The sequence below is a fragment of the Aplidium turbinatum genome, chromosome 8 (genome assembly GCF_918807975.1).
Source record: "Aplidium turbinatum chromosome 8, kaAplTurb1.1, whole genome shotgun sequence".
Taxonomy (NCBI): Eukaryota; Metazoa; Chordata; class Ascidiacea; order Aplousobranchia; family Polyclinidae; genus Aplidium; species Aplidium turbinatum.
In genome coordinates this window covers 18,465,437-18,609,615 of record NC_137479.1, presented here as the reverse complement: position 1 = coordinate 18,609,615, position 144,179 = coordinate 18,465,437, and the positions used below count along the sequence as shown (strand labels likewise).

At 37.6% G+C, this 144,179-nt stretch overlaps 5 protein-coding genes and 1 pseudogene across 7 annotated transcripts; 4 read left to right on the top strand and 2 right to left on the bottom strand.

Annotated features, from left to right (window-relative positions):
* Positions 1–18,432: 18,432 nt before the first annotated feature.
* LOC145775637 (osteoclast-stimulating factor 1-like) lies at positions 18,433–20,093 on the bottom strand. The gene has a single exon (XM_082586962.1). It carries the CDS (start codon positions 20,091–20,093, stop codon positions 19,443–19,445), a length of 651 nt encoding a protein of 216 aa, XP_082443088.1. The 3' UTR covers positions 18,433–19,442.
* A 12,742-nt stretch (positions 20,094–32,835) lies between these two features.
* Positions 32,836–52,533, top strand: LOC145776360 (copine-3-like). Its single transcript, XM_082587757.1, has 13 exons — positions 32,836–33,033; positions 42,358–42,537; positions 43,295–43,369; positions 45,088–45,240; positions 45,642–45,731; positions 46,710–46,889; positions 47,530–47,589; positions 48,195–48,328; positions 48,727–48,833; positions 49,269–49,402; positions 49,930–50,038; positions 50,815–50,942; positions 51,163–52,533. Exons 1-13 carry the CDS (start codon positions 32,902–32,904, stop codon positions 51,292–51,294), a joined length of 1,614 nt encoding a protein of 537 aa, XP_082443883.1. The 5' UTR covers positions 32,836–32,901; the 3' UTR covers positions 51,295–52,533.
* Positions 52,534–65,602: 13,069 nt separating this feature from the next.
* Positions 65,603–83,726, top strand: LOC145775310 (protein NDRG2-like). Of its 3 annotated transcripts, XM_082586579.1 has the most exons (14): positions 65,603–65,797; positions 70,071–70,197; positions 70,828–70,948; positions 71,988–72,050; positions 72,474–72,534; positions 73,248–73,334; positions 75,017–75,073; positions 76,093–76,199; positions 76,628–76,787; positions 77,027–77,114; positions 77,596–77,622; positions 79,436–79,549; positions 79,824–79,974; positions 80,384–83,726. In XM_082586579.1, exons 1-13 carry the CDS (start codon positions 65,726–65,728, stop codon positions 79,964–79,966), a joined length of 1,227 nt encoding a protein of 408 aa, XP_082442705.1. In that variant the 5' UTR covers positions 65,603–65,725; the 3' UTR covers positions 79,967–79,974; positions 80,384–83,726. The 3 variants fall into 3 exon arrangements, with proteins under 3 accessions (XP_082442705.1, XP_082442704.1, XP_082442706.1); XM_082586578.1 differs by lacking the exon at positions 77,596–77,622; XM_082586580.1 differs by lacking the exons at positions 77,596–77,622; positions 79,824–79,974.
* Positions 83,727–98,746: 15,020 nt separating this feature from the next.
* On the top strand, positions 98,747–103,060 carry LOC145775282 (sorting nexin-17 pseudogene; annotated as a pseudogene).
* On the top strand, positions 103,060–113,006 carry LOC145775284 (glutathione synthetase-like). Its single transcript, XM_082586541.1, has 9 exons — positions 103,060–103,209; positions 104,214–104,359; positions 104,844–104,919; positions 105,056–105,489; positions 109,610–109,679; positions 109,838–110,029; positions 110,399–110,480; positions 110,674–110,863; positions 112,109–113,006. The coding sequence occupies exons 1-9, from the start codon at positions 103,117–103,119 to the stop codon at positions 112,230–112,232; spliced, it is 1,407 nt and encodes a 468-aa protein (XP_082442667.1). The 5' UTR covers positions 103,060–103,116; the 3' UTR covers positions 112,233–113,006.
* A 6,269-nt stretch (positions 113,007–119,275) lies between these two features.
* On the bottom strand, positions 119,276–128,354 carry LOC145776116 (uncharacterized). The gene is made up of 2 exons (XM_082587520.1): positions 126,821–128,354; positions 119,276–119,424 (listed from the first exon to the last, which is right to left on the bottom strand). The coding sequence occupies exons 1-2, from the start codon at positions 128,352–128,354 to the stop codon at positions 119,276–119,278; spliced, it is 1,683 nt and encodes a 560-aa protein (XP_082443646.1).
* Positions 128,355–144,179: the final 15,825 nt, after the last annotated feature.

The following is a 144,179-nucleotide window of genomic DNA, read 5'->3' as shown; positions in this document are numbered from 1 at the left end:
GAAAAAGCATGATGTCTTAGAACTTAGATGCATTGCTGGTAAGAGAATATGATCTGGTTAGCCTAGTTATTATAGTGCACAACTGTACTGGTAGGTTACCGGTACCAGTTATATGCCCTGGGTGCTTTTTGCCACAATTGACTTTCTAAAAAATAACGCGTAAAACATTTTTTGAAAATTTTGTAATTTGCGGTGTGCGGTGCGGTGCAGTGTCAAAGTTCCAGATAAATTGCGGTGTGCGGTGCGTGTGCGGATAGGTGATTCAGTTGCGGTGCGGTGTGCGGATAAAATTTTGGGTTTGCTGCATCTCTAGTGTGCACTGACAGCTTGGCGAGTGCTATTTAAAATAAACAATTAGAAAAAATGACGTCACAAGGCAGCGAAAACAGCAATGGTTTTAGGTCAGCCAGGCTGTGCACTCGCTGATCTACACACCTTGGCGCGTCATTGGGGGAATCCCAGGCAATAGCAAGTTTTAGCTTGTTGGATTAGAGTTTGAGGTGATCAGCGTTGGAAACAACTTTTGCTAGAACTGAAGCAAAAGCAAGCTTTCTACGACGATGTAATTCAAAAATTTATTGCACAAACAAGAAGAATCGAATTATGCTATAGATGAATTTTTCTTCTGTAGTCGAGGTGTTAAACATTTTCGTTTTTACTAAGTAGTACGGCGGATAAACGTACAGCCGACCAACATAGCAATCGACTTTCTTTTCTTGTTTATTATCGAGTTGCTTTGCTATTGTTTTTTGTTTTAACTTTCACCTGTTTGTTTTTAATTCGCTTGTACATTTCTCAAGGTGTGCGACCGTGCCTAATCCTTGCATGAAGTAAATCATTTCCATCTCGAGCACGCTTTAACTTTCGCGTTTTTTCAGACTCCTGCTGTGTTATGGCAAGTAATATTGTTCGTTTTGATGGTCGGAAATAAAAAGTGAACTGAAGTATGTGACTTTAGAAATGCAACTTAATGTTTGATATTATTAAGTCTTTCATTCAATGCGCTGTCAAATAAATATCTATTTTGTATTCTTCTCCATTCCGACAACATTTTTTTGTCAGTTCTGTTCATGTTCAGAATTTGTGCTGAAAATGCTCTCTGAACGCACCAAATTCAATGTTAATTTTAAAAATTTTCTGGGGGAAGCCCCCCAGACCCCCCGCTGTTGCTTTGCCGTCACTGAACACCCTGTCAAAGTGGTCACGGTACGCCACTGGCTACCACACTCTACACATAAATAACGAAGACCTAGCCATTAGCCAACACGGCTGTGTAACCACCATTTCGCCTGCTCAGTGTCTATTATTTGGGGTTGCATTAAATCAACTTTTTAGAAAATATGACTTCAACTCTCAAACCTGGATTCAATTCGAAAATGATAGCTGCGTTGAAGAAGAGACGAAAGATGTTATTTTCAAGCCAGAGAAAAGGAGTGTTGGTGGCAAAAAGGAAATCTGGCCATAAAAGAATTCGCAAAAATATGATCGTTAAAAAACATGAAAACGACAATCCCACACAGTAGAATTAAAAAATCGACTTTGCCTAAGAAACGAAAACACAACTTCTAGCCTACTGATTAATCAGTTGCTTATTGAAGCTAGGAGCATGCAATAAACTGAAAGAAAAATTAGCATAAAGCAAAGATTTCATCAGTGAAATAGGAGAATGAATCCTCTGTAGGCTACTTGCACATTACATGGTTGCATAAATATTAGGCCTACACTTGGGTTACAATTAGACTTGTTTGACCTTTTAAATAGGGGGTGGGGGGTATAGGCTACCAAAATGTCATATGATGCGTCAGAACGGGGGGAGGGGGTTAGCGGAAACCGTCAGATAGGGGGGAGGGGATCCAAAATCAAGAGCGAATCCGCAGTTAGTCCTTCCGACCTCGAATACCTTTTGAACATTCTCGGCAATTTGCAATGACAATTTACAGTTTAATGCGATGGCTGCGCTTGGCAAATACATCAATGACTGCATCATACTTGAGTACAATATCCTTGTTTAAATAAATCTGAGCTACCATCCAAACGTGGCTCGGTCATGGTCGTGCGGTAATAATTTTTCAGGTACTTTAGTGAACTGAAACATCGCTCATTGGAGGCAGTTGTAACTGGAAGCGTAGCAAAGATCCGAAGTAATTTATGGATAAGTGCCGAGTTGTTCAGAAGCTTGACACGCATCCACAAGAGTCGCAGGTCGTTTATCCACAGAAACTGCAAGCCAATTCGCTCTCCATCTTCGCAATTCAATAGTAGCTGCAAACAGGGGCGGCTCGCTAGTGTGTGCTGCGGTGCTGCAGCACTCCCATAAAAGTTTTCACAAAAAGTTTCTCAAATATCTTAGCGTTTATTTTGCCCAAAATGTATTTTATGTTCTCTGTTCACAGAATTGCTGACTGTTATAAGTGTAAATTATACTTGGAAACTCTGCGTGCTAGGAAATATGTGCTGTTTTGAAACAGCACATGAGCATAACGTCGTAGAGGCATCGATCGTGACCTCGTAGAGCCGCGTGTTTTCTTGAATTGTCTGTACAAACCATAGACATCTGATTATAAGATGTCTATAAGATGTTATAATAAGAATAAGATGTCTATGGTACAAACGAATTGCAAAGCGATGTGCTGTCTTCTGGACAGCACATCGGCAGAACGAGAAAAAAAGGAAAAAAGGCACAGAGTGAAAAGGTGATGCACTCTGTCTGGCTTCGTGGTGACGTCAAAAGTAGTTTACGACGCAATAGCGACACCAGTGTGAATCCACAATTAGTAGTTTACATTTTCGCTGATTAGTATTAAGGTAGTTTTAGTTAAAGAAGAACGCAATTACGGAGGCACTAGAAAAACTGATACTTTTTAGGATAGGTCTACTGTACTTCCCATCCGTGGAAAAAAATACTTAAATTTAATATGTCATGCAACAAGCAACGTATCTACATCCAAAATGTAGAGTGACATAGGCCACGGGAGAATTTTTTGTCGAGTAGGTAATGAAAAAAAAACAAGCATTTTCTCTTTTATCATTAAGAACGTGTTATTTACATATGTTTGTTGATCGTCCCCTTCAAAATATTACACATTTGCAAAACCTATAAGCCAAGTTTTACCTTAAATTTGTATCATAATATAGAGCTAAAATATGCTCAGAATGCACCAAATCAAATGTAGTTTTCTGAAGGAGACCCCCCACCCCCTTGCTGTTGTAGGCTATTCGCCTTCGGCAGACACGCGGTCGAGCGAAGCCCGGCCGCAGCACCTTCATTTCTGGGACTCACCAGCCGCCACTGGCTGCAAAGCAATTGCTTGGTTCAACATCCAGCATTTCATGGTAGAAGTCGAAAATCTCATCGATCGGGCAGTCCTCATCTTCATGAATCAATGAAGGCAGAAATTCGCTGAGTTTAAAAGCTAGCGAGCAGTGCTCATTGAATCTCGTGAATTTGTGCCATGCAATTGTCAAGAAAAGGAACAAAAACTGTTGACAAATAACATTGCAAAAAGTATACCCCATCCCCTCCCGCGCTAGGATGAATCATCCAAGCAATTATGTCTTGCGCTACAACTTTTTTTTTTTGCAAAATTTGTATTTTTTGACCTGATCGTTGACGGGGGGCATCGCCCTTTATCCTCCCCCCTAAATACGCTACTGGCCAACAGCGTTTTTCTAAAGTTTAATACGACTTTTGAAACTTCAAATAATTTGTTCAGTGGAATCAATACCATAGTATCCTAATTCCTAATAATCTTTTGGTCATTGGTCACAGCGGTAAACCATAATCTCTTCGTGGGAAAATTGTAACATAAAGTTCCCGGATCCGTTCGTCTGTATGTATCGACCGAAAAGGAAACACTCCTTGAAACGTCTATTCAATAAGTGTATTCCTGTAAAATTAGCCCGCGGCTATCGAAATCGAGATGCAAAGCCGTACACCTCTAAAACTGTCACTACGATACAGATTACTTGGATAAAAGACGGAGAGTTTGTCCAGCTAGCAAGCACCAAATAAACCAGTTAAATGTGCGACCGACTTCCAACAAACAACTTCAAGAATGAATCAGAAAAATTTGTGATAACTCAAAGGCACGCCAGCAGTAGCGCAACGCAACATTTCATGTCCAAACAGGTTTCAAACTGAAACAGGTTTAAACCGGTTTAAACAGGTTTGACACAAGTCTTAACGAACGATGGTGCAATTTTGGCTCATGTTTTAGGAATTTCCATGACGTAATATTCAGTAGACTTGAACGGTTTTTATATGACGTTTGACCAGGCGAACAACCGTCTGGAACATAGCGGCCCCTAGTTATGACAGTCTGACATGGCATAACTAAAAAAGAATTGACGACAATTGTGAGCCAATGAATAAAAACACATGATACACAAATTGTTTGAATCACTCACGTTTAAGTTAATACGCAAATACAAAGGGCATGCAAAGAATGAACAGCAATAAGAATAAACACGACGATACATGAAATTGGTACCATAGGTATAAGGTACACGCAAAAAATGACGCTATAGTTGCGATAATAACCGACTGTTCTGGGCTCAGACAAGTGTCGGCCACCGCAGACAAAACCAGGCTCAAACCCTAACACTTAGGTGTTCTTTACGGGGGCGAGGCACGAAATATCCCTCAACACATAGTCTACTTTCACTTTCCCCGTACTCTCATCATAGTTGCAGACGGCAACTTTAGCTCTACGAACCACAGGCTTCCCTTTCCTAATTTGTGGAACTACCTCATGCACCCTCCCAAGTTGATACTTCCCACGTTTACCAATGTCCTGGAGAGAACCTACCACTACAAGTTGACCAGGCTCCAAATTCTCGGCCATTTTTAGCCATTTTTTCCGGCCCTGAAGACCTGGCAAGTAAAAATCGATCCATTTACTCCAAAACTGCTGAGAAAGTGACAAATTGAACCGATAATCCCTTCTTAATTGGTCACGATCATGTGGTTGCCCAACAGCACAGTATGGGTCTAAGTATGGGGTCAAAAGTGAGGCAGGGGTGATGACAGTAAAATCCCTAGGGTCGTCACTCAAAGGTACCAAAGGGCGTTCGTTCACGATCCGAACGGCACTGCCTGTGTACGTAAGCAGTTCAATAAAATTGGGCTTACGAATTGAAGAGTCCAAAATGTGAAAAAATGCAATTTTAAATTGTTTAACCATTGCCTCCCAGGCGCCACCTTGCGCCGGAGCATACGGAGGTATAAATTCCCAGTTTATCTCTCTCTGTCTCAGGGCGTTGTGAAATTCAGCTGATTCTATCAACTCGGGTAACTTCTTAGATGCTGCCTGAAAGGTACTTCCATTGTCGGAATAGATAGCATTAACCTGCCCACGTAAATCTGTAAACCTTGTAAAGGCAAGTAAAAAATCACTCAGCGACAATGACGTAACCAGCTCAACATGAATAGCGCGAGATGCCATACATGTGAACAAGAGTCCCCAAGCTTTTTTGTGACTTCTACCTTCAACAAAAGTTAAAGGTCCAAGATAGTCTAAGCCGCAATCAAAAAAGGGTTTCCTATGCGCAGTTGTGCGAGACAAAGGTAAATCAGACATGAGCTGCCTTATAGGTCGAGCTTTCTCAATCGCGCATACACCACAGTCATTAAGATACCTCTTCACGGAGGCATTACCATTAGCGATCCAAAACTTCTGTCGCGTAGACAACAAAGTGTGCTGTACTCCACAGTGCGCATTTCCATTATGATGCGACAGTACAACAAGCCTAGTGAAGGGGTGCTTCGAAGGCAAAACAATCGGATGCTTTGCTTCAAGAGAGATCTCGGGAGAATTACTTAAGCGCCCTTCAATGCGGATTACACCAGCGTCATCTACACAAGGTCTGTACTTTTTAAGTGAACGTAATTCTTTCAAGCGTTCCTTCTCACGTTGCGAAGCGCCAACACTACCTCGCTTTATCACTTCCTCAAGGGCATCCGGCGATCGTTTGGTCATTAAATGTACCACATCGCCATACACGCTCTTCTGAACAAACTTCACAGCCAACTCTGAAGCACTGTTAAGATAAGATGCATCCAGTTTTGGCTTCACAAAGCTACGCTTTCTCGTTTTATAGCACAAAAATTCAACAAAAGCAACCAAATAAGCGATTCTCTTTTTCATAACATACAAAGAAGGTGCGGCCTCGATCAATCTGTGAAGACCACCCTGTCCAACGTCAAGCGACTCCTCTTCGTCACGAAGATATAGGCTATGGACAGGTACTGGAGTGGCATTTTCTACAGATGGAATTTCCTCACACTGGTAGAGAAGACTAGAACCATTTAACCACAACTCTCGAAATTCTTTCTTTGTAATAAGATTTGGCCTTGTGCCAACATCAGCTGGGTTCATATCGGTAGGGCAAAAACGCCAATCCTGGGCTCCAGACAACAATAAAATATGCTCAATTCGACGCGTAATAAACTTATTCAAACGTAAATCAGGGTTTTTAACCCACTGTAACACAGTACGAGAATCACACCAAAAATACTTAAGGCAGTCAGGCATCTTCAATGCCTCGTAGGCCTGCTTCACGAGTCTTGCTGTATTCAAAGCGGCAACAAGTTCTTTCCTAGCTATCGGCCAAGAAAACTGATTTTTTACAACAATGGTAGATTTACCCAGAACGAAAGACACACTCGGAACTCCGTTAACCAGTCTACGTAAGTAAACAACAGAAGAGAAAGCTTGATTCGAAGCATCACTAAACCCATGCAATTGATATGAAACAATATCATCCGGACTGCACACACCAGAGTTTGCAAAATACCATCTCGGTAACGAAAAATCCTTAAGCAGGTCCAAAGAGCGAAGCCACGACTCCCACTCTTTAACAAAGCTATCAGGGACCTCGGTGTCCCAATCAAACTTGTCTATCGCCAATTGCTGAAGTATAAGGGGTGCTTTTAGAAAAAATGGCGCTCCAAAGCCTAGCGGATCAAAATTTTGTCCAAGCTGACTGAGCATACTTCGGCGCGTGTGTTTAGCTAAGGGCTTTAAGGAACATGCGATACGCATCTCGTCAGACTCGGTTTGCCACACACAACCCAATGTCTTCGCTGATGGCAAAGTCATATTTTCAGTCTGAAAGTCAATGTCACGAATCAAAGGTGAAAGCATCTCATTATCCAAATTTGACAAGACAATCATAGCCTCCTTGTTAGCACTCCACTTACCAAGTTTAAACCCACGGCTATCAAACAAAGCAATTGATTCATGAGTGATTTGCTGAGCTTCCTCTAAGCTATCAGCCGAAAATATAAAATCATCCATGTACATATTAGTTGCAATATTGCAGAGAGTCAATTCACCAGCATTGCTGGGATTCTGCTCGATCATTTTCTTTATAGCCAAGCAAGCGATATACGGGCTACTCTTTATTCCCCAAGGGTGTACACAAAAACGAAATGGTACCATCCTACCATTTTCAAGGTCATCATCTTCAAACCACAATATACGAAACAGATCCCTTTGCGACTCAGGTAACTTTATTTGAAAGAAGCATTTAGTCACATCAGCCATGAGACCAAATCTACCAAGCCGAAATCTAGCCAAGACATCTACCAGAGGGTTTAACAAGTCAGGACCCGAAAACATTACATCATTAACACAAGTTCCTCGAAATTCAGACTTGCCATCGTAAACAATGCGCTTTTTTAATTGTGACGTAACAAAGTATGGTAAATACCATTCAAATCCCTTGACATTTCCTGCTTCACCAGTACGCTCAATATAGCCATTTGATTTAAGATCTTTCATGGTGTCAGTAAGGAAATCACGAAGTTCAGGTTGTTTTAAAGCCTTCTTCCTTAAAGCAGCAACTCTATCTGACGCCAACACAAAATTGTTAGGTAGATCAATATCTTCCTTCAACGGAACAGGTATCTCAAATCGACCATCTTTCAACTCAATATTCGGTTCAACAAGTTCTCTAGCCAAAATGTCATTGCCAGACAATTCACAGGTTTCATTTTGCAAGGTCAAATCCTGAATGACTTTATTCAGGTCTGCTATTTCCATATCGCGAGACTCAATTTTACGCTGAAAGCCAGAGATGACATCCGACTCTGAAGACGTCTGCACTCTGCACACGTTAGCAACGCTTTCATCTAAGGGTGACTTACCACCACAAGCCAACCAGCCGAGAGGAGTGAGTAAAGCATGTGGTTCACTACGATTTTCACCAACACGCTTTTTCTTTGCACACATCAAATAAGCGTTGTCGTTGCCAATCAGTACATCTACAGTACTACAATCATTCAAATGAAACATATTCACGTCATGAAAATGACGGAAACCATTTAAATCTTGTTTATGCGGTAAAGTTTTAACATCGTCAGCCCAAGCTGGGTTAACCACCGAAGTTATATCACAAAACAGTTCATCTGTCTCTAACGACTGGATGTTGAGTTTGACAAGGTCAGCACAAGTAGCTTTCTGACCAGCCAGGGTATCCATTTTAAACGACGCTTTATCGTACGGTTTAAGATCAAGTTCACACACCAAATCACTCGAAACAAACGTCAACTGCGAACCAGGATCATGCTGACAATACACCAACTTCGATTTGCCAGTCATTGGATTCAAAACACGAGCAGCAGTAACGCGGTTAAAAGCTGCTTTAACATTTCCAATCTTAACATTACGCACAGGAACTCTGGCACGAGCATCATCTTTCCCAACAGAATCCAGAGAATCACGTGACGTCACATAAAAATCATGCAGAAGAAAATAGTGTTTCCTATCGTTGTTAGGCCCACACTTACGACAGTTATTTGCATGAACGCAATCCCTAACCATATGCTGGCGCAAACAATTCAAGCATTTGCCAGCTTTCACAATGACATCTCTCCGATCTTTAGGTGTCAAGCGCAAAAATTCTTTACAATTAGACAAAAAATGATATTCAACTTGACCACGTGACGAACAACAAATGCATGCCGGTAGGTTTTTACGTCTGGCTTCACCACCGCGCGGTGCGCCAACAACAGTCGAGTACTCCGAACTCCCTGACATCACATCATCATGGGGTTTTACGGACGTCTGCCTAACCGGACATGAAGGCAATTTTCCTTTGCCAAACTTTTTAAATTGCTGCGACTCACCAGAATCGCCCATTAGCATAATGCTAAAATCAGTCGACTTACGCGTTTCCTCCCGTACTACAAATTCAAACAAACTCTGAAAAGTAGGCTCATCAGTGCCACCATACTGATCACCTAAAAAGTCAAGATAACGCTGCTTAGCGTCAAACGGGAGTCGCTTAGCCAAATCCAAAACAAAACGTCCTTCTAATTTATCACGCTGACCATAAGCTTGCGCGTAAAGCAAACACTGCGATAATTCATCTTTAAACTCTTTCAGATCACTGGAAGAGGTCGAAGTCAATTTGCTACCATAGCGATACTTTCTAATTTCCGGTTCTGCAAAAAGACCTCCACGAACCCCAAAACGCTGGGACAAGCGAGCTAACGACATTTCTATCCTGTCTTCCTCTGACAAGCCAGGGGTGTCAGAAACCAAATTAGCAATCGTTTGCGCAGCTGTTCTAACACAAGCTGCTTGTAACAAAGTCAAACAAGTCCCCTTAAAGGGCGAAGCTGCCATTAAGGCCGTAACACGATTTTTAAAGAAGATAAATGGCATATTATTACCATCGTAACCAATCAAGGCAGCCTTATCGAAAAACGTCCTACTATTTTGGTATTCAAAAAAGCAATCCTGTTGTTGAGAACTCGATTTAGCGGGAGAAGACAAGCTATATCCCTTAAGGGGCTGAGTGGGCTCAGTCACATGCACAGCCCGATCACGATCCTTACACAAGTTAAAATCAGGAGACGCGATGCGCCTCTCACAACCACCCAAATTACGTGTAGCTGGGCGATCAAAACCTAGCGGCGCAGAAAACTGTGAAGGGGGCAAAGCATTACTACTAATGGCGGCCCCGTGACCTGTACGCTCTGGGGGAGGAATTCGGTTGTAATTCGCAGACCTTGGCTCTACAGCATTCGGAAGACCTTTAGCCGCGGCCCCGAGACCTCCTGAAACAGCTGGAAAACGTGTGGATTGCCCTGGTCCACTCACAGGTTGAACGGGCGTTTGGAAAAGGTTATGTAAATTAAACTGCGATTGATGTTCATTTCTGGAATGCCTAGAAGAGCCCTTCTTAGAGCTACGCCGAGAGCCCACCTCTGATCGATATTCAGCTAAAACTACCTCTTTACGTTGTTCAGCCCTCAACTGAGCGTCTTTGAGTGCGAACTCAGCAGCTCTCGCTTCGGCTCTCGCGGCGGCCTCAGCTGCTCTCGCTTCGGCCTCAGCTCTCGCGGCAGCCTCAGCTCGAATGGCCTCAGCTCTTGCGGCAGCCTCAGCAGCTATCGCTTCGGCCTCAGCTTGTATCTGGAGCTCCTCTCGTCTTAGCTGCAGGTTAATTTGTGCCACTATCCGAGACGAAGTCCTAGACATCCTAGTGCTTACATTTGAGGCGCTATCCTCAGGATGTATGTCAGCATCCAACATATCTGAGAACTCACTTTCTTTTTGTTCAAAGTTATTTTTTAACGAGTTAAATTCGGGATTTACCCTATCACGAAGTTCTGCCAAGATTGCAGAGTTAAAGATTTTAGTCAAAAGAGCATGGAAATGCCGTAATTCCTCTTCTAAAGTAGATAACTTAGATCTAAAAATTAACAGTTCCTGCTTATCACTCAAAGAACCTAGGGCTATACAGAAAGTTTCCCAATTTGAGTCAAAATATCCCGTCTAAGATGCCGGGCCTCTCGAACTGACTTAGCCTCATCGTTACTGGGTCCCTCCCCAGAATGGCCTGCCCGACCGCAAAGAACATCATCAGGCTTAAACTCAGTCGAGTCTACGGCGGTCGAGTCCTTGTCGCCACCGAGTGTAGACATATTAAATGTTGGGGCTAAATTAACAATTAAAAAAAATGAAGTTACACAAACACACAAAATTATTAGGCTACAGTAGTTATAAAAAACTTAACTGCAAAGACCGTAAAAATACAAAAAAGAATTTAAATGCACGATACCGTAGCTGTACGGGTATGAAGTCCTAAAGTCCACAAACTTGCTTGGATTCTTCCACTTGAATCTACAAGCACAGATGGATTGTCTTTTAATCTTCTTTCTTGCCAATGAATGTCAAAGTTATTTTTCTTCAGTACCAAACTGAGAAGAAATGTCTTTACTTTTTTTTGCTTCTGTAAGAGTGTAGACTACCAACCAACGAATCTTCTTTTATTATTTCTTGTACTTCTAAGTAGTTCTTCTGCACTAGCTGACAACAAACACGTCGTTTATTTTTATGCCTTCAAGTGCTTCTTGGCCCACCAGCTAACAAGAATCGTCTTTTATTTTTTTTTGCTTTAATTTCTTCTTGACCTACCAACTGACAAGAACTCGTCTTTTATTTTTTATGGTCACAGCGGTAAACCATAATCTCTTCGTGGGAAAATTGTAACATAAAGTTCCCGGATCCGTTCGTCTGTATGTATCGACCGAAAAGGAAACACTCCTTGAAACGTCTATTCAATAAGTGTATTCCTGTAAAATTAGCCCGCGGCTATCGAAATCGAGATGCAAAGCCGTACACCTCTAAAACTGTCACTACGATACAGATTACTTGGATAAAAGACGGAGAGTTTGTCCAGCTAGCAAGCACCAAATAAACCAGTTAAATGTGCGACCGACTTCCAACAAACAACTTCAAGAATGAATCAGAAAAATTTGTGATAACTCAAAGGCACGCCAGCAGTAGCGCGACGCAACATTTCATGTCCAAACAGGTTTCAAACTGAAACAGGTTTAAACCGGTTTAAACAGGTTTGACACAAGTCTTAACGAACGATGGTGCAATTTTGGCTCATGTTTTAGGAATTTCCATGACGTAATATTCAGTAGACTTGAACGGTTTTTATATGACGTTTGACCAGGCGAACAACCGTCTGGAACAGTCATCTCTAACTGAACAGAACGTAGAGTCAATCGCTGATTAATTATTATCATAGAGATATTGCGACAATAACGTGACATTTAAAATCTCAGAAAGAAAATTGTATGTACATTGATGAGTAGGAATTTGCACAAATAACTGCAAGATTTCCACCAAGAGTCATAACAGCTGACAAATGAGCAGTTTCTTTGATAGATTTAATGTACACATCACGCAGACAATAAATCAATCTAGCCTAAAAACTTATTGCTTGCTGGGATTATGACAGAAACTGATACAGCTTGCTTTTGAAAAGTTTGCAAAAATCAATTAACCCTTTAATGCCCGGACTACTTTCTACAAACAAAAAAAAATTTTTTTTTGTTTTTTAGTGATATTTGTGACCCAATAAATCCATTTTTATCAAAATTTTTATTTTTTGTGTTTTATATAAAAAATTAAAAAATGTTGCCAAATGGCTACATTGGGCATACAGAAGGCACAAAAATGAAAATTCTTAGATACAAATTGTTCTGTAAATTCGATTGCTGAAGGTCAAAAACCGAAGAAGAAATGTTATATCAGTTCCGTTTGTTTTTATTTCTGACCATCGCAAAGAAAAAACAGTATATGACAAACATAGCAGAGGTCTACAAAAAGGTAGAAGCGACAAAACGAGGACGTTATAACGTGCATGACACCAAAGCAGGACAATCAGTCTAAAATATGGCACGGTCGCAACACCTTATATTTCTAATGGAAAAAATTCAATTCGATTCACAAGCAAGTAGCCTACCGGTATCCTTGAAGTCAGTTGCGGCTTTAGAGTGAGGCAAGTGCTGAGATTGTCGCGTCGGGCCACCTTTACAAGCTCACATGCTTTTAGGCCACCCACGACACTTCCGAAAAATGCCAAGGAAAACATGATCTTATCCTTTTTGCTATGCCACAGGACAGCACCATTTTACAGTAATATTCATACCCAAATTTTTGTTGAACATGCTCTCAGAATGCATCAAATTCGAAGTATTTTTTAAAAAATTTCTGGGGGAGGCCTTCCAGGCCCCCGCCGCTGGGTGTCGCGCTTCGCCCGTCGGCGTTCAATATAGCTAGCTACGCTACTAAATTGGACCATTGTCATTGGGGCCCGCAAAACCCTAAGACCGGCACTACATGCAGTCAGCTATTGGAGAGTATCTCCATCGTTCGTCTTTCCCAGTAGCCTACATCCTTCTTGAAGGCATCTTTACAATACGGATTTGTAGGAGCACTCTCATAAGCTTTTTAGTTTCAGCAATAGATGTTATAAAGACACCTTCGTCTTTTTGATGAGCTTAGAGTTTTGATTCACGGACAATATTTACAAACAGCTCATCATCAAAAAACTCTAAAAAATATTCCAAAGGGGTTTCATATTCAGATAGAGACAGAGTATACCCTTGATCCTCCCACTGAACATCCAAACTGGGTTTTTCCACGTATAGCCTACTGGAGTTTTGTGGTTTTACTGGTTGATCGTTTTGTCGGCTGAACCTATTTCACACTTTTCTCAACCACTTCAACTTGTGGTTGTCTTGTAGTAAAAGGCTCTAAAGATAACATTGATGAAGAAGTAGGCATTCCGCATCTTCATCGGACTCATCCTCATACTATGAAATGTTACCAGCGGACACAACTATCCCAATATCCCATCCAACACCAAATCTACATTATTTTCATCAATTGTAAATAATTCAGGTGGCGTTACAGAAAAAGAACTTATCTGCATAAAAGTAAAAAAAAATTCAGAAATTTATTCTATTCCATGGAATTTGGGCTCTCTCTATGCCCAATGTAGCCATTTGGCTACATCAAAATTTCTGGTAACATAACTAAGATTAAAAACATTAACTTCAAAATTAAAGTATTTAGGCAAGTTATTTGTTCATAAGACTTGGTAAAAACACACAAAACTGCAATCATTTCTTCAAATAAACAAATCTGCAGTGCTCTGAAGCTGCCTCATTTTCTGACTATTTCAACTTTTCAATGGTCGCCTCATGACCATGCTTTCTTCGGAAGGGAATTGTGGGTAATTAGTGTTTCCAATAAATTTTGTTGCTTTTATTGTCTTCACAAGAGATAAAATGGTGGATTAAACTATGACATGGAAACATATTTGTTTTTAAAAAAGTAACAGGGTCCCCTCAATTAAGGTGTGCCAATTGGCTACACTGGGCATTAAAGGGGGCATTTAATCCACAAAACTAAACAGAAATTATGCAAATCGAGTTTGTACTTTTAACATTGTGTTGTGTTGCCTGTGACAACTTAAGTTTACCACAATAAATCATGTTGAACAATACCTATTGCCTTGGTAAACGTTCTCTTGAAGTGAAGCTCACTATAGACTAGAGTATCTTTTCAATAAAGTATATACTTGAAATGCATAAATGGATTATAACTAACAAGTTTAATGAGCACTAATAATGTAGATGATATATAACATATTTGACTGTCATATCAATGTTGTTTTCAAATCAAAAGAAACTGTATATACATGTGTTTCTCGGCAGTCGAGTCTTGATGGCTAGTGTGGAGTAGGGTGTTGCAAATTTTACAACCTATGTTGAAAATATGATTTTCTGACCGGAAATGGTGTGAAACGACATCAAAAAAAAAAATTTCGAAAAATTTTAAGGTTTATGTGTCCCACGCTCACCCTGAAAATTTTGCATTTTGCCGCAAATGAACATATTTTCAAACGCATGCAATTTCTACATTTTACATCATAACCACACCATGTTGGGTATCATTTTGATCAGAATTTTATGGAGAACATCACTAAACTATCAAAAGTTAATTTTCTGCAAGAACGTAAAAATTGAAAATTTGGCCTGGCGTAATATTTTGACAAAAATCCAATCGAAAAAGGTGGAAAAATTGGAAAATTAGACACAATATGTTTTGAAACATACGGTATACACAATACTACGATAGTCTTATCAGTTAAATGCCAAACAGTGTCAAAACTAAGTGTCAAAAGTCATTGGGCTTGTCCATCATCCTTGAAAATCACCATCTCATCCGAAACTTTGAAGCTATCCAACTCTTGTATCATGGGCCAATCTAATTGATGTTTGCTGGTACACCTTCTCTTTTTCTTTGAAGTGTCAAAACTGTGTGATATCCAAACATATTGATGTGACATAAGCTCGTATTTTGTCATCAGTTTCTTTTATTTTGTCGTCTGCGTACATTGCATCGTTACTGTCTTCAACCTTTCGGTTATTCAAACATCTGGTGATGTTGCCAATCAGCTTCTCATTCGCCATCTGGTTGTTTTTGATGGACACCCGATCATTAGGCTGGCGTAGTGACAAACAAGGAGAGCAAACAAATCTCGCCTGAAAAACGGCGTCCCACAGCAGGGATCGGTCCTGGCTCCACTTCTTTTCAACATCTACACCCACGACCTGCCAACTACGGTCTCCGCAAAATATGCTTATGTGGACGACCTGGCAATTCTCCACTCTACAAAGTTGTGGGAAAATCTAGAAGACACCTTGAGCCAGGACATGAAAACTCTCTCAGCCTATCTCCAGAACTGGCGCCTGAAACTCAGAGAAACCAAAACTGTGGCAGCAGCTTTCCACCTCCATAATCGGGAAGCTGATCGTGAGGGGTCTGCTACTATTCGTTGAGTCCGATTCGGTGAGTCTGATTCGGTGAGTTCCTAACCTCTAACTCCTAACCCTAAAACGGCAATGATAATTAGGCTACGGTACCCGATAATTTAAAAAAAAATTGAAAAAATCCCCCGTTAAGGGATCGGACAACGGGCCATTCCGGATCGGGAGCTACACGTCCAGAACAACGGAAAATCTCTGTCCTTCTGCCCCGAACCAAGATATCTTAGGGTGACACTGGACAGATCGCTCACATACCGCCACCATTTGGTGTTACTGCGCAAGAAACTCACATCCCGCGCTGCGCTACTCAAGCGCCTGGCAAGCTCTAGCTGGGGGGCGAGGGCTGACACTTTGCGTATAGCAGCCTTAGCCCTTGTCTACTCTTCAGCAGAGTACTGTGCACCTGTTTGGTGCCGCAGTGCTCACTGCTATAACATCGACACTGCCATAAACAGCGCCCTGCGCACAGCGACCGGATGCCTGCGTCCCACACCATTGGACTATCTCCTCATTCTCGCTGGCATCCAACCCACTGAGCTTCGTCGCGAAGAAGCCACTCTGTCCCTCGGTCGAGGGGCACTGGAGCCTAACTACCTTCTTCACCACAAGATCTCTGCTCTCCCAAACGAGCACCCCCGTCGACTAAAATCAAGACACCCATTCGTGCCAGCCGCTCAACTTCTTATCAACGAAGCTGATGTACAAGACATCTCTGCGGCTGCTTGGGCGGACCATAAATGGAGTTCTGAATGGAAGTCAACCGCCACCAGACTCTATTCGTTCATCCCCGACGCCGACACACGCGCCCCATCTAACTAACACTACCAAGACAGGCATGGGTGCGCCTCAACCTGGGAATTGTAGATCATATGGATGCGAAACTTCATCCGCTTTTGGCTTATCCGCAACACTAGAAGGGTTACGTTTTTTTGTAATTTACAAAATATTTTACTTTTTATGGGTTAGCTATAGGCCTATAGGAAGAGCGAAGTTGGTTTTAAAGTAATTTAAGGTTTTTAGTTGAAAGCAAGCCAGCAGTAAAGCGTAAAAAAACTGTCAAATTGGCAATTGACCCTTCTAATGTTGAAAGAACGGAGTTGCGCGTCCCGTAATGTACCGTCCCTAGCCTCAACCGTCTCCGTTCGGGCGTCGGGCTTTTCCGCTCAACCATGCACCAATGGGAAATGGCCTCTTTCTCCTCCTGTGAATGTGGTGCCAAGGAACAGACCGCAGACCACATCATCAATGACTGCTCCATCTTCAAGCCACCTAACGAAGTGGAAGGTCTGCGTGTCATGGATGATGAAACCAAAGACTGGCTGCTCTCTAGTAGCCTTCCAGTGTAGTCCGGAAACATCGTGAATCTGGGGTGGTAAAAGGATAGACCCTCGGCCCCAGACGCTCACACGACGACAACGACACAGTTTTGACACTAAGAAAGAAAAAGAGAAGGTGTACCAGCAAACATCAATTAGATTGGCCCATGATACAAGAGTTGGATAGCTTCAAAGTTTCGGATGAGATGGTGATTTTCACGGAATGGCTCGTTTCGGTGAGTCCGATCCCTTAACGGGGGATTTTTTCAATTTTTTTTTTAAACTATCGTGTACCGTAGCCTAATTATCATTGCCGTTTTAGGGTTAGGCAGTAGCGTAGCCAGGAATTTTGAAAGGGGGGGTTTTGACGACCCAGCGGCGGGGGGTCTGGGGGGCCTCGCCCAGAAAATTTTGAAAAATTACTTTGAATTTGGTGCATTCTGAGAGCATTTTCAACAAAAATGTGGTTACGAATATTCCTGTAAAATGGTGGTGTCTGGTGGCATAGCAAAAGGATAAGATCATGTTTTCTTCGGCATTTTTCGGAAATAAAGCTAAGTTTCTATGTTTTCTTGTTGCTAATTCCTGGCTGAGATGTTTGGTATTGGCAAAACTTGCTCTTTTAATGCAATTTTGTTTAAAATTAGGCAATTTTTTTTAGACTGAAAGCATCATTCTCAATATCGTGACGTCACACGCGTGCCAAAGGGGGGGGGTTGTAACCCCCAAACCCCCCCTTGGCTACGCCACTGGGGTTAGGGGTTAGAGGTTAGGAACTCACCGAATAGTAGCAGACGCTGATTTTCAAGGATGATTGACAAGCCCAATGACTTTTGACACTTAGTTTTGACACTGTTTGGCGTTTAACTGATAAGACTATTGTAGTATTGTGTATACCATATGTTTCAAAACATTTTGTGTTTAATTTTCCAATTTTTCCACCTTTTTTGAATGGATTTTTGTCAAAATATTACGCCAGGCCAAATTTTCAATTTTTACATTCTTGCAGAAAATTAACTTTTGATAGTTTAGTGATGTTCTCCATAAAATTCTGATCAAAATGATACCCAACATGGTGCCGTTATGATGTAAAATGTAGAAATTGCTTGCGTTTGAAAATATGTTCATTTGCGGCAAAACGCAAAATTTTCGGGGTGAGCGTGGGACACCTAAAACATAAAATTTTTCAAAAATTTTTTCTTCTGGTGTCGTTTCACGCCATTTCCGGTCAGAAAATCATACTTCCAAAAAGAGATTCAAAATTTTTTTGAAAAACGCAACACCCTAGTGTGGAGGCTACACCGGTATGGTTAGCGAAACACAATGCTCGCTGTTCTATAGTGAGTAGTCAGGTAGTGCTGACGCCAGGAAGATCGTTCCTTTTCAACAGAAACTGTACAGTTACTTCATAGTTTCAACGTTTATGAATGTTGGGCTGTTGGCGACACAATTACTTTGATGATCAAAATAGCCAATATAATATACTTTTTATTTTATGAACTTTCACATAAACAATTATACACCTCTAAATGGAAGCTTTGAAAAATACCTGAAACTACCTGATCGCGCAGTTCTAGCTTAAGAAACATTACAATAAAAAATTTTACCATTAAAATGCAAATTTCAGAAACAAGTGCATACATGTGTAACAAAAAGATCAAAAAGCACAGTACCGGTACCTAAGAAACTTATTTTTTATTGGTTTGGTTTTGGTTTTGAATCTTTATCCTCGGACTGACAAAGCCTTGATAGGTTATTCCTGGTACTTGTTCGCATACTTGTAGAGGCACTTGACGCAGGGCCGGTTACCGAGATTGGCAGAGTGAAGTTTTCCGATTGTTGAAGTCTTGTTGCCGAGAAATTATTCCATTCACTAGGTGCCGCTGAATGGAGAGCAGTCCTGAAATGCGTTGCTCAAGCGCACACCCCGAGAGTCGAACCAGCGCCGTGTGATCTTGACAGATCTATGCTATGACAGAAAAAAACTGAAAATGATTAAGAAAAATTAAACTTACTAAACAATTCAATTGATAAAATAATTTGTATACAAAATCTATTTCTATGAAAAGGGCTCGATTTGATGCCATGAAAGAGACGCGTCCTTTGTACACCATTAGTTAATAGTTATACCTGGTGTTTATATAAGAATAACTTTTTTTACTTCAGTGTTAACTGTGTGACCTAAACTGAATGATCAGTCTAGTTTCAGTTCTATAAACAACAAATTACCAAATTTTTTTAGATTTCAAAATATTACCAAAGTTTTGTGAGGTACCAGATATTTAAAATGTATAACGATTAAATAAATGTATATATAACAAGTAGCCAAGTATAACGATCAAAGACAAAAAAGAGTTTGAAAGATTGCTGTGTTAATTTGCTTCAGAAATAACAAATCCTCAGGACTGCTTTTCAAATTAATCTGATACTAAGTGGTGTAACACAATACTTTATGATTCCTATGCAAAAAAAAGTACACATTAGTCTGAGTCACCCAGGTATTCGTCATTAGAACTACCAAGGGATCCTCCTCGTCTCTTAGGCTTGAGTAATGCAGCACAGGCAGGATCAGTAGCGAGTTCAGAACTGAGTTTTTTGTCATTATTTCTAATGTTTGTATCTGCTTTATTGCGCAGTAGAATGCTGATGACCTCGGGATGGCTTTTCCATGCTGCAGCATGTAAAGGTGTGTCACCAAGTTTATTTTGTAAATTAACATCAATAAAGTTGCTTTGCAAAAGCAACTCAACACAATCCACATGTCCACCATGACATGCCCAGTAAAGTGGGGTGCTGCCAGATTTATCGACACCATTGATCGCAATCTTGTTATCCAAGCATTCACTAAGAAAACTTAGATTTCCTCGTTTACAAGCCTCATGCAATGGAAAATCAATAGCATCAGCAATATCTTCTGCCACATAGTTGCTGGGTACCAAACCGGACTTTCCCTTCACTGTAGCTTTCCACCAACCAGTCTCAGACTGATCATTAATATACAATCGATCTCCTTCTTCAAATGACAACTCATCTGATTGCTGGGCAACATAAGACCACATTGCTTTGTAAACTTTGACTACTCCAGGTTTTGGAGCTAATTTAGGTGGTGGTGGTCCTTTTGGTCGAGACATTTCCAATCTACTTTTTCAGATAGGACTTTAAAACAAGTTATAAAATAACTAACCTGAAATTGTTTTGTAAAAAACATAAAAAGTACAACAAAATTACAAACAAAAAACAGTAAAAGCTATCCTATGCTAATTATATTGCCAACTCAACAGACAAACATCTGGTTTTAAGACAAAGCAGCAGCAGTTACCATATTTGAAAGCCTTAGAGTTGCCCGATGCTTGTTTGATCCAAGAGAGAACTTTTTCGTCTGTTGCGAGAATAATAAGGTACGATTATACATAATAGGCCTACGAATAAAATAGCACCAGTAGCAATCTAAATACCACAACAGACAGGAAGCAGCAAAAGACTATACCAGTCATTGAATCAGCTGCTTCCCTGTTCTTAATGTGACAAATGTCAAGCATAGTAAATTATGTTGAAACAAGACAGGCTGATAGTCAATAATAAAAAAAGTCATGTGCTGCTGTGACCGCCAAGGGAAGTCCTGTGGTTTTTATTCAAATATAACCTTTATTTTGGATGTTTAAAAATAATACAATCAAAAGAAAACTTTTGAAATCAATAAACTCTTGTAGCAAGGGCGTTTAAACTTAGTGCAACCAATAAGAGTTCAAGCCAATAAATAGTAGGCCTACAAGCAAAAACATTTTTATTACAGTATGGTATTATAAAAATAATCACAATCCTTTCTCTCTTTCTCTGCGAGATCCGGATCCTGCCTCTTTTAAAAAAACAAGATCTGGATCCGGTGAAAAACAGTAAGATCCTAGTTTGGATCCAATCAAGCTCCTGATCTTGACCCTGTGGCCTGTACAGTGTACACCTCTGCTGGGCTCCCAAAGCTGCCACATATTTATAAAATTTCCATCACACATGTCACTGAAAATTAGTAAGGTAGAAAAATAGCTCAATCGTTGCATGCAATGAAGCAAACACAAAAGCAGCCTACACACTTGCGCAAAACAAAGTCAAAATGGAACAAAATTAAATGAAAAACAACGCAACGGCTAAAATTTTTCCTCGACTCCAAAACAAAACTCGCCTAATTCTATGGAAAAACCACTAAACTGGCAACTTTGGCTCAGCTCACCTGCTATGTGCGTTAAATACTTGAACCTAACTATAGAATTGACAAGGAAGAAATTTTAATTTATAGTTTTCAAAACCCACACTTTTTGGTTTGTTTTTGAATCTTTATCCTCGGACTGACAAAGCCTTGATAGGTTATTTCTCGTAATTTCACATACTTGTAGATGCTCTTGACACAGAGCCAGTTACAGAGATTGACAGAGTGTTGTTGCTGGGCAATTATTCCATCCATTAGGTGCCGCTGAATGGAAAGCAGTCCTTAGAATGTGTTGCTCAAGCGCACACCACGAGAGTCAAACCAGCGATGCTTGATCTTAAAGCATTTCCGTTCACGAAGTTACGAGCTAACCAACTGAGCTATTGGGGCAGACTACTTTTTCTTACAGCTCATGCTTCTCTTTCTTCCTTGTTTGCTAATGGTGTAATGGTTTACCTTTTGAAGCCCACACTTTACTTCCTTACAGCTTTGCTTTCATTCTTGTCGATTCTTATTATATCCAGTAAAACATCCCATGTGGGGGCACCTTGACTTAGATAACTGCATGGTTTTTTCGGTGCCTCCATGGTGTAGTTACCATATAAAAAAAAGCGATTTGTTATATCTCCTAATGTGTACATTGAAAATGAAAGTGGAGCTATGCCGAAATAAACTTGATTGATTGGTGTTTACCGCTATTGCGCCATCAAGCGCAGCAAATAGTCTATTCCAGTGGTTCTTAACCTTTTAACAGTGGGGGACCGGCAAAATTTTTAAAAAATGTTCGCGGACCGGCAACCAAAGATCGTAGTGAATAGAATGAATATTTGTAACGTTTTGTTAACCAAAGTTGTCGTTGCGCACCATAGTCCATAATGCAAGGTTTTAGCATATGATTTGTATTCAGGACGAAAATTAGAATAAAATGGCAATCAAATCAACTCAAACAGAAAAATGTCAATCCATTTCCATACAAAATCAATGTCAGTGGGAAATTTGCTACTGTTACGCTGCCAGTAGCCTATGTGAGGAAAACAAGATGTCAAAGAAGTTTCTAAAACACCTAGCTCTGTTTCGGCATCCAGGCGATTTCTTTGCTTTGTAAAAGCCAGACATGAAAAAGAATTGTCGTTTCTAAATAGCTGGTTGAAACAATTACCATCAAATCAATTGTTTTGAAAGTTAGGCACGAATTCGTTTGCAAGAGATAGCCAGAAGTGTGACGATGATGTTTTTCGAATCTGGACTGCAAGTAGAAGCATAACATACCGACTTTTTTTTTCATGAAGATTAAGGTCGCATGTGTTGACATCATCGATGCATGGATTGTTTATCCAAAAGTTTCCATGTCGAGGATCTTCATGTTACGCGAAATGAATCGTTAAAATTGTTAGCCAACTCTTTCAATTGTTGACTCACAACGCTCAGCACCTCTTTTTACTTTTTTCACCACTCCATTTCACCAGCATTTTCCACAGCAAAGCGACTTGTCTTCATTCCATTCTTTGAAAAACAAGATCTTTGCTTTCTCAAACTCCGATTCTGGCAAATTTCTATTGCAGGCCTGACTTAATCCCGGAACTTCAAACTTATCTAATTCCAAATTTTTGTCTCCAACGACTTTGGAATTTTTCAAAATCAAGGACAAAATTCCCCATTTGTTTATATATTTCTGTGTTTCAAAACTTTTTGAAAACTATTATACAATTTGTCACAAAAACATTATCACCGGCACAGAATTAGGTCATCAAAAAGTTCACCTTTATTATCAAACAATTTTACGTGGAGATATGTCAGTTTTTTAGTCAGTTTTTAAGCAGGGCTGCCAGACAAGTTTGGATCAATCGCACTTAAATCGACAAAAATGCTTTTTTTTTCTTGCTTTTATTTCAATGCGAAGTGTTTGGTTTTTTTTTAATTGAATTTAAATTTTGTTGCTTTATGTCGGTGGAAAAGTGATAAAAATTGTTATTTTGGGCTCAAACTTTGTGATGATACGTTGTCTGGATTTGATTTGTTAAATTTCGTCTGAAGAAAACATTATTGACCTATTGTGTTATTCGATTAGGCTACACTCAATTATTTCTCATTTACATTCTATTCAATTTCTTTGTCAAATTATACAGTCACATTACGCTAGTTTCATGCAGCCTAACAGGTCACACTGAGAGTCACTCAGCCATGTCTTTTATGACAGAACAATAGGCCTATACCTTTTTTTAAATTGTGATTATTTTTGTTTTTGTAATACTGTTACTGAAAATGTTTTTACTCGTAGCCTTGTACTATTTATTTTATTGGCTTGAACTTTTCTTGGTTGCACTGAAGTTTAAACGCCCTTGCTACAAGAGTTTATTGATTTCAAAAGTTTTTCCTATTTTTAGTCACCCGGAATAAAGTTTATATTTGAATAAAACCACAGGACTTCACTTGAGGATCGCAGCAGCACATGATTTCTTTTCTTTCATTAATATTACTGAACATCAGCCTATCTTGTTTCAACGTAATTTGCCGATGCTTGACATTTGTCACATTAAGAAGTGGGAAGCAGCTGACTCGATGACTGATATAGTCTTTCGCTGCTTCCTGTCTGTTGTGGTATTTAGATAGCTATGGTACTATTTTATTCGTATTGTGTATAATCGTACCGTACTATTGTCGCAACAGACAAAATAAAAGGTCTCTCTCTCTCTCTCTCTCTCTCTCTCTCTCTCTCTTACAGCTGTGCATGTTTCACAGTGCGATCACAATTTTACAATATGCTAATGAATCCACATTAAAATAAGCTTTGCAGAAAGTAAGATCTTTTGCGGACCGGAAAAAAATTGCGCGGACCGGCACCGGTCCGGGCACCGGCGGTTAAAAACCACTGGTCTATTCCAATCAAACGGAAAACCTTTATAGTCTGGTCTAAGCGTAAAAGCAGGATTGTGGAAGCAGGGTTGCCAGACTGAAATTTGTAAAAAAGGTCAAACTCACCTAGAAAAAAGGCCAACTTAAGGCCAAATAGGTAGAAAAAAGGCCAAAAATAAGCCAAACTCAAACAAGATAAAATAAGCATTGTAATCACGGTTGCCAGACTATGAAAAGGTCTTAATGCAAAATAATACAAAAAAAAAGCCAAAACAAGGAAAATATTCAATCAATCATCAATCATTTTATTTTTCGTCATTAACGCGTCCGGGACGAAAAAGATACTAACTACAAAAATCGATATAAACCTTGAAAGGTGGCAAAACCTTGAAAGGTTTAAAACTACAAAAATCGATATAAACCTTGAAAGGTGGCAAAATCTTGAAAGGTTTAAAACGTGCTTGAATGAAAAATTATGTAGTAGGCTAGGCTATATATATCAGTAGTTAGCACGGCCACAAAACCCAAAAAAACAAATAGCACAAAATAAAACAAAAAACATATTAGATAAAAAAGGCCAAATGGATAGGCTATTTACCTGTTTATATTAAAAATAATGAAATATACATAATTATATTTAACAAATTTGCTTATATTTTATTGGATTATTGAAGAATTTCTTCTAAATAGTTGGTTTATTTATTTTCTGATGAAATATACAAATTTTCATTGTTGCAGGCCAGTAGCCAGCCGGGGGCGAGGGGGCCTCGACCCCTCTAAAAAAAAAAATTGCCCCCCTGGCAAAATCCCAACGTTTTCGAGCAACAGCAACATTTAAAATGATTTTGCCCATCTTTTCCGTTTTTTTTCTTTTTTTGGCCCCCCCTAAAGAAAAGTTGGCCCCCTTGCTCTGCGGTCTGGCTACGGCCCTGAACTGTTGTGCAATTCAATCATATTTGGGGTGCACTTGAAGTCTTTGCAACACATTTTGTGGTTCAACAAGTGAGAACGAATTCTTCTGACAACTTCCAATAGTTGAATTTGTGTTCTGTTTCTAGGCTTTGTTTTTGCTGCAGTAGGCCTAACTAGTGAAAATATTACCATGATAATGATACTTCACCACATCACCAATGTGATCAATGGAGCGAATAGATGCATGGCACGCTATGGTTAAACTTAGATCAATTCCTGCTATTTTTTCTGAATCAGTGACTTCATAGACATATTTAGTGAGAGAACTTTAAAAGTGGAGTTTGGTATTTTATTTAGGTGTTTCTTGGTTTTTTCATCTGTAAAAATGTTGCTTAGCTTAGGCAATATATTCACCTTGCACATTACACAGTACTCGGCTGGCAAGCCGGCGGTTGTGCACTAGTGTTAGACTACCGATCGATTGAAACGTGAACACAGGGGCGGCGCCAGCCAAAAATGAGTGGGGTGGACAAAAATATTTCGAGGTAAAATGCTACCGTAAAATATGGTCACTAAGATTACCGATTGCGAAGTGATTCACTGCAGCTCGGTTGTGAAATTTATTGAAAAATATACAAAGGAAATTGAAAGGGGGTAAAAGCTTGTCTTCCATTGAGCGCACTCTAAATTATGAACAAAAGAATAGAATGGGGCCAAACGCTACCATACATTTCCTATGCGGTCCATGGAATTGCCGACTACGATCTTGATGTGAGCAAGCTTGTTGTTATTTTATGTCATGGAGCTGCTGCAATGATAGGCGGCCTCATAAAAATTTATTGGGTGGCTCCTTAAACAAAATTTTAAAAAACTTAGCTATTACCTAATAATACCCATAGCCATAGGTTAAGAATCACTGCACTAAAGTTTTATTTTGCGCTCGCAGGTCAGCTTAAAAGCTTCCATCAATTTTTGAGGACCAGTGTTATCAGCAATGTCTCGCTCACTGCAGATTTGCACCAGATGTTCAAGTCTTTGTGATGACATGGCAGGTCGCAGATGATTGTTTATTGTCTTAACTTTGCTATGGATAGGCCTATGTTCACAAGTTGATAGGCCAAGTTCACAAGTTCACAATGAGAGTGTTGATAAGTTGGCGAAGGCGAATGGAGTGAGGTGGTATGGGCATGTTTTGAGAAGGGATGAAGATGATGTTTTGAGAAGAGCGCTGGAGTTGCGAGTGGAGGGTCGTAGAAAACAAGGAAGACCAAAGAAAACATAGATAAAGCAAGTTGAGGAAGAAAGCAGCAAGGTGGACTTGACAAGAGAGGACGCGCTAGACAGATCGATGTGGAGGCAGGGTGTGAAGACGATTGCGGCACTTGGAGGTGAATCCGGCCATCCTCGGTAACGGGGACATCACCGGATTAAAACTGGACTACTACTACTCACAAGATGCTACAGTCATGGGCAAAGTAGCAATAATTTGAAACAAATCGCTGTACAAATAATTTAAGATCGTTTTGTCTACACAATTTCAAAAGTGAAGGCAAACACAACCACACGGTCAATGGTCAATCCACTTTGGTGCTTTTTAAATTCTAGTTTCCATTTGTGACAATCAGCTGACCTCAAAAAAAGAAGATCCTATTGCTGCCCAACATGATTTTCATCGAAATTATAGAATTTGACGAAATATTCAACTTTAGGCAAATTTGATGGAGACATGTGCGTGAAATAAAATACAGGTGCATTTGACATTAATTCACATGCATGATCCGAGTAACGCTTTTTAAGTTCATTTAGCATTCTGTCAAAGGGTAAAGAAAAATCTCTTCTTAACTTTTCTGTAATGGATTCAGATTCACTCCACGGAAGACTGTTGCAACCTATCAATAATATGTGACCATCTCAGAAATGGTTTGGTGGGTAGCGGCATTGCTTAGCCGGCGTGGTGGTTTCACTGGTAATTTGATTTCGATCCGCAAACAGCGATGAGTTGAAAACCAATTTGTTAAAATCTTCCTCTGAACGCAGTGAGTCAAATGCTCTTGTCAAGTCGTTGATAGCAGCAATCCCAGTGGTGAGATCCATTTCTTCACTTTTTAAATAATCTGAAGCCTGTTTATTTAACGAAAGGCATTTATGAGGAATAAGACTAGCAGTAACAAATTCAGTTTGCTTGATGCGGAACAACAAACCAGTAGCTACACCATTACCTTCGTTTGACATTTGTTGAAACATTGACAGCAGCAGTGCTGGATATACATTATAGGCTACATTAATAACAACATCCAGATCATCTAAACCTGCAGACCATCTAGTAGCCTATCAGATAACGAGTGCAATGCAATTTTCCAGACATGATTCCCTCCTTTTTCAAATGCTCTTTATACAAAAAATGTCTCTTGGGAGAACAGTCCATAAAGTGGTAGATGTTACCTATTGTTTCAAAAATTGTTTTGACTGTCGCTACGTTTTCAACACTGTGCTCAAACACAAGATTTAATCGGTGTGCAAAACAATGAAAATATGCCGACAGTTTGGCACCCGCTGCAACTAGGTGTTGCTGTGCACCTTCAATCCTTGGCTGACATGTTAGTGGCTCCATCAAAACCTTTGCCTATTATAGGTCTTACAAAGCTTGTGTCTCAGCTGTGATAAAAGCCATCACCTCAAAATGTTGAAATGAAGATTCTTTATTTCTTCTTATGTCAATGCTGCAAAAGTAATTTATACGTAAGAAGTTGAAATTAATTTATGACGTAGTCACTAGGCCCCCCTAACCCCCTGCATACACCCCTCAAGTTTTCTCATCGGATCCCGACGAATTACAAAATTGACCCTAAATAGGAGTGGGGTGGACATGTCCACCCCAGTCCACCCCGTGGCGCCGCTACTGCGTGAACACATTACGTTTCTGTATAGGCTAGGCTACCTACTTTTGAGCGTTGACATTATAATTCCAAAATAATATCTATAATATTCATATTTATCGATATTTTATGACTTGTTTTTAATGTTTTTACTTGATTTTAATGAATTGTAGCAAAAATAATTCTGAAAGTAGCCCAAAAGGTAGCAAGTATAAAAGGATTGTAGCGGATGAGTTTTAATCCGCTACAGTGGTGACATCTGGCACCACTGGCTGCCTTAGCGGGTGAGCGCAGTCTGACTCGGCGCCAGCGTCACATTACGACTATTAAACAAGCATAGAACATGTATTGAACAATGGTGAATATGGTTTCATCTGGTAAGGTTACGATACCGTATATGAGAAATATTGATTATTATGCATTTTCAAGAGTAAATTTTAAAAAAGGCCAAATTTAAGGCCAAATCTAGAAAAAGGCCAAACGTATAATTTCTAAGGCCAATAGACTTTAAAAAAGGCCAAATTCGAGAAATTTGGCCTTAAAAAGGCCAATCTGGCCACCCTGTTATAGGTGGTAATTTTAGTATAACTTACAGTAGATAAAGGAAGAGTTGTAAACACACAGACACAGTGCGGGCAATGAAAATAGCTCAAAAAGCATTCAACCCATTCTGAACCTTTTGCAATGCAAAGTTACGGATCACAGCATCAAATAATAAAGAATTTGAAAGGTCTAGTTTGATGCACAACATGCATAAACTGTTCACTCGGTTTAGAGTCGTGGTGGAGCGTAAACAATTCTTACAAGTTTCTGTGTGCTAAAACCACGTTTTCAACTTGCAACCGTTGGAGGTACTGGTTTACGTAACAAACTTTCAGAGTAACAAAAATATTTGGAAAAGTGTTTCGAAAGTTGCAATCAATGATTTCCTTGAGCAGATATCATGAGCCTGAGGTGATGCGTTCCGGTTTGCAGCTCAAGTTTGCTAGGTAGCTTTCTTTCAAAAGTAGCCTACAAACTCATCCAAAATGTCATTGCTGTAGGCCTACAACTTGTTTAAATTTGTTCCACATGCCTGCAACTACACATCAGACATACAGTGATATTTCCATAGGACTTCAAACTTATCGATATCTTTGAGTTTGTTGATACATTTGTGAATAAACTACCAACAGCTAGCGAATCCCTCGCAACATAGCGTACAGTAGAATAAATTTCGTTTGTAAGATTGAGCTGGTGAAGCGGAGTTGTTGGAGCGTTCCGTCCCCAAAAAAATAAAATCTTTTTTTAAATTCATAGTTTCCTTAACAACTTAAGCTTGCGAGTAGTCAACTCTTTCTAGCTTTCTGTAACTTCGATTACATCTTCCTTTAACTCCATTAAATCCATCAGCTTATTGTCCATTTGTCGTCGTCGTGTGGGCCTCCTCTGGGGCCGAAACACATTGCACAGCTCTTTATCTCTGCATAAATAGGTTAGTAGAGTGAATCTCGCTTAGGACTGCTGTGATCTACATAATGCAGAGAAGCACAGATTTGAAACTGCTCAGGTAGGCTGCTTGGAAATGGGATAACTTTCTTTAGAATTTCCTATCTGGCTTGGCTGCAATTGAAAATGACATAAGCTTATAGTCGATCAATTAGACTACTTAAAACTGATATAATATTTGGACAACACTGCACACCATGAACTCCAACTCTAGTGCATTTAAGCAATGACATCCTTAAGCAGAAAATAGGCAAGAAGGGTTTACTTCCTTCAATCTTGCTTGGACACTTTTCCAAATATGTTGGATCCATTATCATGTACCTGGCAAACGCAGTTTTTCATGTCAAGGTACAGTTGGTCAAGCAAACATAATACACGCTTAGCCAAAGCAGCACTAGTTTTCAAGTTAGAACAAGATAAAACGTTCAGTGATACAGAGATCAGCAGGCTTAACAGCAACAGATTTCACGCGTTGAAGCAGTTTAACATAGCCGGACTCAATACAAGAATGATTTGTTCTTGATAAGAAACATCTAAAGTAGCATCTACAATGATCGAAAAATACTTGTAACTACGCATTTCATTCAAATATTTTTAAGTTGATAAATTTTTATTTTAGTAGTAAAAATGGGTCCCCCTCAAAAGTGACAAAACGAAAAACTACTCGTTTTTTCTTTACAATGTTATGCTAGGGGGGAAAGTAGCCCGACTTCCCCCCTCTCGGAGCCACTGACTAGAACTCGGCAATGTCGATTTCGACATTTTTAAAGTTCAATTAGTTTCCAAGTTCAATTTTCGTTGCTGTTCGCTTACGATTTTTAGCTTTTACGCTTTCGAACAAATTTTTATTAAGTTTATTTTCAATTCAATCATTAGAAAATAAACTGTTTGTAGCAAATTTTGTTTTTGAGTTATACCTAAAACTCGGAAGATGTCGATTTCAACATTAGCCTTTCAGATGCATGACCGATTCCCAGTGGCTAACTGTGATTCTATTACTTGTTCAGTCATGCGTTGCTTCAAATGTCGTGTTTTACCAACTGGTTTCACAAACTTTCACATGCTACAAACTTTAGGCTTACCAATGATGACTTTTGGTAAAAACGCGGTTTTATGCATGTGAAAAGCCGAAAATACGACAACGTCGATATCGACATTCCCTTAGTTCTAATGTTAAGATTCCATGTTTTTTTAGGAGGGCAAGATAATATCTAATCTAAAATCTAATCTAATCTAAAACCTTTCAACAACAAGTTTATTTTCAAATATTAAAAAAGAAATTCCAAATATTATTAAAAATTGTTACTGCAGTTTCAAAGTATTTGGGTGCATATGTTACTGCCAATATCACATATGAAATAAAATCTTCAATAGGCTATCTTTTAAAGCGTAGCCATAAATTGCCTTTTGATTGCAGGAGGCTATAAAAGCGTCCAGGAATTTAAGCCTACGTACAAAGGGCGTGTATGGTTTGCGACTGGTTGCGTTATGCGTCACTACACAAATCGTTGTTCAACACGAAAAGAAAGGTATGTTCGTTAAACGTTTCAAAAGCTTATAACAGCTTGTTAGCCAAGCGGATTAGTTAGATCAACGTTAGGCAGGCGCCACAAGCTGCATAACTTGAACAGAAACAAATAAGTAAATCTCAAGCATCGAATATAGCAGTGTAATCTGGCCACGGTCATGAATAAAAAATGACTTACGTATTGAGAGTTCTTTTACTTCAAGAGGTAGTCAAAATAATTAATGAACTTGAATTACATCAGAGAAAGGAACTCCGCAGCCTATTGTAGCATAGCGTCGTTGTGAACTTTGTCATTTTTTTCCTGAAATTGTTTTCAATTATTTTTTTCAGAAAGTTAGCCAAGAAGCGATCATAAGTTTTTGGAATAATCTTGATAGCCAGCGTGGATGCTGCACCGGTGTGGTTAAGGAAACATAATGCTCGCTGTTCAAGACATTAGTCAGCCTAATTTTGTCTCGTTATGCCTAAACTGCTACTAATGTTCATCGATAGGGCTATCAAAACACACCAATTTTTCCAAATTGCAAAAAAAGTAGGCAAAGTGTTGATCATTTGGATTTTAGACTGACCCAGACAACAAAGTCTGTCATTTTGCATTGATTCAACGTCTGCAGACATTGAATCTGACTTTGCTGTATGGGGCAGGCCTACCACCCGATGGTTTCAATACAGTTTACCAATGCGGAAATATATTTTAAAAAAACTGGCTAGCAGACAACGAGCTTCAAGTTTGAAAATGTCAAACGAACTACTACTAGCCTTGTGTTGACACCAGAAAGATGGCTTTTTCTTAACAACGTAATGTTAATTGCTTTGGATGACGGTTGAATTTACAAGTTTGAAGTTTTGTTTTTTTTCGGCAAAATTTCTTGTCGATTGGTGCTTTTTAGTTAAGTTTGAACCGTCTCAGCAAGTAGAAATTGCGCCTTTTCCGTTGCAGATGTAGAATCAACATAATCACAATCGAATTTGCGGCAGTGCTTGCAGCATTGCGCGCTTCAGACAATACACTGACAAGTGATGACAGAGGCTCGTGCATTTGAGACTCTGGAGTGCTTTCAAATGCGGTAATGTTTTGATCTTCCAGTGGACTTGCTGATCCTGAGAGCAGTTGATTTTTTCAATGATTTAATGCTGTATCTAATCAAAACTCTTTTATTTAAAAGTGCCGTTTATTTAATATTATATCTCAAGTTTTCTGCTTAGAACTCGGCTATAGGAGTTGCTTGTAGAAAACCAGACTTGCCGGGATTTGAATAACTTACTTTTTTATTTTATCAACGGTTTTTAGAAAGGTAGCTGGCCTACTTTTAAATGAAAGCAGGGTGATTTTTTTCTTTGGATAACATCCATGTACTTAAAAAACGTTGATTTGATAGTCATTTCTTCTTAGATAATATTGAGTGTTTTGGACCATATTAACACTACTTCCTTTTTAAATGTCAGTTTATTTGATTACAGCATGGTAATTTGCAAACGATGTCGTTTATCAGTTTAGTCAAATTACTGCTGGTCTATGTTACAAAATTTCATGAAGCAGGTTGCATGCAATTTTCTCTACAATTTTGGTGATGTAATATAGCTAACGACATTTAATTGGCGGAACATCAATACAAGTTATTAGCAATAATTCTACTCTACTGTGCTCGTTGTTCTTTCAAGCTGAACTTCGACCTAACTCAGTAAGAGTTTATTGAAGGATAGGAAGTTTAAGCTTATTGTTGGATATTACCATTTGTGGTCTCCAAATGTTGGGTCTTAAGTAAGCACATGACGTTCAATTAAGTATCTATAAGTACGCGAGACTCAAAGCTGAGTTTTTTAAGAGACTTTTATTCAGAAGATAACATTATCACAATCGTATAGTAAGGCTGAGTGCTGACTTATGCATAACGAATAGTGTCTGAATGAAACACAAACAAATAACCTAACAATGAATTTGCTGTGCCTTTATAAAAGTATGAGAAATTAATGAGGTCGTTTTTTGTTCTTACCAGGTGTATAAACAAGAAGTGCGCTATTTAAAAATTGTAAACTTTTTAATTTACTGGCTGTCGGGTTGAAAGCTGTCAAAATCCATTATGCTGAATCAAATGGTGATGCGCGTTGAATTGAGGTTATCTTGCAGTGGCTTATTAGGAGCTGACGTGTTTTCTGCATCAGACCCCTTGGTGGTCGTAAAACAGATGGATAAAGCTGGGAAATTTCATGAGGTACACTTTTTATTAAGACATGTTACAGTAATATTTTTTTAGTTGTCATCAGTTTTTGGCTTTTTCCTTCATAGTGTTGTTTAGGCATAACTAAAAGTAAATTGACAACTTGTTCAAAAACCTTGATGTGTAGAAGAGGGCTATGCGTTGGGGTGCTGTTTGACTGTTTTCTGTTTATGCCAGGGGTAGGCAACCTACGGGCCGAATCCGGGAAGCATGCCAATTTTGTGCTGCACGCGATAACATTTACAACTGATGCAACTTATGCTGTATAACTCTTATATGTACCAACGTGTTTTTTAGACTACCGTACCGTACGAAAACGTTTTTTAAACTAACCACTGATACTGATAGGCAGTGGCGGCTCGTGCCATGGGGCTGCAGGGCTGCAGCCCCACCTGAAAGAACAAGAAGAGGAAAAATATGTTTTTCTCTGTGTTTGTCCAACCCGGTTACTTTTTTCGCTTAAGCATTGCGGATCGAAAATTAAAATATTAAAAGTTTCGTTTGGCAACACCGACATTGGGCAAACTGCTCTGCAACCAGAGAATCTGGATTTCAAGCGCTCTGATTGGCTAAAAATTATCCTTGAAGTTCTACCCCTTTTGGCATTTTACAGCAATTTTTGAATCTGTTGGGGCTGCATAGAAAACAGCCCCACCTAACCGAATAACTTCACAGACTTTTTAAAGTTAGTTTTTATTTCGCAGAATAGCGATGAGCCATGAATGTAGAAGTGTTAGCTGTAGAGTTAGGGTATTCAACAGGTTATAGGAAATGCTAGTCCAGCCTAGGGCATCTCAAAATCACTTGAACCTTGTATGCAACGGCTAGGCTAGTCAAGACTAAGCTCAATACTAATAAAGTTTGTCTCCAAAGCAATAACCTACTGTTAGTTTTTTAAAATTATAGCTTAGGAATACATCAACTTTTAACAAAATTTGAATGCATTTTTTTTAAATTTGGCGTAAAAACATGCTCAGAACGCTCTAAATTTAATGCAATTTTTCAAATTTTTGAAAAGGACCCCAGACTCCCCCGCGAGGTCGTTTGCCTTCGGCAAACTCAGCGGCGGGCCTCGCCCCCCGGACTATGTATTGCAGCCCCACTGCCCACAAACACCACCAGCCGCCACTGCTAATAGGCCTACAAGCGTAGTGGTTAATTCCATGAACGCGTTATGTACATTATGAATATTAGTTATGTACTTAATATTGTAAAGTTGTTGTGGGTGTGTGTGCATTAGATCTATGACATATAGTAGTGCGGAGTGGGCAAAATATCAGAAAAGATTAAGTTTGTAGACTACCAAATCTTTGTAGCAACAGTTCTTGTTGAAAACTGAATGAGGCTGTTCACCAGGCATTTAGTTAAATAACAGTTTTTGTTCTTAACAAAGATGGGCACAGAAAGTGAAAGAAATTTACAAGCGAGTTTACTTATACGTAGTGACAAAGCTGATAGCAGAAAATATGTGTGGAAAGCAAATTTATAAAAAAATTGCTTGATGGCAGTTGCAGAGTCGCTTGTGCAGAGAAAAAGCCGTTATTTTCAACAATCAGTTTCTCCAAAGGCAGTCACAAGACGAATTGAAGATATTTCTGTAAACATGAAGAAGCTTAAAAGGACGCAAAAAGAAAAAATTGAAAGGACCTTAAAAGATAATACGAGAATAGGTTTTATATTGAAGAAATACGAATTAAGTACTTGAAGTTTAGTTTGCCCATGGTTTGCCTACTTTCGTGTTATTGAATGACCATCGTTGCAGCCCGCCTCCGCACTATCACTACTTTATTTAGCCCGAGCATGCCAATACGTTTCCCACCCCTGGTTTATACCAACATTGTGAGCAAGGTTTCAATTGAGCTATTGAAGAAATACGAATTAAGTACTTGAAGTTTAGTTTGCCCATGGTTTGCCTACTTTCGTGTTATTGAATGACCATCGTTGCAGCCCGCCTCCGCACTATCACTACTTTATTTAGCCCGAGCATGCCAATACGTTTCCCACCCCTGGTTTATACCAACATTGTGAGCAAGGTTTCAATTGAGCTAACATAAAGCACTGTAAGTAAACCTTGTCTAAAACCAAAGCAATAGAAGCGCAATTGTCGTCGACATGTTTTTTGTACTTTATAAAAAAAATCTAAAGGAAAAGAACAGTATTTAAAATATCAAATAATGTTGTGTGCTTTTCTTTCACAAATCTTTATGTACTTTATTGAGGGTAAACTCATGCAATCAGTAGCCTAGTGTTGATACAGTAGACTGAGTAGAGGGAGTCCAAGGGGTACGTTTTGAACCCGGCCCGGCATGATTTAAGGAGCTGAAACCTTTCTAACGGGCCTGTAAGTTTGAAGAAACCACCGCGTATTGTTTGAATATATTGTGTTTTTATTATTCTTAATGTCTTAATTTGTCGCCCGATGATATCATTGGTGCTGGATGCAAATTTTCTCAACGGCACTGCATGTAATCATCATAGCTTTGAATGACTGGTCTTAAAATAAGAATTGACCCAATGCAAAATGGAGCTTACGTGGGCACTGGGCAGTGGGCAGTACCAGTTCATCCATAACTTTTCTTATGTTTCGGTCGATCAGGTTTACGTTTCAAAGGTTCTTGTGCATGAATTTTCCTTTAATCGACCGCTGTGACCAACTTGACTATACTCAGCCCAAAAATGTTACCTGGTTTGCCTTACCTATGCCGAGATTGCAAGATCAAACCATTGAATAAAACACGCATCGCTTCAATTGCGCTAGATGTCGAGAGAATGCAAAATCTCCAACGTTTTTCTAGTTAGGATAAAACATCGGTGAACAATAACTGGGCGACAGGTTAGTTAGGCCAAGGCTGCTTACTTTCATGTCTCAATATTGACTGCAAAACTTTTGTCAACCCAAATCGTGTCAGACTATTTCATGTCACTTTATTTCAACGTGTTTACTTTGCAAATATAACCTTTTGAGTGCTTGCTCGACTAAGCTGCGTTTTATCGTTTTATATCTCAAGTTGTCTCAATTATACCGGGATAGGCCAAAAACGAAAATAAAAATTGGTGTTTTCAGAATGCACTCGAATGGATACGACTTGATTGTGGCCCTGGGTAGCAAACTGAGTTCATTGCTGCTTGAATCTGTCTACCAAGTTTTTTTTTTTTTTGTAGTGTAGGCTAATTGGTGGTCGTTCTTAAAGGCATATTAAATGAAAATTTCAAACCGGAATTAAGCATTAAAATGAATAAACTGAACATTCAAGAATACATTTCAAAAACAATTACCGAAAAAAAAAAGTTTTTAATGGCGCTGGCAAGGCCCAAAGTCCAGTGTTTCATTTATTTTCATTTTTTTCAAAATGACCAAAACGTGCAAACACTGCTCGAGAATACGTAATAAAAGACAGCAACAACAAAAGCCACGTTACCACATCTGATGTTTTGAGCAAACTGTCTGCTGTTTTGATGTTGAAATGTGCTGTTTTGATGTACATACATACACAGGGCCGGATTTAGCTGATGGGGGGCCCGGGGCACTTTTAGATCGGGGGGCCCCCGTGCAAAAAATGTTTTCGCGCCTACGGCGCGAAAAGCCACCTCTACGTCTACAGTAGCATCAGTCCAGTACTGCACAGCGTTTTGCAGAAACTTTAAAGGCCAAAAGGAAAAAAATAACACAAAATCACATTTTTTCCACATAGGGGGGCCCTTCAAAAGTCGGGGGGCCCGGGGCAACTGCCCCCTCTGCCCCCCCTAAATCCGGGCCTGTACATACATAGCCTATAGTCAAATCGCCCGCAGTAACAATTATTGCGTGATCGGTTGATTGCTAGTCTTTTGTTACGTAGACTGTACAGTCGCACGCTTCGTTGCTCAGGCCCAATCTCGCTTTGAAAGCTCTGACAAAAGCACGCGCACAATGGTGGTCAGAGCATAGGCGTAGCCAGGGGGGGGCGAACGGGGCCATGGCCCCCCCAAATTTTCAAAGTTTGGATTCCGAAGTTGAACTCTTTGTTGAAAATATAATATAATTTGTATAAATTTATATTGTTTTCCAAGACATCTGGCTATTAACACCCCCCAGGACTTGTTTTAGACACACAAAAAGACACCAATAAATTTTGCAAATCGTAAATCGCGCAAAGTTTACGCGATTTACGCTTCTTTTAACTAATCTGTGGAAGCAATTTCAGAATCGCTTACTCTGTAGGGTTTTTGTGTAGCTGAGTTTTTTGTGTTCTCTAATTTTAGCCGCAGTTTTTGCCCGTTTGTGTGTAGATAAGAGCTACCTTTAATAAGTTAATAGCTGTTTATCTGCTAATAAGTTTCATACAAATATTACCCTGAAAGTGTTTCCAGAAAGCGTTATAATCCATTATTTAAGTGTAATTTTGCAAAAATTTTCCGGGGGGGCATGCCCCCGGACCCCCCTAGAATACGCGTGCCTTCGGCACGCTCTAACCCCCACTAGCTTTATTGCTTCCCTTGCTTAACCCACCAGGATGCGCCACTGCACATCAGGTGGTGATGTCTTAAATCAAACATTTTGTCGTTCTCTTCAATTCATCAAATATTTGGCCCCCCCCAAAAATTTTTTCTGGCTACGCCACTGGGTCAGAGCGCAATGGGGCAAAATTTTATTGAAAATCGTTTTATGGTAGCATGTTAAACACAAAGAACGTGGAAAATCGCCAAGTCAGGTTTTTCCTTTACTATCCCTTTAAGCATTTGCGTTTTTATAAGCCATACTCTCCGAAAAAGAACGCGAGCGTTTTTATGATTACAATATTTCAGAGTTACGGTGGAGTAATTCCAGCAGGGCCTCCGAGAGAAATCATGACTGGTCGGGAAACAATACTAAAAGTGGGCCCCAAAAATTTTTCAGCAAAAATACAAGTAACGAGTTTGTAGCCTATCATGCGTTGCATCATGTGTCTTTAGCCGAACTTGGCTACTTTCCTCATCGTGAAATTGAATTCCTTTAAAGTTTCGATTTTAAACAACGCATATATCTATATGAAAAAACTTCTTTCAATAATTATGAAAATCAACTAAAATCACTCGACTACACTTGCAGCAAAATTGCCATTGTTGCTCAATATTTTCTCTTGAAAGAATTGCAGTAAAGTTATATGACGTACACATATGCACACCTCATACATGGTGTCTTTGCTTGGCCACGGCCGTTGAGAGGAGAATTTAGGTTCCGTACCAAAAGGATCTTCCGGCCCCAAATAAAGACACTTCCAAGAAAAATGCACCATATCCAAAGAATGCAGAAGTTCAAACTCTCTAGTGTTAACCCTTAGAACAGCGTTTCTTAACCGGGGGTGCTGGCACCCCCTAGGGGTGCTGGAATAGACTGTAGGGGGTGCTAAATGCATGCAGTATAATATCAAATAATGCCATCTTACTTTTCTGCATTTTTTTCGTCTTTCTGCCTGTATAAGCAGTTGTCATATCAATGATTGCTGTTTCGAATTAGCCTGATACATGGTTTGCTGTTATTGTAATCATCTCCCAGTCAAGTACGGTACGCAACTTGGTCCTGAGTAGTTTATGCGAACTTACTTGGTGGGTGCGTACCTGCAGTTTTGCATTCACCTGTCCTACAGACCCTCACCATGCGTGTTTACCCGCGTGGCTACCGCATGCGTGGATTGCGGACATTGAAACACATAAATTTTATTTCATTAGGACCCGTGTAATCCTGAAGAGCAGTTTCGAAGAATAAACAAAATGATGAACTTGTACATCGCTTTCCTTCGCCAAAGGTTAATGGCGGCGCCAAAATTTTGACATGCTTTTTGATCGCTGGCGGTATATTTTGTAGTGAGGTTTCTTGTCGTCTAACAAACTGTGCTGTTGAAAATTGAATGAGGCTGTTCACCAGGCATTAAATTAAATAATAGGAGATGTTCTACTGGTGCAAATTGAGCTAAACTATCACAAGATGTATACAGTGACAATTTGCTTTTATTCCGACGTTTCGTCAATCAGACACGACTGACTTCTTCAGGGGCTAGACCAGGTAGTGACATTACAAAATATATCGCCAGCAATCTGCAAGTATGTCAAAATTTCGGCCTCTACTAAACTTTTGTCCGGCACTGTAGTAGTCGTATGTTAATGATAGTTAGGGGGTGCTAGACTGTTCAGGCCTATTTACAGGGGTGCTAAAGTCAGAAAAGGTTAAGAAACGCTGCCTTAGAAGGTTGGGCTCCAGGAGTCTTGCTCAGTTTTGGGGGGGGCTGTCGATTCTTCTTATGCTTTAGGAGTGATATCTCTATTATTTTTTAAGGCACGGTTTCAAAATTTGGGATTCACTTCGTAAAAATTATTCACGCTGAGCATATCCGAAAATTAAAACTATGTGAATTTTAGAACTGCTCATATACGTTGAAATGTTGAGGTGACTTATGATTGTAATTGTAGCGTGAGTTTACACATTATTTTTTGGTAGAGTAATGAAGAACATGCATTGCGATGTTGTGATTAAAATTTTTTTACATAATTTTCCATACAGCCAATTCCCTTCACGCTGTGAAACAGTTAGGATTAACGAGACATGGCCAAATTAATTACTTTCATCCAGCTGGTGGGAAAATTTTGAACCACAGAATACGAAATATTTCAGAGGATGTGCTGAGAAATGCCTTATATCTCTCAATTTATAACCTTTATTCGCTCAAAATTTCAGCTCAATAGAGGTGAATAAAAGTTAGGAAAAGTCAAGAAATCTTGTAGTCCCAGCCTCAGTGGTTTTAGAGATACAACTGTTGATACAAAAAAGTTGAATTGACTGCCCCCCCAACCTTCAAAGGGTTAAGGCAGTGCGGGCGTGTTTGCTAATGAATTCTTGTCTGTTCGTTGTGTGGAATCCTGCAAGAGCCGTTTTTGGTTCGGTGATAACGTCTCCTCCCTTGACAAGTCTGCGTCACTGCGTCTGCGTTGGTTCCAGTCATGTTGTGAATCGAAATTGCTATAGGTGGTAATTTTAGTATAACCTACAGTAGATAAAGGAAAAATTGTAAACACACAATGCGGGCAATGAAAATAGCTCAACAAAGCATTCAAACTATTACGAACCTTTTGCAATGCAAAGTTACGGATCACAGCATCTAATAATAAAAATTTTGCAAGGTCTGATTTGATGCACAACATGCATAAACTGTTCACTCGGTTTTGAGTCGTGGTGGAGCGTAAACAAACTTACAAATTTCTGTCTGCTAAAACCACGTTTTCAACTCGCAACCGTTGGAGGTACTGGTTTAGGTAACAAATTTTCAAAGCAACAAAAATATTTGGAAAAGTGTTTCGAAAGTTGCAATCAATGATTTCCTTGAATAAATATCATTGGGTGATGCGTTCCGGTTTGCAGCTCAAGTTTACTGGGTAGCTTTCTTTCAAAAGTAGCCTACCAACTTATCCAAAATGTTATTGTTGTACAACTTGTTTAAATTTGTTCCACATGCCTACACCTACGCACCAGACATACAATGATATTTCCATAGGACTTCAAACTTATCGCTATCTTTGAGTTTGTTGATACATTTGTGAATAAACCACCAACAGCTAGCGAATCCTTTGCAACAAAGCGTACAGTAGAATAAATTTCGTTTGTAAGATTGAGCTGGTGAAGCGGAGTTGTTGGAGCGTTCCATCCCCAGAAAAAAAATTTTTTTTTTAATTCATACTTCCTATAACAACTTAAGCTTGATTAACATCTTCCTTTAACTTCATTAAATTCATCAGCTTATTGTCCATTCGTCGTCGTCGTGTGAGCCTCCTCTGGGGCCGAAAAACATTGAACAGTTCTTTATGTCTACAACTGCATAAATAGGTTAATAGAGTGAATCTCGCTTAGGACTGTGATCTACATAATGCAGAGAAGCACAGGTTTGAAACTGCTCAAGTAGGCTGCTTGGAAATGGTATAGCTTTCTTTAGAATTTCCTATTTGGCTTGGCTGCAATTGAAAATGACATAAGCTTAGTCGATCAATTACACTAAGTTACTCAAAAATGGTAGGCTATATTGTATAATATTTGGACAACGCTGCTGCACACCATGAACTCCAACTCTAGTACATTTAAGCAATGACATCCATAAGCAGAAAATAGGCAAGAAGGATTTACTTTCTTCAATCTTGCTTGGACACTTTTCCAAATATGTTGGATCCATTATCATATGCCTGGCAAACGCAGTCTTTCATGTCAAGGTACAGTTGGTCAAGCAAACATAATATGCACGCTTAGCCAAAGCAGCACTAGTTTTCAAGTTGTTTACTTTTAGGTTGATAAATTTTTATTTTAGTAGTAAAAATGGGCCCCCCTTGAAAGTGACAAAACGAAAAACTACTCATTTTTCCTTTACAATGTTATGCTAGGGGGGAAAGTAGCCCGACTTCCCCCCCCTCTCGGAGCCACTGAATTCCAGCAGTCTTTTGTACGACATGGCCTGTAGCTTTGTGAGTAACCTAATTGTTTCAAATATAATATCTTAAAAATTGTAAATTTTCTTAAACTAAGCTTATATTGTTCGTTTTGTCAGACTTGTCTACAAAGTTAAAGACCTTCAATTTCCGGCTGTGTACATAAAGGAATGCTAGAAGTAAAGCGTTCTGGTTCTCGTTGTTTTTGCGTCTGTAAAGATAAAATCAACGCGAAAAAATGCATTGTTTAAGAGGAATGGTGCTCAATGTTGACGTTTGCAGTTCTAAAATATTTGATTCCCGGGCTCAGATAGGATTTATAATGGGTGTGTAGCGATGTGTATTGTTCTCAATACACAAAAGCAAATATTTGAAAAGGATTTTTTTTGTTTTACGCCCTCATCACAAATCATTCAATTGCTAAGCAGCTATCGCACAATTTATGACATGAAACCTAATTGTCAATTACTATTCATTTAGTTTTCTTTGTTGGACTTATTCACTTAATGATGGCCCGACCTAAAAGTCGGTTTTGTTATGTCACTTTTTTTAGATTTGAAATTGACTTGTTTCTTTTTGATTCGTTTATCCGCTTCAAAATAACAGCGTTTTTAACTGTTTGATCCAGTGTGCTTTTTCATATTTTCTGTTACAACTTTTCTTACAGCAGCGTTATGTATTTACCGCCGAATGGACTAAATACATAAGATTGTAGAGGCCTTTGAGTAATAAATTTCGCTCTCAGTTGTTATGTTCCTTCTTCTTTTTTAACCTTCTTTTGTGTGAAACCAATCGTAAAAATTCCAGTTTACTGTAGTTTTCGTTGCTTTAAAAATGCACAAAGTAATAACTGAATTAAAATGTTCCGATGACAATCTGACGGTGCAATTGCAGATTGGACGTACTGAACGTGTGAAAAACAACAACGATCCAAGTTTTACAAAAACCATTGAAATCGACTATTGCTTTGAAGAAGTGCAAACTTTGAAGTTTGCTGTTTATGACATCGACGATGATTCTCTAACAACGGATGACGATGATGGATTGGGCAAAGTTACGTTAAAACTAGCAGAGGTATTGCAGGAATTTCAACTATATGCTTGAATCACCCCTGTTTTGTCGTCATTTAGCTTATTGTTGGAAAAGCTCATAACAAGGTTGCCAGATGCCGCCAAATGAATTTTTCCAGGGCTTCCGCGCAAATTCCCTACACGTAACTCCCTGTCATAAACACTTTTTCATCAATTTCCCGTTTCTGTTAGTTGAACTTTATCTACTTTATAGGCCAAGTTTAAGAACAGGCATTTATTCTCCAGCAGTAAGAGTTGCTCAATGCTTGTTCGGAAAATTAAATTTCAAGACGTTTTTTTTGCAGGAGTTGTGAAAGTTACTATTTTCAATGCCATGCAGGCTTATGTTATATAAATTATAATTAATGTTGTAAAGGTGACATTTATTCGTGCTAAAAAAATATTCCGTTGTCACATATAACCATTAAACTAATATGGCAACCTTAGTGGCTTCTGGTCTGCGGTCTTTTGAGTTGTCCACCTGAATCAAGTCAAATTTTTAATAGTATATTTTTCATTGTCACCTTTTCCCATTAATTCATTCGAACAAACTTTTGTTTTGCATGCTAGGTTACGTCATCATACACTTAATTCTTTTTCAGTAAAACTTTAAATGCAATTAAGAAAGGTTCACAAAAGCTATGTAACCTACTGTCCCATTCAATGTCAAGCGTTGCATGAAACACAATACTTTGCTGTCCAGGAGGTACGCAGAACATTTGAAAATTACTTGAAGTTAGTCTAATGATTTGTTCTTTCAGATAGTATCTTCGAGGGAAACTACATTAAAATTATCGAAACAGAATTCTTCAGCTTCGAAGCCGGCAACAATCACGGTAAGTAATCGCTTTTAGTGAAATAAAAGCAGGAGCGTTAGCATGAAGGTCCTGAGAGTACTTTGCATCTGGGCCGGGATGAGTTTAAAGTCTCGAAATCTCTCCAAGAGACTCGGGAACAAAGAAAACACGACGCCTTTTTTGGCGTAGCATTGTTTTTTTTTAAAGCTGTCTTGTTTGGTGGGCCCGGGCCTCTTATTGATAGCAAATTATTATCTTTTCAACTGCCCTGAGTGAAAGCAGTGGCGTAGCTAGGGAATGTACCGGAATGTGCCGCCCCGGGTGGATTCAGATTTTGCCGCCCCTTCAAGAAAAAGCATGTGAAAATGAAATCCGTTTTTTATCAGATTATAATCAAAATCAAAAATCGTAGTCTGAAAGTGCCGCCCCCAGACGTGCGCCCTCCTCCCCACCTAGCTACGCCACTGAGTGAAAGATGGTTCTATATATTCGATTAGCCTAATAAAGCTGTTAGAAATTAAAATGTTTCGTTTCAACCCAAAACTCTCCACAAAATTTCTTGCCTTTGTTTCATCTTAAACTCCAGCGAAATGCAACTGATGAAAAATGAAAGATTTTCTTACATTCTACTTTTTCCAAAAATTGTTTGCTTGTTTATTTTGTTTGTTTGTTTGTTTATCTTTATCCTGCATTGCGGGAAAGCGGACTTGAGCGCTATGCATCGGTGTACGCCTTCCGACATACACCTGACCCACGCTGCAGCCGACGGCAATGTCTGTTTCCGGTTGTCTACTCTACTTATGACTTAAATTTGGTACTACCCATTACTCGAAATCGATCACTAGGTAGAGGCAATTATCGTTAAGTTTCTTGCCCAGAGAAACAACAGCAAGTGCGGGTGGCTGGAGTCGAACATGCAGGCTCTCGACTGCGAGCCCAACGCGCTAACCACTCGGCCATTGCTGCCGATATATTTTGAACACTCTTCTTACCTGGCGTTAGGTAAAAAGAAGGGTAGTGTCATAGTAATTGCAGTGATGGCCCATTCATTCTTTTCGACCCTTTTTTTCTTTCTGTAACTCACCCACACAATTTATTTTCGTGAAACACTTTGTGCGGAAATTCTTGCAAGTTTCTCAGATAAATTTTAATCTAGTTTCACGGTACCAATTGTATTCTTACATGTATAAAGCAGTGAGTAAAAGTCGAGTAATACTGTAGTGATATCGAAAATCTAATACAAAATTAAACATGAGCGCTGTCGTTAAAAGACCTTAGCTCTTGTAGAGCGGCAATAAAAATTCATAACAGTATTATTGCATAAATCACATACACAAGATTGTCAAAAAGCTAGGGAGGTCGAGACAATTGGAGCTGACGGCATCTTTCTGCCTTTATTGGCCTCTATGACATTAAGCTCGCTGACTTCATCCATTTCCGCCCGCTTAAGATTTCAGTGATTTTGGAGTGAATTCATTTTGGGTGCCCTTGCTTAACTGAATAAAGTCGAATTTTCAGCACAAGCTCTTTTACCTAATAATCCAAAGAGTAAATAATGCTTTGACCACTTGGTTTTTCTGTTTACCTTTGCTTTGGTATCCAAAACGTTTAAGAAAGCTAAACACTTATTTTCTAAATTGAACTAGGCTTATGCCTAACAAAGTCAATTAATATGATTTTGAAATAGAAAAAGTAGCCGAGGCCTAATTGCCATTTTTAGCTAGGCCTACTTGTCAAATGCCAATTATTGTGTTTAGATAATTGCAAACGAAGTGACCGACATCAATGAAATTGAATTTCACATTACTGGAGCTGGATTGGACAAAAAAGATTTTCTTGGGAAATCCGATCCATACTTGCAAGTTTGCCAGAAAAATGGTGAAAAATGCATTGTTGTTCACCAAACTGAGGTAATAGCGAAAATCATAAAGATACTTAGAACGAAAACCTCCTTTTGCCGTTTTGCCTATAAGCAGCATGCAAGCAACCAACACAAACTGGCGAACCATTTCTTTTAACATCTTTGCACGTCAATCATTTTGATCTCAAACCAGGGACTTGGCGAGTAATTGCCAAGCTCACTAAATTTCCGTCTATAACGCAGTCTAACTATCTCTGAAATTTCTTCAATAAATCTAAAATTTAACATACCGGTCGAAACATATTTTTGTTTTCGTCTTTATCCCTTCACGCCATCAGTCTCTTATGTTTTTCAATTAACATGCAGGCTAGTAGCCTAGTAGGACTTTAGTTAGTTTGCTTTTCTTTCATTTTCGCTTGTCTGGTGAAAACAAACTGTTTTGCATTGTAGGTCATCAAAGATACGCGGAAGCCAAACTGGGCAAAATTTTCTGCTCGCATTCAAAACCTATGTAAAGGAGATTTTTCCAGGCTCATCACGGTAAAAGTTTTGTTTTCAAAATTTAGTTCAATGTATTTTTTTTTTTTTGTTAGAACGCAAAAGAAACGATAGGCTGCTGTAGATCGGCAGTTCTCAACCGGGGTCCACGAAGCGTTTTCAGCGGGTCTGTGAAAGTTTCTGAAGCATGATTGATAAATTACGACGTTTGAACATCGGTTAACTGCGGAAGCTGGCACACCGTTTCGACCTTCTCAGTAGGTACACTGGGTATGGCCACGGAGATATATACCTCCGTGTGACGTTTCCCATTTGTGTAACCCAAAGAGCTCCAACAAATGGTACTACCGCCAACCTTGTCAAAGTGCTCAAACTGCAAGCAGTGAGCTTTGCGCAATGCACAGCAAGGTGCCTCCAGTAAAGTGCTCAATCATCATAAGCCAAGAGCGTGCATAACTGCACACCGTTTCGGCCTTCCGGCTTCCTAAGTGCAGTAGTTTTATTAGTGTATTAGTTACAGTGATCTCAAACTGTGCGCCGCGACGCCCTGGTGCGGCGTTTGAAATTTCAAAAGGCATCGCACAAAGGTTTGGTTTCTCAACTAAAAAAACATAATTATAAAAATGCTAAATCTTTTTATAAGGCTATGTATGTTAAACTTAATTCTTTTAAGGCAGCAGATTTTTTATTTTATATGGACAACTCATAGACAAAATGCTCAACAGCAAAGCAAATCTGACAACCTTGGTACGCTACGAATCAACAAACTGCCGTAAGCTTCTCGTGAATGAGTTGGATAAACTACTGAGCCATGCTTTTAGCTTTTATAATGTTTTTGGTGAGATTTGGAAGATTTTTCGACAACTGCTAACGAAAAACCTTCCCAATCGGAACTTTAACAGGTCACTTTGTTCAAATCGTTGGGAAAAATTGGTAGTCTACTAGTTTTGTGCTAAGTCATGTTTTAATTGTTTAACGTTGCCATATTACAGAGATCATGAAAATCCATCTTTGTTTTAGTTCAAGGTCTACGATTATGACAGTGATGGTTCGCATAGTTTAATTGGGGAGTTGGAAGCTTCACTAGTGGAACTGGTGGATGTTAATCCATCTCCTGTGAAAGAACTTATTAACCCCAAGAAAAAGGCAAAGAAAAAAGATTACAAGAATTCTGGAAAACTAACATTTGTGCAGAGCAAAGTAAAATAGTTCTTTATTCAATTTTAGCGCATATTTTTGTAATTTTCCTTTCCCCAACACTTGCGTATGTTTTTCTTTAGTGGAGTAGCCATTCATTTCATGTTGTTTTAGGGACAATTGTCCGCCCCGTTAGCTCAGGGGTTACGCGCCCGGCTCAAGATCACGCGTCGCTGGTTCGACTCTCAGGGTCTGCGCTTGAGCAACGCATTTCAGGACTGCTCTCTATTCAGAGGCACCTAGTAAACGGAATAATTCCCCGGCAACAACAATTCAACAATTCGAAAACTTTATTCTGCCAATCTCGGTAACTGGCCCTGCGTCAAGAGCCTCTACAAGTATGCGAAACTACCAGGAATAACCTATCAAGGCTTTGTCAGTCCGAGGATAAATATTCAAAACCAACCAACGAACAATTCCTGCTTTATGGTGAAAACCACCTCTTTTCTCGATGACTGCTATTATTTATGTGTTTTCCTTTGATTTAAGAAGTGTCTTGATTTTTTTCTAGAGATAGCATATCTTGTTATGCTGTTATGGGGTCCGCTGATTTTTGCAAACATTGAATCAATGTAAAAAAAACAGTTGATTTGGTGTCCTGATCAAATGCTTTCAATAAGTATTAGAACTCTTGATTTTTCAGGTGGTGAAAATTTTTTCGTTTTTGGATTATTTATTTGCCGGATGTCAAATCAATTTTACGGTAAGAGAAATGATGTTTCAATGTATAATTTAATCACCTTTACATTCAAAATGTAAAAGAATGTACTGTTTAGGTTAAGTCGATATGCCACTCTAAAATACTGTACTTGCCCTATTTGATGCTTAGTAAAATTGCTGGTGTAGGTTAAAGTTGTAAAAAAACAGCAGCTTATCATTGATCATAGAAATCTGAGCCTTCTTCTTCTTCTTCTTCCTGTTTTACGTCTCATTGCCTAGAATCAGGGTAGGACGAGGTTTGGCAAGGCACATTTTCAGTCTCCATTCATCACGATTTAGGGGCTAGTGTTGGTCATCTGCCACTGCTTCCTGTCATCGTTTACGGTATCACTTCATGTCTTCCTGGGACGTCCAGGCTTCTTTGTACTAGCTACTGGCACTACACATCTCGGCATTGATTTATCCATCCGCTGCTCCTTTCAACATGGATATAGCCTATAATATATATTTTATAAATACACAGGCTATAACCATATTAGTAAAATAACAATATAACATACATCTTGTGATAGTTTAGCTCAGTTTGCACCAGAATAACGTATGCCATGTTATCTAAATAATAGTAAACACCAAATTTCAATACTTTAGTGTGGAATAGACTTCACCGGATCCAACGGTGACCCGAGACACTCCAGCTCTTTGCATTACATGGGAAGTGTGAACCCAAACGAGTACACACAAGCTATACAAGCTGTTGGTAACGTCATACAAGATTATGACAGGTAAGCGCAAATTTTGACTATCACGATTTCGTATTGGACCTAGAAGGTACCACAGTTTGCCTCGTAGCAAATCCACGTTCTTTTAGTTAGAAGAATTTTCTGAACAAATAACTTAAACTTGGGACATATTTTGGAGATGGACCTATGATAAAGCGTCGAATTTATAGACTTACATTAGCTTTCGTTCATAATGTGCCTTGTCTTACCTCTTGCAAACGCTATGATAGAAAGCAAATCAAACACTGTATTGAAGAAGTTGAGATAAGATTTAATCAAAAACTTTTTCGTTGGTTCCATTCAGGAAGATTGCAGTAAAATATCTAACAAAATATCGGCTTTACTTGTGAAAACAAAAGCCTAAGCTTATAATTTTTTGCAACATAATTATGTTGTTACAGTGACAAACTTTACCCTGCTTTTGGATTTGGTGCGAAAATTCCACCGAGCAATGACGTGTCACACGAGTTTGCCCTCAACTTTAATGAGCAAAACCCTTACTGTCAAGGTAGCCTATAAGCGACTAAACGCTTTTCGTGCTGAAACGCAGTTGAAAGTTTACATGTCTGTAATGCGATTTGCTTTTGCATTTTACTCATCGTAATTAAAAATTGAACAAACAAATATTGAAGCCAAGTTTACGCCATGCTTATTCCAAACGGATATTTATTTTCTTCACAGCTATTAAATAAATGTCTTTGTTTGGATGTGTAACATGGATGCATATCTAAAGCTAATAATAATATCCTATGTGCTAAAAACGACCCGTTGGCTGCATGGTAGGCCTATACGAAATATCATTAACGCAAAATGCATATTTATACAGTTATGTCAATGTCATGTCATTGCCTGATGCCATGTCATTGTCAGATGGTTGATGAACGGCTTTAGAAAAATACTTAGGTTTCTTGGCAAATGGAATACGGATTGCTATACCTTACAGGTGTGGAAGGTCTTCTCAGTGCTTACTGCAATGCCATTCAACAAGTGAAGTTGTGGGGACCAACTAATATTTCTCCAATTATTAACCACGTCGCTCGTTTTGCTTTACGATCGCAAGAAAGCGGACTCGCCGCAGTAAGACGTTTGTTATTCTTTTAACTCTGAAAATCGCTGTTGGAGCAAAGTTAGGGTTGGATTCATCAACACCAGATCACTCACCGAAGCAATTCTATCGCTTGAAAGATTAGTTATTGGCGCATCCTATCCTAAAAGTTAGGTCGTCGGACCACTTTGCATCCCATAAATGAGCAAGTAGGCTGCATTCCAGCTACTGTCAAGTCAGCAAATGAGCTTTTCAGCTGGCACCGGACTTGCTGGTTATTGCATGCCAAACTAAATTTGCTGATTTGTAACATGCCAACGGCTTGCTCAGTTTCATCTTTTTCCAACTCAGCCACTTGCTGAAATATTGCTAGTTCAGTTGTCACTTGCTCAACTGCCATTTGCTCAGTATTAAACTACTGACTGACTTGTATTGAATAAAGGATAATAATAAGATTAACGGTTACTGGTAGCCAATAAAGCGGGCTACAGCCAATAATCTTATTGGCTACAAAAGACATAATATAATAAGACATAAATCGATAATTTAACTGTTTTAGAACTACTTCGTCTTGTTGTTAATAACTGATGGGGTGATTACGGATATGAATGAAACGAGAGAAGCAATTGTTCAAGCTTCATTCCTCCCAATGTCTATTATTATAGTAGGTAAGATGTAGCCTATTTGTCCTCTTTTTCGAATTGCTGGTGAGTTGTGAAGCAATGGTAAAGATACTTTAGTAACTTTGGGTACGTGCAGGCTACCATGACGTCAAAAACTAAATATGTTGTCCACACCTAACATAACTAATGGATCAAAATCAATACGTTACGCGTTGATGTAGCGAATGTAGTAGCCTATAAGTGTGCAATCCGTACGGCTAACATCTGGTCCAGCTTTAATATACATTGGTTACTTGTTTATAAAGCTAAATATCATTATCGAATTCAACATTTGCTTTTAAATAAACACAAAAAACTCCATTGTCATTCATACAGATTTGTATCGAAGGTTTTCGACACATCACAATTTACAAATCACAATGTCGTGGATAATAATGATTAAATGTGAATTTATCTACTGTAGGCTATATACTTTACTAGGGTTATAGGCAAATTGTTTGTAAGCAATTGTTTGCAAACTGTTTTTCGTAAAATAAAATCCGTAAAACAATTCTTCTTAAAGCATTTCTTCATATACATCAAATTTTAACTGCATGCACGAAAAAATGCTTTAGGAAGAATTGTTTTACGAAGAATTAATTTTACGAACAATTGTTTTACGAACAATTGCTTACGAACAATTTGTCGGAGACCCTTTACTAGTAGGCTAACACTATATTGCTTGTCATATGTTTTTGAAACTAAACTTTTATGGCATTTGTAGTTGTAGCCTACAAAGAGACAATGTACATCGTTTGTACAATTACGGATTGCTTTACCAGGTGTTGGAAATGCTGATTTCACTGCCATGGAATTTCTTGACAGCGACAGAGTTGTGCTGAAGACTGCTGGTGGAAAAAAAGCATGCAGAGATATTGTCCAATTTGTTCCTTTCAGGCAATTTAAAATGGTAAGTTTGAAACGTTATGTAGCTATTTATTTTTTGCTCACAAATTTATCTTTTACTTAGACAAAAGTTTGTTTTTTCTCTGAGTGTAGGTCGATGATACCAATACCCCGTTTCTTCATCTCAAATTGACATGTTGGTGATCACGTTGGCATATGAATATGATAATTTTTTTGTTGACCTGAATGGTCAGTTTTCACCTTTGCTGTACTCTGTGTTTTAGATGCCATCCGGGGCTTTGGCCAGCCATGTTTTGTCAGAAATCCCGAACCAAGTTGCTCGTTATTTTTCGATGAAAAATATTCCTCCAGGTGTCGGCACGGCGCAGCCAATTCCCTCGCAAGTTCCATCGTAAATTGTCAGCCTACTTCTTTCAAAAGAATCGTTTGCTTGACGTTGGTTTACGTTTATATTATATCGTTTCCCTTTTCGTCATTTGCATACGGGACTGAATTTTCTTGTAGTTACCAGCTATAACACGCGATTTACACCATCATCTCAATGAACGGGAAAGGGTGGGATTGACAATGGGCATAGGTGTTTGAATAAGGTAGGTCCTTACATGTCGGCAGGTAGCATGGCTATAAAACCAACAAAGCGCCATGTTGAAAAGTTAGGCTAACTTACTTCGAGTTGTTATTATACTTTAAACTACTATATTTGTAACAAAGAACCATAAGCGAATTTCTATCCACCCACAACAATAGCCGTTCCTAACCTGGGAAATGAAAGGAAGATTTTGCAAAAATTAAACATTGCAAATTTACAACTTTGATTACCAAAATTCAGTTTTACATAAAAGTTCACATAACCTATCATTTTCTCATACAGTAATTGGCTAGTTTGATTTTGAAATACTAGCTTTGTTGCAGTAAGCTTATAGTTGTGATATCACTTCAACATGGGTATTTTGTTGCTCGTATTTGTTGGCAATTATAAGCAACTTTTTGCTTGCACAGTTTTAACACTTCATTTTCAAACCAACGCTGGAGGAAGCGAAAACTTGCTTAGGCACTGCATATAAGCAGTATATAGCTACTTCGTAAATTCAAAATAAAAATATATTTTTTGTTGTACTGTATCTAGGCTACGTGTGCGTGTTCATTTGCATAATTGAATGTTATTTTGCAATCGTGCTATGTTAGAAAGCAAGTTAATTGTTTTATAATTATCGTGGTTGATTGGAAGTGATTGCCTAACACAAATGCCACTAAACATTTTTGAGAAAGAGCCATGTGACCGTGAGAAGGGATGCTCTCAGGCCAGATAACCATTTTGTTTACAATTTGTGTTGGTGATTCAACAGAGTGAATGGGATTTATTTGGACCAAGTGGACGAACTTCGCTATCTGGATCTGGCCCGCGGGCGTAGTTTGGTGACCCCTGACCTAAAAGTACCGGTCTGCTATTTCATGCTGTTGTTTCCGAAGTTATTTTTTGGCTTCAACACGTGCACTTTCGAAGTAGTTTTATGTAGAAAATAATTTTTGTCATTTTCACCTATACCGTACTTTCACTGACCTTTATTGTAAACTATAGATATTTCTAGAGGGCTAAAGTCTACTGATCCTCATTAAACTTCAATACATACTTAAATGTGTGTGTGTGTGTTGCCAAACACGTAGCAGCCGAAGTTTTTATTTTTTTATTTTGCATATAGGCTACGCTCAAATATCTTCATGCTCATTTTTTTTAAATATGATCGAAGATTATAGCGTGTGTTGCCAGATTGGTGATGCTTTATGGAATGCATTATATTCTACACAATAGCTTAAAATGTAGGAAAGATCAAGTTCACAGTTGTGGCCTAAAGCTTAAGACCACCTCTAAACTGTTGAATCAGACTGCAACCACGTCTATATTATATATTCACTCAAAACTAAACCCATTAGCTTGGTGTAGGCTAACATGTGAATACGACAGATCATTTGATAAAGCATGCTTGTTTGAACTAAAATGTTCCAAAACGTCCCTATGTTGTGGTTGGCTATTAGATTTGATTGCATCATCTAAAGTTCTAAACGTTTTGGCGTGCCCTCCACAAGACTTCGGCAGTAGGCTATTTAGCTGATAATTCACGTTGGCACCAAACTTCTTCGGTTGCTTTTTTTTTATTCTTTATCACTATTGATCGAGAACAATGGTGCATTGCATCCAACCCTCCATCTAATGATCATAATGAGTTGGCTATTTCTTCAAAATTTGTTGATCATAAATTGCAATAGTTCACCAGTGTTTATTGGCTTCAAAATAACTGTTCCCAGGCCAATCCAAGACTTAGATGTTAATTCTTCGGCTTTAAAGAATGAGACGATCTTTGAGTAATGTCATGGTGCTACATTGACATTGTGTATAAAGATTGTATATAAGCATGAACGACCATGTGCAGTTGCTATTTTCCTTTCAACAATTCAACATATTTTTGGCCATTTGTGGTCGTTCCTGATAGTAGGAAAAATAATCCAGCCGTTCCGTTCACCGATATTCCCCCAAAAATCATGATAGCCTATCTATAGGGTGTGTGTCATAGTTTGTGTGGTGTAGCCTGTCATAGTTTGTGTGGTGTAGTTCATGAAATCGTTTTCCAGAAGATCTGCGGACATAGCTCTTACCTGTAGTGAATTGCGGTAGCCTACCATATTTTCATCCCAGGTTTATCCCATCTGGATGAAGCATTTGATTTGAGGCCACTGTTGAATTGTCCTTTCACGTCTGTGGTTTCATATCTATCTGCAAAGCTAAATTTCCTCGTTTCACTGTATCAATCAGTTGGCTCTGTCTTTTTATTTCGCTGATACGTCGGCAAATGGTATTAGCAGACATTAGACAGCGATAGGGACAAGACCTATTGTAGCCTAGATGTCTTTCTTTTTTTCTCTCATTTCTTCAGCTCATAACAAAATTAGACAAAAAAATTAGGGAGTAGCTCCTACGGCCAAGGTCCATGTTTATTGACTGTTCGGACATCTTAAGAATCGAATTTATGTTTGCAAAATTAAACCTTACACAAACTTTTTTGAAGAGTGTATAATAGTTCCTGCCCCTGAAGGACCTATTGTACACAAGCAAACACTGAAAAATAGAACTTGTTTTTCACTTTTATCACAGAAAAGCGCATAAAAATGGGAAAGATTAATATTTATAGTCACTTTAATTGCAAAATTAAGGTTGATTAGCATTACATCAATTGTTGTTAACTGGGGGAAATGCGTTTTCAAAAGAAGGATGTTAAATGTTTTCTGCCACGGCCAAAATTGACTAATTTTTGTTGACATGCCTTTTGGAGCTTACGTGTAATTATTACACTGTAATATAATGCAGCTAGAAAAATCAGGTTTACTTTTAAAACCTGAAAAAGTTAATTCTTCAAGCGCTTTAACTTATTGTATAATAAGTCCTGGACATTCTAGGTTACTGTATTTTTTTTTATTAATTACCACACAACCGCAAATAAATGCAAACTTTTGCGATAAGCTTTTATAACAAAAATTATTTCCTTATTAGGCTAGTCAGGGACCTCCAGTGGTTCCAGCAGGATGGTGCCACCCTCCACACCTCAAACGAATCATTGGCATGGCTACAGCAGCGTTTTCCCGACCGACTGATCAGCCGCAGGTGTGACCCGGAGTGGTCGCCGTATTCACCGGACTTAAACGCCCCAGATTTTTATCTGTGGGGCTACCTTAAGGATAGGGTGTATGGCAACAACCCCCAGACTATTCCTGATCTAAAGGCAGCAATTACAGCAACAATAAAAGCAATCCCAAGGGAAGAATGTGGGAGAGTCATCGAGAACTTTCCCCGCCGGATCCAAATGTGCTTGCAGCAACGGAGAGCTCATTTAGAGCACATTCTTTGAGCGCCAGTTAAACAAAGAGTTTTTGTGGTATAGACTTGAAACTTTGGAGATGTCTGCTATACATATACTTAACCTAATGTAGCTGAATTTTTGTGTTAATCTAAATAAACTTTTGGAAGTTATTCGATTTTTACTGATGAACGTTTTTTTTTTGTGTCACCCTATAATAGGCTACACCACTATATGATCGCTTTGCTAGTTTTTTGAGAAACAAAAAACGTTTTTGGCCTACTCTTTTAATCCACTGTTGAAACTCTGCATGCATGCCCAAAAATCGCTGATTAAGTGAGTAAAAGTGTTATTGAGCAAGCAAAAAATTGCAAATAACCCAGCTAGAAAGCTACGTATATTACACGTTGATTTTAGGTAGTATGGTATCTTAGGTAGAATTCAGGTGTTATTAAGGAGTTTGTGTACACCAACAAAAATTCACTTGTTTAAAAAACATTTTTTTAGAGACATATTTTAGCTATCATTTAGTATGACTAGTGTGTAAATATGATTCTAGAAGTTTTATCAGGGATTATTTTGTGAATATAACTCTTGCAAAAAATAACACGTGTTTTCCACGTATATTACACGTGTTCAAAATCCTATGATTATTTGACTAATTTTTAAGGTATATAAGGTAAAATCACACCCAGAAGAGGGCATACAAAAGAGAAAAAATGTTTACCCCAGCAGAAGGATGTTTTACCGGAATTTTTTGTATGTTGATTATATGTTGTTTCCACGTATATTGCACGTTTCCATCTGTTGAAAAGTAACACGTGTTTTCCACATATATTAAACGTGTTGAAGTTCTTTCGTTCATTTGGGCAATTTTTAATCTGTGTTAGGTAAAACTACCTCCCAAGGACGGTATAAACAGAAAGAATTCTCCACTCAAGTGGATTGGTGTCAACCACGCTCCTCCGCATTTTTTAGGATATAAGTTAGATTATGTGTTTTTGTAGGTGTCTTTACACGTTTTTATTACGTTATGTAAAAAGGAAACTTCATGACATTTTTTAGTCGCAAATTAATGTGATCTTTTAACGATAGTTCTTAGTGTAAATTTAAGTGGTCTCGCTTACTGATATTAAACAATTACTTACTAAGGTTTGGTACGGTAGCCACTTTAACAAGTCGAAGTTCTGCCACTAAAAATGACTAGAATGAAACCGCCAAGCAATCATAAGCTCCGGTTTAAGTGACGTAAAAATGCCGAAAAGAAGATGATAGAAAGCAAATTAAGTGATGGATTTTTTGTCAGCTGGTTGGCTTAGGGGTTAAGGTTAGGGCTAGAAAGTAGTCATTTCATTGACGCGGGTTCGATTCCCACCACTGCTATTTCTCTTTTTCTTCTCTAATTTCAAATAAAGTTCAAAACAAGCATTAACTCTCCGAATGAATGCTAGAAGGGTCACAATTGGACACTAGCCTCTTATAACAATATGTGTTATACAAATGTGTTAAATAAATACAAATGTGTTAAATTGTTGATTTCAAATACGGTACGCGGAAATTAGGTAGAATGTGGGTGTAAAATCCACCACCAAATATACGTGTAATACACGTGAAATAGTGTCGACACTTATACGTGTATTACACGTGAAAATTAACGTATAATACACGACCCAAGGAACGTAGAATCTACGTGTCAGATACGAGGAAATTAGGTGTAATGCGGGTGTAAAACACGTAAAATCCACCACCAAATATACGTGTAATACACGTGAAATAGTGTCGACACTTATACGTGTATTACACGTGAAAATTAACGTATAATACACGACCCAAGGAACGTCGAATCTACGTGTCAGATACGAGGAAATTAGGTGTAATGCGGGTGTAAAACACGTAAAATCCACCACCAAATATACGTGTAATACACGTGAAATAGTGTCGACACATATGCGTGGATTATACGTGAAAATTAACGTATAATACACAACCCAAGGTACATAGAATGTACGTGTCAGATACGAGAAAATTAGGTGTAATGCGGGTGTAAAAAACGTAAAATCCACCACCAAATATACGTGGAAAACACGTGTATTAGTGTTGTCAGATACGAGGAAATTAGGTGTAATGCGGGCGTAAAACACGTAAAATCCACCACCAAATATACGTGTAATACACGTGAAATAGTGTCGACACATATGCGTGTATTATACGTGAAAATTAACGTATAATACACGACCCAAGGTACGTAGAATCTACGTGTAATACACGTGAACTTTCTAGCTGGGAAGGAAAAGAAACTGCGTAGGCTACCACTAGGCCTACCAGTATAAAATATAATCGGGACATGTAAAACTACAAACCGAAAAACGCTGTGCAAACTAATTATGCGTAGACTCCTAGGCAGAGGTGCAGCAGCGTTGACAGGGGGTAGGCCTACATGTGGACCCTTGCCGGCCTGCCGAGAATAATTTTTAGGGCCCAAAACCTTTCCAAGGGGCCCCAAAACATGAAAAAACCACTTTGTATTTTTGAATACAGTGCTTCTTCTTATAAATGTCTTGATTTAAGACCTAAAGATCGCATTGGCATCCGGCTCAAAATATCCTCTCAACGGCCCTGCAGAGGTGGGCCACCAGCCGGGGTTAATGCGGCCTTGTGTGACTAAAGTTATTGAATATCGAGCTTCTGTAGCAGCTTTTTTTTATTTTTTAACAGCCAAAAATATTAAAAAGACTAAAATTTGTCGGGGACACAGGAGGCGGTTAACACGTCCCTGTTTATAAGGTAGCCTACACGTGAAACCAACCTTTACAAATGTTTCGTTGTAGGCTACTTTTGCTTGTGCTGGTTTGACGATGCAGCCTAGACCTAAATTTGAAATTATGTCAAGGTCATTGGGAGTTAAGAGGAAAAAACTTGACCCGGAAAGATTGTGTTTAGGATTGCGAAGCTAAAGACCGTCATTAAATGTTTTTTTTTTTTTGTCAATTTGAGATTGTCTAAAAATCGCCGTAGCCTACTTTCCTTGCGATTGTATTGGAGTTGAAGAGGATTTGTAACAAAAAACCGCTCGTGATTTTAGGTTGTGGAGAAATTCATTACCAATTTCTCTACTCTCATGCTTTTCAAAGATTCTAGAAAAGTTAATATTCAAACGATTGACATCGTTTATAAATAAGCATTCGATCTTAACACCTACGGTACTCAGTATGGCTTTTGTGCCAACCATTCAACATGTCATGCTGCTCTTCTAGACATTATTACCTCCTCATATGAGCAAGTGAAGAACAATGAATTGACTGGACTTGTTTTACTAGATTTAAAAAAAGTCTTTGACACAGTAAGTTACTTCATCATGGAAAACTCTTACATAAACTTGATCATTATGGCATTCGAGGAGTTGCCAATGCCTTTACTTACTTCCTACTTGAAAAATTGTAAACAATTTGTATCTATAAGACAAGAAAATTCTACATTAAAAGAAATAAAATTTGGTGCCCCTCAAGGGTCCATATTAGGACCACTTCTCTTTTTGCTATACATAAACGATATACCGGTATCTAACTGTGTTTCTTGTGTTCCTACATGATTTGCTGATGACACTTGTCTTGTCATTAAAGCCGATAATTTAGTAAATCTTCAAAATTCAATTAATCTTGAACTGAAAGGTATCAAACGTTGGATCACTGCCAACTCACTCACGATAAATGCTTCTAAGTCTAACTTTTTAATAATTGGACCCAAAACCAACCAAACATCAACTAAAGTTGAAAAATTTTACGGCAATACCCAACTAAAAAACGTTCACACTGCTAAATACCTTGGTATCTTAATTGACAAGAATCTCTCTTTTCTTCCTCATATTGAAGCTCTATCTTCCAAACTCTCCAAATCTGTTGGCATACTCTCTAAATTGAAACATTGTCTATCAACCAAAGCTATGCTTCAGCTTCACTATTCCCTTGTGCATCCTTACCTAATATACGGACTGACAACTTGGGGGTCGTCATGCAAAACATATATTGGAAAGCTTGGTGTTTTGCAAAATAAGGCAGTCAAAGCTGTTGCGAAAGGCAAATGGGCTAATCATGTCACACCCTTTTATAAACAACTTAATATCCTAAACTTAAAAGATCTGTACAACTTTGATATTGCTAAATTTATGTACCAGTTTAGTTTTAACTCATTACCCGGCACTTTTCAAAACTACTTTAAAAACTGCAACGAAATTCACAACTTTAGGCTACTACTCGAAACTCGACCAACCTAGATTACTACGGTATTATCGATACACAACCACAAAACTACAACGCTCAATGTTGTGTTGAAAATGAATTCTTAGTTCCGCCCTGTAGCGCACCCAGCATGGGGCTAAGGGGGCTCAAGCCCCCCCCAAAACCTGCCACCAAAAATAAAATTTTTGTATGTTCCCTATATTTATTCCTTTTGCTCACAGGTCAGATATGAATAAGACACAACATCAGCATTATAACAACATGAGCATTATAACAACACAATTTTACATATTTACAAATAGTTTTACAGTCCAACGTTTTCGGCTTAACTTAAGCCCTCATCAGGAACCTGAAAATATTTATAAAATTGCAATGAGTTTCAACTTCTTGAAGGTAAAATTACATTAGGAAAAGGCAACTACCGGCTTGATAGCCGTTTCGATAACCGTTTTGATAGCCGACTCGGACGTAAAACTGCAGAACATATTAGATATTGTGTGTACGAAAAGCAAGATATTTGGCATGGAATTAAATAAAAAGAAAACAGAAACAATGGTCATAACAAAGAAAAAAGCAACCGAAACTCCTATTTGTAATTTATCAGTAGCCTACCATACCGTTTTATAAAAACAAACAAATTCTTAAACAGGTCCAAAAATTCAAATACCTCGGTACTATGGTGAATTGGGATGCAAGAGACGAAACAGAGCTCAACATAAGAACAGCCCAAGCAAAAGCAAGCTTCCAACAAATGAAACCAATTCTTTGCAATAAAAATATCTCTTTCAAAACAAGATCTAGAATTTTAAAATGCTATATTTATCCTGTTTTTCATTACAACTCTGAAACCTGGAATATTTCAACAAAAATGGCAGAAAAGATTAATGCTTTTGAAATGTGGTGCTTCCGTAGAATGCAACGCATTTCATGGCTGGCAAAGAAAACAAATAAAGAAATTCTACACCAAGTGAACCAAACCAGAACTCTGTTAAAAAGTATGAAAACCAGACAATATAAATTTCTCGGCCATGTAGTAAGAAAGCAAAAACTAGAGCATCTCTCTTTAACTGGTAAAATTTTTGGAAAGCGGGCACCTGGCAGACAAAGACAAACACATCTGGAACAATTTAACGACAGGACAGAAACAATCATCCATGCAACATATAATAGGAACATTTGGTCTAATTATTCATCTGAGGCCGTCGATGCCTGGTTCAGGCAAGGCAATTGAAGAAGAAGAAGAAGAACTACCGGTACATAAATAACTACAAAAAGTTCGCACCACAGGGAACGTGATACATCAAGTGAATGTTGAGGAGAATGGACGCACCTCCAGCAAATAATTGTTTGTTTAAATTTGGGTTGCAGCGTTTGATTAACACTGCTTCCTGAATTTTGGTATCAAATTGGGATTTGCCTTTGTGTAAACTTTAGGTGAGTCAGCAGAGAATTTTCGATCTGTGCAAAAAGAACACTCCATGATATAGTCTTTGATAGCACTTTTCGTCGTCGACCTCAGTTCAGAACTCCCTAAAGTTCAGATGCTCCCGTACTCTCGCGGTCAAATGTCTTGTGGACATACCGATGCACGTCAATGCCGAATCACACGGACCTGTAGGCCTAAAACTGTGTTTGTGTAGGCTACGACATTTGAGCAGAGAGACGAAGGCGTTTGGGACTTTAGTTGAAAATACGAACTAATTTTGAATGTTTTGTAAGTAGGAAAAACGTCCACATCAAACTTACTGTTTATAAAAGTAGTGTTTTGTTTCAAACTATTTTCGTGCTAGTTGTTGTTTTTGCACTTGGTTGTGTTGGCAAACGGAAATTTAATAATTCTATTTTGTTACACATGACGAAAAAAGTCGAGTTCTATAAACGATTTCGAGAGTGGATGTAGGGATGAGGATGCTGATGGTGCTAGTAGCATCAGGGGCGCCGGAAGCGGGGGGGCAGGGGGGGCGAAAGCCCCCCCTGCCCTCAATTTTTCTGCAGATGGGGGGGCAGGGGGGGCAATGGTGCCCTTTTAAAGTCATGTAAGCTACTGCACGTTCTACAATATAACAATTTCTGCTTTTCGCCTTAAAACTCGTTGTTTTTTCGGCAGCCATCGTGGCCTACCGGGAGCTCCTTCTCAGCGGCCAAATCTGCGTGCTTGGAGGCCAAAATACAAAATAACGATAGCACAAGTAAATAGAATTAAACTTGCAACAATGCTAAAATCATCACTTAGCGTTGTTGAAGTCTGGGTCTGGGCGACGTCCTACAATAGAATCGTTGCACCACGCAATAACTGCTTCATCGGGATTGTAATCCAGTACTGCGAGACCATCTAACGACACTCGCACGAGTGTCTCCAATGTGGCTGATTTTAAAGAAGTTCGCCACTCATCTAGAATTATGTTTAGCAACGAAAAGCAACGTTCGACATGTGTTGACAATGACGGCAAGGTAATAAAATAAGTATTTCAATGATGTGAAGGACATTACTAAAAGAAGCATAATTTTTGCAAAATAGGATGATAAAATGTTTTCCCCTCGGATGTCAACTAACCTAGTTCTCCTTTTTAACAACGATTCAATGTCCGACAACATCGATTCGACATAAAAATGACAATATTGCCAGCCGATGTAAATTAGCACTTTCGAATAAGACTTTATTCAAATATACATCGGGAATTACAAACAAGACTTACAGCGCTGTTGATCGGCTGATCGCAGATGGATATATTCCAGCAATAACAAATATTCCCGCACAATGCAACAGTGGCGATTATGACGCGCTGATCTAATTTTGCGTCACTCTTTGACACTACATATTTTCGACAGTTAATCCACGATCATTCTATTGCGAAATTAAATAATTGGCTAGAAGAGACTGGCGGCCAAACTTGGCCGATTGAGGAGGTAGCACCGGCGGTCATTCAAGCACTACTTAGCGGCCATGGCCGCAGGCTGCTTTAAGGCTTGACAGTAGGTTACATCATTATAACATAGGCTTGCCATTTTTTAGAAATGCAAATCCGGGACGCATATAAAACTGCAAATAATCTTAATGTAGGCCTAATACAAAATAATTTAATGCAACTATAATTATTTAATATGGGAAAATTACCAATATATTTAAGCCTATTTCTCCAACGAAAGCAAGGGAACTTAACAATATTTATGAGCACATGAATCAGGCCTAATAATATTTTTCTGTGCTAAGTACCTTTTTCGAAAGTAGGCTACAGTGTTAGATTTTATCTTTTCATAAAATTCACTACATGTCAAATCAACATTAATTTTGCAAGTGAGGAGAGCTTTGACATTCTGTTCTAGCATTTGGCCTCTGTCATCAGACCACATATTGTTCATAATTGAAAAAAAATGTTCAACTGGTGCTGATGTCCCAGGCAAACAAAACACAAACTCGACAAGGTTTTGAAAGTTTGGAATGGTTATGTTTTTGTTAAAAGTTTACTTTTGTTCAAGAGATGTCGTTGCATTTTGCCATGATTCTTTCCTCTCACTCTTAGACATCTATTTCTTTACCAAAACGTGCTCATCGAAAAAGAAGTCGATGTTGATCATTTGCTTCTGAAACATTTTGTTGATATTTTCCGCAGACCCACTTGAGAAAGAATTGTTTAAGATGACTAGCTCAAGAATTTTTTTTTGCAAATCTTAAATTGAAAACTCCGGGACAAATTGGTTAACCGGGCGAGACAACTGGACAAGGCCTTAAAATCGGGACTGTCCCGGCTAAACCGGGACGTATGGCAAGCCTATAATAACATAGCATGATGCCCTTCTTTGCATACCGGACGCTTGTATGCTATCATTACTCAACACATAGTGAGCTGATACAGTAGATTAGCATTATGGCTATATCTTATCTTAAAACTTGAAAAAAAATTGGCCTTTTAGTAAACAAAAGTGCCCTTTTTTCGTAATCTTGCCCCCCCAGTCAAAAATCGTTCCGGCGCCCCTGAGTAGCATGGCTGTGAGTGCTTTTAAATATTAATTAAAGGAATGGGCATTGGCCAATGGCCAATGGCGTGGCCAGGGGGGGGGGGGGGGTTGGAAGTTTCAATCCCCCCCCCCCTTTGGCACGCATGTGACATCACGATATTGAGAATGATGCTTTCAGTCTCTTTATTTCTCGAAAACAAAGTTTGCCTAATTTTAAACGAAACTGCATTAAAAGAGCGAGTTTTGCCAATACCAAACATTCAAATATCTCAGCCAGGAATTAGCAACAAGAAAACATAGAGACTAAGCTTTATTTCCGAAAACTGCCGAAGAAAACATGACCTTATCCATTTGCTATGCCACCGGACAGCACCACTTTACAGGAATATTCATTCCCACATTTTTGTTGAAAATGCTGTCAGAATGCACCAAATTCAAAGTAATTTGTTAAAAATTTTGGGGGAGGCCCCCCAGACCCCCGCCACTGGGTGTCGTTTTAGGCGAACACGCCGTCTGGTTTTGCCCGCCAGCCGTTAAAACCCCCTTTTCAAATTTCCTGGCTAGTCCACTGGCATTGGCCTATTCTCACTGTCCCTGTTATCGCAAATCACTCGGCCGACATTTTTGAATTAGCCCCCCCTAATTTTTTTTCTGGGTGCGCTACTGGTTCCGCCCGTGAACTCACACCCATAGATGAGAAGTATAAAATAAAGAGCTTGGTGACTGGCCTTAGCAGCTCACCGCTGTTTGTTTTCAATCGAACTTGTCGTACAAGACCGTCGTTTCAGGGGTAGCATTCTTTGACTCTTCCGAGGAAAGTGATCTTCCACGATTAGCACCACATCGTCGACCTTTAGATTGGGTTGGCGATCTGGCCATTTTTCACGTACAGCTATTGTGGGCAGGTATTCTCTGAGCCATCGCTTCCAAAAGGAATTCGTCAGATATTGTACCATAGGCTACTCAAAAGGGTACAAACTGCCTTTGCCGGCGCAAACTTCTAACTACGTTGATTCAACGTCAAGAAACACAAAATCTCCAAAATTTAAGATTTTGCTGGCGCTCAAATAAACGACCAAACGAAACGGCGTTCACAAACAACAGCGCAATGGGCATTACGTAGCTGGTTCAGCAATCAAAACAAACCAGACAGTTGAGGTCAGTTGCCTAAAAAACTCTGTTTACGGAATAATTATCAACGGGGTTATCAATCAGTGGGGACATTCTCTTTAAATGCTCGAAGCAAAGGAAATAATTTGTTTTTCTTGTTATGACCCGAAGTTACTTAGACATCGACTTCCGATTTGGAAACTAAAAAACAATGATGTAATAAGGTGCGAACCAACGTAACACTCAATAAAATACTCCGGCGCAAAAATTTGGAATAATATACCAGATAAAATTCGCAAATCCTCCTTCACAACTTTTAAAAGAATGTACAAAAAAAAAATTATTGACACATATTAGGCAAATGCTAAATTACTAATCAGACTTGCAATTGTAACACAGGCTACGTTGGCCTACCCGAATATTTTTAATTTCTTATCATCTTGGACAGCTTCACTGTTATTTATTCATTATTATTTCTTTTTGAAGTTTTGACTTGAAGACCTTAAATGGTCACTTTGCAGCCTCCCGCTGTTGTGATGCTTTCATCATTTTCTTTTTTAATTGTGATCATTTCAACAGTTTTACTATGTACATTGTATTTCGATTTATTGTATATTTTTTTTCGCAGCAGCCAATAAACATAATTTTTCTCTCTCTATTTGACAGCATCTGGCAACACTGTCTTCTACAGAGCTGAGAAGCGGCAAAGAAAGTAAACAAAGTTTGTTTTTTTGCAAGGTTTTGCTGTTTGTTTCACATGCCCCACAGGCACGACGATAGTAAGAGCGACGATAGCAAAAAGCCTGGCGGATTTTCGAAACGGCATGGATAATTTTATTCCTTTGACGCTGAATGACCTGAGATAACATCAAAAACTTGGCATAAGAGCTCAGTGTTTTGTTACTATCATTAACCAAACATGTATTGAATTGGTGCCATAGTGTTTTTGAAAAAAAATTTACTTTTAAATTCTGAATTGGGATAAATTTGCTAAAGAAAGAAATGTCAAATGGTGAGCAATGCAAAAACATTACTGTAGGGAATTCCAGACTGTTCATGCAGTGTAAAACTGAATTAGATTTAGAGGATACAGTTACAGTATACGGATACAGTACATAGCCTACAGTAGGCTGGAAAAAAAATTAGGATAAAGTGATAAATATTCATATGCAGCTCTTCGATGAGTTTGTTCACTTTCATTTTATAGTTTCATTACCTCCCCACACTGATATTACACAGCTGTTTAATTTTGTTTGTGTGTCACTGTTGAATGTTGATACCAACTGTTAACTTCAATATATATATATATATATATAATAGTTATTTTCTTTATTAGTTTGTTTACTGTATGTAATTGAAAGATGAATAAGCACTCTGCTTTGCAACATCTCATATTATTATTATAATGAAAGTAATTTTCAAATTTATATAGTGGTCTTTACTGAGCTAACATTAACATGAATTATAACTGTTTTTTAAAATGTCAGTTTTTCATAATATGTTGTATAGTACAGTGACTAAAGTACTTTTTTTGTGCAATCTTTGTCAGAATAAAATATTGTTGTGCTATCTGCATTTTTAACATTTCAAGTTGCTTTTTTGCTTTTGATATTGTACTGTGAGACGATTGTTCTGAATTGCCAATTTAATTTTGATAAAAGTCAAGCAAAACTATCATGGAACTGCAAGAGGTGAGCATTGCTCCTGACCAACCATTGCTATTGGCTAAGAGCACTGGAGATAATGAGGTAAGTGTCATAGCTTGTTCTAATTTTACTTTATTGTTTCACTGGGCAATGATTTTCTAACATTTTTGCAAAGTTATGTTTGGCATTTACTATAAGCAATTCAAGCTTAAAATTTTTTATAGTAAATTAAAATTTTGTGTAGGAAAGTAGAAAAATAGCTTATTTGATTTACAGTCCAGCTCTGTTATTGTATGATTTTGAACAACCTTTATGATTGTTAAGAAGCATCCGTTTTTCGATATTGGTAATATACAAATCTACTGTGCTTACTGCTTATACATTCGTTTGTTTCAAAGAACGACTTACATTTGCCTAATTTATATAGATACTAGATAACTGTTTTTGGTATGAACTTTGATAACTGGTTTGGAGTAATTTTGAGGGGTTCATTGTAAGACTGCGGTCCACTGTGTCTTTTAGGTGCTTGCCAAACAGGTGTGCACACTGTGGTGTCAGGATATTTAGTTGCCGCACATTGTGGCACCTGGTCATGTAGGTGATATTTGGTGTATCAAATTACACTCATTATCATTTATCACAAATGCTTGATAATGTGACAGTTTTCCCCGCTGTGTTACATCTAGTTGACATTGCAAACTAACAAGATATTGTCAATGCAAGCTGAGTATGGTAGGCTAATCTTATACAATACAACTTCCGCTCCAAATCAGTCTTCAAAATCCAAACTGCAGAAAAAAATGCTTTTTTGTAGACCAGTGTAAGTAAACCAAGTTTAGTCATGTAAAGCGGTTTATTGCAGTAAATTAACCAGACCAATAATTGTTCAGAGTCGTAAGTAAAAACAAATATATTAAATGTGAAAATGTATGTTGCCTCCTATTTGTTTAGCTTTTGTATTATTGTTTGGAGAGGTTTATCTGGCCGCAGACCTCCAGTCCGAACGTTTTGATAGTGCAGATAACAGTACTTATCAAGGTTGCCAGATGGATAAATGGTGCCAGAAACATTTATAATATATAATCAAGTGAAACTTGAAAATATGTAGCCTAGTAGCATGAGTAAAAGCTTCCCATATGAACTAGACAAACATTTGGTGAAAAATGATGCCGTTCAAAGGTGTTTTTCTTTGTAATAAAAAGCATAAAACTAATTACAAATTTAGTGACATTTTCAGTGTTGTAATTACCCTCGGGTGGAACGTTGCATTTATACCATGACCACACAAACTACGACAACAATTGATAGACAACAGAACTTCTTACAGTGCTTAAATCGAGTCGTTAAAAGTAACCGTAGCTATATTATACTAATTACCTTTAACCGGGTTATTTATTGCATTTTTTTGCAACTATTGTTGATCAAAAACTTCATTTTTTAAAGTTTACAAAAAGTGATCTTGATCTTCAAGATCACCAAAACTGGTGATCTTCCTCTCTGATTATACAGTAAAGTAAGTTTTTTCATGATTAAAAATGTTGTATCATATTCTACAAATGTTAGTGCAACAAACAACACAACTTTGTTCATACAGTTATTTTTTGATTCAGTTTCGCATATAAAAAGAAAGGTTTTTCAATAAAAAAATTTTGTAAGTTTTTGACATTGTAAATTCTTAACATTTAAATAACGCAAAGTTTCAAAACCTATTCTTAGCCCAAATGTTCAAAATGATATGTTTAATTGCTTGGTTGTTTAATTTCCAACGGCATATATCACTTGGTGCAAAAGCTTGAACAAGTTTTAGGATGAAGTCTGGCTTCCAATTCAGCGCTCTTCAAACTTTTTGTCATCGCGGAACCCTTGATTTACTTTCACACCAATTAACAAAATTTTAGAAATCGTGAGTTGCTTGAAAGAAAATCAAATATTTCGTTTTTACACTTCAAAAAGTAGTTAGACACTATAATAAAAAAGTTACAAGTCAGGAATGTAATGACTCTATTGTTTTTGCATTGTTTCTGTTTCAAATTTATTACTCCGAAGCTCTATGTTTAATACCCCTAAAAAACAAGGGACTCTCATGGAGGAATCCCTGTTGAAGAGCACTGATCTAATTGAAGTTTGGCACTATAGGTCTTTGTGATGCGTTTGTTGTGCTTCAGAGAAACAACATGCTACTCTATAAAACTACGATTTTTATCATTGCAATGCAGCAGCATAGCAGGCAGTACAGTTTGTTTGTTGATCAGAATCTGCTTGCTTAACAAAAAATATCACAGTTCCACCCAATCTAAACTTTGGCAGTGCAGATTCACTGGCACTGAAAAGAATGTGCATATTTTGCATGTAGGCAATGTGTTTTGCCAATATATTATAAACATAAAATGTGTGCTTTATAATATTTAGCAACCAGATTGTGTGTTACAATTTTGGTAAAGAGGTTACTTTCTTCAGAGGTCACTTATATGTCTGTGGCTGAAGATTGTGTGTTGTAAAATAATGTGACAAGATATTACTGTCACAATGCAACCTTCATTGGAAGAGTGATTCTTTCTACTAGTTGTCGGTTTGAGAACTTTCTGTACTACCAAAATATTTGACATTAATGTTTTTTATTGGCCTGGGTTGTATCATGATCAATAGTACCGGTAAGTTCTTTCATTGAAAATGAATATAGCGTTATGTTTTGCTTGAGCATGTTCACATTTTCTCTTCAACATCTTTTTTTAATATTGAAAATTGTTCACTTTTTTTGAATGGTAAATGTAACGTAAATGTTCAGATAATTTTGTATTATTGCTATTTTAATATAAAATGCTTCCGGGTAAGTGTGCTGTGTCATGAAGGAAGTAAGCTTCCAGGCGCTTACATATATACCATGCATTTCTATGATCGGGTCATATACGGTAAAGTGTCGACAGCACATTTTAGCATGCTATAAAATCTAGTTAAGCAAGCAAAGTTTAATTGATAAATTTGATTTTTTTTCAAGAAAAGTTGGATTTGATAGCATTTTAATAAATAGCCTATTTTGATTCAACAAGCGATTGTTACTTTAAAGTTGTATTACATATTTAAATCGTTTAAGATATTCATTTTAAAACCAATTTAATTAGCCTTTAGAAAGAAAGCTGTAAGGCAAAAGATCTCATGTCATTAGCTGAAATTTGGCAGAATCTTAAAGTTTTGTTGTTTTAGTGATTAGTGAATATCAAACATGCATATTGCAATTATTGCATAGTCCATACTCAAATAATTAATTTGACTAGTGCAAACAATTACTGTATTCAAGCCTGATGATCTGTATTTCAGTTACAAGAAATGTGTTATGATTTTAGTAAGCAATATCCCATCCTGCTACTTACTTACATTGCCACATCTTTACATAAAAGTTAGTTTCTACAATTGTAAAAGCCAAAATTTCAACTTGGTTTCATACTGTTTCATAATCGTATCACGCTTGGAATTCGCATAGACTTCTGTTTCACATTAATGAAAACAGTATCTTCAAAGGAAATTTTAAGTCATAATAGCTTGGTTGCTCCTTGCTACACATTTAGCAATCATGAGTTATCAATTTAAGCAGATGGTTGAAACAGAGAAGATGGATCATGTTTTGCAAAATGACATTTCGTCTGGTAACCATTATCTTGATTTTAAAGATGGACAGGTGGTTTGTGTGCTTTCTACTAATCACTAACTGTAGTTACTGTACCACTAAATATTTACGAAGCTACTTACTACAGTCAGAGTAACAGACAAAAAATGCAGGGGGTTTACTTGGATATGGAAAAAGAATGTTTGAAGACTTCGTTTTTTTGCCCTCAGAATATGTTATACTATGGCCACTTGGTTATGCTTGTGCATTCCATAGAGTGTGTTGCAAAATATGAATTCATTTCGATTCAGTTTTTCATTGGATACACCACTTAAGCTTCTGAAAGTATGGCGCAAATGGGAAAATACATATGATATAATATATTGTTTCTGTCAATTTATTAGCAATCTCTTTACATACCAACCAGTCCTACCTACATAACCTACTTGTGGTACAGACTGGCTGCATTGCATTTACTCCATTGTTCACCTTATGTTGCACAGCATTTTGTACTGCACCATAAGGAAACATGACTTTTCTAGCTTCCTAGTTGTTGCAAGAGTCATTGATTTGTTGCTACAGGAAGTACAGTTCAGTTTTAAACTTTTTACTATGAGCTTAAACACGTTTCTCCTCAATTTTTTAATCTTGCTATTGAAATGTATTTTCCTGTGTGTATTGTGTGTATTTTTCCACTCAAGGCCACAGTGTTTCTACTTTATGGGCCTTTTTATTTAGTTGCTACAAGTGCGTTATATATTGCTGTTTCTGCAGACTACCACAGTGGAGTGCACTTACACTTCTGCTGGCACAAGACATCAAACGAAACTCAGTGTCACCATACATGGAGAGAGATCGAGACCTCATGCCATGGTCACATTTCATGATGTTGGCCTCAACAGTACGTCTTCCTATAGTCATAACTTCCCATGTACAGCAAATCAACCGTTTTTTTACATTGATTCAATGTCTGCAGACGTTTAATTTGCTGTCTGGGTTAACATTTGTTATGGCTAGTCGTAAATTTTTTGTTGTAGCAATTCACATATGTATATTTTAATTATCTTCATACAGGCATTATAACAGTAGCATTGTACCGAGTATGAAACACCTCACAGAAACGGGCAAAGTGAGTTTACATTGATAACTATGGATATTGTCTGCTGTGGTTACATTGGGCAACTCAATACTATGATATACGAATACAATGGTGTCTGTAACGATAAGTTCTAAACATATGAAATGAGTTGAGAAACGCAATGTCCATCTTGTGAAAATTAATATTGCACGAGAGGTTTCATTGCCTTTCACAGCTTTAACCTAGAATTGTTAGAAATGTGTTTTCGCTGTAAAATGTTATTGGCATAGCCCGGATGGTTTTGAAATTTTATATATTTCAGCTAGACATAAGATCTAATTCGACTGAGGTTATTTGATAAATATTAAGAGAATTTACAAAAACATTTTTTATCACTACGTGCGAATTTTACTTGTTGCTTTATTCCACTACAGTATTTTATTCTGTTTGCAGGTGTGTCAAATTATGGGCCACTGATGAACAGCGAACCGATGTTGCCAGTAGCGCAAAAGTATTGTATTTATCACATCAACGCACCCGGACAGGAGGAGGATGCGGCGCCATTGCCTACAGGGTAACTCCATGCTCTAACTTGTCACTATACTTTAATGTGGTTGTCATAAAACTGAGGTAAGTGGGCTGATCATGTCACACCCTTTTATAAACAACTCAGATCTGTACAACTTTGATATTGCTAAATTTATGTACCAGTTTAGTTTTAACTCATTACCCCGGCACTTTTCAAAACTACTTTAAAAAATGCAACAAAATTCACAACTTTAGGCTACTACTCGAAACTCGACCAACCTAGATTACCACGGTATTATTATCGATACACAACCACAAAACTACAACGCTCAATGTTGTGTTGAAAATGAATTCTTAGTTCCGCTCGTGAACTCACACCCATAGATGAGAAGTATAAAACAAAGAGCTTGGTGACTGGCCTTAGCAGCTCACCGCTGTTTGTTTTCAATCGAACTTGTCGTACAAGGCCGTCTTTTCAGGGGTAGCATTCTTTGACTCTTCCGAGGAAAGTGATCTTCCACGATTAGCATCACATCGTCTACCTTTAGATTGGGTTGGCGATCTGGCCATTTTTCACGTACAGCTATTGTGGGCAGGTATTCTCTGAGCCATCGCTTCCAAAAGGAATTCGTCAGATATTGTACCATACTCAAAAGGGTACAAACTGCCTTTGCCGGCGCAAACTTCTAACTACGTTGATTCAACGTCAAGAAACACAAAGTCGACAAAATGTAAGATTTTGCTGGCGCTCAAATAAAAGACCAAACGAAACGGCGTTCACAAACAACAGCGCAATGGGCATTACGTAGCTGGTTCAGCAATCAAAACAAACCAGACAGTTGAGGTCAGTTGCCTAAAAAACTCTGTTTACGGAATAATTATCAACCGGGGTTATCAATCAGTGGGGACATTCTCTTTAAATGCTCGAAACAAAGGAAATAATTTGTTTTTCTTGTTATGACCCGAAGTTATTTAGACAAGAGTCGGTATGGAAAAAATTTCGTTCGAAAACAGGCTTTTTGTCAGATTTGAAATAGAAAACAATACATTTTGTACGAATCCCATTCATACGATGTTGATTTCAGGTTTGTATACCCTTCTATGGAACACTTGGCCGACATGATACCTGTGCTCTACTCCAAATTCGGGTATGAGTATGAGATTTTTTGTATCGCAACCAGTTAGTCGCTGGCATTTTAAAATGTTTAGAAGCTTTGCTTGTAAGAAAAGTAGCTTTTTGGAAATTTTGTCGCCACCGTAAGTCTTTCACTTGTAAAAAGCTTGAGTTCAACAAACACGTTTGTCATATCGCTGCTTGATGTAAAAAGAATAAGTTGTTTGCTTGATGTTCATCTTCACATTGGATAACAGTTTAAATTTACCGTAGTACGTTTAAGCATACTTGTAATTGTAAACTTGATGTGCAACTTGCATGGACAGCTTATGGTTCCATTTGGTCGTGATCAACTGTGCAGCAACTAGGGCGCTTTCATCTGTAAAAGAGTGTTCATCTAACCTTATACTTATAAAATACGATTGACTGGATCGATGTGTCATCTTCTCTTATTTAGATTGCAAAGCGCGGTATGCGTTGGAACAGGCGCTGGGGCAAATGTGCTCATTAGATTTGCTGTGAGTATTGCAATTACTTTTTCATTCTCCAAGTATGATCTCATTTCCAAATTCATTCATAGCAATCAAGGTCAAAAACAATTAGAAAATCTGTTCTTTTTATTCAAGGTGTACAGACGATATAACGACGTCATCACAGAGTCGAAGCGACTTTTTTTCATTATTTGGTTCGGCCAAGTTTTTTCTAAGGATTGGGGGTGCACCAACAGCGGAGCTTTCAAGCGGCCGTCTAATTGGTTGTGGAATCGGTTTACGCAAAATTCATCGGTGGATCAGTAATCGGCGACTGTAATCAGCAAATTACAATTGGTATTAAACATAAAAAATTATTCCGCTGGTAAAGCTGCTCAATTGGCCGGTTTTCTATATCGTTGAAAGATCCACTGTTGGTGCACCCAGTCTTTGATCACGCATATAACTAAACCCAACAATTTTACTGTTTTTAGCCATGGTTCTCTGTGATATTTTTTGCAGGCATTGAAAACAATATTTTCTTTACAATGGTACTGTTCAGAAATGTACATACAAACGTTAGAAGTACAGTATATCATAGATTTCCAGACGTTCAAATTGCCTCCTGAACCTATCTGCAACAAATGAACTTATTTGTATATAATATATTCAGGCAATTTATCAAACCAAATAATTGTAAACATGCTACTCTACCTCGTAACTCGCTATATTAAGATAAGAACATTAAAATGTTTTGACAGTTGAAAAACCCAAGTTTGGTGGAAGGCTTGTTTCTGGTGAATCCAACCATTTCAAGCGTTGGCAATTTGTCTTGGCTTGGAGAGAAGGTATGTTATTGGTGCTTAGTGTCGGTTTTAGCAATGCTTACGTGTTAGCAATGTAATGACCACGATGCTTAGTGTCGGTTTTAGCAAAACCCTAGTCTGAAGAAATTGTAGAAAGTCACTTTTTTGCGATTTTCAAATTCAATGACAAGCTTTTTGTGTCGTAAAAAAGGAAATTAATTTATTGAATTTAAAATTTTGCATTAACAAATAGTGGCTGCTGTGGTTTGCGACTTTAATGTATCGGATATGTTGACTGTATACGAGTACAGCAATGCATTCAGCATGCCTGTTTGCAGCTCGTGCTAACAAACAGCACGCTACTGCTGCATTGAAAACAAAAAATTGCTAGACTCGCACAGTTTCAAGTATGTTCTAATAAGGCATTTAAAGCAAATATTTTTGTTGCTGTCATGTCGTGCACAATGTTACGAAGCAAATGTTAAACAAACTCAGTGACAAAGTTATTTGACATTATTGGTCTCAACAAAAATGTCCGAAGTCCATCAAAACAAGCTTGTTGCTTAGTTCATTGATGAATCATACCTTGCGTTTGGTTTTGAAGCGTCCATTGTTTTACGCTTGTTTTAATAAAACCGTTCGATCGGCTTAATCAATAACCTACTGTTTTCAATCTGTCATTGTAATTAAAACTGCTATGAAAGCAATGGGTTGGTATTTTGATAGATGGTTGCTTTCATAAATTTTCCTGGTTTAATCAGTTTCTCTTGCTTGCTTCGAGCAAACTTTGTAAACACGCGTTCTTGTATTGCGTTCATTTGAAGCGTTGACGTGTTTTGCAGCTTCAAATCTTGTTGTCACGTGGCGCTTCGAATATCAAAACCCATTTGCTGAGTTTACATTAAATTTGCATCATCAGCCCGCTATTTAGTGCTGCTCAAACATATTCTCTCAGCACAATGTTAACGACCTGTGGGACTGTTGCCTGCAATGTTTGTCCACATTTTTTTTGTTATGTTTTGAAGTCGGTTTACGTTCAAGCGACGTAAGGTTAATTAAACGTGTCGAAAGACGAAAAACAGACTTTATTGATCGGCTCGTAAGTCACTTGATTATTATTAACCCAACCGCGTTCGTTGTAAAAGAGCGGTTTGTTGATTTTGAACGGTTTGTTTCAAAACACGCACGGCCTGACTTTCCAGTGCTCGCATATGCTACTATTGTTTGCTTATGGACCGCAGTGACCCTATTGTTTGGATAACGCTTTGATTTTTTGCATCAAATTTGCGAAAATTCTTTGTATACAACCCAGACAAAAAATCCGTCATTTTTACATTGATTCATCTTCTGAAGACGTTGAATCAATGTAAAAATGACCGATTTTGCTGTCTGGTTATATTCTATCGACGACATTATGTTGATGGATGTGTAGAAACTTTTTGTTTGTGTTAGTTTGTCCACGATTGTGCGAAATGCTTTTTAAGGTGTTTCGATATAATTATCACGTCCATTGTTTCTGCATCCGAACGACGAATACTATACAGTAGTGCAACAGAGCAATACAAATTAACACAATCTGCTTGGAGCTCGTTTTTGTGTAATTAATTTTCTCTCAATGTAAAAAAACGGTTGATTTGGTGTCTGGGTAATTTGATTTTGAAATGTGTTCGTAAATAACAATTTTGCAGGAAATTTAAGTAAACGAATCCATTGCCTTATTTCAGATAACAAACTTCACAACTCCCTTTCACGAGCAAATTCTCAACTATCACTTCACAAAGGTCAGATTTCCATTTGAATCTTGTCAAAATACTTTGTCAGTTTTGCACCAATAGTTTTCATATTATTTTAGCTGTATTTTGTAAAAAAGCGAGAATTGCAGCTTTTCGTTCCACGAATCAGCACCAGCTCAGTGGCCGAGTGGTTTCGCCTTCGGCTCTGGTGCTGGTAGATCTGAGATCGATTCCAGGTCGGGTCAAACCGAAGACTTTAAAAACGGTACCGATTGTGTTCTATCCTGCATAGCGCAGTGAGAATGAGTCGGGTAATAATGTAATAGCATCGTAAACCTGATATAAATTGAAAATGAGCCCTGTCGCTAAAATACCTTAGCTGTTGTAGAGCGACAATAAATAAAACCATAACATTATTATTATTATCCACGAATCAGCAAGTTGAGCCTCCTTGCTAACAAAATAAGCTTTTTTTGCATTTGTTCAACGTTAAATGGGTAGACTTCATTTGATAAGTGACTGCGCAACGCATTTGCACTTGTGTTGTCCCAGCCAGCTTGTTGACAGCATTGTTGCAGTGACCTCTTTGATAACAGACGTTGCATTTGTTTTTTCTTTTAACGTCTGGCGATGTCAAAGCAATGCAACCCCCGCAGTTTGTGGTGCCAAATCGTGTGTGTGGGTGTGAAAGTTGGAAAACAACTCCTTACTGGCTAGAAGGTTTGTTGTTGCCAGTCCAGCCAGGATGTGCTTCAGCTTCTTCGCTCTCAGCGGAGTAACTAAATCACTGTTGTGTGACGCAATCTACCCCAAGTGGAATGAATTTGAACGAAGGCTTTTTATGTCAGAAGTGCTGTCATCATGTTTAATCCGTCCTTTTTTGCATTGATTCAATATCTGCATTAATAAGACGAGTTCCAGTTGGTGTCCACTCAGACGAGAAGAACTCAAGTCTCAATGAAAAGTATTGGCATTGCTTCCGTTATTGTAAATTGCGATACTGTAATTTTGCTTACTTATTTTCAGTTGCATTTTTCTTACTGTATTACATTTTCCAATCAATTTAGACTGAACTTGACCAATCAAACCATGAACTACTGGAGACTCATCGCAAGCACTTCAAGCAGCATATGGTAGAAGAGAATGTACAGAAATTTTTCAATGAATTTGAAAGGTAGTTTCATATATAAAAATAATGAGAAAGGCAGTATAAGGCAAATACCAATGTAGCATCGGTATTTGCATCGGCAAAAAATATAATCTACAATGTTTTTATTTCCCTTACTATGAGCTTGTCGAGATAGAACGCAAAAGCCTTTGAGGCGATATTATTTTAGGTTTTCTTTTCCATTGCAAGCAAGTCGTGACATTACAGCTTTTGTTGTACGGTCTATCATATATCGTCGACGTGATATGGCTAGCAATATATTACTATATTGAGTTTTATCTATATGTAGATTTGTAGTGAACGTTTGTTGGCTACATATATGTTGTATTACTCACGCTGCTCAGCCATGAGTTATGCTATACCACCTTCTGTCATTTTTAGCGTCATTTCGAGTTTTTAATTCGTGCTTCGTTTTTATCCTGTGTCATTTTCAGACGCAGTGAGGTTTACCTGCAAAGATCCATGGATCCTCAGGTTCAGGGAAAGACGCTGCGATGTCAAACTCTTATTCTTGTTGGTGACTCGTCTCCATTTGTGGATGACGCCGTTGAAGTCAATTCTCGACTGAATCCAACCAAATCCACTTTTCTAAAAGTTTGTGAAGAATTTTCTTGCTTTCTTCTTAAGCTTTCTTAGAGTAACAGCAACATGATACTCAGACAGCAAATCAGCCGTTTATGCTTTGATTCAACGTCTGCAGACGTTGAATCAATGTCGAAAACGACTAATTTGCTGTCTGGGTATTTGTGGATGTCTGCAAGATTGTTCCTTAGGGCTTAGACGATGTGAATGTTGAACTTATGATGTGTAAGTCAAAAATTGAATTTTTTCAGATGGCTGATGCAGGGGGAATGGTGCTTGAAGAGCAGATCTTCAAAGTGTCCGAATCTTTGATCTATTTTCTGCAAGGACTTGGCCATAGTGAGTAATGGTAGACCTTATCATTCTTTCGAATAAACTTTGTTGTCGATGTAGATTATAATATTTTTTGCGAATATCAACTCTTATGTAAAATAAAACCCTAAACATTGTGCATTCAATGTATGATACAGCTTGAAAACTACGGCGCATGTTCTGTATGCTTGGCCAGGGTACTAGCCGTGTACTTTAATATCCACTTTAACGTGGTCATGCCATTTTTCTCTGTTTTCTATCTCGTTATGATGGTTGCTTGAACATTTAGGACAATTCAATGAATTGATGAGGTTAAGTGACCAACTATCAATTTGATGGCTTTGCATGTGCTTTCCGGCGTTTTAACTAAATCAATTTCACGTCCAAAGATGTTGCAAGTACGCAGGGTAAAAGCAATTTGACAGCAGTTGGTTTATAATTCGAATGATTGCTTGATAGCTGTTTGTAGTTAACTTGCTATATCATGCTTTCTCCTTTGAAACGGAAGGTCTACGCTATGTCATGCCTGGCTCAGGTATTTCTGCTGTTGTGTAATTTCTTGTTGTCATCCACCACGTCACTGTTGATGCTTGTTAAGCATAGAGCTTTGGGTGTTAGTGATTATTTGCTATTTCCAAGCCAGCCAACGTTGCTTTTTTACAACGTTTCAACGTCTAGAGTCGTGGGAACGACGTAAAAGCGACAACTTTTATGTTTTGCCGGTTTATTGTCTGGAATAATAAGCATTTTAGACGAACGCTGACGGGAAACGTGTATACCATGTTCTCTGCCATATGTCACTTTTTCTGAAAGAAATCCCATAATAATTTGGTCTACGAAGCAGCTTTTTATGTCGTTCGAATGCAATGATTTGCTATTTCGACCGACAGATGCGGCTAGTTACAAACGTTTGTCATTTAGATTTTTGTTTAATTTGTTACGTAGTCAGCGGTTCATACCATCCAGCAAATCGGTGCCTACGAGACGTTGAATCAATGGATAATGGACTGATTTGCTAGCTGGAACCGTGCTTGTCCTTTGTCTTCAAGTTTCTGCAAGTATGGCATCGCCCAAAGTCATCAAAACAGTGGTTGGAGATCCGTCAAAACCAAGATTACCGGATGTTTTTAGAATTTCTAGCCCAGCTGCTAGTGAACAGTAGCTCAATCGTCACAAGTGATAAAACAGGCCCAAAACTGGACCAAAATATGACAAATTTGTGCAAAATAGAGTCAAAATTGAATAAATTTCTGTAAAAAAAAAACGAAACCGAATAAAGAACACCGTGATTGCTAAAATTTTCCCGCGACTCCAAAACCAAACTAAACTGACAACCATGGTCAAAACGTCTTCATCTATTTTAACTGAAACATGGCGTAAAAGGTTTTGAAAGACAGTAGAATACCGAAGATGTTTCGTCACACTCAACTAACAGGAGATGTGTTTGGTGACAAGCTGCTTGTTTCCATTCCTATTCGGCCCAAGTGTTATTTTGTAATATTGAACGGCCACCTTCGAGTGAAAAACTGGATCAATGCGTTTGCTTCAGCTTTTTCATGTACCAATGTTTTGAGAATTGGAAAACATAGTCCAAAAATTGTTATCATCTACACGTCATATTCTCATAATTTATGTCGATTTAGTTTTTTTCATTCGAAGCCTAACTATTTACTTGTACCATTCATTGCTACCCTGCTGTGAGCAATAAAATAGTGGATGTTTTAGGGTGGACGGTTTCAAGTAGCGAGATATTTAATTCCTTGTTTTCTGCAAAGCTGGTTCTTTTTCACTGCAAAGTTTTGTTTGTTATGGCTGTCTGGCCCTGGCGAGAGGTTAGGAACAAAACCAAGTCCAGCAGGGTAGCAGGAGCAGTCAATGTGTGTGGTGCTTGGCAAGATTGTGCGGATAACGCCGGTTTTGACGAATTACTTCCTGTTATCCGTTTGCTGCTTGCTCTGCGCTATGTCTCATCGATGCAATTCGCAAGATCTTGCACGCGTTGTATTGTTGCGTTTGTTGTTTTTGACGCGGTTACTGCGCTCAGAGAATGACAAATAATAATTTGAGCCGGAAAGTCGGCATTAAACTCAATGAACGCTGATTTTTTTACTTCACTTCAAACCGTGTTTCAAACCCAACTGGAAAAAGACTTTTTTTACATCTTTCAGACGTTAAAATCTTAATGGTAAGGTTGAAACCAAGTAGAAAGAGGAACTTCTGCGAGCCTGGACAGCAAACATTCTGCTAACTTTTCGGCTAAGTTTCAAAGCAGTTCCTGTTACTTGCTGTGCAATCAATCTGGAAGGTGCGTTAGTAAGCGTTAAAGCGTGTTTGTGTTGCATCGACAGTCCCTGGAGTCATGATGACACGGCTGGCGCGCTCACGAACCATATCAAGCAGTTCTGTCGCATCTGGGGACGGCGATCACAAACGACTCCGCACTTTATCTGGTGGCTCAACTGGTATGTCAAAATTTTGTGAAACTCTTTCTTTTACGCTGGTTATTATTTAACGTATGCATAATTTAGTTCAATGTACTCAAATTTGATGCTCGTTTTTGAAAAAATCCCTTTTTGATTTGAGATGTGTTACACATTGAGACAAGATTGCGCCTCGTTGAACCTCATTTTTAGCAGACGTCCAATACGCGGTTGAATCAACCAGATCATTTGCTCATTAGCGCAAGTGACAGTTAGCTGCAGAAGCTGTGTTGTTAAAAAAAGTTCTGTCTCTCAGAAAATGCCTCTGAGAATGTAGTCACCGTTGCTAGCAGGAGTACCCCAGCACTTCCTAAAGCAGAACCCAGCCAAGAAGCCAGCTATGAGCAAAGCAGCCGGAGTGCAAGTAGTGTGTTGATGACAGATAGGAAAGACGTTTGAACTAGATAGTAAGTTGTTTGATGACAGCAATTTGACAAAAGAAAGTTTACCTTTTTAATGTCACTTCAACAAGCTTGAACATCGAAAGGTTGATCAAGGAGCAGCAAAGGTACTTAATCAATTTCTTTAATCGAGACAAAAGAAGCTGACGATGGGTTTGACATGGTTGAAAAACATTTGTCAATTTTACATTGATTTAACGTCTGCAGTGAATCAATGTAAAATTGACAGATTCCGCTGTCTGAGTCGCTCTAAACTCATTAATGCAATTTAACATTAACGTGGTAGCCTATATATGAGTCCTATCAATGTCTGAATACAAAAAAAATTCTATTTTTGTACATCATGGTGCTGCTACTTTGCATTCATGAAATGCTTTTGTAGAATTGATGACGTTGATCGAGTGTTTCTATTTAGGTTCTCCAATTGGCCAGCCCAGTTCATCCAATGATGATGAAATCATTGGAAAGGCCACTGACCCGTCTGATAAGACACAGCTTGTCTCTGGTGTGTGTTGAGCTATTGTTGTTCCGTTGCTTGGTGTTTTTGAAAGACTACCGGCTGCTCACAGCGTACAGAGACTGTGTTTATGACAAGGACTGTGATGAACTGTTTGTATTGTACATGATGGTAATTAATTGTTTTGTAGCTTCAATGTTATCAGATGCTGAACGAACGATGATTCTACCAAGATTCTGATTTAACCACTGATTGCCTGGCAACTATTTTCCAGCTTGCAATATCTGTCCCTTTAACGTTGTTTCACCGTTGAATCTAGGTAAAAAGGACATATATTGCAAGCTGAGTTGCCTTCCTGAACAACAACTCACTGATATGACATGCAAAGTAAGTGCATAATTTTTTATCGAATCTTTTGCCAGGGATTTTGTTTCGTATTTTCTGATGTACCGGTCCGGTATGTTTATTTGTCCTTTTTATGATATGTCTGAATGAATGCATCTAAAAGCCGGGAAATAAAGCTGTCTTAGTGGCAAGGACCATCAGTGGATCAAGGTAAACCATATGGATTTGTATCGCTTATGATTCCTTGATACTTTTACCATTAACGAAGTTGACATGCTTTCAGAAACGTCTGCTATATTGGATGCTCTCTTGTGTTAAGAGTAGCCTAGTCCAAAACTCTGTGAACTTTCAATGTCGATTCTGCATCGCTGCTCTGTTCTAAAAGATATTTTGAATTCATGATTTGTCGTGTATTTTCATACAATGTCGTGTATCTGCATGTTGATTTGACATTTTGTAAACGTAAAATGTAGAAATGTTATCTTACAAATCGAAAACTTTTAACTGCCAGCTTTGGATGTTGATAAATTGGATTCAACCAGCCCGAACTGGTCTTCACAATCAGAAAAGCGATCCTTTTTGACATCAAAAATTGTGAAAATGCTAATGATTTGTGCTTGCTGAGAGATTTTCAAGTTACGAAAGTGGTTACCAAACGAAAGCTATTTGGAAAGAAGACTGACTTTTGCTTGACTGCTTGTACTTTGTTGTTTACGTTTGAGAACGCAGCTATGATAAAATATGCGAGTGTTCTATTAGTTTGTGTGTTTCAACCCATTTTCTGTTTCGAGCGCCGAATATTTTAGCCGGTGATAATTTTCTCGATGAAACTTCCAGAAGAATTGAATTGGTGACAAGCTGTGTTACTGGGCGACCATTACAAGTTAATTCTAGGCTTTGTTGTCAGCAACTGCGCAAAAAGACTCGTTGCCGAGTAATGTTAGGTTACCTATCGTATGTTTATGCCACGTACAGTTTTCTCTGGAATAAGAATGTAAAAGATTCGCATTGTATAACTTCGACACTTTCAAGGCATGTAATTAGGTCAAACCACTGGTTGTGGTATACCAACAAGACCATGTCTTCGGTTGCCGCAGTTATACACAGCATTAATTACATCCCAAAATGTTTTACCGAGTTATCTCGTGACGTTGCAGCTCCTGCTGTCTCTGCCACTGCTTTTAGTTGTTGGTTGGAAGTTTTGTCGCATGCCATGCTTAAGTTTCGTATGTGTTTGTTTTTTGATACGCTATTATAGACAGCGTCAAAAATACTTCTGACATGTGTTGTTCGCAGCACCTTTGTGTTTACAGTACGTAGAAGGTATTTTCTTTAGTTTTTCCAATGCTGAATAATAACGAATGAACAATTGAACATGTTCCAAAGTCCGAAGCCAGCAAATCAGTTCTGTACTGATTCAACGTATGCAGACCTTGAATCAACGCAAATAACTGATTAGCTGGATGGGGTTTTGTGCACTCTTTAAAGGCTGTTGTTCTCTAAAGAGAACTCTCACAAGAAAACTCAAGATAACCAAAACCTCGTTTTGAAAATGAGTCAACTAGAAGTAATACCTTGAGAAATCCGAAAATTACAACCATTTTGATCTCAGATGATGGGATACCCTGTCTCAAGAGGCCAAAACATTTCCATTTTTGACCTGTTAGTTACGCCATGATAGGCTACCATGGCATCTTTTCACATATAAACTAGGTGGGCAATTGCCCACCTAGTCTCTTTGCTTGCCCCTCTAGTTTGAAACTAGGTGGGCAATTTTTAAGACTTAATTTTTGTTTTAAGTTAGATCCAAGTTTTATTCAAAGTAAATAATGAACAGCTATAAATGGAAAGCTTCAGCATACATTTAGAACTTATGAGCCTACCTTTGACCTTACTTATAATCAGGGCTTTGGAGCAGGCGTAAATGTTAAGTTGCTCCAGCTTCGGAGCTCTTATTTATAAATTAGCTCTAGCTCTGGAGCTTATTGTTACCAGTGGCGTAGCCAAGGGGGGGGGTTTTGGGGGTTACAACCCCCCCCCCTTTGGCACGCGTGTGACGTCACGATATTGAGAATGATGCTTTCAATCTAAAAAAAAATGCCTAATTTTAAACAAAATTGCATTAAAAGAGCGAGTTTTGCCAATACCAAACATTCAAACATCTCAGCCAGGAATTAGCAACAAGAAAACACAGAGACTTAGCTTTTTTTTCCGAAAAATACCGAAGAAAACATGATCTTATCCTTTTGCTATGCTACCGGACAGCACCATTTTACAGGAATATTCGTACCCAGATTTTTGTTGAAAATGCTCTCAGAATGCACCAAATTCAAAGTAATTTTTCAAAATTTTCTGGGGAGGCCCCCCAGACCCCCCGCCGTTGGGTGGTCAAAACCCCCCCCCTTTCAAAATTCCTGGCTACGCTACTGATTGTTACCATTGCTCCAGCTCCAGGCTCCGAAATGTGCTTTCATTAAAATAATGACAACATATCAGTTTAATTTCTAAAGCTAAAAATGGACTGCAGTCAACTGTTGCTAAAAAATGGCACAACTATGAAATTTAAGGTACTTTAATCAAAATGTCATACGGAACTGCGTTTCAAAACATATTCATTAATTCACGTCTAATTACGCAAATAATTTCTTAATTTTGTGAAGGATTGCTGTTAAATTATGTGAATTCAGCCAATAGTAGTAGGCTAGTAGCATTTTATGAAATACATCGGAGCGGGAGCTTTTTTTCAAACAACTAGTTCCAGCTCCGTTGAAAATGCACGGCTCCGGCCCCTTGCTCCGGCTCCAAAGCCTTGCTTATAATATCCTTAATGTTCCATTCAAGCAGATTAATTATCAATTTGTTATATGAATACCTCAAATTTTGTGTGAGATTTTAAATGTCTGAGTTACCGAAGTTTGTTTCCTGATTTTCATGAAAATAAAATACCAGCTCCTTAGAATCATCTAATTCTGCAAAAATTCAACTCATTATAATATCTTAGCACTTGTGTTTCATATATTAATTATCATATTGTTTCTTTTTACTTTAGTACAAGAGACCTCTGCAACTAAATGTTGCTAGATTAATTTTTATTACCTTATTATTTATAAAATATTGCGGGCGGGGATGAATATAGGAATCAAGTATAGGTCTCAAAAGTTTAGTCTAAGTATAATATGACTTTTTACCCTCAATTTGCCTCAGAAATCTACATTTTAAGCTTAGGGAGCGTTCAAATATTACGTAACGCTGTTTTTCCGAATTTTTGACCCCCCCCCCCTCCCCCATGTGACGCCAACGTAACGTTTTTGTCAACCCCCCTCCCCCACGTGACGCTTTTCCATTACAAAGCCCGTTTTGCCAGTTTATATCAAAATTATGACGTGGAAACACGTGCTGATAAAATATCTTGGTTTGTATGCACCTAAAGTTTACGTTTGAGACATGAAATTTTAGCTATATTATTTTTTTGGATTAAAACGTTATGTACGTACTGAAAACGTTTAGTAACCCACCGTCCAAAATGTTTCGATCCAAACCTTGCATTGTTTGGTTATGTATAGAAAGAAACATCACAAAAGCGCAAAAGAAACCGCAAGGAAAGCTAAGCATCTTCGAATGGGGTCATCAATGCTTCAAAAATGTTTCTATATATTGGAGCAGTACTCTCGCTTGTGTGGTTCGAACTTGATGCATAATTGTCTTCTTCAGACTCGCGCGATTGAATGTCTTCTACCTGTTGAGAGGTTTGTGTCAAAGTCGTTTGGTTCTTAATGAACATATATAGGCCTAGGCTATGTAACAGTCATAGGTACACCTACATACCTGTTCACAGGGGCTCCTTACACTTCCTGAGAGTAGGGGGGGGGGTAATTTAGGCAGGGGCGAGAATGATGTTTTGACATCGACAGGGGGCTTATTGGATTATCCAAGGGCGCGGGAAGTAGGGGTGCTCAAGGGGCTTCAGCCCCCCCCCTGGAATTTTCGATAATTGCTTCAGCCCCCTAGAAAATTCTGACAATTTAAAGTACATATAGGCCTAACATATTTTTAGAAAATTATTCGAGCAACAATTGCTACGATGAATCGAGTTCCTATTACTTGTGATCGCGCTCATCATTTGCAATACAGAGTCGTCAATCACAGGGAGCTATACCTCGCAGTCGCGGTTCCAGCCACCCTCTTTACTGACACGGCGTTCCATCGTTTATTGGACATCATTCTGTAATATTCACTTTACACTTACAGCATAGAACAGCAAGAGATCTGGTTGTTATAACGAAATGCGGGCCAAACTTAAAGCATTATGCCCTGGATCGTTATACATTCACAGCAGTAATCATGCTGTCGATTTGATTTTGCAAGGCGTTGTAAAGGAAGTGAGGCTTATTGCCGATGCCTTAAACTTCGTTCAAAGTTTTGCAGTTGTAATTCGTGAATCGTCAAAACGTAAATCTTTATTCATGTCGCTTTTTGGTTCCGATGAAGTTTCTTGCAATTTGCTGGGTTTGTGCCCTACTCGTTGGAGCGTTCGTGCTTCTCGCTCGTGCCCTCGCTCGTGTTGTTAAGTACTACCCTACCCTGTTGCAATGTCTGACCGACGACGGAAGATAGTGCAATGGAAGGAGACGCACGTGCAAAGATATTCAGCTTGGTAAAATAAGCATGCACGATGCGGCTTTATTTTGCGATTACCTGCAGAGGTGAAGCTTTTCAGCCTGCAGAAGCCGTCGCTAGACAGCTAGTTCAGGCCCTTAGGGGCAAAAATGAGCATCTTTAGGCTAAACGTGTTACACGTTGTTTTTTTGCATATTTTTGTAGTTGATGAATCTAACTTCAATTTTAGTGGGTGCCGCAACTTTTTGGGTCACGTGATCACCTCCAAATCGGGGATTCCCCCCAAGTAAATTTTGAGCTTTCACGGCATTTTTATGCAATTAGATACGTTTTTTTTTTTTATTTGGACTGACTGCCACTACAAAATACACCAGATAAAAATCACACAAAATTATGTTATTAATGACGTCATTGTGACGTCATGTATTAATTTTTTGCTTGTTTTTTTCTTATTGTAGTCGCTTGTTTGTTGTTGGTGTTACTTTTTTGGTTACAATAAGTTACCAATGGTTTTGCAACTGATTTGATTAGTATTGAGTGTCAGTACTAACATATTCAAAATCTTAAGGAATCCAACTTCCGGAAAGTGGTTATTTTCAACATAGCTTCCAAGATGGCCGCCAAACCATTGAACAAAACAGTAAATTGACCATAACTCGGTCATCATATGACCAAAACATGTAGTTTTGGTGTCTATATCTAGGTTTTTATACCCTGTGAAGTCAATGAGACTATTCTCAGAATTGTAGAATTATCTGATAGCCTATAAATTCAATATGGCCATCCAAGATGGCCGCCAAACCATTAAAATAACATAGTAAATTGACCATAACTCGGTCATCCTATGACCAAAACATGTAGTTTTGGTGTCTATATCTAGGTTTTTATACCCTGTAAAGTCAATGAAACCATTCTCAGAATTGTTAATTCATCTGATAGCCTATAAATTCAATATGGCAATCCAAGATGGCCGCTAAACCATTAAAATAACATAGTAAATTGACCATAACTCGGTCATCATATGACCAAAACATGTAGTTTTGGTGTCTATATCTAGGTTTTTATACCCTGTAAAGTCAATAAGACTATTCTCAGAATTGTTGAATTATCTGATAGCCTATAAATTCAATATGGCCATCCAAGATGGCCGCCAAACCATTAAAATAACAGTAAATTAACCATAACTAGGTCATTATATGACCAAAACATGTAGTTTTGGTGTCTATATCTAGGTTTTTATACCCTGTAAAGTCAATGAAACCATTCTCAGAATTGTTAAATTATCTGATAGCCTATAAATTCAATATGGCCATCCAAGATGGCCGCTAAACCATTAAAATAACATAGTAAATTGACCATAACTCGGTCATCATATGACCAAAACATGTAGTTTTGGTGTCTATATCTAGGTTTTTATACCCTGTGAAGTCAATGAGACTATTCTCAGAATTGTTGAATTATCTGATAGCCTATAAATTCAATATGGCCATCCAAGATGGCCGCCAAACCATTAAAATAACAGTAAATTGACCATAACTCGGTCATCCTATGACCAAAACATGTAGTTTTGGTGTCTATATCTAGGTTTTTATACCCTGTAAAGTCAATGAAACCATTCTCAGAATTGTTAATTCATCTTATAGCCTATAAATTCAATATGGCCATCCAAGATGGCCGCTAAACCATTAAAATAACATAGTAAATTGACCATAACTCGGTCATCATATGACCAAAACATGTAGTTTTGGTGTCTATATCTAGGTTTTTATACCCTGTGAAGTCAATGAGACTATTCTCAGAATTGTTGAATTATCTGATAGCCTATAAATTCAATATGGCAAACCAAGATGGCCGCCAAACCATTAAAATAACAGTAAATTGACCATAACTAGGTTATCATATGACCAAAACGTGTAGTTTTGGTGTCTATATCTAGGTTTTTATACCTTGTGAAGTCAATGAGACCATTCTCAGAATTGTTAAATTATCTGATAGCCTATAAATTCAATATGGCAATCCAAGATGGCTGCCAAAACAATTAAAAATGTACAATAACAATGTATTGTTTATTAATAAACCCGGTAAATGTCTATATATATTTGGGTTAACTGATCAGGCATAAAGAGCTCATACGATGTGGTCATGTAGACTCTTGACATAATCAGCGTAAAGAAAGCAAATGGATCAAGTATTACTAATGCTCATCGCTGTCATCGTCTGTAATTATGTGATTGCTGTATGGACACATGAACCAGTTTGGCATGGTCCACATCCAGCATGGTATGGTAGCACATATCTCCGGCAACTACAGTGAGGTGAACACGATTCGCAATTGCAGTGATCATTTTCAGTAGGTTGTCCGGGGCGCGAAATATTTTTTCCCACGAGATTTCTGTCTCATTTACATATTTTGGTAAAAGTTTGTATTAAAACCGTGTGGAATGCAACAGTTTCTCGTTGGCACGGTTGGTTCAGTGGTATCATCCTCCGGCTAGTAATCGTGAGAACGAGGGTTCGACGCCTGTCGAAGTCAAACTTTTTTTTTCATTAAATTAATTTTTGCGGTGCACAAGAGCTTTTCAAAAAAGTAGGGTTAGGGAAAGCTTATATTTTATTATCATTGCAGAATTTTATTGGCAAATAGTTATTTCGCAATCTGAATCAACCAATCTCTCAAACACTTTCGGAAAATCTTACTTTTAAAGTGACTAAAATCAATGAGACAAAAATCTCGTGGGAAAAAAAATTTCGCGTCCGGGGCAGCTTTCATGTCCGTCATGATTGGAACCATCTGATTATTGTCTACTTTCCATTCCCAGTCTAGAGCATCCATACCATCGTCAGTAGCCTACCCATCCTGACCATAATCTGGTAGTAAACTCTGAGGCAGTAGAATTTGGTAAAGGATGATGTAGGTGGCAAACGTTCAGGGTGAACAAAGGATTTAGCTGTTTTAATTTTCTTGACCAATGTATTGTATCAATGTGTTTCTAGGTTACTACTGCCATCGTTGCCAAACATAACGGTCATAGCTTTGTTTCCAAGATCCTTAATGATGTGGTCTGTCTGATTTGGGAGAATAAAGCAATTTGCACATTCTTTGATTATTGGTTGACTTTTCACTAGTTTCTTGAAAGCGTCTTCTTCCCGATACCAAATATCCTTGACGTTGAATCACAACCGGTGAATGAAGAGGAGCTGTAAGCATCATTATGTTTGGTCCGATGATTGCTTTAAGTTTGTTGATGTCGTGTATCTTGGTTGCGTAAGCCTTTTCGGAGCGGAAATAGAGGTCTTTAATGTCAGTGTCAGCATAGCGTAGTATCAATATTAAAAGGTCCGGGTCTTCACCAATTAAAGTCGTACTATGTCGATGAGGGCTGTCCATCTGCCGTCTTGACGATGTCAACATCTGCATCACCTGGAGCGTTCATCACATTGCAGCTTCTATTCCTCAGTTGAGCAGAAATGAATCCTTCCTTGTTGAAAGCTCGAGGCAAGAACTGCTCCTTCTTTCTAATGAACTGGGTGTCTACAGTAAAGTGAACAACCGGGTGGACGTTCATGCCGCGTCTTTGATGGGTATTGTATTTGATAGACGGACCACCATATCCATCAAAGACCACCGTTGCTAAGCGATAATGACGAATGGTAAAATCTGCGTACGACTGTGCAATAGACCCATAACTGTCTCCAGTTTCCATGGCACTCGATGCAACAAGAACCCTCCATCAAAGACGTAGTGATCGGTTTTCGAGGCAGATTCTTTCACTACTTCATAATCGGCTGACATGTTCTGTGATGGCAGTAGCTATTTGAGGCTTATCCTCTGCAAGAAACAGGGTCTGGATGTTACGTGGCTGTCACAAGTAATACGCGTCTTCCTCTCAACTGGCCTGAGTTTTTGGGAAATGACAGCAACAAAACTGCGTGATATCAACTGGTTCAACAAGCTGTGATAACTTCAGTCGATCCAAACTTGTTTACGATTGTTGTAACATCGTTAGATACAGCTCTTAACAATCAAACATTGGACATGTCTGAGGTTTCCCCATGTGATCACGAAGAGGCAGACACCCGTATGTTTCTCCATGTGAAACATGGAAAATCCGATGCCATAGTCAAAACAGTAGATACTGATGTGGTAGTTATTGCAATTTCGTGTTTTGACAAGTTAGAAATCTGTAAACTATGGGTTGAATTTGGAGTTGTAGAAAAAACTCGCTTCATTCCAATCCATGATATTGTTTCATCTTCACCTCAATCTCCGATGATTTGCGCTTCTTTACCTTTGTTTTATACTATCACAATCTGTGATACTGTTTCGTCTTTGGAAAAAAAGGCTTGGGATTGTTGGAAGCTTAATCTTACCGCAATGTGTGGCTTATTTAACTCTCTGAATTTCTCAAGCTCACCTAGTTCTATAAATGACATACAAAAGTATGTCATAGCTCTTTAGGCAATGGTCCTACTATCACGGATGTAGACGAATGCCGTTATATGATGTTTACCAATGGTTGCACTATTGAAAAGCTGCAACCAACGTCAGCTGCTCTGATGCAACATACACGCAGAGCGATACATCAAGCTGAAATACGGAAATCAAGCCTCGTAAATGTTCAGCAACTACCTTCTCCTTTAGCTTGGGGTTGGAAGCATAATGATGCAAATCAGCTTGTTTCGTTTTGTCAGTCTACTTGTGGCTCTCGATGTTCCTGTAAGAAAAAATCCATAAAATGCACAAGTCTTTGTTCATGCGAGTACGAAACATGCAATTCGACCACAAAATATCCAATCCTCTCTGATGTTTCATCTTCAATCCACATTGACGTTTCATCTCCAATTCACACTGATCATTCAAGAAATGCTTTTGACTTTCTAAACTCTATCTTGTAACTTGAAAAAACTTGTCGTACACGAATTTTTTTAACATCAAATTACGTATGGTAGAAATTTAACATCGAAAACCGCTAGTTTTTTCATCTTGAATTAACAGTGTTAAGACTCTGACATTGCATCATCTGGGGTCGTGCATTAATTTGATTTGTAGATCATAATTAGGCCTACATATTATTTTAAATTTTAAAGTGGCATGACCAAAAAGGAAATTCACCCCTGGTAGCTGCTCTTCTGGTTATTCCCTTGATGACGTCGTTATTGCGTCATACTGTACTGGAATTATTGTTATTGCTTGCAATTGTAAAATTTTAAGCATTTGCAAACCTTATAATGAGAGTATTTGATCGCTTTTTTCGGAATAAACTTACCTTTGGTTCCAGAATTTGAAGTTGTCTAGTTTTAATAATGTAATGATGACGTCATAAAAGATGCAATCATGACGAAACTACTTTTAGGAATTGTGAAATGGTTTTAGTAACCGGTACTCCAACTAAAACCAACAGCAAACGACCAAAATAGGTTAAAAAAGCAAAAAAATATATGTGATGACGTCACAATGACGTCATCAGTAAAATTATTTTGTGTTTATTTTGTCTCACTTATTTGTATGTGCTTTTTAAGTTAAAATATACAAAAATCAAATATGTAATTGCACAAAAATGACGTAAAAAGAGCTGAAACGTGATTTCTGGGGAAATCCCCGATTTGGGGGTGATCACGTGACCCAAAAAGTTGCGGCACCAACTAAAATCAAAGTTGGGTTGATCAACTGCAAAAATATGCAAAAAAACAACGTGTAACACGTTTAGCCTAAAGATTCCCCTAAGGGCCTGCACTAAGCTCCAAAACAAGAAGATCTCCTCTTCTTCAGCTTTGGATCCATCACCATTTTACGCGAACGGATCAAAAATCTCAGAAAAGATAAATCCGTTTCCAAGCTTGTGGAAGCAGAAAACGTCTTTGCGTCTGCCAATAACCTAAAGACGCCAAAGGATCCCCGAGTGAGCAAAACTCCAGTAAAATTTTGAAACACAGAGGAATCGGATGCTTTGTCGTCTGCGGGAGAAGGAGCGTGGAAACGGCAATACTTCGAAGCCCTTGATTTGGTTCAAGCTGAGCTTGATTGAAGATTCGACCAGGCGGATCTGCTTACAGCAGCCAACAGAGAAAAGGCCCTTCTGAGCTATGCAAGCGGTGAGGAAAGATCTGATACTGAGATCAGCTTACCCGATGCCATCAGAAAAGATCGCCTAAAAACGGAACTTAGGCCTACCTTGCTCAGCGATGTTGTAAGTGAAAAAACCGCAAACTCCGTTCAAAAGGTTGCTGAGATAGCCTACTATCGCAGCAAAACCCTCGAACACTAGATCTTTTCAAAGAAACGTGAAAATTCGTGGAGCTCTTCCTTTGCCTCCCGGTTTCAGCTTTATTATCAGAACGTTCTTTTTCTGCTCTAAGACGCCTGAAAACGTGGTTGAGAAGCTCAATGACACAATAAAGACTTACTCATTTTGCGTTGATGTATGTTCACCAAAACATTTTGAACACTGTCAATGTCAAAAACTCATGACACAGTTCATACAGAGCAAAACCTGAGCGAAAAGCAATCTTCGGAATCACTTTCTAATTTGTTCGCTTTCTTCTTAATTTCCTAAACAGCTGCTTTGTTGTTGCCGCTCTTCGTTTGTTACAACTTATTACAATGTGTGTGTTTTAGCGTCGTTTTACACACAGAAGGGACCTATAAAAGTTACTACCAATTTTGAACGTTCACTCTCATAAGGGGGGTCTGGGGGGCGAAGCCCCCCAGAAGCTCACAACACTACGGCAGCTTCAGCCCCCCCTAGAGAAAAATAGTTCCCGCGCCACTGGGATTATCCCATCACATATACTTCTGGGAGGTCGCCCCCAGACCCCCTTTGCATTACTGAAGCTTTAGTTTCTTATACGTAGCCTACAGCGTCTTAGGCGACATGTTTTGCGCCGAAGGTGCAAATATTTTGCTTTCCAGCACGAGTTAAAATCAAAAAAATATTTCAACGAATCTGAAATCGTGAGCAAAAGCGCTTTAACATTTGCCACATTTATTGAAGTTTTGAGACAATTTTGATTGGAAGAGGGGATGTACGCAAAAATCCCTCTCAGTATTCTTCCTTGACTCAAGTCCTCCAAGTTTTGCATATAAAAGGTTAGATTGAAAAGGTCAAAAGCGTTAAGGTCAAAGCTAGGCCTACATTCAACTCTGAAACAAATAAAATTAAAGCTAAAATGCATTAACTTTTACAACAACTGAAAATAGAGAGACATCTTGATCGATACTACAGGAAAGCCTACCATCTGCGCCGTGTAAGAAACAAATAATGGAATTTTACAAATAATATTATTATTTAAAAATAAATAGGAATTTTACTTGACTCAGCAAAAAGCTATCCCTTGCAATCAATTTTAAAAGCCACCTATCGTCTCTCAATCGCATGGCATGGCTGAAACCATCAAGCCCCGCTGGTTCAAACAAAGGCGAAGAGAAGCTATCTCCGCGAAAAAAGCCGCCGAGTTACAACGATTCAACGCCGAAAAACATTGAAACAGTGCAACTGTAGTAGATTTCGTTTGTGAGTGGTAAAAAAGCGAAATTAAACAGTTTGTAGCAGTGAGATATTATGACGTCACACATAGCGCATTGTGATACGTATATTTTTGACAGGATACATAGTTTGGCGTTGTCTTGCGAGTCGGAGTTTCCAAGCAAAAAACTCAAAAGTTGTGCAACAAAATAAAAAAAACATAGATGTAAAAAATTATTAAAAATTCAATTTTTATCTCTACATTAGTGGGGGGGGGGGGGGGGGGGGGTTTTTGCATTAGTTACCCCCACTCCAATTGGTGGGGGGTAATCACCCCCGCGGCCCCCCTCTAACGAAGTCCATGCTTGTTCATGTATCACCATGTGTCGCTTTTTTGCTGCTTGACTCGGAAAGTATGCACAAATAAACTACCATACCGTACTCGTAAGCGTTACGTAACGTTTTGCTTGAACCCCCTCCCCCCCCCGATGTGACGCTAACGTAACGCTTTTCATAACCCCCCTCCCCCTCGATAGCGTTACGTAATATTTGAACGGTCCCTTAGGCCTACATATTTTACGTTCGGGAAAAAAATGCTCTTTTTCCCATCATTTACGCGCGAAAAGTGTCCTTTTTTGAAAATTTGCCTCCCTAGTACCAATTTGTGAAAAGATGCTATGTAGGCTACTGGCGGTAAAACTCTTTATTTCAACTGAATGCCCGATTGAAAGCTCACAAGTGAAAATTAACTTCTGGATGTTTGGCATGATTTTGAGAAGTGTTGGGTGATTCAGAACAAGAAGCAACACTACACCGCTCCAAAGCACGCCCCTCTGTCTCGGCAAAGACACTTAATGGCAAGCCAAAATAAGGGGAGCAGCTGACTCGAAGGCTATATGTCACTTCGCTGCTTCCTGTCGTCTGTTGTATCGCATCTGTGATCGCAGTGTAGGCTATGTTATCGCAATGGGCGCAAATAAAAACACGATTATTATTATTACAAAAAACACTCCGATGGCACGGTCGCAACACCTTATTAGAACTTTTAAAATTTAGATAAAAAAAGCAAGTGAAATTTTTTCACAATTTATATGAGTAAAAATAAATTAAAAAAAAGTGCAAGACGAAAAAGACTGTTGCTATTTTGGACGACCTTGATTTGTTATCAAGTGCTAAAGATCTTGAAGGGACACTCTTGATGAGTTAGCTCATCATGAAGAGCAAGATAGGCAAAGAAAACCCCTAAAAGAAATCCTACCACGGGCAAAGCCACTTCAGAACACAACGCACCAGGTCTTGCAAGACTAACAACAACGATGCAGTGGATATAACTCAAACAACATAGAAATATAAACAGGCAGTGTTGTACGTTGACGCCGTCAAATTGACGGCGTCATTTGACGGCGTCAACTTTTTGTTGACGCTGAGACTAGCGCCGTCAATTTATTTTTCAGTTGACGGAAGTGATAGCGCCGTCAACTATTTTGCCGATTTTAAGCGTCAAGCGCTAAGCGTCATTTTTTGTTTTCATGGAAAATTTCGTTTCACAATAAGAGTTTCACAATGTATTCTGGCCAGCGCGACTCATCCGAATTACCAGTTTTTGCGTTGGTTGGAATGGCTACCTGGAATACATGCGGAAGAAGTTCGCCAAATGGTGATCACCATGTATTGAGAACGAGGGATCAGAGACAGAAAGCGAAAAATCCATGAATGGCATCGCGGACGTTGAATATACTTTATTTCAAGAGCTCTATGCCCCTGAAAAGAGCGGTGTTGGTGCAGTGGACCTCGTTAAAAGATTTATACATGCTAAACTATCACAGCACGCTTGGAACAGTGATACCTTTCCGACTAAACGTTTTCAACTTGTTTTTGAAATACAACACACCAATACCAACCAGCGCTAGTGTGGAACGCATGTTTTCACTTGGAAAGGACAATATGCGCAGGGGCGCCAGAACCGGGGGTGGAGCAGGGGGAGCAGATGCCCCCCTGCCCTCAAATTTCTTTGGATGGGGAGGAAAAAAGGAGCAATGGTGCCCTTTTAAGGTCATGTAAGCTACTGCACACTTTGCAATATAACAATTTATGCTATTCGCTTTTAGCCTAATTATAATGTTCTATTTTTGCCTCAAAATAATATTCAAGACACAAAATTCTCCATCACAGTAAGTTATGGCCTATTACATGATTATAAAATAGCATGATGCCCTTCCGTGCCATTGTTCTTTGTATAGCTGATACTTGTATCATTACTCGATAATGAGCTAATAGATGAGCATTATCGCTATATCTTATCTTAAAACTTAAAAAAAAAATTGGCCTTTCAGCAACAAAAGTGCCCATATTTCATACTCCTGCCCCTCCAATCAAAAATCGCTTCGGCGCCCCTGAATATGCGTCCCAAACGCAGCAGATTGTCAGAAAACCGTTTTAAAATGCTTGTTTTTCTGCAAGGAAATAACTAATAGGCTGAGCAGCTAATTACAATACAGTCTCAAAACATAATACCTGCTCTTTATTTATAGCTATTGTTAGCCTGAACTTGGTTGAAATATTTGCGTTTTATGAGACGCTGGCAAAAAATAGCGCTAGAAATTAGCGCTGACGCTGACGCCGTCAATTTCTTTAAGAGCTTACGCAGTCCTTTACGCCGTAAAGTTTTTAGGCAATTTGCGCTGACGCTGACGCCGTCAAATTATTTCAATGACGCGTGCAACACTGTAAACAGGTGATTAAAGGCTTTTTTAAGTCACGTAGATGGTGTACCTTAAATAGGTAGTCCAGTTAAACGTGGCCAATTAAACAGGTTTAACTGTAACTTATCAAGTTACTATCCTACTCGTTTTGTTATGTTGACATTGACTAATCAGTGCCAAAGTTTGCCTAGGGATTTTTGAATGAGGCTTCTATGGATTTAACGATTTTTCGCGTGGCAACACTGGCTTGTCTATTTATTTTATACATTGGACGCTAGGATGGAATGGATTGGATCCATTACATACGTACAAGTTTGGCTGTGGAGTATATTTTGTTGTAGTTTGTTGCTGGCTCAGGTAGTTGTAAAGTGACAAGGGCGGACATTGGTGTCCAACAATGGACAAAGGTGGCAAAATCAAAACAATATAAAATAACAAATACCGGTAGCAGTGCCGGTCTTAGTGTTTTTCGGGCCCTGTGCGGAATATGCTTTTGCGGGCCCCAATGACAATAATCCACTTCAGTGGCGTAGCTAGGTACTTTGAAAGGGGAGGGGCGGCGGTGGCGGCGTGATCGCCAAAAATGACAACCAGCGGCGGGGGGTCTGGGGGGCCTCCCCCAGAAAATTTTGAAAAATTACTTTGAATTTGGGACATTCTGAGAGCATGTTCAACAAAAATTTAGGTATGAATATTACTGTTAAATGGTGCTGTCCGGTGGCATAGCAAAAGGATAAGATCATGCTTTTTTTGGCATTTTTCGGAAATAAAGCTATGTCTCTACAGTATGTTGAGTCTGGATGCAACCTATTTCGTCCCCTGAAATCGTGTAACAAAATTAAATTTCGTCTTATTTCGTCCCCTGAAAAGATCGAGAAATTTTGAAATGTTTGCGGCAACTCCGATCAGCGATTTCGGCTATGTCGTTTTTTTTTCTCGATCTTTTCAGGGTACGAAATATTCAGGCGACGAAATAGGTTGAATTCGTTGAGTCTCTATGTTTTCTTGTTGCGAATTCCTTTGCTGAATTCACTTGTTGAATTTTTCCTTTGAAAATGACAAAATTACTGCATTTTCTGAGTAAATTGCGGGCCCCCTAATTTGCGGGCCCTGTGCGATCGCACGGTTTGCACATCCCAAAGACCGGCACTGCCGGTAGGTACCGTAGTCTTTAGAAATCAGTAATTGTTAATTTACTTATTGAGTTGAAATATATGTACTGTAGTGATACAATCAGTCACCCTTGTCACAACACCTGTTATAAACCAAAGCTAGAGTGAGTGGTGGTAACAACTGCATGAGAGTAACCAAATTAACTAGATGTTGGATGGGTTCTTTATCCGTAATTGTATTGACCTGCTGTCATTGGCCAATTGGTAGAGCTTGACCGATATCACTTTTTCAGGCCGATACCGATATTTATGAAAATTTTAGGCCGATACCGATATATTTCAACCAATACATATCAGCTACGAAAAATTTGTTACCAACAAAGTTATTAAGCAACAAACCAGTCCAAGAAAGTTTATGCATTGTTTGCTGTAATGGAAAAATCATTCTTAACTAATCACAAAAAACACCAAACAAAAAAGAAACAAATTTGCGATTCTGTTTTGTGTTCAATTCAATAATCAAAGTTTAACAGTTTCAATTTGTAGTTCAAAAAACATTGTTTCTCAGCATTTATGCCAAGAAAAGAACATCTTTTCAATTTGTCATCGTAAATCAGTCCAACACGACAGGAGTTTCTACTAGGATTCGCACAAAGCCCGTGTCACCGCCACTAGCCCGATAAACAGAAGCACAACCAGGCAGCACCAATTAAATAGGCAGCTAGGAGAGCGCCCTTCCACGTGCACAAAACAAGGCATTCAAACGCATACCCACGTGCTGCGTGCAAAAATGGATTGTGTGCAGCTGCTTGCACTTGCACGTAATTAAAATGAGAGAGTTTAAATGCGCGTTTGAGCAACTTGTGTTTCTTCTAAACGCATGTACCCTTACCTATGACTGGTTTTGAGTGTGCTTTTGCTGGCCGATGTTTATCGGCGAAAAATAGCCGATACAATATATCAGCTACGGCCGATAAATATCGGCTGACCGATATATCGGTCGAGCTCTACCAATTGGTTAATGACCAGGACTATAGTATTGTAGTAGGGTTTAACTGACAATATAAAGCTCTACCTCCAAATACCAGAAATGTACAGACTTTAAAATCCAAATTCACTTCCAGATTTCAACTTAAAATCCAAATCTAGATTACAAGCAACATAAAATCTAACAATAAATTAACACTAAGTATGTAAGAGAGAAATTCACAGTATATATAGTACTTTGCAAGCTTATTTAAAAACAATCAATTGCAAAAGCGAACTATTATAATCAAACAAGCACAATTTGACCAATGGCAATCAGCGATACATTTTTACATTGTATAGGTACGTGTATAACTATAAGCTACAAAGTATGTGTACAATCAGATATATGTAACACGCATTTTATCAATCTGCACTATCAGTCATTGAATGAACAGGATTTAGAGTTAAGGATTAATGTTGATGTTTGAAGTTGAGTTCAAAGGGATAAGGATCAGTCTTAAAGAAACAATAATTTCATAGACTTCATGTTTTTAAAACTCAGGAAATATAGCTTTAAAAGCTATAGTTTGCTTAAATGCTAACTTTTGTCAGTACGTTTATCTTTCATGCCACTTGTGAAATTCAATTCATTTTTGTGTAGAAAATAGAAGTTACATTACTGCTCTTGAATTGAGGTTATAAAGGCTGTTTTGTAAAACTAGTAGCCACAGATTAAGCTTTTTGTTATTATGATTTTTGAGTATATACTGTAAGTCTACAACTAAGAACTGCAGTATCACCCTCTCAAATTTATCTGACATTTTACAATATTATCTACTGTAAATAGCCTAGTGATTTAAAGTTAGCTGAAGTAATATTATTCATTACAATCAAAGAGATCTTTATGCTCAAGAAAGATGTGTTGTAAGTTAAAAGGTGTTGAATCAATTTTCATCAGTTTAGGGTATATATATATTATATGTATATTGGTGCTATTGCTAAATTTTGTCAGCAACTTGCATTTGTAGTTTTTATTATCTTTTTAATCTACCAATTTTTGTTTTATATATAAGTAAAAACAGGCTACTTGTGAATTTTGTTTTTGAAATTGCTATGCATTTCTCGATCCCTGATACAGAAGATATAAAAGATGAAAACAAACAATCATACAAGGCGTTTAATGTACATGTTAACAGTGTCCTTCATTGTGTAGTACGATACAGCCAACTACATGATTTAAATGAAAAATTGAAGCTACAATTTGGACCAAGTTCTGTTCCTAGTTTTCCTCCGAAAAAGTTTTTGCAAGTGAAAGGGACTAATTTAGAGGAAAGAAAATTGAAACTTGAGAAATATATGCAAGAAGTGAGCCAAGATGCAAAACTATCAACTTCCGAGATATTTGTAACGTTTCTCTGCCGAGCTCAACAGGAAACCCAACGTGAAGAATCAATTCCTATATCTTTTGAAGTATATTTATTAGATGGCATGAAATTGACCATTGACATACACAGCACAGATAAAACAGATGATGTTTTAGAAAATGTAATGTATAGTCTTGGTATATCTTCAGATTTAACTTACTACTTTGGGTTGTTTCTTGTTAAAAAGGAGCAAAATGATTCATTTTCTTTGGTTCGCAAATTGCAAGAGTTTGAATGTCCATATATATCTTTAAAATGTTTGCATGAAAGACGTGCTTACAGAGTGGTTTTAAGAAAGGCATATTGGGATCAAAGTTACGATGAATGTATTGCTGCTGATCCCATTGGAATAAAATTGCTGACTGCACAAGCTGAAAGTGATATTGCTTTTGGCTGGACAAATTGTTCTGATGAAATCAAAGCCAGACTCTCAAATTTGAAAAGCAGAGGCTCAAAGAATGAATATTTGCAATTATGCAAGACTCTTCCTCAGTATGGTTATTTGCAATTTAATACTTGCTTGAGTGATTACCCAAAAATCAACAGCACAGTGAGAGTAATTGCTGGAAATTATGAACTGAAAGTTAAATATCTCGAAGATGAGGCTGTGGTCAGTGAAAGATGCTTCTCTGTAACCAGAATGAAATGTTGGAACTTGTCATCATCATTCAACAGACATGGCAAACGTTGTAAAGATCTAACTGATCAACCTGTTTTGCAGTTGAGTTTTGAATATTTATTTCCTGATGACAGACTTGTGTGGATTTCATTTGTTAGCAGTCAAGCAATCATAATGAGCATGTGCATCAAAGCCATGGTAGATGAACTTATGCGGAAAAGAAGAGGAGAAAATATTCGAAAACCGATCGCAAAAAATGAAGCCACAACTTTCAAGCCACGTGACAAAAGTACAAAACCTTTGTTTCACCCATCTGCTTTGCCTACCAGTGATCATGAATCTGTCGGTGCATTGCAGAAAGCAAAAGAGTCAGTCAAAAAATTGACCGAAAAGCTTTCATCTGTATCTATACTGTCTAAGTCTCCCGAAAACGCGGAAAATACTTTTGACCTAAATTGTCAAACACAATATCTATCATCGTCGTCCAATAATGAAACATCTTTTGAAGCAATAGGTGATGATGACTTATAAATAGCTATGCAACTGCACTACTGCAGATGCAGGATATGTACTCCCCATGTGATTAAAAGCCCACAATGACCTAAATTTATCTACAAGTACAATACATAAATATAGATAGTTCTACACTACATTGTCATGACAGGAAAAGGTTTACAATAGCCAATATTATAATGTGCTTGCAAAAAATAGGCTTCAAGGTGTGTTAAAAATACCATACCTAAACAGCATAATCCTTCATGTTTACATTGATTTAACGTCTGTAGTCAGTTTTGCTGTCTGGTTGGTTGATATTACAATAGACTGCTATTTTGTGTAATGTTTGTAATGTAGCTAGTGTTGGTTAAACTACCGGTATCGGTTAATAACTGTATATAGCCTATTGACTTTATATTTCTGCATTGTTTAATATTGTAGCATCATAACATTTATACAAAGCATTGTTATTGCAGTAGTTGAAATGGTTATACAGTATACGATGAAATAACTATAGTTGTGCTGAAAGGCAATTCATCAAATGAAAATGCATTTCAGTATGTCATTAACTTAATATTGTGTGGAATTGTTATTCATGGCAGTCATGATGTACATTGTACAATGTACACTGTACAGTGACCTACCTATTCAGTGTGGAGCAATGGTGCCTTGATATTATTTGAATTTTTTTGTTGCACACTGTACAAATAAGAATGAGAGCTGTTGAAAGTTCTGCGTTTTATTTTGTGATGATATAGCAAGATTGGATTGTTCTACTTCATTCATTCGACCAAGCGTTTTACATATTTCTGTTACCGGTAGCACAGATCCCTGGTAAAACATCATGGTTGCCAAAAAAATAATAAATAAATCTATCAACTTGTTCGTCATACCCATCATTGTTTTCACGCTTATTTAGCCTAAGTGGTAAGGTGGAAATGTTGTTTCACGTGACTTTGATTGACATCTGGTATACTGGTATAGGCTACAAAAGTATCCGTCATGTGTTTTCGATCAATCAAAGATTGCTTTAGTATGATATATATATATATATATATAGGTTTTGTTTGGTTAAACTCGAGGCTAATACTTCACAATTCAATATGTTTTTATTCTTTAACTATCGATATTAATAACAACTTAAGTTTTTGTTTTTTCTTACATTCACTGAAATGAAACAGACCAAAACTAGAGACCTTTCTTTAATCTTGAAAATTAGAATAGGCTACGTTAAATTAGGTATTATATCATATTTGTCACATACACATAATAGTTTTATTTGAATAATCATGGCCATCCATGAGTATTGAGCACTACTGCCACTATATCAAGATTACCACTATTTGTATTTTTTACGATGTATAAAACTAACTCTTCAGTGATTTCTGCCAAAATGATTTCATGTTTTCCATTAAAAATACTGAGTCACTGGATGTTAGTCGTTTAAAAATATCCTGTGTTGACTTTGGTAATCTTAAATTATAGTTAGCTTTTTTATTATGCGTTAAGTTTTTGCTTGTGTAATCTGATATGTTTTATCTTTTTTATGATTTCCATGCACACTGTCAGGATATTAAATTTGCGTTGTTTGGACTGTGCCTTTGCAGTGTATATATATATAATATAAATATTCTGTGATTGTTTTACGCTTTGTTGTCCAGTAAAGTACAATTGATAAACCATGCACACTAACCCTTTCATTCCTTGTTTTCAACTTTTCAAGGTTTCTATCAAGCAACTATTAATATGTTTGTAGACAAACACACGACGTTTGTTCACACTTCATCATTGAGTATTTTTCTCCCTACTATAGCCTATTTGGTATTTTTACTTGCTCAGTGCAAATAATATCAAATTCTTTAGAAAGTTGTGAAAATTTCTCGCAATACCAAAAATACATATCGCAACTATTTTTTTTACTGGAGCTGAACTGCAATAAGGTTTAAAATTGGATGGATATGATTTTTCATTTGACAGAAAGTTTTCTGTGATGTAGCCTACGTGTTCATCCTACCCGATTATGCAACAACCTTTTTTGTTGAAAACTTGAAGACTGTAGCAGCGCCGTGATATCATGTGTAAATGAAGAATTTTCATATGGCAGTTACTCCGCCTGGTTGAAAGTACACACAGCTCCGTCTACCTGTGATATTTTGTATTTGTGTTTTTTATGATGTACATTGTACAATACATGTTTTGCTAATGTGCCTTTGTAGTTTTTAGTGATGCCGACGTATTAAGACTTATATAGTGGTAATTATGGTAAATGTCATATCGTGATACCGCTTCAAAAAGCTGACAAGGCGTTGTGCAATTACATGTCATGTGCGCTGATTTAAGTACGATTTAACTGTTGTGAGTATTGCGTAAGAAATTTTATATTGAGATATTCGTGTGCTATTTTTGCGTTGTTCATCAGCCCACATCAAACTTGATTCGCGTAAAGTCCCGTAAATACGTCCCATTCAGTGCAAAGTTTCGAAGTTACAGTTTGCAAACATATATGGACAAAAAATCCAAAATAAAATCACAAATTTTAAATTCAATAGTTATTTCTTCTGAAAAGACTATCAAGAACTAACACTGATGTTTTTTTAAAACTAACTGCCTTATGTGATCACGCCAGTCAGGATAGGCATGACGTCACACAATTTTTGCCTTACTGCCAGCCTCAATTTGTCCTGGAGGCAAGATACCAAACTTCATGTTGAACCATCTCGAATTATCTTCCGCATCCAAACCTTTAATATTAATGATCGCGCTTTCTGCCGCTTTTATGATAATTTTCTTCGCCTGATTGTATATGCGCGCCATCTATATGCCCATGTTTATTTCTTGGCTACGAAATGGTTTTTCTTGCAGCGTATTATGTAAAGTTTGTTTTTTAAGGATTAGATAAAGTTTTTGTAGATGTACATTTGTCTGTAGATTAAAGTGAACTTGCAATGATGAATGAAGATTCATCGATTGGCGGTTTGAGTGACGATGCGAAAGATTTCGCCGTAACTAATGGAATAATTAAACGCAATGAAAGTCAGGTAAAAAAATTTCAAATACAATTTTACTTGCAGCTTATGCAATTTTGCATTGTTCAAAACTTAAATGTTATCTCAACTATCAAAGAAGTTTGCGCAAATGCGTATCGCCAGCTAAGGTTTAGAAAATTTGACAAGTTTCTGTTAAATTGGCTACAGACTAGTCGAATGATCTGACTGGCATTGCCAGAGATGGAGAACACTTGTTTGTCCTGCCATTCAGGGTCGACGGCTACTCGATAGAGATTGCTTGACGTGATTTAAATCTATTCAATAATGAAGTTAACATTTCCGGTTTCACAGTACAATTTAAGTACAAGTTGTAGTACAAGTCACAGTACAAGTTATGCGCATAGCTGACATCACGTAGACGATAAATGTCTACTACAGCGACAAAGACAGTAAAATGGCTGTAAAGAAGCTTTGTGTTTAATATTTTCAAAAATTTAAATTTCATATTAATTTATATTTATGAAAATTCAAGACTTTTTTTGCTCTATGTTGAGCTACATGTCTTGAGAGTTTGCTGAATCTTTTATGGTTTATTTCTTGACTGGTATTTCGACCAGAATGCATATATATCATATGGAGCCTTTTCTGTTTTATTTGCTAATCCGATAGATGACAGTCCGCCACTTGTTGTATCATATTTGATGCTATGCATAATTTTATTGACGTCCATCTAAACTAAATCTTAACCTCTTAGAAAGTACGGTTAGATCTGGCATGATCACACGAGACCTGATTTCACTTTATCTATTGTCCTGATGAACACCCAAACTTTTCAGTATTCAGTTCACTCTATCTGACGCTGCGTTGATAAAACGGAATCGCTTCAATGCGTTTCACCCAATTTTCTTTGAAAAACCTCGCTAATCCGACTTCACGTGGTAAACGAAGTTGGTCGGATCAACAAGGTCTGACTGAAGTATTCGCAATAACTTTGAAGCTTGTAGTCATATTTTATTGCCTTCGTAATTAGTTGATCAGATCGTTGCCTCTCGCAGATCATCACTCACATCCCCTTCACTCTCTTTCCTTCTCCTGTTTCAAGAAAGGATTTTGAGAAGTTGCTTGCTCTTCAACCTCACATCAACAAACTGATGGTTTTGTCAAGTCAAGATTTTGAGTTTGTCTCTCTCTCATTGAGCAAGTACTTCAATGCAATCTTCCTTCATACTTGAACTAATTTTGAAGCCTATTTTCAAGAAATCGTTTTGATTTAACGGAATATCGCTCGCTGGCTTGGTGGTTAATGCACCCGCTTCTGAATCGGAAGTCATGGGTTCGATACCTTGTCGGGTCATACCAAAGACTTTTTAAAAATGGTACTGAATCTAATTCCTGCTTGGCACTGAGCAATGGAATGGACTCGGGTAATAATGTACTCAGTTGCGCCTCTGTTCGGCTGCATTGGTACTGTCTGCTTTGTAAAGCGCTGAGGAGCAACGCATTCTGCGATGGTTACAGCGCTATATAAAAACAAACATTATTATTAATATCTAGAAAAAACTTGTATAGCAAATGGCATGTAAGCCTTAGTCTAGTTGATATAACTTCTCAATTATGATAGATCACTTTGAGAATATAAAATATAAATACTTTCCCGCTTCTTTCAACTCGTGTGCCACTTTCAGGGTCATAGAAACCGATGAGTTCACTAGAAATTTGTTTCAAATATACGAGGAATTGCTAACATGCTCGACAAAATCAGTAAGTACGGAAATTATTTGACTTGAAAGTGTGATTACGTGATTATACAAGTTTACATGGTTTCTATACGTAGCAACAGCACGCCGTCATATCTCACATGTGACAGGACAATTCGTTCGAATCTGCTGTTTTTCAGGAATTTGACTTTGGATTGTTTCGGTCTGACTACATGTTTGATTGCGAGTTGGACTCTGATGGAAAACCGCAAATTTCTCCGAAACAAGTCGAAATAAACACACATTCAGTTGCTTACGCCGGCATTTCAAGTAGAGTGCGCTCTGTCCACGCTAAGGTGCTAAAGGAAACGGGAAAAAAAAATAAACGTCAACATCTTCCTGATAACAACTCGTGCTATGACGCTTCTCGAGGCCTGGTGAGCGCTTGGAATGCTTACGCTAACCCAGATGCGGCTATCGTGTTTTTTGTCGGCCCAGGCGACACAAACATTTATGATCAACGAACTTTGGAATACGAAATCTATAAAATAAATGAAAACATTTCCGTGAGAAGAAGAAGTTTTGACGACTTCATAAATCGACGACGAGTTTCAGAAGACGGCAAGTTATTTGTGTAAGTCCAAATGTGTCTCCAGTAGTGCATTTACTGTAAAGTCTCCTGTAGTCAGTGGCGCCGGCAGAAGGGGGGCATCGTATTTTTAATTTTTTTTTATTATTACATATGGTGATTATTTTTTTAAATATTTGGATCCCAACCTGAAGTCAACTCAAGTTGCAAGGGGGGGTAAAAGCTTTCTCTTTCATTTTAAACTTGCTCTTCTTGCTGCTGTTATTATTACGATTTTGTGATTCTATTCACGTACTTCGCCTGCTGCCTGTCACGTAACAATTGTTAACGGCTGTTCAGCAGAGATTGGCTCTTGCTTGGTTCATGAGTGGTGGCAGTGCATACAGCAGTGGGTCATTCAATGTTTCAAGGATATAATGTAAATTTAACTTCTTCTTCTTTCGTTTGAGACTAGATCAAATCAAATTTCAGGGCAGGTGATGGAGAGCCAGGTGAGTGTAGCTTCGTCCAGCGTTGCTATACCATGCGTTCCATTTGGTGCTTTATAGATCGGACATTCGAGAACGACATGGTCAGCAGTTTGTTCCTCCGCGCCGCATTCGCAGGCCGGTGAGGGAGCCAAACCCCACTTGTGCATGTTGGAATGGAAGCGACCGACTCCGGTTCGGATTCTGTGGAGCTTGACCCAAGTCGGCCGAGGCAGGTCCATACCAGGGGGGCGCGCCACCGGGTGAGGTATAAAACGATGTAGTTTCGTGTCGGTGGCACACCACGCTGCATTCCAATTGTCTTCCATGAAGTGTGCTGCGCTGATGGCATGATCGCTGAATGGATGTAGTAATTCAACAGCAGCTGGCACAAAGGGGTGTCTTGACTTTAATTGCCGGGGAGATTCCTGAGGTGGGATGTTGAGTTTTGCATGAAGCAAGTGGTTAGGATCCCCCGCCCGGCGAGCCAGGTGTATAAGGGCTCCCTTTCGGCGAAGCTCAGCAGGTTGGATGCCTGCGAGGATTGGTAAATACTCTGTTGGAGTTGGGCGCAGGCATCCAGTTACAGTTCGCAATGCGTCGTTGATTGGGCTGTCGATGAGACGGGTGTGGGCACTGCGGCACCAGGCAGGGGCGCAGTATTCAGCAGTGGAGTGGACCAACGCCAGGTTTGCAGTGCGCAAGGTGTCAGCACCTGCACCCCAAGTTGTGCCTGCCAAACGTCTCAGCAGGGCGACGCGAGATGTCAGCTTTTTGCGTAGTGACTGTAAATGGTGACGGTATGTTAGTGACCTGTCAAGTGTAACCCCAAGATATGTAGGTTCTGGGCAGGGCGGCAAAATTTTGCCGTTAACGGTCACTTTCAGGTCACGTTTTGCCTCCCTGTTGTTGAGATGGAAGGCTGCCGTCACAGTTTTACTTTCGCTGAGCTTCAGTTTCCATTGGTGAAGGTATCCAGATATGGTCGTCATGTCTTGGCTCAACGTCATTTCTAATGATTGCCAGTCTTTCGCAGAGTGCAAGATGGCCAAGTCATCAGCATATGCATATTTGTCAGATGTTGTTGATGGTTGTTGAAATTTAACCCAACGAAGTCTACTAAAGTAATACAGTAAGTAACCAGTGGATTGATGACTATCTCTGGCTGGAGTATTCAGAAGCTAAGGATGCCACATTTTGCTTTCCTTGTCGAGTTTTCAACAGCTTGGTATGTTATAGTCCTGTTAATATTAGTTAAAGTTTATTCTATTAAACTGCAATTATGCTCCACCGGTGTTAAATGATTTTTATTCTTAATCTTTCTTTATCCTATCCACGAAGATTTCATGCGCAATATAATGACGATAAAGTTTAAAACACAAAATGAGCGAACAATTATATTATATACGTATTAAGATGAAAAAAATGCAGTATGACGAAATAATACAACTAAAGCCAACATGTTCCTACGTTTATTAGACGTTAAAATACGTTTCACTTGTAGTAAAATTCTTTTCTCATTCTTTTATTTCTGAGGATATTGCATTGCTTATTGCCTTTAAATTGGAAGACTTGCGTCCCAGCGAGCAAGATTGTGCATTTTTTACGTCGATTCAACGCCCTACAACATTGATTCGATGTAAAATCAGCAGATTTAGCTGGCTGGAGTTGACGTTTTAATTGATTATTTTTACTTTCAGTGAAGCTTGTTTTTACGTCTAATAAACGTAGAAACATGTTGACTTTAACTGTATTGTTCCGTCATACTGCATTTTTTGCATCTTAATAAGAAATATAAAAATTGTTCTCTAATGTTGTGTTTTAAACTTATCGTTTGATATTGTGCATTTTCCTGATGAAATCTTCGTTGATAGGAAGAAGAAATATTAAGAATAAAAAATCACTTAACACCGGCTGAGTATTTATTGCAGTTGAACTACGCCCGGTGGCCGTCACAGTATATTTATTCCATTAACTTTTATTAGCCTCAGTTCTCACCATGTCATAGGCTACGCAATACGCATGTGACCGCCTCTGCGTTTAACATACTGGCTATCTACTATGTTTTGACATCTGTATTTTCCAAGCATGGAAAAACGTTTTCACAGCGTTTCAGTACAGTATTTGATAATTTCTCTGTCAAATAACAGACTAGTCAAAATCATGAGGCATATTTAACTAACAGACTGTTGGATAATCAAAAAGTGCATTTGTAAAAAATGGTTTTTCAATCTGGAAAAAAGCTACGCAGAATTTCGCTAGCTATGGCAGTTGCAAGTCCCATACGGAATCAAACTGATTTATTTTGAAGTTTATTTTTTTCAACAGATCAGACATGTCAAAAATGTGGGACTTTTGGTAGGCAGTAGACAATAGCAGTAGAAAACAAGAGAAATTAAATAATATATCACTGTCTTGCACCAGTGGCGTAGCCAAGGGAGGGGGGTTTGGGGGGGTTCAACCTTTCAAATTAAATTTACGGATGTTAATACATTGTTTGCAAGAAAAGCTTTAGCCTATGATGTAATTTCACGTCAAACTGTGCAAGGATGCAAGCTATCTGTAACTGCTGAGATCGCTTGTTCGATCTAGATTAACGTCTAAGCAGCTATTCGTTATACACAACTTGAATATATCAGAACTAAAGTAACTTCATTGTCTCAAAGCTTTTTGTTTGACACTCATCAAGATGTATGACATCTATGACGTTACATTTTCAAAACTTTGGGTTGACTTTAAAGCATAAAAGTTAGTGACTTACCGGAATAAGATCGCTTTTTGGATCAACCAAGGAGAAAATTGATAAATAATAAAACTGTAATAATCTCGCAAAAAAAAAGCAATCAACCTATGTCTCTAAAACAAAGTTTGCCTAATTGTAAACGAAACTGCATTAAAAGAGCGAGTTTTGCCAATACCAAACCGAAGTCCATGACCAAACATTCAAATATCTCAGCCTGGAATTAGCAACAAGAAAATACAGAGACTTGGCTTTATTTTCGAAAAATGCCGAAGAAAACATGATCTTATCCTTTTGCTATGCCACCGGACAGCACCATTTTACAGGAATATTTATACCCACAATTTTGTTGAAAATGCTCTCAGAATGCACCAAACTGAAAGTAATTTTTCAAATTTTTCTGGGGGAGGACCCCCAGACCCCCGCCGCTAAGTGTCGTCTTTGGCGAACACGCCATCGGGCTTCGCCCGCCGGCCGTCAATACCCTCCCTTTCAAAATTCCTGACTTCGCTACTGTCTTGCACTGTCAATATTCCCCCCCCCCCCCCCCATTGTTGAAGGTCTGGCGGCGCCACTGCCCGTAGTGCAATTCAAAAGGTGATGTTTGCTAAATATTGGAATGGAAAGTAAAAACTATTTTTTTCAGCTCGAATGACCTGAAATAAGTATTAATATTATGGTTTATTTCGTAATATTTGTTTGTAGCCTACAGTATGGTTGAACATGGAGTATCATTTGCAGAATGTTGATTTGATATGCGGTATTTTGAGTTAAAGTATTTTGTATTAAGTTAAAGTCTTTTGAGTTTATGTTGCTTTCTATTTAAGTGTATTGTGTAGAAGTTATCAGTTGTAGCATGGCTGTAGTAAACATGACTTTCTGCAGTGCTGCCAGCGCATGTCGCATCGGAAACCAGAGTTATGAAACTTCTTACGTTTATTTTTCTTTTTTGATGAAGCAATGACGAAGAGGTTGCTGTCATCTATTTCCGCTGGGGATATGGTCCGACTCATTATTCAACACCGAAGGTAAATTTCTTAGGTTACCAAACTCGCCTTTGTACATTGATTCAACGTCCGCTCGTTGTATTAACACCACATCACCATACGAAGTACTGTAAGAGAAACCATAATTCCTTGTTTGATTTTTTTAATTTTTTATGCTAAATCAGATGTTGTTACCGCAGCATTGGGAAGCAAGACGTGCCATGGAGCGAAGTCGTGCCATCAAATGCCCAAGCATCGGCTTGCAGCTGGTCGGCTGCAAGAAATTGCAAGAAGTCTTCGCTCAGCCTGGTGCAGTTGAAAAGTTCATCAAAGACAGTCGTATAGCTGACCAGATACGCAGCACGTTCGCTGGCTTATACACGTTAGACATGGTATGAGCTTTTTTGTTACTTTGTTTGCAGCCATAAAAATAGAGTTGAACGTATTGGTCTCTTGCCAAGCTGTCGTGCATGTTTCTCTCTTGAGAAACACTGTTCAACATCCGGTCCTTGGAACCTGCATGCATTTCGTAACAACTGCTGCATGTTTTCCATGTAAAAACCTCGTCACTATCTTATGCTGATAATAATAATTTTGCTTCACAACAACAGTGGGTTGTGAAGCAACATCAATAAAGTTGATCCTGTAGCCTTTTGTCGTGTTAGGCTTTGCAATGGCGTGCTGCTCGAAGTCAGCTAACTCGTGATTTGTTTTTACGCGTATGAGAAGACAACAACTAAGCTCAACCTCTTTCATTTTAGAATCGTGATGGTGATATTACCATGGAAATGGCCTTGTCTGATCCCGACAAGTATGTTCTGAAACCTCAAAGAGAAGGAGGAGGTATGCATAAGGTTGTTTGCAAGCTGTACGTTCAAAATGCATCTACGCAGCTAGTAAAAGCAACTCTTTTTGCATTGATCCAACGTCTGAAAGCGTCAAATCAATGTGAAAAGGACGGATTTTGCCAGCTAGGCATTAGCTTGATTCTTGCGACAGACTTTTCTGTTAGCAGGCTGTTTTTGTTATTTCGTAGGAAACAATTTATACGGGAAGGATATAGTTTCCACGCTCACAGAAATTGGTTCGGACAACAAGAGAAGCGCTTTTATCCTGATGGACAAAATTCGACCTCGACCTTCCAAAAACTACGCAGTCGGATTCGACAACAAGGTTGTCGAAATAAATGCTGTCAGCGAATTTGGAGTTTACGGCATTTGCTTATCGTAAGTTGTTGATTAGTCTTACCAGGGTCTTTTCTCGAAAGCATGAACTATTTGTTGCAACGTTACTTTTGAAACTCCATTTTTGATCAATTTTTAACCTGCTCCCAGCTGCATTGTTTGGTTCACTTCACTACTTTTGCAGCTTTAGGATTTTTAGATACATTTCGGTAATTTGCTAATATTAATTTTCGCTTTTACATGGAAAGTATCAATTTGCATATCGTCTGCAGATCTACTTGCTTTCGATTTTGCTTATGTGTCTTGAATATTGAATACGTAAATGTTGATCAACACCTTATTCGGACTAGTTGCGGATCTAGAACAAGATTTTTAAGGGGCACCTGTATTGCAATAACGCAAAAATTCCAGTTGCAATTTTTACCTTATTTTGGTCGCTTTTTGGGTATTTTGTGCTCCAATATTGTCTTTTTACTTGAGACTAATACCTTTTATTTGAATAAATTCCTTCAATTAAAAGCTACATTGCTGTAGAAATTAAAGCGACAAGGTTTGATTTAAAATTGAAATTAAGTGTATAATTTTTTTCATGGCTACAAGGATTTTAATAATTTATTTTTTACAAAGTTTTGCCATTCTTGTGTAGTATCACATTTCAGAGAAATTTCGTACATATATCAGCGGTATCCACACATCATAATAGACAACCTACACAGGACACATTTCACCTCATACTTCTATTAACACAGGAATAGGTTTATGTATTGTTGACTAGTTGTGTGAGCAATTTGTTGTATCTCGGAGTATTGTATTATTTTCTCAGTTTTTGAAGGGCATAAATATTTGCACCCCTCAAGTCTACTGCTGAAAACACGCGATTCTTAGGACGCTAGTTATACAGAAGAGAGAGCGAACTAAGCGAGAAATTTCTTCTTGAAGAAAAATACATTTTTTGAAGGGGGGCACGTGACCACCCTTTCTCCCTAGAATTTTCTCCTGGACTAGTTGCAACCTATTCAACGTTCTACAAAAACGTGTGAAATTTGATTTTCTTTCACATAATTGGAAAGAATACATTGTATCTGAATTCATTGCAAAGAATCGCAAATGACCTAGGCTGCTCGGCTGCATCTCAATATCTCTATCGTCGTGGCGTTGACAGCAGTAGACCTATGACTGACGAGTCTGCTATCCATTAGGAACAAAATATTTCTTGAGCGTAAAACGTGACAATTCATTGCCAGTTAAAGAATTGCGACACTCACGGGCATTGCTTTTCAATTTCAGCAAAGGAAATAATTTCATCGAAAATTATTCTGCCGGCCATTTGCTGCGTTCCAAGTCGGAGGAACATGATGATGGTGGGGTGGGAACTGGTGTGGCGTTGTTAGATTCACCGATCCTGGTTTGATGAGCGGTTCTTTTTCCATAGCACCTGTTTACGTTTCAACGTGTTTCGAGAAAAAGTGATCTCAACACTGTAGCTGACATTTTGTATTTGGACGATGAACATGTTTGGCGCATCATTGATTCATATTTTCGGTGAAGTGTTTATCATTTTTTGTTTTGTACTTTAACACATTGCGATTAGGCTATGCAGGAAAAAAGTGCTTGTTGTATTTCAGATTCTTTTTGCAACTAGTTTGTTTTTTTAGCAGTAGTGAATATTGCTTGAGATGCTCGATTTTACTCATCATGCAAGTCTATTTGAAAATCAGCAAAGATAGTCGAATTGCTTTAATTCGTAGAATATTCGTAATTTTACTCGGGTGCATAGTTTGTAATAAAAGTTTAATGTATTATTTAAACTTGATGTTCTATTATGCAGTATAGCCCATGCCCCATAATCTCATATGATCAGACGCATTCACGCGTGTGTTAGGTGTGCGGATGGATGGATGTCTAATTTACACCGCTTGACGTCGCAAGAGACAAATAGATTGCATCGATATTACATTAATTAGTTTCATTTGCTGCTGCATCACAAAGATACTGTTTCTTTGCTGTTATGTCAGCTGATGATCTCCCACCTCATAATAAGGCGACTTTAGTTTTTTCCCCGCAACGCAGAATGAAAAGTAAACATTGAATTGAATTGAAACAATCTCATGGAACTTGGACGTTTTGTTTTAAAAGGAACGTTTGGGTAAGCCTGTCGCAAAATTTTACCCGTGTAAGAAATCCATCTTAGTTGACCAAGATCAGTTGGTCGACGGCTCTCGACACTAACCTACTATTTCCCCGTCATCTTCTTTTAGTAAGGCTGACCTCTGGCAGGTGGCACTAAATCCGTGCAAACTACCTTTGCAGCAGATGAAACGTTGGAACAAGAAAAGTGAGATATAAACTAAACAATTTTGCCACGTTGTCAACAGAAGCGGTACAATTTCAATTGACTTTCGGAAGCATTTCGTCATGTGACGGGTTGGTCTAATATCGATATCGTTAGCACCATATTGCCAGATGAATTTAGGTCAACCAGTTGTGTGAGTTAACGAATATTACATAACAGCACCAATGTTACATAAAATCCGATGGCTAGTCACTGTAACTCCATTGGAGGCTTGTTTTCGTTATTGCAAAAACTTCGCACCGTATTCTGTCTTCCATGGTAATCTATTGTTTTTAAAAACTAATGCCATCTCATCCGAAAAAATGGTTTGTTTTATGTTCCTGGCTAATGTAGGCCACTCTTTGAAGCTTTCTAAAAAGCATCTGTTTGTCCAGTTTGTTGCCAGAAAAACCGTGTGCTGTGTTGACTGGTTTGTTTATCAATTTGCATTCATACACTGAGGCTTCCAAATCATCCACAGATAAAGATCGGCAAACCTGATGCCGGTCTATGAAACGTGTCCGTCGGGACAATTGTAAACAAACGGAAAATTCTTAAGATTTGTTATCTTGCTACAGTCTATTGTTCAGCTTGAGTATATTTGTTGATATAGCCTAAAGTTTTCTTAGAAGGCCATCTTTTGGTAGTTTTTTTATTTGCATATATTTTCTTCGCCCTTAATGTTAAAAACAACATTAACACCCTAAACTTATTTGTTATTGGAGTTATGCGTAACTTTGTTGTGTAAACAACCTCCATCTTGTAAGATAAAAAGTTAAGATTTATTATATCTTTTTACCTGAGTTTACTGAAATATGTTTTAGAAATTCAAATTATTGGTCCTTTATATAGTTTTTTGTCAGCGCTGAAATATTTTAAGTACGGTATGATACTCTATCTACGCCAAGTCTATAATGAATGTAGGAAAAATATTCTGATTTGACATAAGGGATGATGGTTACGTGACTGTTTCTTTCAAAATATGAGTCTAATCATCCATAAGAAAAACTTGATGGTCTTATCAACACTAACTACTCTATTGATGTAAATAATGTAGGCTCACCCCTAAAGTGTGCTTCTAAAATGATTCAATAAGATAACCTACCTAATTTCTGGCATTTGGCGTGTTTAACTGCTGGTATACGCTCTTATCTTTTGCCATAGTCATAAAATAAGTCATAAAATAAGTCAATAAAATAAGTCATAAAAAAACGTTGTTAGAAAGAATTTTATTAAAGTGTCTTGATTTTGCCCTGATACCTTTACCTCTATCCAGGGTGTGATCAATTGGGTGGGCGTAGTTGCTAAAGGAAAGGCGACCGAGAGAAAGGAACTGGCCACCCAACTCTTGTTAGTGCTGAAGGCTTAGTATAGTGAGAACCTTATCCTCTCATCCCCCAGATGTTTGGATCAAGTATGAGACTCACCTTAACCTTTTTTCCCTTCAAGTATGTTATGAACATGAGAACACTGAGCAGTGAGCACCTTTTCTAAGCTTAAGTGGATGAGCTTTAGCCCACGCACTCCGTTTTGCATACCGTAGCCTGCACGTGAAATGGTACAGTTTTTAGCTTTTTTTTTACTCTAATCATCAATCAAAGTCTTGCAGCATCCAATATTCATTGCGAGTTGATGTTGTCACTTGTCCGTACCAAGAAGGGTTTCACAATCACACCATACCGACTAAAAAAACTACACTGAACTTTGAAGAAGTTAGCTGAAGTGTTTGCATCTCAGAGCAGATGATAGATCGCTTTAGTTGTCCAGATACCTCAAGGGTAGGGTTAAAGGGTACGAAAAGCAACTTTTCCTCCACCCATCATAATTAATTTATTTGTCTGTGAATGCATTAATTTTATTCGCTGTTTATTAGGTTATTAACGTGTCTTCAAAATATCTAAAAAAAAATTGATTTATCATCAAATCTTTCTAAAACGTCTGCCTCTTCGTGGAAAAGGCAATGTATGCTTGTGTTCCTGTAACGTCAAAATTCCGGGCGGCTTTATTTACTACAAAACTTGTTTGTGACTACCTCAGTCTTAATGCTTTTAGCGTTATCTCAGCTAATAAGTTTTCACACATCGAACTGATTATGTGTCAGAGCAAAGTCATTCAAAACAACGCTCTGAGGTAAATCTTACGCCTTTCTCGAGTTGTCAACAATTTCCAGAAAACGCCGTTCAAGCAGAAATATGTTTTTAATCGCCTAAAGTTTGACATCTTGTACCAGCATGAGCACACGATTAAAATGTATATTTACATTAATCAGCTAGCCGTAACATATTCAAAAACTTTACTTTTTTCATAATAGTGTTAGATCAATGATTTTACTTTTTTCAACTGCACGAAAACGTTGTAGCTTGATGTTATTTAGTAAAAACTCCTTCTTGTTGCAGGCTATTGCTGAGTACGGCTCCAAGTAGCCTAAAGCATTCGGGATAGTTGATTGATTGTGTCTTCATTCTCGGGAATCAAAAACACTTCTTTGAGAGATCAATCTCGCCAGTTTCACATACTTGTCGAGGCTATTCTACTGATCTACGCCCTGTCACCAAACAAAGTTTCCGTTTGTTAAAGTGTTGTCCGTGAATTATTCCACTAGGTGCCGCTGAATGAAAAGCTGCCCTTGGAATGCGTTGCTCAAGCGCACACCCGCAGAGTGCGACCAGCGCTGTTTGATTTTTTCCGTTTCTTCGTTCATAAAGTCGGACGCTTAAACCTGCATGCATATGGTAGCCTACCCTTAATCAGCCTATGAGGTGTAATTTAAAATACTGTCCACGTCTTAAAACTTTGAACCAGCATTGACAAAGTAGCCTACGCATATTTTGTCACAAGAATTGTTGCATATTTTGATTAAGTACTAAGCGGGAAAGAAAGGAAGCCAATCTTTGTATTCACCAAGAAGTGGCTTGCCGAGACGCAGTCGTGTGCTCACAATAGGCTTTAAGGTTTGAGCAAACATCTTTCCGAGTGCAGTTTGAATGTTTCATCGCTAGTCCGCCTCAATGGCTCAGTTGGTTATTGTACTGTACAGTATCTTTTTATATAACCTAACTTTTGCTTTCGTGATGAAATACTGTAATTCGTTAAGTTTATTTTGTATTATAATAAGTCAAATCTCTTATTTAGTCCCCAATCAGCAAATTATACCCTTTTTGATTGATATAACGTCTTCGAGCGTTAAATCAATTTAATAGAGAATCAATCTGTGGCTTTGCTGTCATCAACATTTTCAGACCTAGTTCTTTTTACGCTATTTGCATAGAAAACACTGAGAGGCGAACATTTTGTTTTGAAAAAAATTAAAGCTGTTACAGCAAGTGCACGTTTCTGCACTTCAACATAACCTTTCCTCCCAGTGCTTGCTCTGATCTTTCTGTCGCTTGTTTATTACCGCCTCTTGAGTAATCACCTTGATAACGTTATCACTCAGCTTTGATCAGGTTTGTATTAAATATTGTATTCGTCTCTTTTTAGCCTAGCACCATGACAAATCTTTGACTTGACAGGAGAGTAGCCTAGCTATTGACGATGTTGTTTATAACTGCTGCTGATTAATCAAGAATTTTCCTAGTTTCGTAATTTGTCCTCAATGTAGTGTGGTCATCCGCGTCCTGTTTATGTAGGTCACATCGAATCGAAGACATAGGAACCTTTACTCGTGTATCTATTAGCATCTGTGTGCACCAATAGCAAATGCTTGTGCTCTTGAATAGTTTTACTGTACTAGTCCAGACCTCACTAAAATAAGAGATATCTGCGTTTCTAAATTCAGTTGAAACGATATTTCAGTCTTTACATAACACTTTTGAGTTCTTTGTGAACTATTAATCGCTCTACTTATACCTGTATACATTGTTTTGATCTAAAAATATCTTTATTTCACTTCCTAGCTTTAAGTAGCCATCAGTAGATTAATGTACTTCAAGGTTCAATTAGCCATGCAGCTTATGTACAGTATATAGTCACTGGCTATTTTGACAAGTAAAATATTTTTATTGAAATAAAATAACAATTAGCAAATGAGATAGAAACAATGTACAGTTAGGCTACAGAAAATTATATAAATGATGCTTTTTGTGGTAAAAGTGACAAATAAACTAGGCTATGCCATTATCCAAAAAACAAAAAAATGACTGTTTTTCGTCTAAAATTCAGTCCATGCCAAGAATAATTAGAACATTAGAAGAACTTAGGAGCAAAATGGTTAGAACTCCTGGTTAATCTAATGAAAAAATGTACAGCCCAAGTTGTAGATACTAAACTTATGAGTTTAGTATCTACTTTTTGGGGTGTTTATTTTTTGATTAGAAGAACTTGTTTTCTAACTTTAAAAATATAACAAAAAAATTTGAGCAGTTGTGTAATTAAAAAATCACAAACTTCATTTATTTTTATGCTCGATAAACTCTGTAGTAACTCAATATTTTTGCAGAAGCAGTCTGGTCAGTAAAGATTTATGATCAAACAAAACACAGAAAACAAATCGTAAAAAGACGAAATAAATAAGTGTAGGTGACACAAAAAATACATAGGCAAGAAAAATTCTAAAACTTCACAGCCTACTTTAATTTCTTTTTAATCTCTTCAACTGTAATTACCGAAACACAGATAAAACCACTTACTCTTTTTTTATATAGGCTACTGTATAGCTGAGCAGTTGGTTATTTCAGGCGCTACATAATTTTAAAAAAGATTACCGTTAGTATCACGATTTCTTGACTAAGACTGAGTGAAAAATCATGGCTTGGTTTAATTGATGATGTTATCAAATAAATTTCACCTTACGCGTTTTGAGATAGTTTTACATTGCCATCATCAAGTAAGCTACTAAGGTATCGTCTATGTTCTGCAAATGTGAGCATACTGGACTCGCAACTATTCTAACTAGATTAAAAGTTTGTATATTTTCAGTAAATGCAAGCTTGGTGACTTTATTCTAAAGTGTAAACTATTTCTCGTAAATATCATCATCAAGTTATCTCACTGCATTATAGGTGGGAAAACTTTAAAACTTTTTCCTTATTAATTAATCATTATTTTGCATTTAACAAAATCCTGTACTGCTTGAGATCCAAATCTTAAACAGTTACGTCATTGTTTGTTGGTATTTTCTTAATGAAATGTTGTTGCCGCAAGTTAATTGAAAATTTTCATAAGTTATTTCTATTGATTTGGTGCAATATTGAAGGCAAATTGAATCGATTTTTGATAAAGTAGTTAAAGCCTTGCAAAGCTTCCATGGCAAAGCATAAGTAATAACAAATTGTAATGTTAGAAAGAGGGGTTATAAAAGTAATAATTAAAAAAAGAAATTGTCTTCGCTTATTTTGTCTTTTAAAAATGACTACAACAAAAATGTTTTTCTTTACAAATAATTTTTATTGCGTTTCGATTTCGTCTAAACAACGTTCATTTTCAGTAGCTCTACTAACGGGTGCATTGAAGTCACTGTCGGTTGTGAAGCATCAGTTTTATTCTATTTACGCATGTCAATGTAGGTTACGTTGAAGTTTTCTTCATACGAATTTCTACCCGCTGTATTGTTTGTAATCTGTCTTGTGTGAGTGACAGTCAAATGTCATTCATCTCAGCTGGTGTTTTTCTTATATATTCAAGAGCACGGTAACAATGAAAAGCATAAATAAACTTGCGGATTAATGTCAAGACATCTACGAGTTGAATAAAATTTTAGAAAAAAGACAAATATGTCACGCCACGCATTCCCATGTCTTGCTATAAATAGCGAACGTTGATTTGCTAGTAATCCTCATCCAAGCACTCATCAATTGATAATAAAGATTTCCTCATTGGAAATAGTTTTTATAAATCATGCTGCGTGGGTAGTGGTTTATCATTGTGCTGTGCAGTGCTTGATCGGTTTGGTCTACGAAGAGAACGTGAAAAGCAGCACAAGTTGCCTGGAAAGTATTCCATCCGTTAGGTGTTGCTAAATGGAGAGCAGTCCTTAGAATGCGTTGCTCAAGCTCAGCTCATATCTCCAGAGTCGAACCAGCACTGCTTAATCTTGAAGCTATTTCGTTCACGAAGTCATGCCCCAACCAATTGAGTTATCTACATCTCGTCTTTTTCCAGCTTGTTAGCGACATCTTATTGGTTCACATTGCACATGGTTTTGTGTCGTAGTAACCATTCGAATAACCGTTCGGCATGACTCCAGGCATGACAGGATAATGTGGTTTTTTATCAACATCGTACGCAGAATAAGGATCCATCACACACTCAGCTTTAAACTTCATCGCTGATGCTGTAAAATAAAAGCAAACAAATTAACATATTTTATGATATTTTCCTGGTCTATGAGAAGGGGTTTCACAGAAATATATTATATCTAGGCTACAGTTTTAGTTACGAAAAGCATGGGCTGAAGATAATGCAAAGATTGTTACATGAATCCAATTCAGAAACTTTTCATTATCAGGATAAGTTTCTATATATAGTTTTGAAATTACAGTTTTCTCATTTTCTGGTAGGCTACCAACAAGACTAATGACACCCTAAAATGGAAGCAGTTTATCCTGTGACAGAAAGTTGCTGTTTCCAGTGGTCTATTGTCTTGCATCTATGTTTACAATTTTACATTGTACTGTATATTATAGCAACGTACTACAAATAGAAATTATTTTTGTGATCGGTTGTTATGAATATACGGATTCTGCAAAAGCCTAAGCAAGTTCTGCAAAAGTGCATCAGTTCTAAAAGTGTTAAGGTTTTCCATTCAAACAGAAATGAAATGAATATGTACAATTGTACATTCTTGTCACATGCAACAATAGGCTATACCTCATGCAGAGTGTATTTCAATCTTTCAAATGTTAGCAATGTTGATGAAGCACGATGTGGCTTACAACATTATTACACTGTTGTTGTTGTTGTTGTTGTTGTTGGTTTCAGTTGTTTATTTTGTGCAAATTATTTTGACTGCCGAATATTTGCCCAAGAAGCCATTTTGTTTTTATTCTTCTTTTTGCAGTAGACAAATAATGAAATATTTATACTGTACATAGGAACTTTCCATTTGCAGAGAAATGCTGACCAAAAAAATGATTTTGATAAAAAAGTTCAAATTACACCGTTTTATTAATCGACAAGTTTGTTTTGATAATTTTTTTCTAATTTCTACAGACACATGACAGACAAAGAAGACACGTGCATTTGTGACACAGCCTGTCTACCTCATAAAAACTCTATTCTAAAAAAATACCAATTCCAATTTCTATAAATAAGTTACTGTAAAACATCATTGATTGCTTTAGGGAAAATTTATCTTCAAACCGAGAAAGCCTCCTTTAAGTTCGCCTTTGGCTTCTTTCTGCTCACACCTGCCATAAGCCACTGACACAGGACCTGTTATTGAGGATGAGAATTTCAAGACTCTACCTTAAGTAACGCGTTGTTGCCTCTAAACTTTATCACCCCTGGGTTCTTCTGATAAATAAATGCCCCACTGCTCTCACAAACTGCTCAACTGTACATTCCAAGAACTGAACCGTTATTGGTTGATATCATAGTTGTTTTGTGCTCATACTCAGGTTTTTATCGATTGGGACATCGTGGTCGTGGTTGACTTTATGTCAAGGGTGATAATAAACGGGAATAGGTTAATGACATCATGCTACACAAATGCTGCATCAGCAAACGTGGATTTGCACAGTGTGTGATAGTGACATATAAGTCCAAGAACAATCGTAGTCGACCTATCGAAGTGTCTGTTAGATTTATAGTGACCAAGCCTTGAAATCATTAATTTGTGCTCAATCGGTTTCCTTTACAAAAATAAATCTGGTCTGTTTTTCATGATTCATCTCCCTTGACTAAAAAGTATCGTTCTACAAGACAAGGTTTTGTTTTGGGTGGTTTCGTAAAACCACCATTTCTTGAGTAAGAAGCATCGTTGTTTTGTGGTGCAGAGTGTGGAGAACTCTACAGTGTCGTCGCCGACGGCGGTGTGCGTTGCTTCGCGTGTAGAAGTTCTTTTATGTTGAAGCTTTATTCTTACATTTTGGTTTGTTGCCATTACTTTGTTTGAAACAAATGTCAGTTAATAAATCTGTTGATTTTCAAAAAACAAAACTATTTAAAAAATATGCTTTGATCAAAACTGCAGCAGGCTTGCACCAGTCGTAGCAGTATCTCCAAATGCGTTCTTGCCTCACACAGTCCTTCTTTTAGAAACATCATCTCCATCTAGTCTGTCACAACAACAAACATGACTTGCACAAGCAGGTCACAGGCGCATGTCAGTGGGCGACTGGCCTGCAGTGCCCAAACGAACCTCAATAGATTGCCGATTCTGCTCTCCCCCCAAACAGTAAAAAATCTTTTTTATTTGTTTCAACGTCTCGCAATGTCGCTAAAGATGGAAACAATGTGAAAACGGCAACTTTGACTGACTGGGGAGGTAAACTAATTATACTTTTGAACAATTAGAAGAACATGCTAAGCGTTCAATGAATTTTACGATTTAGTCCTTTTAAATTACAATTTTAAATGAAATGTTATGCAAATATAAACAATGTCATGAAGGGTCTATTTTTGTGTTGTACTGTACATTAAGAGAAAAACACTACCACAATCCACATCTGAAAATGATATCCCAAGTCATTATCAAAGAATACAACACTTCGTTTAACCAAAGGAGCATTTAATGCGTTGTTAATTTGTGACAATTTGCCGATCGCATCAATATATTACCACTTTTGCCTTGACACTGCAAGTCATTTCAGAAAATGAATTCAAAATTACATAACAAGCGAAGAAAATGCTATGTCACGTACTCGTATTATCACAAACACCTCCCAGTGTTCACCTATTAACTTACTACTTAACTATATAAATACATACAACCCTTTTCTAGGTGTTTCCTATTTTTGCAGATTTTTTGCAAAATTATCTGAACCATTAGCATTTGTCCTGGCGAGCACAATTGATTAACTTGACCTGGGTAATTACGATGTTGCTGTAATACTATGTAATTTCACGAGCGCAATGGCTATGATTTGCTTAGCGTGTGCCTTCATGCAAAAGTACCATGTATTGCAGAGTTGTTTCGGTTAACAGTAGCAATTAGAAACCTGCTTGCACGCGTTTCAGAAAACGATTAAACTTGGAATGTTGGTTATTAGACCGGCCATTTCTTAGAGGTCTGACCTCATTATTATTTTTTTATTTTTTTTTTTGACCTCATTACGTTATGGAGTTTTGGTAAAAAATTCACTTTTTTGTACCACATACAGATAAAACCAAGAAACGATCCAAAGACTACATCAATAAAAAGCTATTTTTCGAGTCATAGAACATCACTGTTACATTGAATTCTGTGATATTATTCCCATACAATCTGCGATTTGCGAAACAGGGTCTCAACTTCTAGATTTAGTGTCGCAAAACAAATTAAAAGTGGGCGTAAAGATAGTCTATGGCTACGCTGTTGACTGTCCGCAAAAGGGTAGCATAGAAAATTATTTTCTGAGATTGTTTTAAGCGGTTTGAATGTGAAGTGTGCTTTATCTTTTGCTTAAATAATAATAAAAATAAACTAGAAAAAAATTGATTGGAATGCTTGGTTGATCTAATTCCAAATGGAATGAACAATCTCAAAATACGAAAACTAAACTCATGGTTTTACAAGCGTAAGGGGCACTGTTTTCGCTTGCAGTTCTACAGCGTAATAATTGTCGTATGAAGCTGAAAATAGATTACTTTTGCTAAACCACAATCCAGTTTTTGCTGTTTTACTCTGTCATACCTTGTTCAGAAAGCAAACTTTGTTAGCCTATATTTGAAAGCGGTATTTTAAAAGCGTTCTTCCTGAAACTATACCACACACAACATAATCGCATTGTTGTGCAGCCTACAAGACAAAAACAAGCGCTTCTTTCAACTGAGTTATGTCAAACAAACCTGCGAGTTAAGGATTATACTTTTTTGCTTTAATATCAAACACTTGAACTTCAGCAAGTTTACCAGTTACCATCACCAACTGTCTATCGAACACCAGTGCGATGTGTCAAGTAGCTTAAAAACATGACTTTGCAAAACTTGCTTTGACAAAGCAACGCAATAAATTTCGAATTTTCAAAGATTGAAGAATGTTCAACAAGGGCTGTCCAGAAAGAACTCTTTATGGTTACAGTAAAACAAAATTAAGACAAGTTTTGAGCCAAACTGAAATATATTTGTACAGAACACACAGGTGACAAGCCGTTTTGTTTCGATTTTACAACGAAATAAAATTGCCTTTCTTTGAAACTGAAACAAAGCAAAACCTAAACACAAAATTTTGCGTTGAAGCAAAACAAAACATTCTGAAATTTTGAACCGTTGCAAAAAATAAGAAATTTAAAAAGCATGTAAGCAGTTTACTCACTAAAAACTTATAAAAGCTTGTGACAACCTTTTACTCAAAACCTGCTAAACATGGTTCCAGCCTTGGTGATGTATCAAACTGCTAACTGCGGTTGCATGTGGCTTCGAGTTTAGAAAGTTATTTTAGACATGTCTGCGTTTACAAAGATTGCAGTGTTAGTGAAGTGATTTTGCTGAGCTGTAATATTATTAAACCTAAGCATTTTACTTTCATTTACGAGTGAATGGCACAATGGATTTTAATTTTTATATTGATATGTGTCACTTCAGCTTATTTTGCAACTTCGGAAATTTTGCACACGCTGCCGTTGTTGTGAGCTCTGGTGTGCGATAGATCTGACAACAGTTGCTATCCAGGTAGCAAAAGCTGCTTTTAATGTTGGCTCAGCGTCTGCACACGTTGAATCGATGTTAAACTGTCGTAGTCGGTTAGTTGGGCACGTACGTGAAAAAAATCACGAATGCAATCGTCAGAGCAGCTAAAGCAGGAACAACATGAATAAAAACATTCGGGAGAGCTACAAGAAAAAAATGTCACACAGATACAGCGAAATAATTTTAATTTATAATTGATATTGGTTGCTGGTTTTATATTCAATTTATTTTGAAGACATGTAGCCTACTGATAAAGTTTGCTTAATTTTTTTTATAAACAAAGCTGCACAAGTTTCATGCTTTTAAACAGTGCTCCTCAGTCGTCACTCCCTGCTAAAAACGAGGCAACTGTAAATAAAAAAAAGACCACAAGAAATACGACGACGGAAATTTGTCTACTATTCATTTCCGTTCTCAACGTCAAAACTCTTGTAGAAATTGTGCACTGCGTGGTAGACGCCTGGCCATCCGGTAGGTGACAAGTTATTTTGATTGAGCAGGCCGAGTGAATCATTATAAGAACAACTGCTGGTATCGTAAAATATGACACGCCACGATTTGGCCAGGTACTTTTTTGCGGCCAGTTTCGCTACGTGTTTGTTTTCGAAAACTCTTCATTTTCTGCGAAACACCAAAAACAAAAAAACAATTTTTTTGAAAGATAAAAATCTTATGCAACATTGAAGAAATAACTAGCTATATACGCCCGAATTCCACGCCTTAACCGTCTCTACGAAATTGAATGCAGTATGAACAACTAGGCAACACTTTTCTACTTGAAGCTTAGACATTTTTTTTTAAATTTTCGTATTTATTGATTTCTAATAGAGCTTGCGTTCTATTTATGTTCAAATTCTTCTCGATATTGTGATGGCAGGTCAGCATGAGAACGTGTTCCCAGCTAGCAAAATTCCCCCTTTCACATTGGTTTTAACATTTGCGAACGTTAAATCACCAAAAAAGCAGATCAACAAAAACAGAATTTGCTCGATTGATTAACATTGTCACCCGCGTGCAATCGTCCCTGCAGAAAATCATAAATCAAAAACAATCTTCAAGCACAATTGTTATCCAAGAGTGGAATTGATTTCAATTTTGTGAGGTTGGTCTTTTATCAATGAACTTGCATCTTTGATAGAAATACAACCTTATGACGCACGTAACCGAAAAATATAATTCATAACTGAAAGTTTACAAGAAGATTAAATAAGGCTAGAGAAATAAAATAATATCTTTTTAAAGAAAATACTCAATAAATTTCAGCTTCACGTAACATCATCATAATTATACTCTGACTTTTTCCAAGAAATATCTGCCAGCAAAAAGATATATTTTGATGAGAAGAGAAAGTTGAAATTAAATGGGTACTTTAAATCGTACCTTAAAATACCAACAATTTCTTTTTTATATGCTGTTTTAAAATACTACTTAAGTTTATGCCTTAATGTTGCTATAGCTACATGCGCCCATATTACTAATCCATACCAAAATGTTTATGTTTTTTCTTCAACGTTGTCCAAACCTATTTGTTTTTGAAAGTAATCTACAGTTATTATCTTTCATATTCTAAACTATCACGTTAGTGAGTAACTTTTTTGAAAATATTGTTAACCTTTTCTTGAACCTGTGTTGCATTTTTCTACCTTGTAACCTTTTGCAAAACTTGGGGTATTTTTCATCGTGCTAACCATATTTTTTTAGCTTGACCGTAAACTGAACTATTGCTCAAACATAAACATGTTTCTATATGTTAGCAATTAGTTTTATCTAAAAATAACAAACAACAGATTTTGCAAATGGTGATATTTTCATTTGCAGAAAACTTGTTATGATAAACTTTTGATGATATTCTTTGCGCATGTTTGGACACATCGCACTAAATTTTACCACCGGCAGCGCTGATTCGAAGGAAAACCCACTACAGTTGAACCACATATCCTTACTTGACTTGTTGGTTTGTATATTATGACTCAAACAGTTTGTTGCTAGTCTTCTTGTTTGCAGCATACTTTCGTGTATCGTTGAAATTAATCGTTTATTTTCAATAAACTGCTTGTTAATGCCAAAATACACATTTAAGCGCGTGTTAGTTAGACTATGAATGCAAAAGCATTAACCGCACTTTAAGATGTGCCAACCGTGATTCAAATGATTTGACAGCTTTTTACTGAAATGAAGTTGAGTAATGTTAGCGCTTTTCTAACTACACCATCACCTGCAGCAGTCTACAGCTCTACAGTGCATTATATTGTATTTCGCTATATATCTAAAACTATGTTTGATAATGCACCTAAAAACTTCTCAAAATTTTGATCTTATTGATGAGTTTGGTGAAGACAGACAAAAATATCCGTCCAATGCATTCTTTTGCTTTAGATCTTCTCTTGACTTTGCAACTGCATGCCTATTTCTTCAGCAACTCCGAAATATCAAATTTTGAGTAATGTGTGGAAACAATAAAAATAAACTAAGACTATTTTCCAATCTACGTTTTAATTTGAACCATCAACTTTGTTTATACTTTTGTTCATTTTACTTTAAATGTCGCCAAACGTTGAAGCAATGTAAACATGGCAACTTTCGCTAGCTGGAGAATTGTTTTTGTGGGTGCCTTTTTTCAGCCAAACTGTTTTGACAACCATATTTCTGTTGCTAAAGCTTTTACATTTAAAAACATAAACAATTTTAATCCGGGTAAACGTTTTCCAAAGACTGTTTGCTTGATTGATTCCGATGTACTATTTATTTAAATATTAAAATTATTGTATCGCATAGGCTTGGTCTTGGCCTACTTTTAAATAGCAGAAAATATGAATTTTCAATACTTGCGCGAAACAAAATGGAGTTAAGTTGCAAAGAAAAAATGTATTTTTATCAAAAATATAATAATTATATCTTACTTTCGCAGGAAATGTGAGTATCTCTGATAGGTGAGCAAAATGGATTGTAGTTCATCCGTTGTCCGGAAGTGGGACTTGAATTTCCATTCATCATTGGATAGGAGTTTGGATCGGAAATTTGTTTGTGGTCTGCGGCGGTCGAACGCACGTAAGGCCGGGAAGAGTGCGAGGTAGTGTCGGGCTGACTAAACATTGCTAGGCTGGGTGAGTAATGAAGGTTGGCATCTACTGATTGACTGGCAGACGTCATATGATCAGAAGTGTTTTCTGGCGATATTCCTACGCAACTGGAATGAAACTGGTTATGCGGGGAATGTGGGCTACTATGTTCATTTGCAATGCTTGGAGGAGATGTTGTTTGAGGGCTTACCAGTCCATTTGCTGCCACAGCATTAAAAAAATGAGTATTTGTTGGTGAAGGATTAAAACCTAAAAAGTGAGATGTGGGTGGCATAGTTCCCTGAGGAATTCTTCCAGCTCCAAACATTTCATGAGGATGGCCATAACCTGAATGCCCAAGGAAACCAGGTCCACCTCCAAATATTCCGTATGGTTTTAATGCTTGGCATTTTCTTCTAAATCCTCTTGGTCTCCTTCTAAAAGACCCTTCTTCGAACATAAACTCACTGGCAGGATCGATTGTCCAATAATGACCTTTTCCGGGCCTTCCAAGACCCTTTGGGAGCTTTATAAAACATTCATTAAGTGAAAGATTATGTCTGACGGAGTTCTTCCATCCTTGATAGGAACCACGAAAAAATTCAAATCTCGACTGTAGAAAGCTGTATATTTCACTTAGTGTTAATTTTTTAGCCGGCGAATTTTGTATTGCCATTACGATTAGTGCGATGTAAGAGTAAGGAGGTTTTTCAGCTTTTCGACTGCCAATGTCATTTGGTGAGTCGTTTTTCTTTATCGATCCATCTATTCCGTCACTTCCTTCTTCTTCGGCACTGGAAAGAGTTTCTGGGTCTCCAGGAACGGATCCCATTATACGATCTAGAGTTTCTCCATCAATGTTGCTCCCATCAGACATCGTAGAGCCATTGCCATCATTACATAACATGTTTCCGTTTACACTGTTGTTGTTATTTGTGTTGTCGTTACTTATGTGTTGTCTTAAATGACTTTGACCAATTTGCTGTGCTCTTGGCAGTTGTTGGAGAAAAGAAGCAGGAGCATTATGAGATAATGGCTGCACATTGAGTATTGGATCACTGCTCGAAGGCCTGACAGGTGCGTGAACTGAACCTTTACTCATTTGTTGCGTTTCTTGCAAATAGTTTGATTGAAATGTTTGTGAACCTGGCAAAGAAGCTATGTTTTGAATGTGGCGGAGAGATGTGTGATCTTCTGCTTGATTGGGAAGACTATTTGCCTGATTCATCAGCCTGTAGTTTTGCCTCATTGTTGGAAGAGATCGCTGTTGGGTCAGCGGAGGGTGACGTAAATGCATAGATCCGGTCTGAGACATTTTTGATTGATAGAAATCAACAGGACTTAGAACACGGCCGTTATAGCCAGAAACTTCCATAATTTTCCACAAACAGGGTAATTTTCTGTCTTATTTTTGCAACCACCTGAAAAAATGTAAATTTGTAAAAAAGCGTTTATGTCTTGTCGGAAAAGTTACTCAAGGATTTGATGACAACCGTCTGTTGAATTCATTGCTTAATGCGGAGACACTAACTTGCTGGAGTTACTCTTTCTGCAAGATTTTCAACAAAATAACTAACTTTCTTTTATATTAGTGCTGTAGCAAGGCTATCATACCTATGTTTGTAATACCATGCATTATTGAGACTAGAATGTAAAACTAATCGTTTTAATTTTTATTTCATTAGGCTATCCTACTGCTTGTTGATATTAAACCCAGCAACTGTTCAGGCTATATTGTTTAGGCTAAATTCCAACATTTTAAAAGAATACTTGTATTGTACGAGCTTTGTTATGATTTCCATTTTTTCCTTGAGTTATTTGGATTTGAAATTACGTAGCAACAAGCAGTTTTACACAAAGTATATTTTTGTAGTAGCCTATCAACAAATGTTTATCCAACTGTTCAGTAAAGTGGTTTGGTTTTCTAAATTTCACGATAACAATTTTGCTTAAAATATAACTTGACTGGCTCAACTTCGGTTTGTGCTGATTCAGCTCAGAAAACCTTTTATAATCCGACGATTTGGAAAAGTAGGTTTTCGATGTTTTTTGACCTTGACTTTGTCTAAATATTGTACAACACATAGACAATCTAAGATGCTGACAATCTCTTGTTAACTCTAATTAGTCGCTTGCCGGAGGCTTCTTGTCAAACGTTAGTGGCAATTAATTGACCATATTTTCTCCATTCACAAGAACACGATTAAATTGCCTCGCGCAATGCCCAGCTGGCCGGCCCTCAAATTAGATTTTCCAAAATGCTACTGGCGAAAAGTTGGGTGTTAATGTTTCATATTGCAAATCTAGTAATTTCCATTACTCCATTTTCTTCTTTCTATATGATGTCAATAATTTTTAATAACAACTTTTTTTCTCTTCACCGCTTCTCGTTTTTCTCACTGAATTGACTAATTTATCCGATTTGAACTATTCACGATATGAATCTTTTAACGATACAATTATTTTGGCTACGACATTTTAGCAAAACTTTTAATCCTACCTTGCATGTCAGTTGTTTTCTGCAGTTAACTCTGTGGCTGCTGCAACTCCGTTGCCAAGTAGCTTTAGCTAACTACTTCACTTTTGCTATTTTGACAAATTTTAACTTGACTACTATAACAGTTGCACCTAAAACATTAACTATAAAAATGGGAAAGATTTTTTACTGGGCTTTTTTTTTCGTAAGAGCAAAAGTCTTTGGTATATTTTTCAAAGACCAGTTTACCTCCATTTTGGTTATGAAGCGACTTCAGGATATTTTGAATGTAAAGCTACACACTTTTCGCTTCGGTAATCAAGACTTACAGTCGATTAGAGGCACATTAAAATTGCCTCACACGATCATAAAAAGTGTTGGAAAAATTGGTGCGCCAGTGCTGACTAAATGTATAAACGACCACGATTAAGGGTGCAAAGTCCTGGAAAATCCCTAAGACCACCATAGTAGATGTAAATCTAAGTAAAAAGTTAAAAAAAATAGTTAAGCATTGAGCTATCAATATAGTTTGTGTGCCAACTTATTTTGCAGATCTAAATTTGTGACAAAAAAGTCCTCAACCGCTTTGTCTGAAATTCTTGGATGATTCATTGTTTGTATTAAAAACATCCCAGATAGCAAATCAATCGCTTTCTACACAGGTTAATGTAAAAAACGATTGACTGGCTATCTGGGATACTGTATAAGTGAACAAGGATTCGAAATAGAAAATCATCTATTTGAAAAACTTGAATATTGTTTTCGGCTGGCATGCGTTTAGGCTTTCTGATTACTTTAACTTTTTTTGCGCTAAAACAAATGGATTTACGTTCTCCAGAATTGAACCTACATTTTGCTGATAAAATCGTACTCACAATAAAGAAAATTATAAATGTGTTTATACAAAGAAGTGACATTGTTTGCGTGATAGATTTTGCTATTTTTAGGTGAATTAATTTTTCTTTTTATACATTAGGTTGAAAAAACTGCAAGTCTGTTCATCTTGTCATCGAGCAAAAAATCAGAAACAACTGCAAACAATTTGTTAATAATTTGCAATTTCTATTAAAACAAATAAGCTTTAATCCAAACTGCCGTGAGTATACAACATATATCCTATCTTTTCTTCCTTAATAATATAATTAACTGCTCAACAAAGCAGCCTTGACCTCTATCTGTTTTTTTTTTTGCAAACTAAATGTCTCCTTTTCTTTAATTGTTTGGTACAATGTAGAATCTTAAAAACGTTTTTGCTCTTTTTCTGTCTATTGCAAAGACAGAAACTAATATAGGCACACAAGGGCGAGAACAGAGTGATATGTCAGCGAATCTTTTTTCCGAATACTTGTTTTGCTTGCCTAAGGCTAAAAAAGTCGTACGCAACGCCAAGACATGGTTCTTTTTTAAACAATTGCTTCATAATTAATTAACAGTTTTTTTGTGTTAAAGGTAGCGTGATTTAAGAAAATTGAATTGAATTTAAATATATTGTATTTTATTAAAATTACCAAGCACATTTTGATGTAAAGGCATTTAAATACCCGCAGTTCTTTTATAACGGCCGTTCAAACATAAAAAATAAAAATCAGTAGGATATATTTATGCCCAACTTTGCAAGATGAAAATTTTACACCCGAAACGATGCCAAACGTTGACAACAAAATTCACTGTTCACAAAGTAGGCTACAGTTTTAAAAAATTATTTATTGAAAGTTCATGAATGTATTTTGTAGGCAAAAAATCTGGTAATAAGACATGGTTTTTCTGGCACAACTTTAATTTAAGTAAATATTGAGACCTAGAACACAAAAACAGTATGAAAAAATAAACATAGATGATGATGAAACAAACTTTCGATTTTTTTTAAATAAGTTAAAAAATCTAGATTGCTTAAATAAAGTATTTTTTTGTTCGATCGCTTGAAATTAATCTATTCTTTCATTTTTGTATAATGTTTACGAGCACAACTACAACTGGCTATGTGTTTTTCGTCATAACAATTTGCCTCAAAATTTGATTGACAGGAGCTGACATCGGAAACCTGTGAGAAAAAACTTGATATCTGATATAGACTTCTCAGTTCCACAACGAAATCAGCAAACCTGATTTAGACAAGTCTAAGTTACACGTTGGTGTAATGACATTACACGGGTACGTGGATCTAATTATTGATTTCACGACAAAAAGTACTTTTTTCTTCAGAACATTTTGTCTTTCAAGACTTGTTCGTTTAGAAAAAAAGTTTGAATTTTTAGAGTAATTTCTAATTTTGCCTTATAAATGCATTGCAGGGCCGTGTGAGCACCACGTCCACCCCCCCCCCCCCCGAAATCCACTAGTGGGCCCCTATGTTTAGTGATTACTCTTAAATATAGGACCAGAAAGCGTTTAGGATCGCAAACTCCTTCAATGTGGAGAAACAATTTACAATCATCATTTTAGCAAAAAGTAAACAACTTTTAAAACTTTATAGAAAAAACTAGTTAATAGGCTAAGCTATATGTCGACAATTCAGAAGGAGACACAGAAAAAAGTTGGGAATGGACCAGAGTTTTAACAAAGTAAAATTTATAACATAAATGAACCATGCAATCCAAACTAAATATCCAAATAAATGAAACAAAAAGGGAGTGTGAGGGGCTTGTCCCCCAGAAAATTTTGACAAATATAATTTTGTGTTGGTCACTTTTTAGGAATTTTTAGAGCAATAATTTTTTCATTAAGATGCACATTTTGTATGTAACCAAAACCATCAAAGTAAAATTGGATTGGGGTAGAAGTTTTATTTAGAATTTAAGTTAGCCTACCATTTCACTAACTTTTTTATTCACAACCACAGAAGGATTTCAATAATTTATTTCTTGAAAGTTTGTATAGCCTAGTGTGTTAAACCTTTACAGATAACATTTTCACTTCATAACCTATCTCAATTCACATTGAAATTTATCAATTTAATTATTATTAATTAAACTCACTATTTGAGTAAGCAGTGTTTACTTCAAAATATTGTATCATTTTGTAAGTTTTTTTTTGGACACAAAAAAACTTTTCACTCACTTAATACCCAACTATGCTCGCCCAATATCGCCAAGATGAACGAAATGTGGTTGAGTGAGCAAAATTTTTTTACAAAAATGAAAAAAAAAAATGCAAAATTACAAGCCGAAAAATGTGGCACGAACTAAATATGAGTGGGCCCCTAATTAGAGCTAGAGGTGGGCTCCCAGTCGGGGAGTTGGAAAGCAGTAAATACGGTCTTGGATGATTTAATTAGCCATTGATTATATTATCGAGCTTCTGTAGTATTTTTTAAGCTGTCAAAAAACATTAGACATACTAAAATGAGTGGGCCCCTAATCAGCCATGCCCCGCGGTTACCACGGCCCTGTATAAATGAGTTGCCGGTACATGAAGATTGTTTAGAAAAACACTGTACACTTATGTAAGCTACGTCAGGTAACTTACTAAAAAGACACTTTGACCACTCAGCTACGTAGTCGACTATTTTATTTTATCTGCAAAATTTTTAAACACGATTGTTCACTCCAACTTGCACAATGAAAAAGAAAGTTTTGATTAAAAAATTACAAAACTGCTAGAAACGATTAGTTTCCGAAGTTTTTGCTTGACGTTTTGTCGATTAAAGTAGGTACAGCCATTGCCAGTTTATGGAGATACAATAGTTATTTCCTTCACTTTACATGGTTCAAAATCATCACATATCCAAATTTCAACCAAGCCGTACAAATCAGCGTTATACGCGCTTACACAAACAAAACTGTTTTTTATTGTTTCATGCAACATTGTTCTACAAAAACTTTATCTTTATCTGTTGGACTAAGAACAAAAAAACATTCAAAGCAACTTAAACACAATTATTATTATAGGGTACTGAAATTTAGCTACATAAAACTAATTTAGGCCTCCATAACAATGAATCACCTATCGCGTTGATGGAACAAATGGTTATGGGTTCTAAGACAAAAACTAACGAGACATTGATAGGATACAACCCTCATTAATTTAGACGTACATCATGTTAATAATTTTTGTCAGGTAAAGCCTAATTACCAATTCAAAACTTTCAAAGTTTGAAACTGGAAACTACACAGAAAATCACATTTCCGTATGTTTTGTAACTACTAGGACTGCAAAAAAAGTTTTTTTTCAACGTGTGAGTTCGTTCACAAACTACATAGATTAAATTTTAAAGCTGTCTGATATTTCATAAGCTGATAAGCAGGTGTGCGAACAGAAGAATAGGCAGTAGAAGTAGATAAAAGAATGTGAAAGTTATATTGAGCCCGTGTGAGTAGTGTCTGTCATTTGAACACTTTATCTCTTGATCACAACTTCAACCTGTGTACAACATTTAAAACTTTATTCCAAGCCATTAAAATAAGGTCTATGTTGAATAAGAACATAGTGTCCTGTATTGTGGTGTAGAAATGGCAAACACAGAATGAAGCAAGCCAAACTTTGAAACAATTATTTGCTAAATGTTATATAAAACCACATTGCGTATAATTATTCCTGGTGCCCACACCCTAAAATCTAATTTTAAAACATGCACAGTAAATATATCATATACATAACAAATAAAACATTTTAGAGTGTTGTGTGTACAAATAAACTAATCATATTTCTGAGTATATAGTGGTAGGCTAACAGTTATCACATTTGTTTAATGATACCAAAGACAGCAAGCTCTTTAACTTTGTTAGTAATGCGTTTGTGGCTCTAAAACAGTCATTCCAGTTTTACATACAGTCATTCCACTAGTGCACAATACAATCAAACTCAGCTAAAAACGAATTGGTTGAGATAATTGTATTCTTCATGCATAAATTACAGTGAAGCAAGCTCTTGTGGAAATTGCAACTTCCTACTGCATTTAGATTATTTTGTATTTTTGTTACTGAGTTAAACTTTCTATACTGCCATCACAGGTGTTTGCCACAGATTTCGTGAACAGGCTGTAATTAAGTTATTGTCTTTTGCGATCTAATCTTTCTATCGCCTTATCGCCACGACATCTGCTCGCTCTGGTGATTTCTTTTAGCGGTTGAATTTAGTGACGAAATAGGCAATTGCATGATTACACCCAGTAAATTATGGTTAAATCTTGAGATAATTTTATCTGTTACTGCCACTAATAAAATGATTGTAATTTTAATGTAACTTGAATCTTTACGTAATGGTTTAAGATCAGATTTCAGGTTTACGTAACTGTGTGTGTAATTATGACGACTTAATTGGGCTCCTGAAAAATAATTATTTTACATTTAACCTTCCGACTTTGTTTGAAATTCACTTAAATCGTCACGACATTTTGAATTATTTGGCAGTGCTTCTATTTTTAAACTTTGTGATAGCTTCTTAAAATATCTCAAACCTGGTCGATGAAAAAAACATGAAAGTACAATAATATTTACAAAGATTTAACACCTTTTCTATTAATTGTCGTGTTGCACTCCATGCTCTGCTCTGTACTTTCTTTTTCGTTGCAGAAATGCGGCCGAGCATTGAATGAAAGGAGGAAATAAAAAGCGAAGTGGTTAGAATTTTTGATCAATACAAATAAACCAAATAGGGTCCATAGTGCAGAAGTGAAACCCATAGCTCCGCAAACATCACGAGAAATCCACTGCTTTCATCATGAAGCATAAATTTTCATGCAACGCTTCCTGAACTGTTCCTTGATTTTGGCGCATTGTTTAAGATTTAAAAATCCAGTAATGATTAGTTGGTTATGAAAACCTTTTGTGTTTAAAAAAAGAAACCATCAAATAGTTTATGATAGGCACTTGTAATGTGAGTTGTAGAATTTAAATTTTAGCTTTTAAATTAAAAGTTACAGGTATTTTGTTTTTTGCATTATTTCACTGCTTTCTGTTCTGATATTTTATATCTAGGTTTGCATTTTTTGAACGTACGTTTTGGCACTAAGCCATGGTTTGACCTTAGACAACTTATTTAAATAGGTTATAACCTACATCATCACATATAGGCCACTTCAAAATATTTGCTCAGCAAAGAATGTCTGAGTAAGTCTACAGTGTTTTGTTCACGTTTATCGCTCGGAAGCCCCCAGCCAGGGTTTGGGAACCATTAAATAGGGCCTAGCATGATTTAAGTTATTGAATATCTAGCTTCTGTAGCAGCTTTTCTATTTTTTAAACGTTCAAAAAATATTAAACAGACTAAAATGAGTGGGTTCCTATTCAGTCGTGGCCCCCTCCCCCGGGTACGGGGGGCGGTTAATACGGTCCTAGTTATATGTAAAATGTAGGAAAGCCACTATCTACGCTTATATCATCTTAAATCATAGCATGTCTTGTCGTATGTGTAAGAGCTATAGGGGTGCAGTTTTTTTTCTATGATCAAAATTGTGCTCTATTAGGCTAATAATAAAATTAGTGCATTAGGCCTACATATAATACAACGTTCATACATGTTAAGCTGAAACTGTTTATGTTTTGAGTTGTAGCCTACGGTTTTAGAGGTTTTAGAAATAAAGTACTGTAACTTTTAATTTTCTGAGATTTTGGGCAGATTGGCTAAAACGTTGGACACAATTTTTGTAGGTTTTTGAATAATTTCTAAAATAATCAGAATTTTGGCTTATGGGAATAGTAACAAAATTAGAGCATTAAATATTTGTGAAAATGCGAAAAGTAGTAGACAAAGCACATTTATACCCAAGACTACTGGGTAAGAGTGGGAAAATTTAAAGTGGTGCATGATTTGTTGCAAAATTAATTGGGCATAATCGATTACATTTGAAGAAGATTTCTTTCGCACCCCTAAAAACTAAACTTCCTTTACATCACTGTGTGTTGTTATTTTTGTCTTTTATTCTCCCTGCAAATACCGGTAAAACTCAATGATGACTCGCCAAATCTTTTAAAACAAGTGAAGTGGGAAAATTGCATCTACAGTATTTTTGATTAGAATACAAACAATTGCAATCGTTGACGACAATAAAAAGACTGATGAGCTATGAGCAATGAGCATATATGAGGAAACAATCGTTTGCTCCCCAGTGAATATCGCAATGCGTAGCAGTGATAATTGGCTTTGCAATTTATACAATAGTTTTGAGTGTTGATTCCTAAAAAAAATTGACAAATATTAAACAGGATGCAGAGATTCCGTGCAGAAACAAGATGCTTTTAGTGATTTATAGAGAGCTTCGTATGATAAATGCTGCTTGAGCACAATTATGACTCACAACTCTTGAAATAAAAGTATTCCTTTTTTTCTAGATTAAATTTGAGCCCACAGCTTTGAGTAGCTTATGAAAACATTATTGCGTCACCTAGTCTAACTCGGTTATTACATTGGCTCAAACACTTCCTCGAAATGAAGTCTATATTTGCCTCAGAATTAGACAAGTGTTAGAAGGTGGCTTCGGAGAGGTTAAAAGATTTTGCGGAATTGCTTTTGAGAAGTGACTGTGATTGACAGTTAGACTGAAATAATACAACTTAATTATAAAATATTTCTTATCAACATCATAATATCTTGTAATAATTACGGTTGGAAGTTATTTTTAAACACTCTTAAGGAATAGAATAATGCTAGGTTATTATTACTTTCAAATTACAACAGGTACATATACCACACATATATCACTATTTTTGCAATAAGGTTCTGTTCTAATCGTGTAGGACAAGAGTTCAAAACAAGGAGAACCTTACTTTGTCAATCTTGGTGGCCGTGCCTGCATTAGTAGTTCAAAACTTTTAGTTAGATGCAAAACACCCAGACTAAAGCTTGCAACGATGCTTTCAGTCGGAGAATGAAAACTCCTACAATCAAACCTATCAACTATGGTTACCCTGTAACTCCATTTTCGGTTTAGCGTTGTAGGCTATATCTTGTAGGCTACCAAATAAGGAAATGGTTCGCTTTAAAATAAAGTAGCCTACATTGTGTTGATCATAAACTGTTAATCTGTGAAAACCGGTTGTTGTTTTACCATGCATCATATAGAAGCCATGCCAGAATATAAGTCAACATTATATCAATATCCAGTAAATTTCCTGGACTATTGTTATAATCTTTGTGCAGATAAGAACATTTTTCTGAACTCTCTGTTCCATCGTAGCCTTTCACGTTTCTTTGATCTTTAATTTAGATTGAAGGTGAAAAACTTTGTAATATCTCAATGGCTATTTTTACCATCAATAGCATGAAACAACGGCTATATGGTGGGTAAAAATATCAATATTCCAATTTTTTCTCTCTTTTCAGCGTTACTATACGTTGTTAAAGTTAAATTAAATATGACCGTTTTTTTGTAAAGTTGGTGTTTCAACAATAACAAATTCTTCAAATTCCAGTTTTTAGCCTACGCCACAAGCATTCATCCTTTTCTCAATCAACAGTTTTCAAAAAAGGGCCTGTCAATGTGAGGCAAATCCTTATTTACAAAAGGAGGTCTATCCGACTTCTCATTAGCTTCGATTTAAATCAGCAAAAGTGCAATGTGCAATAGGCCTATTAGATGATTTCATTTATTTCAACTATTAATTTAATCTGTTTATAAAATAAACTAAACATTTTGAAACAGTTGCTAATTAGTGAATCGCCATGTGCACGTTTTATAGCTTTTAAGCATTAGAATTTTTGCGTGTCTTTGCTAAATACCAAAATAAATTTTGAAATTTAGACAACACTTAATGAAAACGCATTAAAGTCGTGTGTCTTTCATAGGCTTGACAATATTTATAGCAAGCCGTTTTAATTTCAATAAACTTGTGCTCACATTGCCTGGGATATGCGTATTATGCCTTTAATGTGTGTACGACTGTACAATGTATCCATGTCAGGCATGTTGTTTTGAAGTATTGGCAAATGCAATTTGATTTCTTTTTCTTTCTTTTTTCACATAAAAACTCGAAACAGTTTTAGGTTTCCATTTGCCAGCTTTGCTCGTTTAGCAAGTAGGTCTATGCTCGAGTTCAAGCTTGCATGTTATTCCGTATACAAATGGTAGATTACCAGAATATACCTAAAGAAATGCTAAACCTATTTGCGCATTGCCAAAACTGTTAAGTTTGCATTTAAACTTTTTTGAATTGTTGAAGGAATAAGTAAAAATCTCTCGGATTTGATCAGTTAATGGTTTTATTCTTTCATACTCCAACTTATCGTTCTTGCTTGACTTCAGAAAATATACGGTTTATTTTGTTTTTGAAGCTTTCCCAGGCAGCAAAAGTAGTTCTTCTAAGTGTGATATTGATTTAACATTTAAGACGTTGAATTGATATAAAAACGACAAGTTTGCAATCTGATCGAACCAAGCAGATCAGCTTGTAGGCTACTGTAGATGTGACTTGGATCGTGCTTGTAAGCTACATTTCCAGCAATTTACAGCAGTTCAAGGTTAAACTTCTGTAAAGTTGCACCTCTATTGTGACTACGTTATCATTTGTTGCTATTTTGCCCATAAGAGTATCGGTACTTGGTGCAATCATCATGAGGAAATTCTAAAAACGAGTTTTTGGTGACTTTGGTTTTCTGTGCAGTATTAAACGCCCGAGAGAATTGTTTTAGCCAGAGCTTTGAAAGGGCCTGAAGGTTGTTGGTTCGATACCCATCTGGAAACGCAGCTATATCTCCACAAGACACTTCCGTGTCAAAACGGAAGCAGTTAGCTCGATGGCTTTATTTTATTGCCGACTCTCACCAGTAGCGTGTCTAAAAAAATTAAATGGCACCAGAGTTTCAACGAAGCACAATTTGTAAGAGAAAATGGTAAAATCCAAAATTGAAATCAGAAAAAAAAATTGGTAAGAAACCTTATGGCTGGCCCTCCCAGAATTTTGTTTTGTAATTTTTGTTTTGGTCGCTTTTCGCATATTTTGTTGCTCAATCGAGTTAGTTTTTTAATGCATACTTTCAGGGCCGTAGCCAGACCGCAGAGCAAGGGGGGCCAACTTTTCGTTAGGGGGGTTAAACCCACCCTTTCATGTTGCATTAGACGAGTGGTTTTTATCTGGGGGGGGGGTCGAGAGCCGTTTTTCGGAAGGTCGTGAGACGCGTAAGAATCCAATGTATCGTTTTCAATTCTTTTACTCAGAAAGGATAAAAAAAAACGATTTTGGTATCGACCATTCTTCGACCTGAGGTTACTCTACTGTGCTTTCAGACTGCAAAGGCTTTAAAAATGGGAACGCTTTCGATATATTCACCTAGTTCCTGTACGTTGCTTTGTGCCATCTAAAGTTAACCACTATGGCAAAAAAGCAAAATTATTTGGAATCCTAGCCTATGTCAAATATGGATTTTTCGGTGTCGTTTCCTACGGTATTGTAACATCTCATAAGTTTCAATTCATGCCATGCCATGGTTATCTTTTTTATTAAATTAAATCTTAAATAAAAAATTAAAACAATATTACAAAAGTAATAACCATTGGTTTAAATAAATTATAAATACCTATTCTACTGTATTTTGAGCCTCTTCAACGCAAAAAAAAATATAGTAAAATAGCCTATACCAATTAATAACACGCTATATGAGTATTATCATCAAATATTTATATTATTTTCGTGAAGTTCCAAAAAAAAACGCTGGTTTTGAGCGCAGGCATGAATATAACAATATATCACTCTGTCAGTCATCAAATTACCTAGCTGTTATACGTATAGCTTCTACTTACTGGCGACAGATTGTGTTGAATTTTTTAGTAGGCTACAGTAGGATCTGTCATGTTTACACAAAATGCTAAATCTTCTTTTAATGAGAGATCACTTCATGGCAATTACAGTAGGTGAATAAGGTGAAATGCATTCGAGGTGGCTGTCCCAGACAGCAAATCAGACGTTGAAACAATGTAAAAGACAACTGATTTGCTGTTTGTGTTTTCGAACACCAATGCTGCAAGTGTGAACGTACTGAAAACCCAAAAAGGATTATTTCATATTTCAGGCGCCATGTACGTATTGTCCACGTGCAAATATACTCGAATCTTCCAAACATAGAAACAACTTTAGCATTGATGAATGACGTCTTTAGGGGAACAAATTAATTATCTTAATTGAAATTTTTAAGAAGTGTTTTTGCTAGCAGGTTATTTAAATTTCAAAATATGTCATCTAACATTTTTTGCAGGACACTTTCTTACGCGAAAATAATATTGAACACGAACGAGTGGAATAAGAATGCACAAAGGTAGCCTACTTCATTTTTTATTTGCATTGCGCTGCATGGATATTGCAAATACATTGCTGCAGCCAGGGGCGTAGTCAGGGGGGGCAAGGGGAGGAATTGTTTCTCTCTCGGGAATGCAATTATATTACCTTCTATTACAAAATCATTTCATAGTTTTCTTATGGATTTAGGCTGATAGTACTCTCAGAATACGGAATTTAAAAAAAAAAATTCTAAATTTTCTGGGACAGGCCTTCTCTAGGTATTTGGCTTTCCCCGACTCATTGTCATTCTCACTGACACATGTCATTATACTGATTTGATCTATCTCCATGTTTTTGCTGGCTAGTGGCTACGCCCCTGGCCGGAGCAGCTCGAATTTGTAACAAAAACAACGTATCATTGCGCTTTGCTAGATCAACTGCTTGCAAGAGTAAGCTGCAAGCGACGGTCTGCGGTCGGACACGAATGAAAATGATTGCAGTGATTTGTCCGATCCTCCAAACAATTTTACAAAATTCCAACAATAGTCAACAGAATTTTTGTCGCTACTGTGAGAAGATTATCAGAAAATTCACAGTTTGGATTGTTATCCGGCCTGCGTGACAAACTTTAAAAACTTTGTGCTCTTCTCTCTCAGACAAACAGTTTATTTTCCACTGCTTTACAATATGACGTCAAAAATAGAACTTTGAAATATAGTTCGAATACCATGCTTTGTTTATAGTTACATAACAAAGTAAAACTCAAGATGAATCATACCTTCTTTTCACTTATCAAACATCACCTTTGAATTTTGTCTGAGAGATCCATTCTAATGAGATCCATCCATCTCATCCTCGAGCCCCTAATTAAGACACTGTGGAAAAAAGCGCACTATTTCCAACGAATACAAGATGGTTTCTTGAAGTTACGGGACCCCCTGGAAGGTTATGGACCCCTAAAATCATCCCGGGCCGGGGGCCAAAAGTACCCTTTGGACTTCCCTGTCAACGCTACTGTTGCGTTTGTTGTAGACTTATTCTATGTTCAACTTTTAAGAGAGTAGGCCTGTTATTTTACGAGATTTTGGTCACTAAATAGGCTACCGAGGTTCCGAGTTAACATTAATTGTTTTAAAATGTTTCTTTGAATAATGTGACAGATATCTACTTCAGAGAAATGCTTTGCGCCTTAAAGTTATTTGTTTTGTAAAGTTATCACGCTGGTCAAAGCTACGAGTATGGTGCTTACGACTCATTTTTATTAAAAGTTGCAAAACAAAGCAGATATTTGATTTTATCACTGAAGAAGGTTTTTCTCAGAATTACCTTAGAAACAAAAAAACAAATGTGTGAGCGTGTGTGTTCAGTTTGGTTGTTTATTTCTGAATAAATACTTTTCTGTACTGAAGTAGCCTATTATATCAGTGTCAAAAGTCAGTTCTATTTCCACGTCACTGCATGGTCAATTGGTCATACATAATATTCAATTTGAAAGTAGCTGAAAAAATCTGGAAATAACTTATTTTGTTCGTAAGTTGTGATTTATGAATCGCTGAAACGTTTTCGTCGAAAATATATTTTGTTGAGTTTGTGTATTTGCAAACTACCCAAGAAATCTTATCACATGTTTTCATCTTATTGTTCGTCCTGTTTAAAATATTTTCTTTCGTGATGTTGTCTACGTTGTAAGGCAAAAGTTATTTTCATTTATTTTACGTATGTTTTACATCAACAAATGGAAGGATAAAAAGCACTGAAGCAGCTGCTTACCCAAATACAAGTATCAACGTAGTGAACGTACAACCAGATCTGACATGAATTGCTAGATCTTTTATACTTATTGCGATACAGAAGAATATTTTCAATGATTTTGATTGACCAGGTTTACGTAGCTTTATGTTTAGTCTACGTACGTTTACGTACATACAGGTTTACTTTTATGTAGCCCAGAATTGAGAGCTATGCACGACGCTCGAAAGGACGTCGTTTTGTCATCTATCCAGAGTACGCGGCTGTGTAGTAAGACACTTATGCTCAAAGCAGTAGCGGATCCAAGAAGTGGTTCATCTTACTGACAGCATAGGTCCAACTGCATGCTTGTTTCAAATCAGCCGCAGACTAGAGGGGTAGAAGTTGGTCATCTACCTTTGAAAAACGGAAAACAAGTGAAGTGCTTTGAAGAAAACACATTACTCATTCAACTACTGTACATCTTCCAGTGGGATTAAAGGTACAGTAGCCTATTAGGAAAACTATGCTTTGTGTGCTATAGAATAATTTTACAGCACATGCAAAAATAGACAGATACGGTAGCGATCCTACGCCATGTGTCCGAGGTCGCACTCCGTTTGAATTGTAGCCTATACACCTTCTTCCTATTACCATTAAGTCTATTAAAAAAAATCTTCAACAAGTATAGTTAAAAAAAATTCTTAAGTTGTCATCACAAAATGGACTCAAATTTAACTGCAAAGTTGAACCAAACTCTTAATCCCTATTTTTTCAGACATCTAGCTTCGATGATCACTGGTCGAATACAAAGTGTACCTCGCAAACAAACAAACAGTCTTTGTTGAGCCACGCAATAGGCCTATGCAAAATGTGACCAAACAAACCGAGGTTAAATTTGTTAAAATTTTCTGGGGACAAGCCTCCACACACGCAAAACGAATGCTTACCTTCTTTTCAACATCAGTTTGTTTTATTTTTCTATTTTTATTCAAAAATTTTAAATCATTGTAGCTTCTACGCTCCTCCCCAATTTTTTTTATAGATCCGCTGCTGGTCTGAAGGTGGACACAAAAACTGGATTCCTCGTCTTCCCGTCGTCCATTTAATCTAAATTTTCAACATTTCGGCATAAGCTTGGGCAACCTACAAATAAACTTCTCTTGGTGCAAGGTCAATATAGATAGCCTATACTATACTGCACCAGTGGCGTACCGTGACCACTTTGACAGCGTGTTCAGTGACGGCAAAGCAACAGCGGGGGGTCTGGGGGGCCTCCCCCAGAAAATTTTTAAGATTAACATTGAATTTGGTGCGTTCAGAGAGCATTTTCAGCACAAATTCTGAACATGAACAGAACTGACAAAAATAATGTTGTCGGAATGGAGAAGAATACAAAATAGATATTTATTTGACAGCGCATTGAATGAAAGACTTAATAATATCAAACATTAAGTTGCATTTCTAAAGTCACATACTTCAGTTCACTTTTTATTTCCGACCATCAAAACAAACAATATTATATTACTTGCCATAACACAGCAGGAGTCTAAAAAAACGCGAAAGTTAAAGCGTGCTCGAGATGGAAATGATTTACTTCATGCAAGGATTAGGCACGGTCGCAACACCTTAAGAAATGTACAAGCGAATTAAAGACAAACAGGTGAAAGTTAAAACAATAGCAAAGCAACTCGATAATAAACAAGAAAAGAAAGTCGATTGCTATGTTGGTCGGCTGTACTTTTATCAGCCGTACTACTTAGTAAAAACGAAAATGTTTAACACCTCGACTACAGAAGGAAAATTCATCTATAGCATAATTCGATTCTTCTTGTTTGTGCAATAAATT

Coding starts and splice junctions, on each gene's coding strand:
- LOC145775284 (XM_082586541.1), top strand. CDS start 103,117: ATGATGAATGAAGATTCATCGATTGGCGGTTTGAGTGACGATGCGAAA. Junction 104,360..104,843: donor GTCTCTCTCTCATTGAGCAA/GTACTTCAATGC, acceptor TGCCACTTTCAG/GGTCATAGAAACCGATGAGT. Junction 110,864..112,108: donor GTTTACGGCATTTGCTTATC/GTAAGTTGTTGA, acceptor TTTCAATTTCAG/CAAAGGAAATAATTTCATCG.
- LOC145775637 (XM_082586962.1), bottom strand. CDS start 20,093: ATGTCTCGACCAAAAGGACCACCACCACCTAAATTAGCTCCAAAACCT.
- LOC145775310 (XM_082586579.1), top strand. CDS start 65,726: ATGGAACTGCAAGAGGTGAGCATTGCTCCTGACCAACCATTGCTATTG. Junction 70,198..70,827: donor TCATGATGTTGGCCTCAACA/GTACGTCTTCCT, acceptor TTCTGTTTGCAG/GTGTGTCAAATTATGGGCCA. Junction 72,051..72,473: donor GTGCTCTACTCCAAATTCGG/GTATGAGTATGA, acceptor TCTCTTATTTAG/ATTGCAAAGCGCGGTATGCG.
- LOC145776116 (XM_082587520.1), bottom strand. CDS start 128,354: ATGGAAGTTTCTGGCTATAACGGCCGTGTTCTAAGTCCTGTTGATTTC. Junction 119,425..126,820: donor TACTCACATTTCCTGCGAAA/GTAAGATATAAT, acceptor TTTATTTTACAG/CATCAGCGATGAAGTTTAAA.
- LOC145776360 (XM_082587757.1), top strand. CDS start 32,902: ATGCTGAATCAAATGGTGATGCGCGTTGAATTGAGGTTATCTTGCAGT. Junction 33,034..42,357: donor AAGCTGGGAAATTTCATGAG/GTACACTTTTTA, acceptor GTGCAATTGCAG/ATTGGACGTACTGAACGTGT. Junction 48,329..48,726: donor GTCATACAAGATTATGACAG/GTAAGCGCAAAT, acceptor ATGTTGTTACAG/TGACAAACTTTACCCTGCTT.